Source organism: Arachis ipaensis, chromosome B1, assembly GCF_059453495.1.
Source record: "Arachis ipaensis isolate K30076 ecotype BB chromosome B1, ASM5945349v1, whole genome shotgun sequence".
Taxonomy (NCBI): Eukaryota; Viridiplantae; Streptophyta; class Magnoliopsida; order Fabales; family Fabaceae; genus Arachis; species Arachis ipaensis.
Genome location: NC_142436.1, coordinates 35,409,454 through 35,553,632, shown reverse-complemented (window position 1 = coordinate 35,553,632; position 144,179 = coordinate 35,409,454). Strand labels below are relative to the sequence as shown.

Genomic DNA, 144,179 nt, shown 5'->3' with positions numbered 1-144,179 from the left:
CATGATTGAGGCCTTTGTTTCACTGAGCTTACATACCCATATGGCCTTACCTTTCATTATCCTTTGCAAACCAATTTGAGCCTATTATACCCCTTTGTTCCTTACTTTAGCACATCATTAACTCTAAGTGGAAAACAATAATGTCCTTAATTTGAATCCTTAGTTAGCTTAGACTAGTGAGAGTGCTCATAAATTAAGTGTGGGGAAGCGAATTTGGAAACAATTGGTTTGAGAATTAAGTATGTTAGAATTTTCTGAAAATGTGAAAAAAAAATGTTTTAGGACATGATTCATGCATCCAATAATTTAATCATATGCATTGAGAAAAAAATAAAAGAAAAAGAAAAATTATGTATAAAAAAAAGGAAAAGAGAAAAAAGAGCAAATAAGAAAAAGGGGACAAAATGCCCCAAAGTAAATGTTGAAAACAATGCATATGAATTGTACTTGAAATTAGAATGCATGAATATGTGGAAAACATGGTTGATGGATAGTTGGATGTTGTATTATGATTACATGGATTGTTTAAGTTAGGTGGAAAGTTTAAGTTAATTAAGGATTCAGATTTTAGTCCACTTGGCCAAATACAATCCTACCTTGACCCTAACCCCATTACAACCCTTAAAAGACCTCTTGATATGTGTATCTGTGCATTAAATTTATGTTGATTGTTAGATGAAGAGCAAGCCTTAGAAAGCAAGGTTAGTAGAGAATTGAGAGAATCGAACCTAAAACACTTGAGTGATTAGAGTGTATACACAACCAGTGAGGGTCGATGCTCAATTCCTTGTTCCCTGCTTTCATGAACTATTTTCTTCTTGCAAGTCTATTTGTACTTCATTTTTATGATTTGAATTAGTGAAATCCAATTCATATTTATTCTTGGAGAACTTATTTACTCTTAACCAAGTAAGTAAAAGCATTTAGCATGTAGTTGCATTCATATAAATATGTTGCATTTCATACATTCTACTATTCCTCTTCATCTTTATAGCTTCTCTTGAGCTTAGCATGAGGACATGCTAGTGTTTAAGTATGGGGAGGTTGATAAACCACTATTTTATGGTTTATCTTGTACTCAATTGAGTGGTTTTTATCTATTCTTTACCCACTTATTCATACTATTTGCATGGTTTTACATTTACCTTCCTAATTATATGCTTTGATTGAAAACATGCTTCTTTGGACTTATAATTGCTAATATTAATCCTCTCTTATTACCATAAGATGCCTTGATATGTGTGTTAAGTGTTTTCAGATATTATAAGGCAAGGATGGCTTGGAGGATGGGAAGAAAGCATGCAAAAGTGGAAGGAATGCAAGAAGTTGGAGAAATTGCTAAGCTGTCCAGCCTGACCTCTCTGCACTCAAACGGCTATAACTTTAGCTACAGAGGTCCAAACGACGCGGTTCCAGTTGCATTGGAAAGCTAACGTCCGGGCCTTCGATTTGATATATAATATGCCATAGTTGCTTTGATTCTAGGTGACACGACTGGGTGCTCCATGCGGCCGCGTCGCAAGTGACGAAAATCAGCGAATCTGAATTCGCAACCAGCGAATTCTGGGCTGTTTCTGACCTAGTTTGCGGCCCATAAAACACAGATTAGAGGCTATAAAGTGGGGGAATGCATCCATTCATGGAGAGGCTTTCACATTCACAATTTTAGGAGTAGATGTAGTTTTTAGAGAGAGAGGTTCTCTCCTCTCTCTTAGGATTAGGATTTAGGATTTCTCTTAGTTTTAGGAGTGACTCTCAATCCCAGGTTCTTTATTTTTATTTATTTTCCCAATTTAATTTATGAACTTTTCCATGTTATGATTTAAATATTTTTTTTAATATAATTTGAGGTATTTCAGACTTATGATTGCTCTCTTTAATTTGTTAATGCTCTGTGTTTATCCAAGTTATTTTCATTCAAGTAGATTCTCTTCCCTTTTGGCTTTGGTTGAGTCATTGGAGACACTTGAGTTATCAAACTCATTGTTGATTGAAAATTAGATTTCTTCATCTCATTAATTCAAGTTCCAATAACTCTAGCCTTTCTCAAGGAAAGACTAGGACCTGAGGAATCGGAATTAATTCATCCACTTAACTTACCTTCATAGTTAGAGGTTAACAAGTGGGAGAAAAATCCAATTCTCATTACAATTGATAAGGATAACCAGGATAGGACTTCCAGTTATAATACCTTGCCAAGAGTTTAGTTTACAGTTATTTATTTATTTTACTTGTCATTTAAATATACCTGTGCGCATTGCCCAAACTTCCAAAACCCCCAATTTACAATCTTCATAACCAATAATAAGAACATACTTCCCTGCAATTCCTTGAGAAGACGACCCGAGGTTTGAATAATCGGTTATCAATTTCAAAGGGGTTTGTTACTTGTGACAACCAAAACGTTTGTACGAAGGGATTTTTGTCGGTTTAGAGACTATATCTACAACGCGACTGTTTTTATGACATTCTTTACTGGCAAAAATCCTAACGTCATGCGTCCCTGACGTGAACGCGTCACTTGCAAAACACTTATCCCACGCGAAAGCGTGAGTGACGCGTCCGCGTCGCATGGATATTATTGCCCCCTAAATGCAGACAGAGAGTTGCGCTGAAACGGCGCTGGAAGTGTGTGTCTAGCACAAATTTCAGCGATGCGGTCGCGTGCCTCACGCGTCCGCGTCATCCTTCTTTTACCCATTCCACGCGATCGTGTCAATCACGTGACTACGTCAATCCCATTTCACCCTAGTCATGCGATCGTGTGCTTCATGCGTTCACGTGGATTCAAAATCACTAACCCCCTTTTCCACGCGAAACCCTACCTGTCGCGCCCCATAACCCCCCTTCTTCCTCTCTTCTCTGCAACTCCTTCCCTTCTCCTACCACCAACCACCACCACTCCCAGCCACCATTCCAACTACCGTGCCAGACCTGACCGCCGCACCACCTCAACCGCCGACGCCCTTCCTCCTCCCTCTTTCTTCCTTCCCCCTCCTTCTTCTCTCTCTTCTTTCTTCAACCACCGTTGTCCCCCCACTGCGGCCAGCCACGACCACCCCGCCACCAGCGCCGCCTCCCACCACCACAACCCTCACCTACCTCCCTTCTAACCCACCACCTCTACCATTAACCCCAACCCGAAACCCCCTGCCACCGCCCCTGCTCCGCCACTGCGCCGCCGTGCCCCTCTCCTAGCGCCGCCGCATCACCACCACCATCTGTCTGCCCTCACCTCTATTCTTACACATACCAGGTTCCACCGAATGCCAATTTCTCTATCACTTGTAGTTATTTATTTTCCAGATTATATTTGAATTAGGCTAGTTAGAGATGCATGTTTGTAGTGGATTCTAGGTGGTTAGGTAGCTAGGATGTGGTTAGTGGATTTAGGCCTGATAAATTGCACCGTTCTTGCTACTTATTTTATCTATTTCGCAATTTTGATTTTGCTGTGATGATCATATTGTTCATATATTGTTCTTCCATGTTTCTTGCTGCTGTTACACTGCTCTTTCATGTTCATATTATTTGTGTCTATTTGCAGCTTTATTTAAATTTATATGAACTGCTTTTTCATACTGTTTATTTCCGGGAACATCCAATTTTAGCCGGAATGCTGCCCAATTTTCTGCAAATTGTTTCATTTTCATTCATGTATTGGTTTTGGCAATTTTGACTTTTGCATTACTTAGCTATCACCAAACCAATTCTTGAGTGCACGGAATAGCATTCTTATTCCTTTTTGATTCCCTAGTTCATGAATTGCATTATTGGCAACTTCATTTTAATTTTAATTTTTGCTTGAATATGAGTTGATTAATCTTTATATTTGTGAATTTCTTGTTACCTTGGAAACATTTATCATGCTACTTACTTTAACCTTCTTTCCCCTTTCTCACTACTAACCACTTTTAACTTTCTAACTTCTCCCTTTGCTTTTTAACTAACTCCTTTAACTTTCTAACTCAGGGCATGATCATTGTTCTTCCTATTTAACTTGAATTCCACCTTTCCTATGTTTTGGATTGTGATTTTTCATCTCAGATTTTTAACTCAAATATAGTCCAAAATGTATATATATTTAACTCATTTCATAATTCTACTGCTATTTTGCCACCCTGTGCCTATATTGCTATTATCCTATTTGCCTACTTGTTTTCCTATTTTTATTCTGCAATTATATCCTGAAATTTCTGCTTTTCAGGATGTCTGACCCTCAGCGCAAAGGAAAGGGCAAAGCAACCACTGAAAAAAGGAAAAGAGGCGAATCCTCTATGTCCATCCTGGACATCTTGCATGATGAATCCTGGCGGGAAAAGCACTTTATCCCGCAGGAGAAGGCTGACCAGCTCCTCACTGCCACAGATCCGGTAAAATTTGCAAACAGATATTGTGAGCTGAAGTATCTGGTGTTTGCCACCTCTAGGAACCTATACCTGGAGAGAACTCTGAAAATTCCAGAAGAACTACAGTAGTACACCTCCGATCAGATCAAACACAGAGGCTGGTTCTTCTTGGAGAGAAACTTGACAGAGGTCAATGCTTCCTGGGTCAGAGAGTTTTACTGCAACTATTTCAAGACTTCCCTGGATGCAGTGCACCTCAGAGGAAAACAGATTTTGGTCACTGAGAAAGCTATTGAGGACATCCTCCACCTTCAGCCTAAGTCAGATCAGCCTGGCGGTTACCAAAAGGCTGAAGAGGATATGCGCTTTATAAGATTTAACTGGGATGCTGTCAAGCAGAGGATAGCCCTTGATCCTACTGTCCCATGGGTCATGGGAAAGAACACAGCGATGCCTAAGGGAATCAAGCTGATTTATCTAAATGATGAGGCTCGGCTCTGGCACCAGATTCTGAGCAACTTTGTTATGCCGAGCACTCATGAGGCAGAGCTGCCCGCTGCTATGATCACCCTCATCTGGTGTGTGCTGGAGGGTAAGGACCTGTATCTTCCACGATTCATCCGGTAATATATGGCCAGGGCCCATGTCAGAAGCACTCTCCCTTTCCCTTATCTGGTCACCTAGCTAGGCCGTCGAGCTGACGTGCCTTGGGAGCTGGCTGATGTAAAGCCGACTGCTGCAGACTGCAAGAAGATCATTCCTCACAGCAGGAAGTTTCAGGCTTTAGGCTACAGACCTCCATTTTTCACCGCTTCTGGTGAGGCAGCCACATCTTCAGCTGCCCCATCTGCCTCCACTGCTGCACCAGCCTCATCTTTGCACATCCACCTGCTCCTGAGCCCATTTATCATTTGGTGCATCGACTCTTTACCCACTTGGATTGTATGGAGCGTCGCAACAAGTGGCGCTATGAGCACCTTAAGTTGATGATCCGATCCAGCGGCGACATCCCCTCCGAGCCTGACATCCCTTCTGATATATCTGAGGCGGAGGCGAGCGATCATGAGGAGGAGACACATGCCCAAGCTGAGCAGACAGAACCAGAGCAGGATGCACCACAGAATGTGGAACCTTACCGGATTCAGGCAGCAGATCCAGAGATTCCTCTACAGTCAGCGCCTCCACTGCAGCAGACAGATCCTCCTACCCTTATCCAGTCTGCAGATCTTCAGACCACCACAGAGACTCCGCCAGCCCATCCTTCCGGTGATGGCACTTCTTCACACCCAGCTTGAGTGAGCATCGAGGACGATGCTATATTTTAAGTGTGGGGAGGTCGCCATCCCTGGCTTATCTTTTTGGTGAACCACTACAGACTCTTTTTTTTTATCTTATTTTGTTTATTTTTCTGTATTTTTCTCTTTATTTTTATTTTTATTTTAACAGTACTTGCACATTATTCTTTTGCTATATTTTTACTTTATTTCTGTATTTTGCACTTTAGTTTATACCTTAGACATTTAGTTTAGTTTGCAATTCTAAACTTATTAGTTATAGCATATATGGATTAATTAGTATAGTTTACCCTTTTAGTATATAATAGTTTGGTTTAAATTGAAAATAAAAAGGAAGTAAACTAGAGACTTTAGTAAATTAAAACAATCCACACACCTTGTATATATAGCATTACATGTTAGTTAGTTAACAACATTTCATCAAGGAGGAACACTAAGATTTTAAAAGCCACCCTAATATTTACATTGAGAATAATGGGAACTCTTAAATTCTACTTGCATGACATATATAACTGATATATGATTTTTGAGCTGGAGAACACACAGCCTGTGAGTTTTGAGCTTAATTGTATGGTTACATTCAAACCATAAATTTCATTCCTGTGTGTTTTGCCCTTCTTTTTCATTCTGATGTTCTTTACTTTGTTTTAATCTATATGTCCAATATAGAATATAGATACATACCAAGAGATGATTGAGGCCATCATTTGAATTTTTCCTCACTTATCCCAAATTAGCCTACCTTGTGCATCACCCTTGTTAGCCTCCTTGAGCTTTTTAATCCCCTCTTGTTCTATAAACCACATTACTAGCCTTAAGCAGAAAAACAAAATAAAAATCCCAAGTTGAATCTTTGGTTAGCTTAAGATAGATATTGTGTACAATTTAAGAGTTGGGAATTTTATGAAAACATGGGATGATAGAAACAAAGTAGAAATTTAAAAAGAATAAGTTGTTTCAAAAACAAAATTTGGGAAGCATGCTCATGTGAAATAAAAACAATTGAATTACCATGTGCATTGATAATAAAAAAAAATTTCAGTATTTAAATACAGGGGATACAAAAATTCCCCAATTGCAAAATAAAAAGAGTCAATACACATGGGACAAAATTAAATTTAATGCCTGAGTTTGCAATACAAAGTGGAAAAATTTGGGCAAATAGGTTAAGGAACTTTAAAATTATATAAAGTATGTATGTTAGGTGAGATCTTAGACTAATCAAGGATTCACTTACTAGCTCACTTAGCCTTATACATATACCCTTACCTTTACCCTGGCCCCATTACAACCTTGAAAAAGACCTCATGATTTTTGTATGTCTGTATTCTATAATTGTTGATTGGTTAGATGAAGAACAAAGTTATAGAAAGTAAGGATAGAAAAAGAATAGAGTGATTAACCCAATTAACACTGAGTAACTAGAGAGTAAACACAAAATCCAGTGAGGGTTCAATAGCTCATCACCATATATCTCTGCTTAAATTGTTAATTGTCTTGCAAGTTTGTGAAATACTTTTACCCATCTCAATTGTAAAAAGTGCTTTAACATTATCCAGGGTTTGGCTATGCATATATGATTCCTTGAGGATATGAATTAATTTAACTACATGTAAGTTTTATATACAAGTGAATAAAAAATTAGAATTGCATGATTCATTTAGGAAGTTGCATTTAGAATAGATTGCATTGCATGAAATTCCACCACCTTACCTTACTTTTTACCTTGGATTTAGCATGAGGACATGCTATTGTTTATGTGTGGGGAGGTTGATAAACCCATATTTTATGATATATTTTGTGCTCAATTTAAGTGATTTATTCAATCCTTCACCCACTTATTCATGTAAATTGCATGGTTTTACTTTTCCTTCCTTATTATGTGATATATGTGAAAAATATATTTCCTATGCTTAAAAATTATCAATTTTAATTACCCTTTATTACCATTCGATGCCGTGATCTGTGTGTTGAGTATTTTCAGATCTCCTAAGGAAGGAATGATTTAAAGGATGGAAAGAAAACATACAAAAATAGAAGGAAAGCACAAAATGGAGTTTTTGAAGAAAAAGGCAACGACGCGAACGCGTGACTGACGCGGACGCGTGCCTTGAGCAGAACGCAAATGACGCGTACGCGTGAGCGAAGCGAACGCGTGATAAGGAAAACTCCCAGATGACGCGATCGCGTGACCCACGCGGATGCGTGACAGACTCCACGTACCAGAAACTGCAGAAAACGCCCCCAGCGACTTCTGAAGCCCTTTTAGCCCAGATCCAAGACCAGAAAACACAGATTAGAGGTTATAAAGTGGCGGAATGCATCCATTCATGCAAGGTCGATCATTATTCACTTTTCATAATTTAGATGTAGTTCTTAGAGAGAGAGGTTCTCTCCTCTCTCTTAGGTTTTAGGATTAGGATTCCTCTTAAAGGAATTAGGATATCTTATTATTTCAACTTCCTCTCAGGTTCAATATTCCTTTTACTTTATATTTCTCTTTCACTTTCAGATACTTTAATGCTTTTATTTAATTACTTATGTTGCCAAATTGGCTTATGAACCATTCATGTTAGGATTTTCTTTATTTGATATAAATTGAGGTATTTCAGATTTATGATTCTTATTTAGTTTTTTTTTTTATATTCTTGGCTTTAATTGATTAACTGGAGGCTCTTGAGTTATCAAACTTATCGTGATTGTTAATTAATTTCTTTAATTGAATTGAATTCCACTAACTCTACTCTTTCCTTAGGAGTTGGCTAGCACTTGGGGATATAACTAATTAGTTCACTTGACTTTCCCTTGCTTTCGTAAAGGTTAACTAAGTGGGATTAAACTCAATTCTCATAAGAGTAACTAGGATAGGACTTCTGAATTTTTATACCTTGTCATGAGTTTATTTTATAGTTATTTATTTATTTTACTTGTCATTTAAATTACTTGTTCCTTACTTTCAAAACCCCCAATCTACAAGACTCATAACCATTAATAAGAACACCTCCCTGCAGTTCCTTGAGAAGACGACCCGAGGTTTAAATACTTCGGTTATCAATTTTTAAGGGGTTTGTTACTTGTGACAACAAAACGTTTGTAAGAAAGGTTGATTGCTTGGTCTAGAAACTATACTTGCAACGAGAATTTATTATAACTTCTAAACCATCAATCTTCAGTTCTTCAATGACGTTGCTATTCAAAACCACCTCCAGCACTTGGCACGTGGAGGGCTTCATACAGTTGCAGTATGTGCTATTCTAGCTAGGGAGTTGAGGAACTCTCCCATTCAAGTGATGGTCAGTGCTTTGGTGTCGGCCTGTGTTGATGTGGAAAGGCTGAATGAGTTGAAGAAGGACTTGGAGCAGGAGTGAAAGGCCTTGAGGTCTGACCTTGAGAGAGCTCGGGAAAGAGCCACCAAGTTGGAGGCTACTGCTGCTTTGGCCGAGGAGAAGGCCAAGAAATTTCAGGAGAGCTATACTCGTGTATTTGGGGAGAGATTGGAACTGGAGGAGGAGTTAGGGAAACTAAAAGAGCAGTTTGCTGAGTCCCAGGAGTTGGCCGTTTTGGGGATGGACGAGATGTTCGATAACTTGGAAACTCAGGTTAAGGTCTTGGCTCCCGACCTTGACCTTTCCCTCTTCAGTGTTGACAACATAGTAGTAGATGGTAAGATAGTTACGGCACCCGAGGACAATGATGAGGAGGAGCCTCCAGTGGGCCCAAAGACCTCGGGGCCTCAGGTCGGGCAGACCTCCACCTCGGGAACCAAACCTGAAGCTACTATTGTGGAGACCTCTCCGACAGTCTCTGTTGTCGTGTCAGCCAAGCCAGTCTCCGTGCTTCCTCCTTTTCCGAGAAAAGATGATGTTACTGGTGAGAACCTTACTCCCCTTTAGGCCTTTTATATTCAGTTTCATCTAACTCGTATGGCTAGACTTGTGGGCTTATAACACTTTTAATTTTTTGTAATAGTTTATAGTTTTTTGAACACTTTTTACCTTTCTCTTAAGTTGTTTGTTGACAACTTTTATGAAGTAATGTTCAAAACTTTATTAAAGTTGTAAAGTACCCTTTTGTTGAACTCTTGTAGTAAAGTACAGTTTGTTTTTACTCTTGAGTCTTAACAAATTCGAAAGTTTATTAATTTCCTTACATAGTTCCGACTTCGAGTAATTGGCCTTTACTAAGTTATTTTTACAAATCTGTTTTTTATCCAACCTGTTTGAGGTCGCTTTGTACAAGTTTTTTGTATAACTTCTTACATTAACTTGTACCTCGTGGCTTCATCTTGCCGACAACTTCAGGTTGGGCAATGATTTTCACGATTTATCAAGCTTAAATTAATGCGTTTGAGATAGGAAACTTCTGAAGAAAGAAATAGACCAGGAATTTTTATTAATGTTTAAGAAATTTCTTTACAAAGATATTTACTAAAGGCTTGAGTGCCCCTAACCCTTGTGCTGGTGCCTCATTAAAAACCCCTTATTATTGGGAAAAAGAGTGCACCTAGGTACAAGGCTTTTAGCTATAGTATTTTTTTAGGTTACAAGCGTGCCAAGACCTCAGGAGCTCCCGCCCTTGGATGTTGGACACCTTATAGGAACCTTTGCCTAGGACCTCTACTATCTTGTAAGATCCTTTCCAATTTGCATTTAGCTTTCCTTCTCCTAACTTCTGTATTCTGATGTCGTTTTGAATTAGGACGAGGTCGTTGGTGGTGAAGTTTCTCTTGATCACCTTTTGATTGTATCTTAGAGTCATCCTTTGCTTCAGAGCTTCCTCCTTGATCCGAGCTCTTTCTCAAACTTCATAGAGGAGGTCGAGCTCTTCCTTTTGAGCTTGGGAGTTAGCTCTTTCATTGTAAAATCGGTCTCTAGATGATTCTTCAGCTACTTCTATGGGGATCATTGCTTTCATTCTGTACGCAAGTCGGAAGGGTGATTCTCCCATTGTGGAATGTGGAGTGGTCCGATATGCCCACAAGACTTGAGGAAGCTTGTCTGCCCAAGCCCCTTTGGCATCTTGCAATCGGCATTTTAACCCGACCAATATGACTTTGTTGGCAGCTTCAGCCTGTCCGTTGGCTTGGGGGTGCTCCACGGATGTGAACTGGTCTTTTACTTTGTGACAATGTTCTTATACAGAAATTTCTGACTTTTTTTAGCAGTAGTAATAGTTGCTAAGGGCTCTGTCTCAATCCATTTAGTGAAATAGTCAATCCCTACTATGAGGTATTTGACTTGGCTTGGTGCTTGTGGAAAGGGTCCGAGTAGGTCAAGGCCCCATTTCGCGAATGGTCATAGTCAGGTAACACTGTTAAGCTCTTCAGAAGGCGCTACAAGGAAGTTAGCATGTTTCTGGCAAGGCAGACATACCTTAACAAACTTGGCCGCCTCCTTCTGTAAGGTCGGCCATCAGAAGCCAGCTCGGATCACTTTTTTGGCCAGTGACCGAGCTCCCAAGTGGTTTCCACATATGGCACTATGTGCGTCCTCCAAGACTTCTTTTGTGTTGGAGGTCGGGATGCATTTTAAGAGGGGTGTTGAAATCCCTCTTTTGTATAAAATATTGTGGATTAATGTATAATTTTGTACCTCCTTTGCGAGCTTTCTAGCTTCCTTTTCATCCTTCGGAAGTACGTCGAATTTGAGGTAGTTGACTATGGGAATCATCCACCCTAAATGTTGGTTGGATATGGTCAGTACTTCCTCTTCTTTTGATATAGATGGTGATTGCAGAGTGTCTTGAATGAGACTTCTATTGTTGCCCCCTGGCTTGGTGCTGACTAATTTTGATAGGGCATTAGCTCAGGCATTGGATTTCCGAGCTATATGTCGGACCTCACTTTTTGAAAAGTGTGTTAGTTGTTCTCGGGTCTCATCCAAGTACTTCTTCATAGTGGAATTTTTAGCTTGATAGGTGCCATTAATTTGCGAAGTTATTACTTGCAAATCACTGAACACCGCCACTTTTTCTGCCTCTATTTCTTTAGCCAGCTTCAAGCCAGCAAGTAAGGCTTCATATTCTGCTTGATTATTAGAAGCAGGGAACTCGAACCTTAAAGATAGCTCTATCCGAGTTCCCTGGTCGCTTTCTAGGATAACACCAACTCTACTTCCACCCTTATTTGATGATCCGTCTACATACAAACTCCATATAATTGGGTTTCCTAGGCTTTCAGTGTATTCGGCAATGAAGTTAGCAAGGTACTGAGACTTAATGGCTATCTGAGCTTCGTACCTTAAGTCGAACTCGGACAATTCTACCGCCCATTGTAGTATCCGACCTGCCAAGTCCGTCTTTTGTAAGATGTGTTTCATTGGTTAATTAGTGCAGAATTTAATGGTACGAGCCTGGAAGTAAGGCCAGAGCCTTCGAGATGTGAGGATAAGGGCATAAGCAAACTTTTCTATCTTTTGATAGTTCAACTTTGTCCCTTGTAGGGATTTGCTGATGAAATAGATAGGTTGCTGCCCCTTTTTGTCTTCTCGGACCAAGGCCGAAGCTATAGCCCGGCTTCCAACTGACAGATAGAGCACAAGCTCTTCCCCTTTTTTAGGCCGGGTAAGTATGGGTGGTTTTCCCAAGAATGCTTTAAAGTCTTGAAAGGCTTGTTTGCATTCTGGAGTCCATTCAAATTGCTTCCCTTTCTTTAGGATTGAGTAAAGGGAAAGTGATTTCAGAGCCGACTCGGTAAAAAATCTGGATAGAGTAGCCAACCTTCTGTTTAGTTGTTGGACCTCTTTGACACAAGTCGGGATCTTCATGTTGAGTATGGCCTGACATTTATCTGGATTTACTTCTATTCCTCTTTGGGTTAACATGAACCTTAGGAACTACCCAACTTCTACTGCAAAGGTGCATTTTGAGGGATTTAACCTCATTTCATGCTTCCCTATAGTGAAAAATACCTCAGAGAGGTCGGACAGTAGTGTCTCATCCTCTTAGGTCTTGACGAGCATGTCATCCACATATACCTCCATGAGTTTTTCTATGTGAGTAGAAAACACCTTATTCATCAATCGCTGGTATGTAGCCCCAACGTTCTTTAATCCAAAAGGCATCACTACGTAGCAATAGTTAACCTTTGAAATTATGAACGAGGTCTTTTCTTTATCCAGCTTATACATTGGGATTTAATTATACCCCGAATAGGCATCCATAAAGGACAAGTATCTGTAGCCTGATGCTGAGTCGACTAGAGCATCAATACTGGGGAGTGGATAAGTGTCCTTAGGGTAGGCTTTATTGAGGTCAATATAATCAACACACATTCTCCACTTTCCATTTTGTTTTTTCACTAACACTATGTTAGCTAACTATAGTGGATATTTTACCTCCTTAATAAACCCTGCCTCCATCAAGGCTTGTACTTGCTCTTCTACGACCTGCGTCTGTTTTGGCCCGAGCTTCCTATATTTCTGTTGAACAGGTCGGGAGCCCGGATATACTGCAAGCTTATGGGACATCAAGTCGGGATTTATGCCAGGCATATCAGAAGCTTTTCAAGCAAAGAGATCGGAGTTTTCCCTTAACAGATGTACGAGTTATTTCTTTAGGTTTCCTTCTTTGTTTTCCCCTATGCTCATTGTCTTGTTAGGATGGTTTTTGATTTACACTTCTTCTATTTTACCCTCAGGTTGGGGGTGCAATTCTTCACGAGTTCGGACCCCTCCTAACTCAATAATGTTGACCTCTTTTCTCCTGGATTGCCTTTCAAACTGAGGAGTAGAGACGACGGCTGCAAGTCAATTTAAGGTAGTCTGACCTATTAGGGCATTGTAGGCCGAGGTTACATCGACTACTATGTAGTCGATGCTTAGTGTCTTTGATCGGATACCTTTTCTAAAAGTGGTGTACAATGAGATATAACCAAGGGGTCGGATCGGGGTATCTCCTAGTCCAAAATGGCTGCCGGGATATGCCTTTAGATCCTTTTCTTCTAATCTGAGTTTGTCAAAAGCGGGTTTAAACAGAATATCAGCCGAGCTACCTTGATCTATGAAGGTTCTATGAAGGTTATCATTCACTAGGATCATGGTTATTGGTATGCGAATTAGGATTTTGCACAACTTAACCTGCAAGTGCACTGGGTCATCCAAGTAATACCTCAGGTGAGTGAGGGTCGATCCACGAGGATTGTCGGACTGAGCAAGCAATGGTTGTCAAGTTGGACTTAGTCAGGTGAATCAAAAAGGGGTTTGGTGAGTTGTAATTCACATAAAGTAGTAAGTAGGAAAATAAAGAAAATAATAAACAGTTTAGTGTGAAAACAGGATGAGAAAACAGTTAAGGTTTTGGTGATGTTTATCTTTCCGGATTGAAATTTCTTATCAACTATTTTAACAATGAATGATTCATTCTATGGCAAACCATAAGTGTCTAAACCCTAATCTCTTAGTTATTTAGCCTCCTCTAACCTTCATTAACCGCCACTCTCGTGGTCACTTAATTCTGATTAGAGGGTGAAGTCAGAAAACTAGTTTAGCGCCACGGAAACCCTAATTACCTAAGACTAACAGGATTATATGTCACATATCCAAATTAGTTCATTCAATTAGAGATTTAAGAGTATTTTGTTTTCAAGCTGTAGTTCAAGTGAGATAACTCTGTCGAGAATCACAAGAACTCATGTAGAAAAGGGTCATACTCTCGTTCTACCCAGTTCACAAGATTAAGAATGAAACAATCCTTAGAATAGAATCAAACATAAATTAAAATAGAAGAATAATAGTTCTAATCCATAGAAATAAACAGAGCTCCTAACCTTAACCAGGAGGTTTAGTTGCTCATGACTTACAGAGAAAACTAGGGTTCTGAAAAACGTGCGGAAGAGAAGAGGATAATGTTTGACCCTGATACAAGTGATTTTTTCCTTTAAATACTTACCTAATTTGATACGAAAATAAAATAAAATAATAAATCCTAAAACTAAATGATATTATTTGTAAATAAAAATTAAAAAAAGAAAATAAAACAAAACTAATAAGTGCTAGATCCACTTGAGAGGCCCAAAGAAGGGATGATCCGGATTGCTTCTGGTATTTAACGCCAGTTTGGACGTTAAACATCCCAAGGGACCATCAATGTTTTGGTTCTGGCTCCCTTGCTGGCGCTAAACGCCAGGTTGGGCGTTTAGCGCCCTGGGGGAGGGGGGAGTTCTGGAGCTGGTTCTGTCCTTTTTGGGCGCTAAACACTAGGCTCGATATTTAGTGCCAGATTTGGCAGTGATTTTAGATGAAAAGTATATATTATTATATATCGTTGGAAAGCTCTGAAAGTTGGCTTTCCAACGCCATTAGAACCGCATCAATTGGACCTCTGTAGCACAGGTTATACTCGTTGGAATACAAGGGGGTCAGGGTTGACAACATCTACTTTCTTCCTTTGCTTTTGCACAAAACTCTGCCAATTTTGACCAAATTTCACCTGAAATCATAAAAACACCAAAACAACTCAAAGTAGCATCTAAAGAAGATTTTTGCACTAAAATATAATAAAACTTAATAATTTCTAACTAAAAATGACTTGAAAATGAAGGGAAAAAGGGTGCCAGATGCTCACGCATTAGTTATTACCACAAGATCATCGTGCCCAGGCAATATGCCTTATGCATCTTCTTTAGTGAAAGAGATAGTTGGCAGATCGGTCAGTTGACAGTCTTCCCCGTCTTGATATACCTCCTTGAGGTGTCTTTTTTTGTGAAGATTTTGATATTCTTCCTCCTACAAACCCACCGTTGATCATGTGTATAGGTCGCTATGGGGTGTGAGAAGGGCTTTCAGGTCGTCCTCCTTCTTCATCCCATCTTCTTTTCCTTGGGTCGTCCGACCTGTTGGCCAGGTATCTGTCAAGTCGGCCTTCTCTATCCAACTTTTTGATAACATTCTTTAAGTCATAACATTCATTGGTGGAGTGTCCGTATAGCTTATGGTACTCGTAATATTTAGTCCAACTGATGAGCAGATATTTTATATGCTTTTTGGCATTATTTTCATATTATTTTAGTTATGTTCTGTTTAAGTTTTATTATATTTTCATAGGTTTTAGTACTAAATTCATATTTTTGGATTCTACTTTTAGTTGTGTTTTCTAATGATTTCAGGTAATTTCTGGTTGAAATTGAAGAGTTTTGGCAAAGTCTGATTTAGAGGCAAGGAAAGTGTAGCAGATGTTGTTAGATTCTGACCTCCATGCACTCAAATGATCATTTCTGGAGCTACAGAGGTCAAAATGATACGCGCTTAATGGCGTTGGAAATCTAACTTCTAGAGCTTTCCAGAAATATATAATAGTCTATACTTTTCTTCGAATGAGCCTGCCCATATTGGGTGTTGACCACCAAGGAGTTACCCCCTTTCTGGCGTTAAACGCCCCAAAGGAATGTAACCCAGCGTTGAACACCACATTTCACCCCATTCCTGGCGTTCAACGCCTCCAAAAGGCACAAGGCAGCGCCAATCACCCCCAATGGGTGTTCAACGCCCATCACTCTAGTTGGACGCCAAGCTTAGCCCAAGTACTCAACCAAAGTGGGCCCAAGAGTGGACTTCCGCACCTTTAGTCTAGTCCATCATATTTTTGTACTTCATAGTTATTAGGTTTTTATATATAGAAGAAGATCACCATTTTTTAGGATCTTCTTCCACCACTTTCGAATTCATATTACTTTCTGTAAGCTATGAGCTACTAAAACCTCTTAAGTTAGGGTTAGGAGCTCTACTGATTCTCATGGATTAATAATATTACTGTTTCTATCTCAATACACGTTTGATTCCATTATCTTGTGCATTTTCGTTCTTCATCTCATGAATTGAGGATGACCCGTGACAATCATCCTTGTTCTACATGGGTTCCGTGTGAGTCCTGACCCGGATAGCATTGAACTATAGCTAGAGAATGCATTGCAGATTCTAAGAGAGTGCTTGGGTGACTTTGGATAAGTGACATAAAATTCTGTTGACCGTGGGTTGCTGAGGTCTCTGTGGCGTTAAGGCTAGAGTCTGAAAAGCAACATTCCTTGATCCGGAAGATCCGACCTTGTCTGTGGCATTTTGAGTAGGATCGCGAAGAGGAGTGGATTGCTTAGGTCTTCACCTTCAGCTATAATGGGAAGCCTTGAGTTAACTTGATGAGAGGACATGAGTTGCTCGGATATGGTGGACTTCTATGGTTTAGAAGAGGCTAACTTGATGAGGATGCTACATGATTTAATCAATTACGGCTGCCATTGAATGAATCATTCGTTATTGAAGTAGACAGTAAGAAAAGTTAATCCAGAAAGAATACGCATCTCTGAAGTATTAACTGTATCTTTATCACTATTTTCACAATCAATCTAGTATTTCATATTTACTGTTTCATTTATGCTTTCAAACAAACAACCATCTTTTCTAATTGCCTGACTAAGATTTAAAAGATAGCCATTGCTTGCTCAATCCGACAATCTCCGTGGGATTCGACCCTCACTCACCTAAGGTATTACTTGGACGACTCGGTGCACTTGCCAGTTTAGTTGTGTGGAGTTCAATTTTGCACACCACCAACTTCCAACTTTCTTATGCTTAATCGGACTAGGAGGTGGAAGTTTCTCCGTGTGGCAAATCTCGCAGTAAACATCCACCAAGGAAACCCTTAGAGGGGTGTAGTTATGGTACTTTCAGGGATTCTCTACACTTTGCTCCTCTTTTTTCTTGGTTCCTTTTCTTTGTCCCGAGGTTAATAGTATGTCAGGTTTGGTTGTAGGGGAGGCTCTCTAAGTCGGAAATTTTTTTCCATGTTGACGTATTTCTCTGCCCTTTCTTGAACTTCATTCAAAGAAGTCGGGTGTCATTTAGATATTGACTGGGAGAATGGTCCTTCTTTGAGGCCATTGACCAAACCCATAATTACAGCTTTGGTTGGCATATTATGGATCTCCAAACAGGCTTTATTGAACCTTTTCATGTAGTCATGGAGGATTTTTCCCGATTTCTTGCTTCACTCCCAGCAAGCTCGGGGCGCACTTCATTTTATCCTTTTGGATGGAGAATCTGGTCAGGAATTTTTTGGCTAAGTCATCGAAGCAGGTTATCGACCTGGGTGGAAGGTTATTAAACCACTTCATGGCTGCCTTCGTCAAATTAGTCGGGAAGGCTTTGCAACGGGTGGCGTCAGTGGCGTCAGAGGCGTCAGCCAGTTACATTCTGCTTTTAAAATTACTGAGATGGCGGCTCGGGTCGGATGTTCCATCATAGAGATCCATATCAGGTGATTTGAAATTCCCGGGAACTTTAGCCTTCATGATCTCTTTTGTGAATGGATCTTCTCCTCCCAAGAGACTTTCATCACGCTCCACCCGATTATTCCTCCTTTGTAAATCAGCTTCCAGTTTCCAGAGCTTGTCTTCTAACCCCTTCCGTCGTCATACTTCTCTTCGCAACTCCCGTTCTACTTTCCGTTGTCATTCATCCTTGTGTTTGAGCTGTTGTAGTCGATCCCCTTGGTCATGAACCAGGTCCAGGATCTCGGTTGTATGAGGACGGTCCTCATCCTCAGGATGGTGGACCTCGGAATGGATCCTCCTTGGTTGAGGATTTCTTGAGGTTCCTTCCTTGTAGGGGCCTTGGTGTGGTGGTGAGGGAGGAAGCACGAGGGTCTGGCCTTCTAGTTGAGCTTCTTGCTCAGATTCAGATGCCGTGTGGTCGTCTTCATGTTCATGATCTGCCATTGGTCAGAGGGAGAATTCCAGGTCCCCAGCAACGGCGCCAATATTCCGAGGGTTACCTGAAACGTTGATTTGGGCTTGAGCGTGAGGTCCAAGCCCCTTAATGTAGTAGCATCCGACCTCTTTCGTACCGAGGTGCCGCCTGTCCGAGTTCCTCGTGAGGAGGTGGGGATGGTACCTGTAAGAGACTCTGATGCTTAAGTTAGCAAGGGTTTTAAGCAGGTTTTTAGTAGATTAGAACGTGAGTTATGTCTGGGAGTTCCAGTGTATTTATAGTAGAGCTGTTAACCACCTTCGTTGGAGTAGTTTTATCTTTTCTGATAGATAACTATTCCTTTTATCTTGGGAATCTGTTAAGATCTCCCTTCTAGACGCAATGGAGAAATATTCGGAGGCAGTTGCTCATCAAATCGAGTAGAGCTGGACCTTTTCATTGATGTCCGACCTCTTAAAGAGGTCGGGCTTATCGTGTAGGGCCACTTCATTAGTGGATCTTTTCGTCTTATTGGGCCAGACTTTTATTTGTTGGGGCAGGGTATGAATAGTATTTATGTGATTATTATTACTTGAAGATATTTGATATATGATTTTAATAAATAAAAAAAAAATTTGGAGTTTTTTTAAAAACTGGACGCGATATCGATATAAAGGCTCAATATTAAATAGATAATAAAAGAAAACAGGTCGGTATACCTTACTTTTAGTATGATCATGACGTGCTGCAAATTGGATCATTACACCTCAAATCTTTCAACAACTGCAAAAAATGGCTTAGCAAAACTCCATTTTGAGCTTCTAGAAGTGTTGCATGCTCTAAAAGTGTTGTTTGAGTAATTTTTTTATTTGTGCTTTTATTGCTTCTTTTTCTATCATTTCTTACAAAAATTCATAAACTTAAAACAATGAAAGTAGCATTTAAATTAAGCACTAAAACACTTCATAGTTGAGTATAATACATTAGCTTCTTATATAAAATGACATAGAAAAACTGTTCATAATGCACATGCATCAATTTGTACTCATATTTTTTAAAATTTATACATATAAATTAATAAAAATTATTTATTTACAAATAATTTAGTATTATACTAATTAAATAATAATTAAAATACTAATTAAAATGGTTGATTCCAAGAGTTTCTCTAATGGATAATTAAACATCATCTATCTAGCCTTGATTTGCACCTGATGCTGACTTTGTATTCTGCGTGGCAAGTCATACACACTTTCAAGTTCGAATAAAAAGTATTATCTTTCACCAATGATAAATAATCAGCAGCCGAGAGTAATATTCACAATAGCCAAAAGTAAAGTGACAAATTATTACGAAAGATATTTTTTATTGGATTATTTCCACCACGATGAGTTTAGTTTTTTTTTTTTTTTTTTTTTTTTTACTCACGGCGATGAGTTCAAAGAAAAGACAATGAACCCATACGATTATTGTTAAAATGTCACTTGATTAGATCTAATAATAGTAACGTTATTAAGATTATCAAATGACTAATAGATTTTCTTTTCGATCGTTTGCTACATGCTAAACCCGGTAGAGGAGGAAGATTTGTGTGTTATGGTCAACTAGTTGATATTTTTCGACATTGCTATCAACGATAAACTAATTTTTCAACATCCAAAAATAAAAAATATATGTCCCAACATCCACCACCGTACACAATAATCCAGCCACAACATCATCACCAAAAGGCTATACCCAAATAGAAAAAAAAACATCTTTTTTTTTTCGCTTATCAAGCTATCTCTAATTAGCTAGTCTTTCTTTTTTGTCGTTATTTCCCATTTTTCCCAGATTCATGCATGCATTTGTTGCATATCAAGGCCTTGAAGATTTGATATCTTTAATATTTGACTAATATAGGATTTAAAAAGAAAGATAAGGATAAGCATTTGCGAAACGAGGGCCAAATCGAATGCATGTCATGCACATTCATGTTGTAAAAAGTAAAAACACTGAAAAAACATATCCCAAATGTGAGTTCAACTTTTTCTTTTTCTGTCCTTATATAATAAACTTTTATTTAATTAGTTGATAATTTTATAAGTAGTTAAGTACACATATATCTATAAGTGTTTATTGCAAATATGTTAATTTTTGTGCAACGGGGTGTGTGAAACTCATTTTATCTAAATTTTAATTGTTAAAAGAAAATATTTAAGGCCAACGTTTTTTTAACTTATTTTAAATGACATGTGAGCTACAAACAATATAAAAAATAGTGTAATTATCGATACCAAAAATCGATGGTTCGAATTTTTTCATCTGTTGATATTTTTTTATGGTTTGTCGTCGATAAAATGAAAAAAAAATTATTAGAAATAAAATATTAAAATTGACAACCATGTCGTCTATTATTTTGGCAACCTTCTAACATTTTAATATTATTGTTACATTATCGACGAAATGTTGGGTTAAAATATTTTTTTTAAATCGACGGACCAGTTGTCTATTTTAATCTATCTATCTACTTAATATATTAAAACTGAGTTTTTTCCTTAACTAATTAAAATGAGGTGTCAATTTCTCGTGAAGTTTCTTTCTCTCCGAAATGAATATTACTCTTTTTTGATATAATCATGACATTTATCATTATTTATTATTATCAATTCCTTTTATTTTTATTTCTCCATTTATTAAAAAGATTTTTATTTTAAAAAAATATTTTTATTATAATTATATTATAATTAACATTTAATAAATAATGCATGACTATACTAATTTAGGAAAATATCTTCATTATAATTATAGAAAAAGTCTAGACGGTTCACACATTATATTTTAAAAAAGTAAAACATATTTTAAAAAGGATTAGGATATCAATATCAACAATTAATTCTTATAATTATTTTTGTACTACTAAAGTGTAACACTCTACCATACAGAACTTTACACTTAAGCCGTAAACCAGATGTGGTGTAGTATTACGACCTCTAAAATAAAATATATACATAGTAATAGTTGAAAGGAATTTATAACGAGGAGCCTTGAAGGAAAGCTTAAACAAAATTCACAAAACGAAAAGCACAATGGTCACATAAACGGAAATTTGAGTACAAAAAAAAGTAAGGACATATATATATATAATAAGAGCAGAATGTCAAAAGATGCAAAATATCAAGCTCTGGTCTTGACCTGCGAAGCCAAAGCCGGACAGAGAATATGTACATATAAACATGTATATAAGTATATCCCATAAAGCTCCAACCTTCATAAGGAAAGTACCTAGTTCTCCAAAAGCCACTGAGAGGATTAAACATAAGTTATATATATACATAGGAAAGTCTATAAAGCATAAATACACAACTGACAGCCCAAAATATAACTTCCCAACTTCGCTTGCCATAGGAACTTCCAAACGCTCACTGAGGTGCATCTCGACCTATATCTGAAAAGCAACAATATATGTATGGAATGAGACCGGAGGTTCTCAGCATGGTAATAGTGTCCACATAAATAATATATTAGGTACTGGAAAAGGCAGAGGCAATTCGAGAACTCCGATATTCAGATTTAAAACTTAGAGTTATAAATTTAACCGAAAATCAGGTAGACTATCTAAGGTACTTAGGTTCTAGTCCAAATATATCTTAACACTCCACTCTCATTCTCCTCCAACCCTCTGAATCACCAATGGAACTACCCTCATCCCAGAACAATATATGATTTTAGGGCCATACCGTACTATGATGGGCACTTGATGTTACGCAACTACAGTCTATTTGATAAGATTTTCTGGGCCTTTCCTGCCTGTATGGAGGCTTTCAATCATTGCAAGCCCTTCATCTCTATCGATGACACGCATCTATATGGCAAATATGGTGGTGTATTGTTTATTGGAGTGGCACAAGACGGTAACAGTAATATCCTTCCAGTGGCGTTTGCAATTGTTGAGTCTGAGACTATGGAGTCTTGGTCATTCTTCCTTACCAACTTGAGACAACATATGATCCCACAAGAAGGTCTGTTGATTATATCTGACAGATCTCAAGTGATTAAGGCTGTACTGAGAGCCGACAATAGTGCTTGGCACCCTCCCAGAGGGTTCTATGCTTATTGTGCCAAGCACATGGCCGTGAACTTTATGTCTCATTTCAAGTTTGCCGAGGGCAAGAAATATCTCATTAATGTTGCTTATAGTCCAAGTAAGGTTGGGTACGAGTGGTACATGGATGCATTGAGAGGGTTGTCGCGTGAGATGTCGGGCTAGGCCGGTAGATTCAACAAGGAAATATGGTTATAACATTGTGACAGCGGTCGCCGGGTTGGGCACATGACAACAAACCTTTTCGAGTGCATGAATCTAGTACTTAAGGGTACATGTTATTTACTGATTTCAGCCATTATGTGATGCACTTACGAGAGGCTGCGTTATGCACAGATACAGCTGGCAGTGGGTAATCAATTTTTCCAATAGATGGTAGCTGCTATTGAGAAGAATAGGGAGAAAATCTCGAAGATGCGTGTTACTTATTGTGATAGAAGGTCTTCAGTGTTTGTGGTTGAAGAGTTAGAGCCTTTCGAGGGTTAGTCTCAAGGTTCATTCCGTGTTTGGTTGACAAGGGCACGTGTGAGTATGGCCTTTTCCTGTCTCTACATTTCCCATGTCATCATGCACTTGCCGCTTGTGCTGCCGCAGGCGTCAAATGAAGTCCATATGTTCATCCGGTGTACAGGCAAAAGGTTGTGTTCAAGGTATATGAGGTAGAATTCCCGCCAATACCAGACGAAAAGCTGTGATCGGAGTGGTACAGGACACGGTTGCGTCCTAATTTACCCATGTGCAGGAAAGCAACTGGCAGACCAATTTCTACGAGGTTTCATAATAAGATGGATGAGGGAGAGTGCCAAGAGAAATAGTGTGGTCTATGCAGGCAGACTGGGCATACCTGGAGAGGTTTGTGCCAATCAACCATGGACGAAACTTAGCAGTGTCGTATCTTTGTTGGGTGTTATTTGCGACTGTTCTTAATTTGTTTTTAGGTGTAATTGTCGATTGTTCTTTGTTTAGTTCGTTGTACTTGAATGCAACATCCACTACAAGAAAGTCATCGGATACCATCGGATTTACCAGCGGATTTACCTGAAGAATCTGCCAATAACCTGTTTACCGTTGGATTTGGCAGCAAAATAAATCCGACGGTATAAACCTTACCGGTAACTATTTACCAGCAGATTTTTTCCTTTGCTGCTAATTACCGGCAAATTTAGCAGCGGATATAAACTTTTAATTGAAAAATTTTGGAGCTTATTACCGTCGGATTTTTCTTTCGATAAATCCTACAGTAATAGATTATTTATTACTAATAATTAAATTAATAGTTACTGACGGATTTAACTGATGGTAAATCCAACGGTAAACTTAAATTTTAAATTTTTAAAAAATTTGTTCAGTGGGGCTCATCATTTCGCCGTGGCAACCTTAAGCCACTCGACTTCTTTCTTTAGTGCCTTATTAAAAGCTAAAGCAAAGCAAAAACCATTTAAACATAATTAGTTAACACTAATAGTATACTTTAAGAAATGTGATGCGATTCAAATGATAATAATGGTTACCATCACAAAGTTGTGCTTGTTGCTCCATGGCTTGCAGGTATAGCTTAAGCTCAGTGTTTTCAACACTCAGACCATTTGTGTCCCTCTACAAAAGATAAAAAACTGATTGAGTCGTATATTCATATTCATACACAAGTTTCGTACTAATGGAAGGTGAGGTCAACTGCTTGTTCTTCAGAACTTTGATATAAAATTAAAAATTATTGAGTGTTACCAGCGGATAAATTCGCTGGTAATTCCAACGGTAATGCTCGCACCAATTTTTTTCCCTCCAAATATTACCAGCAGATTTACCGTCGAAAAATCTAATCCGATGAAACTTTTTCGCCTGACGAAATTATTGTCATATCCGCTGATAAATCTGTCGGTAAACCCGCTACTAACATCCAATGTTAATTCAAACGGTAAATCTGACGGTATTCGGCATTATTCTTGTAGTGATCATCCTTACTATTCGAGTTACTTTGTCAAAGTAAACTTGAAATAACTTCATGAACCACACAGAGAAGAATAGATAAAATTTAAATTCCAGTATTGTTACACAAAGTCTGGACATATGATAAACTCATATTTTATGATATATTTTGTGCCTAATATTAAGTGATTTATTCTATCCTTCACTCACTTATTCATGTTAATTGCATGGTTTTATTTTCCCTTCCTTATTATGTGATATATGTGAAAAACATGTTTCCTATGCTTTAAGAATAATTATTTTAATTACCCTTTATTACCATTCGATGCCGTGATTTGTGTGTTAAGTAGTTTCAGATATTCTAAAGGCAGGAATGACTTAAAGGATGGAAAGGAAACATACAAAAATGGAAGGAAAGCACAAAATGGAGTTTTTGAAGAAACCGACAGCGACGCAAACGCGTGAATGACGCGAACGCGCGCCACGAGCAAAACGCAAATGACGCAGACGCATGACCGAAGTGAATGCGTGATAAGAAAACTCCAGATGACGCGACTGCGTGACCCACGTGGACGCGTGATAGAGGCTACGCACTAGAAATTACAGAAAATGCTCCCAGCGATTTCTGAAGCCTTTTTTGGCCCAAATCCAAGTCCAGAAGGCACAGATCAGAGGTTATAAAGTGGGGGAATGCATCCATTCAAAGGAGAGTCTCCAATTATTCACTTTTCATGATTTAGATGTAGTTTTTAGAGAGAGGTTCTCTCCTCTCTCTCTTAGGATTAGGATTTAGGATTTTTCTTGCTTTCATGATTGTCCCTTTTTATCAGGTTCAACATTCCTTTTAATTAATTATTTTCTCAATTTAATTTGTGAACTTTTCTATGTTACAGATTATTCTTTTAATTAATGTTATTTGAGGTATTTCAGTTTATGATTGCTCTCTTTTATTTATGTTACTGTTGCTTCCAATCTGAAGACATTCTTATTCCAGTAGATTTACTTTTTTCCTTTTGGCCTTGGTTAAGAAATCAGTAACTCAGGAGTTATCAAACTTAGCATGATTGATAATTGTTATCTTTGCTAATTGAATTGAACTTCAATAATTCTAGTCCTTTCTTAGGAATTGACTAGGACCTGAAGATCAGACTAATTAATCCACTTGATCTTCCTTTGCTTTAGTAAAGGCTAACTAAGTGGTATTAAGATTCAATTCTCATCTCCATTGATAAGGATAACTAGGATAAGACTTCCAATTTCTCATACCTTGCCAAGAGTTTATTTTACAGTTATTTATTTATTTTACCTGTCATTTAAATTACTTGCTCCCTACTTTCAAAACCCCAATTTACAATCTTCATAACCAATAATAAGAACATACCTCCTTGCAGTTCCTTGAGAAGACGACCCGAGGTTAAATACTTTGGTTATCAATTTTAAAGGGGTCTGTTACTTGTGACAACCAAAACTTTTGTAAGAAAGGTTGATTGCTTGGTTTAGTAACTATACTTGCAACGAGAGTTTACTATAACTTCTAAACCATCAATCTTCAGTTCTTCAAAATGGCGTCGTTGCCGAGGAGCTGCAAACGTGTGCCTTATTATTGGTTATTGTAAATATTTTATTTTGCCTGTTTATTTATTTTATTTTTGCTTTTTAATTTTTATTAGCTACTATGAATTCTCACCCCTCTCGCTTTGAGTTTGGTTTTAATATTATTGAAAGGAGTGAAAGCTATAACAGGAATATGCATCAAGGTCAGAGAGATCAAAGATGGATGGAGCTAAGAGGATTTGATCAACCCTTTAGGCAACAACACCCTCCATGATATCATGGACAAAGGCCATTCTACAATGCATACCAAGCTGATAGATATGGTGGACAACCTTGTAACTACCAACAAGCCCCACCCTATGCCTATAGACCACCCTCTCAACGTAGCTTTGAACCGCCACACTCACAAGTGCCTTTTCACCATTCACCACCACATAATCCTTATTTACCCCAATCCCAATCCGATTACTCCCAAACACCACCACTTCCCTATGTACCATGTCCAAATCCATCACCTCCAGAATCACAGGTTTGCCTCAAGAAAACAGTAGATCAACTTCAAACAACCCTTCATCAACTGGAGCAAGCAATAAATCAATTATCTTCTAGACGTTCGAACATTCAAAAACCTTCCACAACCCCATGTGGATAATCTAATGAAGAGCGTAGCATGAAGGAGATACTAGAAACTCCAGTGGACAGAACAGAGCATGACTTCGTGCTGGAACAAGTAGAAGAAGCTGTCATTATAGAAGAAGAAGAGTTGGTTGAAGACTTAGGAGACGCTGAACTTCCATGGGAATCCAGAATTGTGGAGAATTCTGTCAAGGACGTTACAATTGATGCTAAGGAGGATAGTGCACAACCCCCAAGGCAAATCTTTTATGAATAACTAGACGGAATAATCCAAGAAGTAAGTTTCCTTGATGATGATAGTCACAAGTCAAGTTCTCCTAGTAATGAACTTGCATCCGCAAGTGAATTCTCTGAGATTGAAGAACCTTATCCAAGTGAATACGAAGAAGATGCAGAGGTAGATTTCTCTCAACCTCCAGCTTATAACTTGAGTGATGCGGAAGACATAGAAGACTTTGATCAGGACGATGTTGCATTTGAAGAATTCTTCCAGGAAGTGGAGAAATTCACAGAAGAGCACAAGGGAGTAGAGCTTACAGAACCACTGGAAACACCTATCCCAAGGCCATTACCACCTAATACAAGCTTCAAGTGGGTACAATCCTTAACCTTTATCTTTACTTTTTCACTTGAATATGGTTTGCTTGAAACAGATGGCCAGCTTAGAGCTCTCTGTGGCTTTAAGAGTAAGAGGAAAATGGCTCGCACTCAGAGCTGGTGCACAAGGTTCAATACTGTTCCACGCTTCAACTCGAAGTGCACGGATTGGCATCATGTTCAATCGAATGGGTCACGGAAGATGTTTGGTCATCTTGGTGAGAATACAATTTCTAAGCCGCCCGGATGGAAGAATATAGATCAAAACGAAGGCGGATTTAAAAGCAAAGTTTGGGATCCTGGAATCTATTCTGATATTCGTCACCCCGGGAGCCTGAGAATCTGTTTGAAGCTGCTCAGAAGCTTTACATGCCTAGTTTGGGACCCCGGAGGCTGTTGGCATTCCAAGCATTGGTGGAGATTCTTGGATGAATTTAAGCATAAGCCACCATAACAAGAAGCTCATCCAATGTCCAACTTAAGGACTTTAAATAAAAGTGCTAGGTGGGAGACAACCCACCATGGTATGGTCGTTTCTTTTTCAGTTTTATTTCGTGTTATTTATTTTTATTCTTTTTCAATTGAACCTAAATATTATTCATTAGCATTGCATACTGCATAATTGCATATAAAAAAAAGAAGGGCGTGTGATGCGACGGCATCGCTCATGCGATCGCGTCAGTTGCGAAAAACACCTCCCACGCGTCCGTGTCATTCACGCGGCCGCGTGATCTGGAAATCGGCGTAAAGATCCAACGCCCAGAAAGTTGGGCTGGAATCGTGCGGCTATTATGCGTTTAGCACAAAACGGCCCATGTGGTCGCGTCCCTGACGCGATCACGTCATTTGCACAACACCCATCCACGCGATAGCGTGAGCAACGCGATCGCGTTGCGTGGATATCATAGAACCCCCAGTGGAGACAGAGAGTTGCGCTGAAACGACGCTGGAACTGTGCGTTTCGCACAATTTCCAGCGACGCGGTCGCGTGCCTCACGCGACCGCGTCATTCATCCTTTTACCTACCCCATGCGATCGCGCCACCCACGCGATCGTGTCAACCCCCATTCCACCCCATCCACGCGATCGCGTGGATTCAAATTCATTAACCCGTAAGTGACGCGAAACCCTACCCTGTCGCGCCCCCTAACCCCTTCTTCTCCCTCTCTTCTCTGCCACCCACCCCCAAACACCACCACCCCCAGCCAACCACCTTCAACCGCCGCACCACCCTCGCTACCCAGCTGTTCACTGCGACGCCACCACCCCCCTTCTTCCTTCCCTCTCTTTCTTCTCTTTCTCTTCTCTTCTTCCCTCCACCACCGCTGCCACCGCCGTGCCCTGCCACAGCTACCAAGCCACCATCACCACTGTTCCACCCACCACCACCCACACCCCCTCCCATCCTTTCCCCTTAACCCCTACCCCTCCCATTACCCCTATCCGAACCCCCTACCACCGGACAACCACCACCGCCGTGTCAGTCACCACCACCACCACCCCCTACCATCTCTCTGCCCTACTTTCATTCATACACCTACCAGGTTCCGTCAAATGCCACTCTTTCAATTCGTAGTTAATTGCATATTTATTTTTTCCGTTTACGTTCAACATTAGGCTAGTTAGATATGCATGTTTGTAGTGGATTCTAGGTTGTTAGGTAGTCTAGGATGTGGTTAGTAGATTTAGGCTTGTTTAATTGCGCTGTTCTTGCTACTTGTTTATAGTTTTCACAATTCTGCTGTTGCTGTGATCTAAGTATTGTTCATATGATGTTCTTCTTGTTCATGCTGCTATTGCGACTGCTCTTTCATGTTCATACTATTTATATCTATTTGCAGTTTATTTTAATTCACATGAACTATTCTGCTTGATGTTTATTTTCCGAGAACATCCAATTTTAGCCGGCGTGTTGCCCAAATTTCTGTAAACTGTTCTGATTTTCCTTCATGTTTTGGTTTTGGCAATTTGCATTTTGCTTTACTCAGCTTTTACCAAACCAATTCATGAATCCAAGGGCAAGCTTTCTTATTATTTTCAATTTCCTGGTTAATTAATTGCATTTTTGATGATTCAATTCCACTTTTGCTATTTCCTTATCTATATGAATCATCATCAACTTGATTTCCTTGTTTGAATATGAGTTGACTGTTGCTTATAATTGTGAATTCTTGTTACTTAGAAATTGTTCATCATGCCACTTACTCTAACCTCTTTTTCAATCCTAACCAACCTAATTTCCTAAATATCTCTTCTTGGTTTTTCACTATTCTCTTTAACCTTCTAACCAAGGCATGATTTTAGTTTTTCCTAATTAACGTGAATTCTATTACTTTTTAGATTGAAATTTCTCATCTTAGTTTTTTATTCCCGAACCAATCCAAAATGCACAATTCTTCAACTCATTTAATTATTCTACTGCTTCTTTGCCACTATGTGCTTATTTTGTTATTTGCCTACTTGTTTTCCTGTTTTTATTATATCATTGATTTCTATTTTTCAGGATGTCTGACACCCAAAGAAAAGGAAAAGGAAAGGCAACAACTGGCAAACGAAAAAGAGGAGAAGCCTCTATGTCTATCCTGGACATCATGCATGATGACTCCTGGCGGAAGAAACACTTTACCCCGCAGGAGAAGGCTGACCAGCTACTCCCTGCCACTGATCCCACTAAGTTTGCAAACAAATACTGCAAGTTGAAGTATCCGGTGTTTGCAACCTCCAGGAACCTGTACCTGGAGCGGACTCTGAAAATTCCGAAAGAACTCCAGCAATACACCTCCGATCAAATCAAACAAAGAGGCTGGTTCTTCTTGGAGAGAAACTTGACAGAGGTCAATGCTTCTTGGGTAAGAGAGTTTTACTGCAATTACTTCAAAACTTCCCTAGATGCAGTGAACCTAAGAGGGAAGCAGATACTGGTCACTGAAGAGGCCATTGAGGATATTCTGCAGCTTCAGCCTAAATTCGATCAGCTTGATGGTTACCAAAAGGCTGAGGAGGACATGCGCTTCATGAAGTTTGATTGGGATGCGGTCAAGGCAAGGATAGCCCTTGACCCGACTGTCCCATGGGTCATGGGTCAGAACACCACCATGCATAAGGGAATCAAGTGGATATACTTAAATGATGAGGCTCGGCTCTAGCATCAGATCCTGAGCAACTTTATTATGCCGAGTACTCACGAGACGGAGCTACCTGACGCTATGATCACCCTCCTCTGGTGTGTGATGGAGGGTAAGGACCTGTACCTGCCACGTTTCATCCGGTACTACATGGCCAGGGTCCACGTCAGAGGCACCCTCCCCTTTCCATATCTGATTACCCAGCTCGGCCGTCGAGCTGACGTGCCTTGGGAGGATGCTGATGAGAAGCCACCTGCTACAGAATGCAAGAAGATTATTCCTCACAGCAGGAACTTTCTGGCTTTGGGCTACAGACCTCCATTCCTCACTGCCCCTGATGAGACAGCCACACCTTCAGCTGGCCCCTCTTCATCTACTGCTACCCCAGCTACCACCACTGCACCTCCATCTGCCTCAGAGCCAGTTTATCACCTCGTACACCGCCTATTTCAGCAGCTAGACCAGATGGAGTGTCGCAACCGGCGCCGATATGAGAGATCTGAGCGTCGCAGCAAGCAACACTATAAGCACCTAAAGCTGATGATACGATCTGGCGGCGACATTCCCTCCGAGCCTGACACACCATCAGAGCCATCTGAGGAGGAGGCGGATGATCATGAGGCAGAAATCCATCCACAGAGAGAGGCTGAGCAGGCAGGCCTAGAGCAGGCTGCGCCACAGCAGGAAGCCCCACATCAGATTCAGGCTGCAGACCCAGAGGTTCCTATTCAGTCAGCACCCCCTCTGCAGCAGACAGATCCTCCGACCACCACCACAGAGACTCCAGCCACACATCATTCTAGTGATGACACCCCTTCACACCCTGCTTGAGTGAGCATCGAGGACGATGCTTTATCTTAAGTGTGGGGAGGTTGCCATCTCTGGCATATTTTTCTTGGTGAACCACTACAGACTCTTTTTATTTTATTACTTTTCTGTATTTTGATTTTGATTTTTATTCCTCAGTACTTATACATTGCTCTTTTCGTGTATTTTTACTCTATTTTCTGCATTGCAATTCTAACTTATTAGTTATAGAATATGTGGATTAATTAGTATAGTTTACCCTTTTAGTATATGATAGTTTAGTTTAAATTGAAAATAAAAGGAAGTAAACTAGAGACTTTAACATAATAAAAACAATCCACACCTTGTATATATAGCATTACATGTTAGTTAGTTAACAATATTTCATCAAGAAGAAACACTAAAACTTTAAAGCCACCCTAAGGTTTACATTGAGAATAATGGGAACTCTTAATTTTTCACTTGCATGACATCTATAACTAAGATATGATTTTTGAGCTAGAGAACACACAGCCTGTGAGTTTTGAGCTTAATTATATGGTTACATTCAAACCATAAATTTTATTCCTGTGTGTTTCGCCCTTCTTTTTTATTCTGATGTTCTTTACTTTGTTTTAATCTATATGTCCAATTATAGAATATAGATACATACCAAGAAAGTGATTGAGGCCATTGTTTGATTCTAGCTCACTTATCCCAAAATTAGCCTACCTTTTACATTACCCTTGTTAGCTCCCTTGAGCTTTTAATACCCTCTTGTTCTATAAATCACAATACTAGCCTTAAGCAGAAAAACAAAATAAAAATCCCAAGTTGAATCTTTGGTTAGCTTAAGATAGAAATTGTGTATTGTTTAAGTGTGGGGAACCTTATGGGAACATGGATTATAGAAACAAAGGTAGAAAGTTAAAAAAAATAAAGACATTTCAAAATAAAAGTTTTGGGAAGCATGCTCATGTGAAATCAAAACAATTAAATTACCATGTGCATTAAAAAAAATTATTTTTATTTAAATAAAGGGGATACAAAAATTCCCCAATTACAAAATAAAAGGAATCAATGCACATAGGACAAAAGTTAAAGTTAATATGTGAGCTTGCAATACAAAGTGAGAAAATTTGGGTAAATAGGTAAAGAAACCTTTGAATTACAAAATATGTATGTTAGGTGAGATCTTAGACTAATCAAGGATTCACTCATTAGCTCAGTTAGCCTTATATATATACCCTTACCTTTACCTTGGCCCCAGTACAACCTTAAATAAAGACCTCATGATTTTTGTATGTCTGTATTCTGTAATTGTTGATTGGTTAGATGAAGAACAAAGTTATAGAAAGTAAGAATAAAAAAAAGAATAGAGTGATTAACCCAATAAACACTGAGTGGCTAGAGAGTAAACACAAAATTTAGTGAGGGTTTAATAGCTCATCAACATATATCTCTGCTTAAATTGTTAATTATCTTGCAAGTTTGTACAATATTTTTCTTTCCCATCTCAATTGTAAAAGTGCTTTAACATTATCTAAGGCTTGGCTATGCATATATGATTCCTTGAGAATGTGAATTAACTCAACTACATGTAAGTTTTATATACAAGTGAATGACAATTAGAATTGCATGATTCATTTAGGTAGTTGCATTCAGAATAGATTACATTGCATGAGATTCCACCACTTTAACTTTAACCTTACTCTTTATCTTGGATTTAGCATGAGGACATGCTATTGTTTAAGTGTGGGGAGGTTGATAAACTCATATTTTATGATATATTTTGTGCCTAATATTAAGTGATTTATTCAATCCTTCACTCACTTATTCATGTTAATTGCATGGTTTTATTTTCCCTTCCTTATTATGTGATATATGTGAAAAACATGTTTCTTATGCTTTAAGAATAATTATTTTAATTACCCTTTATTACCATTCGATGCCGTGATTTGTGTGTTAAGTAGTTTCAGATATTCTAAAGGCAGGAATGACTTAAAGGATGGAAAGGAAACATACAAAAATGGAAGGAAAGCACAAAATGGAATTTTTGAAGAAACCGACAGCGACGCAAACGCGTGAATGACGCGAACGCGCGCCACAAGCAAAACGCAGATGACGCGGACGCATGAAGGAAGTGAATGCGTGATAAGAAAACTCCAGATGACGCGACTGCGTGACCCACGCGGACGCGTGATAGAGGCCACGCACTAGAAATTACAGAAAATGCTCCCATCGATTTCTGAAGCCTTTTTTGGCCCAAATCCAAGTCCAGAAGGCACAGATCAGAGGTTATAAAGTGGGGAAATGCATCCATTCAAAGGAGAGTCTCCAATTATTCACTTTTCATGATTTAGATGTAGTTTTTAGAGAGAGGTTCTCTCCTCTCTCTCTTAGGATTAGGATTTAGGATTTTTCTTGCTTTCATGATTGTCCCTTTTTATCAGGTTCAACATTCCTTTTAATTAATTATTTTCTCAATTTAATTTGTGAACTTTTCTATGTTACAGATTATTCTTTTAATTAATGTTATTTGAGGTATTTCAATTTATGATTGCTCTTTTTTATTTATGTTACTGTTGCTTCTAATCTGAAGACATTGTTATTCCAGTAGATTTACTTTTTCCCTTCTAGCCTTGGTTAAGAAATCAGTAATTCAGGAGTTATCAAACTCAGCGTGATTGATAATTGTTATCTTTGCTAATTGAATTGAACTTCAATAATTCCAGTCCTTTCTTAGGAATTGACTAGGACCTGAAGATCAGACTAATTAATCCACTTGATCTTCCTTTGCTTTAGTAAAGGCTAACTAAGTGGGATTAAGATTCAATTCTCATCTCCATTGATAAGGATAACTAGGATCGGACTTCCAATTTCTCATACCTTGCCAAGAGTTTATTTTACAGTTATTTATTTATTTTACCTGTCATTTAAATTACTTGCTCCCTACTTTCAAAACCCCAATTTACAATCTTCATAACCAATAATAAGAACATACCTCCCTGCAGTTCCTTGAGAAGACGACCCGAGGTTAAATACTTCGATTATCAATTTTAAAGGGGTTTGTTACTTGTGACAACCAAAACTTTTGTAAGAAAGGTTGATTGCTTGGTTTAGTAACTATACTTGCAACGAGAGTTTACTATAACTTCTAAACCATTAATCTTCAGTTCTTCAACATACAAACTAAATAACATAGATAACATGATATACACAAGAGATGCATATAAACATAAGTACAGTACAAAATACAGTCTGAATAATACAAGAAATAAGATAATAACATCATCGGTTTTGATCATACGGGTAATGCAACCGATGTCCGGTGCCACAGGATAGAGGCTTTGCTTGCTGGTGCGTATTTTTGGAATGTCCACAACTGAACCGGTAAGTACACTGGGTCGTCCAAGTAATACCTCAAGTGAGTGAGGGTCAATCCCATGAGGATTGATAGACTGAGCAACAATGGTCGACAGATTGGTTTAGTTAGGCAGGCAAAAAAGTTGGTTTTGTGGTTTTCAAAAGCACTAAACAGTAAATCAAAGAGTAAAGAAAGCAAATAAGAGAGCTGGTGAGAAATCAATAAGAGAAAATAGTTAAGGTATCAGACATGTTTACTTTTTCGGATTAAGTTTTCTTACCAACTATTTTAATCATGCAAGATTCATTTCATGGCAAACTGTAATTGACTAAACCCTAATGTCTTAGTGATTTAGTCTCCTATAACCTTCATCAACCGCCAATGTCTTAGTCACCTGATTCCGATTAGAGGGTTAAGTTCAAATTTAGTTTATGGCCACAAAAACTCTAATTACCCAAAGCTAAGAGGATTATATGTCACATATCCCGATTAGTTCAAGTAATTAGAAATTTAGGAGAAATTTACTTTCAAGCTGTGTTCAGGTGAGAAACCTCTTCCAAGGGTCACAAGAACGCATCTAGAATAAGGGTCATACTTTTGTTCCACCCATATTCATAAAATGAAGAACGAAAGTAATCCTTGAAACTGAATCGATACATTAATTAAAATAAAAAAATAATAGTATTAATCCATAGAAATAAACAGCGCTCCTAACCATAATCAAGGAGATTTAGTGGCTCATGACTTACAGAGAAAACAAGGGTTCTGAAAAGTGTGAAAATGTGGAAGTGCGAAGCTCCCCTTGAAGGGTGAATCTTTTCCCTTTTATATCTAACCTAATTTGATTTAAAACTAAAATAAAATAATAAATCCTAAAACTAAAAGAGATTGTTTGTAAATAAAAATTACAAAAATAAAATAAAAGATAGCTAATAAAAGCTAAATCCACTTGAAGAAGTTTCATTGATATGGCTCGGTTCGGATTACCTGGGGCTAAACGCCAGTTGGGCATTTAGCACCCAAGGAGGGAGAGCTCCAAATCTTCTCCTTTTTGCACAACTCTCTGCAAAATTGCTTCGAATTTCCCTGAAATAAATAAAAACACTAAAACAACTCAAAGTAGCATCCAAAGAAAATTTTGACACTAAAATATAATAAAACTTAATAAATTTTAACAAATTTTAACTAAAAATAACTAGAAAACAAGGGAAAAACAGGTACAAGATGCTCACGCATCACAACACCAAACTTGAACTATTGCCTATCCTCAAGCAACTAAAGCAATACAGGACTGAGAAAAGAAGAGAAAAATGCCGAAGACTTGAGTGTTCCTTTAAGCTCATGTCTAAGCACTGAGTCGGGCTAATGACACTCTGACTCTGAATAGGTTCGGCATCTCACTATATTTTGAAGTTCAAAAATATTGATGTCTCTCAGCACTAGAACCCGAATGATATTATGGACTCTCTTTCTCTTGAAGCTCTGAATGATCTTTGAACACAGCTTTTTCTTATCTTTTTCTTGGTGCTTTGCACCTTGAGCCTAGCCGTAACTCTAAGTGTTTTGTCTTCAAGTTTAACTTGATACAACAACACCACAAGCACTTAACTGGGGAACTCTTTTGAGTTCCAATTTTTTTTCTTTTCATTTTTCCTAGACAGTGGTGCTCAGAGCCTTTGGCATACTCTATAAATGCATTTGGTGACGACTCTTGGTGCTCCGTCTCAAGGGTTACTTGACACATTCACACCACAAGCATATGGTCAGGGAAAACCACTCTTTTGAGCTTTAGATCAATTTTGACCCTCCTGACCATTGATGCACAGAGCCTTGGACCTTTCTTTTTATTTTCTTTCTTATTATTTTCTTTTTGCTATTTGTTTTGCTTCAAAGATCAATGTCTTACTTGGTTAGAGAATCCATAATACTTCTCTAAGCTCCTGTACCTCAAGAACCAATACTCTTAACTTCAATATCAAATATGCACTATTTATTCATACATTCAGAATTAAAGATAATGCCACCATATCAAAGTAACTACAAAAACTCATAATATATAACTCAACCCTCGTGCATTATTTCTTTTATTTTTCTTTTGATTTTTCAAGCTTAGTGAGTAATGCATGAGACATCTTTCAAAATAAGCATAAAACAAAATAAATAACTAAACTAGAAAGCAATAAAAGACTCTAATGATCATGCAAAAACTCAAACAAGTAACAGGAAATAATATAAAATACTAGAGAACAGAAAATAAGGAAAGCAGAAGATAAATAAACAAAACCACCTCAGTCATGGCGGCTGCTACTCCCTCTTGGAAATCTTCTCTGGCACTTTAGCTCATCTATGTTGTGCCTCTGCTTCAGCTGCTCCTCCACTAGCTGATGGAGGAAAGCTGAGTAGTCCTGATGCTCAATACTCAGTTAATCAACAGATGATGTTAGCTCCCAATGGATGTGGTCAACTGGTCCCAGTAGTCACGGGGAGGAAAATAGAATTTTTGAGGCATCTCCGGAAGGTCCTGCTGAGAAGGTGGAACTGGCTCCTGTGGTGGTGCATGCCCATGCTTCTTAGCATCCTCCATACCCCTCCTAGTGATAGGTCGGTCAATGTCAATAGGGGTATTGCCATCAATGTGGACTTGGGCTTCAGCACACAGGTGGAAGATGAGGTGAGGGAAGGCCAATCTCACATAGGTAAAGGCCTTCTCGACTATCCCGTATAGCTCTTGAAGTATCACATGGTGTACCTCTACCTCATTACCGAGCATGATGCAATGAATCATCATTGCTCGGTCCACTGTAACCTCTGACCAGTTGCTTATGGGGATGATAGAGCGGTGAATGAACTCCAACCATCCTCTAGCAACCGACTTCAGGTCATGCCTACCCAGCTGGTATGGTTGACCTCTGGCGTCCCTCCTCCACTATGCTCAGGGGAGGCATATGTCTGTGAGGATCTGGTCTAGTCTCTGGTCAGTGTTGACCCTCTGAGTGCAAGAGTGAGGGTCGTCTCAAGATGGTGGCAGGTGAAGTATCTCCCTCATTCTCTCTGGATTAAACTCCATAATTGCCCCCTCGGACCATGGTGCACCAGTTCTTCGGATCCGGGTTAACGCTAGTGGTATGCTTGTAGGTCACCAAGCATTGGCGTAGAACTCCCTGACCATAAGTACGCCCACGTCAGCCACGGGGTTGGTCAAAACTTCCCAACCCTTCCTCAAAATTTGTTCTCAGATCTCTGGGTACTCCTCGGGCTGAAGATCAAAGCCGACCTCGGGGATCACTTTTTCTTTGCTCACTATCTCATGAAAGTGATCCTCGTAGGTCTTGAAGAAAATCGAATGAAATCATAAGGACCAGAGGCGGGTGCCTTCTCTTTCCTCTTCCTTGAAGAGGATTCACCAGGTTTGGGTGCCATAAGGATAGAAAAAATGAGGAAAAAATGGAGCGCCTAACACCAAAGTTAAAAGTTTTGCTCGTCCTCGAGAAAAGTAAAAGATAAAATAGAAAATAGATAGAATAAGGGAATGTGATAATGGGGAAGCAAAAGAGAAAGAATAGTGGAAGGAGGGGGCTACGGTTTAGTGGGGAAAAAGAAAAGGGAAAAAAGATAGTATATAAAAAGAAGGAGATAGTATGATAGAAGATGGTAGTTAGAGGTGTGGGGATAAGAGGTGAGGAAGTGGGTATTTATAGAGGTGAGGGGGAGGGGGGAAGGTTCGGTTATAGGGGGTAAGGGTGGGAGAAAATGAAATTTGAATGTGGTTAATGGGGAAGAGAGATTGATGGGATTGATCAGTGGTGATTGGGTTGAGTGGGGGTGAGTTAAAAGCTTGATGGGATTTGATAGGTTCATGGGAGGTGATTTTGGAAATTAGGATGGATGAATGTAGATGGAATAGTGGGTAAGGGGGAAAGAGAAAGGATATGGTTGAATGGTCAAAGTGGGTGGGGGTTGGGGATTTAACCATTAGTTAAACTCCCTCCTTCACATTCGAAATTGACGTGCCTGGTGCTAAACGGCAGCCTCAGCGTTTAGCGCCAATAATGGCACCTTCTTTTTTTGGGACGAGTCATGTGTGGTGCTAAATGCCGAGTTGGCATTTAGCGCCCTTGGTGGGGTGAAAAATGTGCTCTTCATGGGCGTTAAACGCCCATCTGGAGTTTAACGCCAGTCTCTACTTTCCTTCATGGGCGTTAAACATCCTCCTGGCCTTTAATGCCAGCCTTCTTTGCATGGCGTTTAGTGCCTAAGCACTTCGAGTCAACCTTGCTCCAGGGTATTCTGTTCTTCCTTCTGAGTCCTCCTGTCCTTGTTCTAAGCACTATGCATGATCACAAACAAAATTAAACTAAGGAAAACTATAAAAACAATGAAAGATAAATGAAACTCAAACTTAAATAAAAACTAAAGGATACTCTTGGTTGGGTTGCCTCCCAACAAGCGCTTTTTTACCATCACTAGCTTGACGGTTAGCTCCTCTAAGGAGGAGGGTGGTTATAGGGTCTTAGGTCTTCACCCCTCACTATGAATCTTTTTCCTGGCTCTCATGGATTAACTCAATATCCTCCAGAGACAGGATCCTGTTTACTGTATGAGGTCGGACTGGACTTCTAGTGAATACCACTTTCATCCCAGGTGAGAAGTCCTCACTGGGAATCGTTTTGTTCTTCCAGCCCTTGAGTACTTTCTTCTTAGGACCTTCTCCCACTTTGGTAGGTGATGAATGCCCAAAACCAAACTTAGGTTTGATGTCAGGAAAAATTGTATTGGCTCCCACCAAAGGAGGAGGCTTAAGCAATGAACTTTGCATGCAAGTACCTTGTTCTCCAAAGAGTGATGAAGGTTTAAAAACCTTGAATACTAAGTAGTCCTCACGCAGCCTCAAAACTAATTCACCTCTCTCAACATCAATCAGAGCTCTCCTAGTTGCCAGGAATGGTCTTTCTAGTATGATGGAGTCATTTACATCCTCTCCCATATCAAGTACTACAAATTCTGCAGGGACAAAAAGTTCTCCAACCTTGACCAAGACATTTTCCACTAGCCCATGTGCCTGCCTCAGAGACTTGTTTGCCATCTATAGTGCTATCTATGTAGGTTGTGCCTCTTGAATTTTTAGCTTCTTCATCACAAATAATGGCATCAGATTGATACTTGAGCCAAGATTACAAAGGGCTTTGTCAAAGGTGACATTCCCAATAATACAAGGAATCTGAAAGCTCCTTAGATCTGGCATCTTCTTTGGCAGCTTGCTCTGAATGAGTGCACTATTTTCCTTAGTCAAGACCACTGTTTCATCTCCTTTTAATGCCTTCTTCTCAAAGAGCAAGCCTTTCACGAATGCCACATAGGGAGACATTTTCTCAAGACTTTCAGCAAAAGGAATATTGACTTATAACTTTTTAAAGACTTCCAAGAACTGAGAGAACTACTCATCCTTGGTCTCCTCTTAGAGCTCCAGAGGGTGTGATACTTCAGGCTCTTGTATAGGTACCTTAAGTGGGGCGTATGATAGTGTAACTTCATCTTTTTCTAGAGCTTCTTTCTTCTTTGAGCCCTTAGAAACTTGCACCTCCTTCTTCAGCATGGATTCATTAGCCATTGTGAGGGCCTTACACTCTTCTCTTGAGTTAGTCATTGTGTCACTGGGGAGAGTGTTAGGAAGCAGGTATCCGCTTACACAACTATCTTACTTGCATCTCCAAGTTTTTGAGTGAAGCTCCAGTCTCCTACATAAAATTATGAGTACTCTTGGAGAGCTCAACAACTACTGAAGCCAAGTCGGAGTTGCTCTGAGATTGAGTAGATGTCTGTTGTGGCTGAGAAGCTTGAAATTAACGGTTGTTGAAATTGTTGAACTTATTCTGATTGAAACCGCCCTGAGAGTTGTTATTGAAATTTGGTTGGGGGCTTCTGGGGTTGCTCTCTCCACCCAAAGTTAGGGTGATTCTTTCATCCCTGATTGAATGTATTCGAATAAGGATCATTATTGGGATTTTTGGAGGAGTTGCCCATATAATTAACTTGCTCAGGAGTGGTTTGAGCATAATCATAATTCTCCCCTTAGTTGAAGCCACTACTCATGTCATAAGATGCATCTTGAGTATTAACCACTGAGACTTGCATCCCACTCAAGTGCTGAGTAATCATACTGATCTATTGTGACATGATCTTGTTCTGAGCTAGAATGGCATCTAGGGTGTCTACCTCTATAACTCCTTTCTTCACAGGATTCCTCTCAAAAGAGTATAAATATTGGTTGTTAGCAACCATCTCAATAAGCTCATTAGCCTCTTTAGGCATCTTCCTCATGTGTAAGAAACCTCCTACGGAATTGTCCAGAGACATTTTCGCCATCTCAGAGAGGCCATCATAGAAAATCTACAGCTTGGTCCAGTCTGAAAATATATTTGGGAGACACTTCCTGATCATCTGCATGTATCTTTTCCAGGCTTCATAGAGGGACTCACCATCTCTCTACCTAAAAGTCTGAACATCCACCCTCAGCTTAGTCAGCTTCTGAGGTAGGAAGAACTTGGTCAGAAATCTATTGACCACCTTGTCCTAAGAGTCCAAGCTCTCCTTAGGTTGAGTATCCAGCCATTGCTTTGCTCTGTCCCTCACAGCAAATGGGAAGAACAGGAGCTTATAGACGTCAGGATTCACTTCATTAGTCATTACAGTGTCACAGATCTGCAGGAAGTTAGAGATGAATATGTTTAGGTCTTCCTGCGGAGCCCATAAAACTGGCATTTTTGCTACACTAGAGTGATCAATTGTGGCTTCAGCTCAAAATTGTTTGCACCAATAGGAGGTACTGCAATGCTGTGCCCATAAAAATCAGGAGTGGGAGCAGCGTAGGAACTCAGCATCCTCCTAGCTTGCTCATTACCTCCGCAATTCCCGCCATTAACATTAACAACATTATTGGGATTGTTGGGATCCATGGCTTCTTTCTAAAAAGTATCCCTGAGATTCTCATCGGCTTTGTAAGCTCTAGCTTGTTGAAAATGTCGCCTCAAGGTCCTCTCAGGTTCAAGATCAAAATCAAGAAGGGGTTCTTTGTCCCTGTTCTTGCTCATAAACAAACAGAAAACAAAAAAAAAGTGGAAATTTCTACGTCAGAGTGCAGAGAATTTCCTGTGAGACATCCTATGTAAAAAGGAATAAAATAAAATAAGGCAAGCAATTAAACTAAAAATTTTGAAAACCAATAAGAAAGAAATAAACCAAAGAATTCAAAAAATTAAAAAAGAAAAAATACTAATATTTTCGTAAATTTTCAGAAAAGAAAAAAAAACACTTAAAATACGAAATTAAGGGAAAATAAACAAAACCTAATTTGAAAATTTAAAGAAAAATAAACAAACAAATAAAACTAAAAAAATTACCTAATCTAAGTAATCAGACAACTGGTAGTTGTCAATCACCGTCAGTCCCTTGCAACGGCGCCAAAAATTTGGTGCGTATTTTTGGACTGTCCACAACTGAACCGACAAGTATACCGGGTTGTCCAGGTAATACCTCAGGTGACTGAGGGTCAATTCCACGAGGACTGATGGACTGAACAATAATGGTCAACTGATTGGTTTAGTTAGGCAGGCAGAAAAGTTGGTTTTGTGGTTTTCAAAAGCATTAAACAGTAAATCAGAGAGTAAAGAAAGCAAATAAGAGAATTAGTGAGAAATCAATAAGAGAAAACAGTCAAGGTATCGGAGATGTTTACTTTTTCAGATTAAGTTTTCTTACCAAATATTTTAATCATGCAATATTCATTTCATGGAAAACTATAATTGACTAACCCTAATGTCTTAATGATTTAGTCTCCTCTAACCTTTATCAACTGCCAATGTCTTGGTCACTTGATTTCGATTAGAGGGTTGAGTTCAAATATAGTTTATGGCCACAAAAACCCTAATTACCCAAAGCTAAGAGGATTATATGTCACATATCTCGATTAGTTCAAGTAATTAGCAATTTAGGAGGAATTTACTTTCAAGCTATGTTCAGGTGAGAGACCTCTTCCAAGGACCACAAGAACGCATCAAGAATAAGAGTCATACTTTCGTTCCACCCAGATTAATAAAATGAAGAATGAAAGTGATCATTGAAACTGAATCCATACATTAATTAAAATAGAAAAACAATAGTCTTAATCCATAGAAATAAATAGAGCTCCTAACCATAACCAAGGAGGTTTAGTGGCTCATGACTTACAGAGAAAATAAGGGCTCTGAAAAGTGTAAAAGTGCGGAAGTGCGAAGCTCCCCCTGAAGGGTGAATCTTTTCTCTTTTATATCTAACCTAATTTGATTTGAAACTAAAATAAAATAATAAATCCTAAAAATAAAAGATATTTTTTGTAAATAAAAATTACAAAATAAAATAAAAGATAAATAATAAAAGCTAAATCCACTTGAAGATGCTTCATTAATGTGGCTCGGTTCGGATTGCCTGGTGCTAAAAGCCAGTTGGGCATTTAACGCCCAAAGAGGCAGACACGTCCCTGGGCTTGCTGTGTTGCTGGCGCTAAACACCCAGGCGTTTAGCGCCCAAGGGTGGACAGCTCCAAATTGCTCCGAATTTTCCTGAAATAAATAAAAATACTAAAACAACTCAAAGTAGCATCCAAAGAGGATTTTGACACTAAAATATAATAAAACTTAATAAATTCTAACTAAAAATGACTTGAAAATAAGGAGAAAATAGGTACAAGATGCTCACACATGACCTGCTAAGAGGGTCTATTAGGCTGTGGATCTGAAGGAGGCTATGCGTGCCAAGAGAGATCCTGTGACTGTGATGGAGGCGGTGGTTGAGGTGCATGATGTGGATCAAGGTAATTGTCAAAGTACTGAACATGAGCATATGGCTGGGCCTAATACTAAGGCTGACCAGATGGATAACATGGTGGTGCAAGCATCAGTTAGGATGCCATCATCAAGCGCCCATAGTCCACCGATGGGGTGTCTCACACTGAGCACCGGGACGGACATTTGTGCCATGTGAGGTGCTAGGCCTCGGTGACATGTACGGTACCCAAATTGAGGTATACATGGGAGCAGACGAATGATGATGAACCTGTCCGAGACTCTGCTCTCTGCCTGTGTGAAACTGATTTACGATACGCTGCATGTTCTGTTGGTCAATGGTATGAATCCGGAATGCCTTGTCGAACTGGATCTCGTCGGACATAGAGGCCTCCTGATGACTTCTCGATGCCCCGAGATCTACCCAGCTAGGTGGAAAAGTATCCCAATCATCCCGAACTACTTGTGACTGTGACCTTGGTGGTGGTAGAGGTGGGAGTGGAGGTGGTGAGTAGTCGTAGTTTGCTGGTATATCACTGTGCTCCTCTTGTGAGTGATACTCAACCTCCTTCTTAGACTCCACATCCAACCGCTCCCTACGAGACCTGGCCCTCTCCCTCCGGGGCCATACAGCTCCTCCACACTCCTTAGCACCCCTCTCTGTCTCTCCTGGTAGGCCTCCGGGTGTCCGTCAAACCTCCTTGGCACACCAATGATGATCAAGGACATCCCGAGGAAGGTGAAGAATGTCCCTAGGCTGGCTGGCTGTAGGCTGGACGTCACCTGGTAAATCCAATAGTCTAGGATCATCAAGCACCTCCTAGCATGACAGATGTCTAACGCGGCAAGCCTGCTCGAACCAGGCCCAGTACTCCTGCATAGGTCGGTAGTCTGTGAACGACTGAATAGAGATCTGATGGCCATCCTTAAATCGAACCCTCCAGCCATCATACCACTGCTCATGATGAGTAGGCTGTCAAATGTCCTCGCCTCGTCCTATGGTGGTCAGGAATTTGTCAACATTGACCGGGGTCCCAGGCACTGGCTGCTTGCCACCAAACTGACATTTCACCCGATCAACGTGGTGAAAATCAACAATGATAAAATAGACAAGAGAAACAACAAACATCCATGTCCCCCACTCTGTTTCCTCCTTCAGCAATCTGGGCACAGGGCCTGCAGTGCAAGGTCATCGTATAGCGTCCACAGGAACTACAACATAACATGTAATATAATCATCAACAATAGTTACTTACACTGGATATGTAATTTATTTAGTTGTAATTAAATAAAAGAATTTTGCTTGCCTCATGTAATCGTAACCAATCCAATCCCAGCCGCCATCGGAGGACTCTCTAGTCGTTCTGGTCCCTAATCTGCTGAACGATACCTATCAACCTATGGACATATGCAAGAATAAAAGTGTACCAATTTATACAAGGGGATATTCGATTACATAAATGAAGAAGAAGAAAATCATAAGTACTAGTTGTTACCTCGCAGCCATGGGATATGTCAGAACCTGGCTCTCAGGTGGACATCACTGAGGAAATCTATAGTATATCGACGAGAATACAAGCATAGTGCATCCTGTAATGTCAGGGGTGTCTCAATGTGCTACAGAGCATAGAGAGTGATAAGTCTATGCAAGCATAGCGGATCCCTAAGACAGACTACAGCACCTCTAGAAGTCATCCTATAGTGGCAACCATCGGAGATAGACCTGATTATTAGACTTGTCAGTCATCAGGTAACCCCCAATTAGCAATAGTATGTGATAAAAAACTATTTTATGGATTATCTTGTGCTCAATTGAGTGATTTTTATCAACTCTTTACCCACTTATTCATACTATTTGCATGGTTTTACGTTTTCCTTCCTAATTTTGTGCTATGATTGAAAACATGTTTCCTGGGCCTTTAAATTGCTAATATTAATCCTTTCTTATTACCATTAGATGCCTTGATATGTGTGTTAAGTGATTTCAGAGTTTATAGGGCAGGAATGGCTTAGAGGATGGAAAGGAAGCATACAAAAATGGAAGGAATACAAGAAGTTGAAGAAATTGCTAAGCTGTCCAGCCTGACCTCTTCGCACTCAAACGGTCATAACTTGAGCTACAGAGGTCCAAATGAGATGGTTCTAGTTGTGTTGGAAAGCTAACATCCGGGGCTTCGCAACGATATATAATTTACCATAGACGCCCCGAAGCCAGGTGATGCGAACGTGTGGATCACGCGGACGCGTGACCTGGCAGAAACGCAATCCACGCAAACGCATGGACGACGCCTCTGCGTCACTTTGCCGCGACCTGAACGTAACAGAAATTGCTGCGGGCAATTTCTGGGCTATTTCTGACCCAGTTTTTAACCCAGAAAACACATATTAGAGGCTATAAAGTGGGGGAATGCATCCATTCATTGATAGGCCTTCAATTATTCACTTTTCATAGTTTAGATGTAGCTTTTAGAGAGAGAGAGGTTCTCTCCTCTCTCTTAGGTTTTAGGATTAGGATTCCTCTTAAGGATTTAGAATTTCAACTCTTCATCAGGTTCAATATTTCTTTTACTTTATATTTCTCTTTTACTTTCAGATACTTTAATGCTATCCTTTAATTACTTATGTTGCCAGATTGACTTATGAATTCTTTATGTTTAGGTTGATTTTCTCTTATTTAATGCAATTGAGGTATTTTAGATATAAGATTCTTATTTAGCTTTTTACATTATTGGCTTCAATTGATTAACTGGAAGCTCTTGAGTTATCAACTATCCGTGATTGGTTGTTATGTCGGCTAATTGACTGGTATTCCACTAACTCTAGTCTTTCCTTAGGAGTTGGCTAGGACTTGGGAATCTAACTAATTAGTTCACTTGACTTTTCCTTGCTTTCATAAGGTTTAACTAAGTGGGATTAACTTCAATTCTCATAGGAGTAACTAGGATAGGACTTCCGAATTTTCATATCTTGCCAAAAGTTTATTTTACAGTTATTTATTTATTTTATTTGTCATTTAAATTATTTGTCCCTTACTTTCAAAACCCCCCAATTTACAAAACTCATAACCATTAATAAGAACATACCTCCCTGCAGTTCCTTGAAAAGACGACCCAAGATTTAAATACTTCGGTTATCAATTTTAAAGGGGTTTGTTACTTGTGACAACCAAAACGTTTGTACGAAAGGATTTTCTGTTGATTTAGAAGCTATACTTACAACGCGATCATTTTTTTATATTTCTTTACCGATAGAAAATCCCATCGTCAAAATGGCGCCGTTGCCGAGGAATTGCAAACGTGTGCCTTATTATTGGTTATTGTATATATTTGATTTTAAATTGATTTATTTTTGAAAAAAAAAAATTTTCAGATTTTCATTTTAAAATTTTTATCTTATCTTATCTTAGTTTTAAATTTCAAAATTCAAATCTTTTTCAAAAATCATATCTTTTTCAAAATCTTATCTTATCTTATTTCAAAAATAAAATTTCAAAATTCAATATTTAAATTTCAAATTTCAAATTTCAAATTTCAAAATTTAATTTTCAGATTTCAAAATTTAATTTTCAAATTCAAAATTTAAATTTCAATAACCTTTTAATTTAAATTTATTTTTATTTTTATTTTTAATTTTTTTTTGCTATTATGAGTTCTCACCCCCATCGCTTTGAGTTTGGTCCCAATGTTGTTGCAAGGAATGGAAATTATAACAGGAACATGCATCAAGGTCAAAACAATCAGAGATGGAAGGAGCCACGAGGATCTGATCAACCCTTTCGGCAATATCACCTTCCAAGATACCATGGACAACGACCATCCTACGATGCATGCCAAGACAATAGATATGGTGGACCCCCTTGTAGTTACCAGCAAGCTCCATCATATGCCAATGAACCACCTCCTCAAAATAGCTTTGGACCACCATACTCACAAGCTCCTTTCCACCATTCACCTCCATATGACCCTAACCCGCATCCACCATACCAATCACCTTATGAGCCAAATGAACCATACACAGAACCACCCCCATTCCAACACAACTACTCTCATGAACCACCACCTCAATATACACCATCTCCTTATCATTATCAAGATGAACCACCTTCCTATTATGAATCCTCTCTCCCAACCAATGAACCTTCATATCCACCCCAACCTCCAATGGGTGACAGACTTCGTGTTCTTCTTCAAGGGCAAGTGAAGATGCAAAGGAGTGTACTGGAACTCACGACTGCCTTAACCGAGGTAGTAAATATAATAGCCTCCCGACATCTGAGAACTCAAAGTACTCCCATGGCTATATGTGGAGAATCTAAAGAAGAGCGTAGCATGAAGGAGACACTAGAAACTTCGGTAGACAATGAGGAACATGGCTTTGTACTGGAACAAGTGGAGGAAGACATAATAGTTACAGAGGAAGAAATAGTTGCAGACTTAGGAGATGCTGAACCTCCATGGGAAAGTCAGGTTATAGAACCTCATTCCAAGGCGGTTGAAATTGACGTTAACGAGGGTGTACAACCTCCAAGGCATATCATAGTTGAAGACTTGGAAGAGGTTGTCAAGAGATGGAGATTATAGAAGAAGAAGCACAGCCTCCCATGCCCTTGGTGAGCAATGAAGAAGAGATTGAATTGGAAGAAAGCTACCAAGAGGAAGAGGTTGATATTGAAGAAACTTGCAAAGAGGTGGAAGTTGTCAGAGAAGAGCCCAAGGGAGTGGAGCTTGCAAATTCGTTAGAAATACCTCCCCCTAAGTTGCCATCATCCTTCATAACATTTAAGTGGGTAAAATTCATATCCCTTAGCTTTCTAATTCCACTTGAATATGGGCTACTGGAGACGGATGGTCAACTTAGAGCTCTTTGTGGTATTAAGAGTAAGAGGAAGATGGTTAATGGTTGGATTTGTCAAGCAAGGTTCAACATGGTTGTGTGCTCAAGGTTTAAATGCAAGGGTTGGTGTAAAGCTCAACTGAATGGGTTTAGGAAGTTGTTTGGCCTTTAGTGAGAATTCAGATTGCTTGCTACCCAGATGGAATCATAATGATCAACAAGAAGACGGATGCAAAGGCAAGATTTGGGACCCCGGAATTCATTCTGGCAATCAACACTCTTGGGGCCTTGTCACTTGCTTTAACTTACTTGAAGGCTTTCTGTGCCTAGTTTGGGATCCCGGAGGCCATTGGAATTACAAACATTGGTGGAGATTCTTGGATGAGTTCAAGCACAAGCTTCCATAACAAAAGACTCCCCAAATGTCCAACTTAAGAACTTTAATTAAAAGTGCTAGGTAGGAGACAACCTACCACGGTATGATCGTTCCTTTTTCAATTTTAATTTTATTTCATTTTTTTTGTTTTTGAGTTTTATTTTATTTTATCAAACCTGGAATTATTCATAACATCTGTATCAGCATCTGCATACTGCATTCTGCATTTTGCATTAAAAAAAAACACACGCACGCGACGCGGCAGCGTCGCTGACGCGTCGGCATCACCAGTGCGTTTTGAAGAAAAGAGAATTGGACAGAGAGTCACGCGAGAGCGTGGCTGGAGGCATGCCTTTGGCACATATTGATCCACGCGACCGCGTCGCTGACGCGTCCGCGTCATGTGGGAAAAATGCCTCCCACGCGTCCGCGTCACCCACGCGAACGCGTGGTCCTGTGAAATCGACGTAAAGAAGTGTATGGCAGAAAGTTATGCTGAAGTGGGGCTGGAACCATGCTAGAAGCACAAGCCCTACCACGCGAACGTGTGCCCCACGCATTCGCGTCATTTTTAAAAGAAAGGCCATTCACGCGATCGCGTCAACCACGCGATCGCGTCACCCAGATTTTTGGCAATATGCATTTAAACAGAGAGTTGCGCGAACGCGAGGCTGCACTCGCGCCAATCGCACAAATCAGGCCACGCGATCGCATGACCCACGCATCTGCGTCACCTGATAATTATTGCACACCACGCGACCGCGTCACTCACGCGTCCGCGTCACATGCGGCGCACAGAATATCCAGCTCAGCCAAAAATATCTTATCTTTTCTTCCCCAAATCTTAATTTCTTTCTTCTTCTTTCTTCTTTCTTTCTCTACTTCTTCCCCTCTACTCTTCTATCCCTTTAATTTAATGCATTTATTTGTTCTTTCCTTTTGGTTTCTTTTTCAATTCTTTTTCATGTATTTTTATGTTGGTGTTGGAGTTTTATTTGGATAGTACCTTATTTTATTTGAGCATGTGGCTACTCTGAGGAGAGATTTGACAATTGACATTCACTTATGGCTCTCATATACATTTGGATTACATTATTTTCATCCCTATTTTAACTTGCACAACCAATGTATTTAGGATTATCATTCACAAATTGTCATCATTACACATGCTCTTTAATTTGGCACATTTATTACTTGATACTTGAGCTATGCTTCTCATGCCTATTATTTGCATGTTTTTACCCTCTTGCATCTAATTATTTTGAATTATCCTTTTTGATCTTTATTTTTGTCTTCCCTACATGTTGTAGCTACCATGTAGTTAGGCTATCATCCTTCCTTTGGCATTTCTTATCACTTGAAATTTCCTCCCTTCCGGTCTGAGTTTTCTATATTTCACACTCTTCCTTTTTCCTCTTCCTTAGGCATCGGTACCAAGAAAGGAAAAGAGAAGGCCACTGACAAGACATTGGCACGGAGAGGAACCAAGAGACCTCTAGCTAAGGCGCCTCTATCTACAAGCGTCAGTTGTAGCAACCCGTCCACTTGTACATCTCAGCATGCACCGAGGACGGTGCAATCTTTAAGTGTGGGGAGGTCGATATCAATCTCCATGGGTTAGTTACTCTTCTATCTCAACACCAATGGTTTATTTTCCTTATTAGTTATTGCATTTGCATGTTTGATTGCATATTAGATTGATTTTGTGCATATTTTACCACTTGGTTGAAGTAATATTTTCTTTTTCAAGAAACTTTTTAGAGCATTTCACTAATTTGAATAAAATTTAATGTTAAACTTGTTTGAAGAAATATTATATTTGGAACATGGTTTAGAGCTCGAACACACAAAACCTGTGAGATTTTTGAGCCTATTTGAATCGGTTGCATTTTACCAACCAATATTATATTTTTGGTGTGTGTTTTTCTCTCTAAAATTGTGATCTTTGTCTTGCTTAATTCTATATTTCCATGGTTTGATGTATGCATGCACTTATATAATTGAGGCATTTTTTTCATTGAGCTTACATACCCACATGGCCTTACCTTTCATTATCGCTTGCAAATCAATTTTGAGCCTATTATACCCCTTTGTTCTTTACTTTAGCACATCATTAACTCTAAGTGAAAAATAATAATGTCCTTAATTTGAATCCTTGGTTAGCTTAGACTAGTGAGAGTGCTTATGATTTAAGTGTGGGAAAAGTGGGTTTGGAAACGTTTGGTTTGAGAATTGAGTATGTTAGAATTTTCTGAAAATGTGAAAGAAATGTTTAGGACATGATTCATGCATCCAATAATTTAATCATATACATTGAGAAAAAAAAAGATATATATATATACATATATATATATATGTATATATATATATGTATATATATATATGTATATATATATATATATATATATATATATATATATATATATATATATATATATATATATACATATATATATATATATATATATATTATATAAAAGGAGAAAAAGAAAAAAAAAGAGAGCAAATAAGTAAAAGGGGACAAAATGCCCCAAAGTAAGTGGTGAAAGCAATGCATATGTACTGTACTTGAAATTAGAATGCATGAATATGTGGAAAACATAGTTAATGGGCAGTTAGATTTTTCATTGTAATCACATGGATTGTCTTAAGTTAGGTGGAAAAAGTTTAAGTTAATTAAGGATTCATATTTTAGTCCACTTGGCCAAATACAATCCTACCTTGACCCTAACCCCATTACAACCCTTAAAAGACCTCTTGATATGTGTATCTGTGCATTAAATTTTTGTTGATTGTTAGATGAAGAGCAAGCCTTAGGAATCAAGGTTAGTAGAGAATTGAGAGAATCAAAACCTTAAACACATGAGTGATTAAAGTGTATACACTTCCGGTGAGGGTTCGATGCTCGATTCTTCGTTCCCGGCTTTCATGAGCTATTTTCTTCTGCAAGTCGTGCTTCATTTTTATGATTTGAATTAGTGAAATCCAGTTCATGTTTTCATGTTTGTTCTTGAAAGGTTTATTTACTTTTCACCAAGTTGGTAGAAACATCTTGCATTTAGTTGCATTCATATAGATAGGATTGCATTTCATACATTTTACCATTCCTCTTCACTCCTTTATAGCTTCTCTTGAGCTTAGCATGAGGACATGCTATTGTTTAAGTGTGGGGAGGTTGATAAACCACTATTTTATGGTTTATCTTGTGCTCAATTGAGTGATTTTTATCAACTCTTTACCCACTTATTCATACTATTTGCATGGTTTTATGTTTTCCTTCCTAATTTTGTGCTATGATTGAAAACATGTTTCCTGGGCCTTTAAATTGCTAATATTAATCCTCTCTTATTACCATTAGATGCCTTGATATGTGTGTTAAGTGATTTCAGAGTTTATAGGGCAGGAATGGCTTAGAGGATGGAAAGGAAGCATGCAAAAATGGAAGGAATACAAGAAGTTGAAGAAATTGCTAAGCTGTTGATGAGCGGATATTTTATACGCTTTTTGGGGTTAATTTCATATAGTTTTGAGTATGTTTTAGTTAGTTTTTAGTCTATTTCTATTAGTTTTTAGGAAAAATTCATATTTCTGGACTTTACTATGAGTTGTGTGTTTTTCTGTAATTTCAGGTATTTTTCTGGCTGAAATTGAAGGAGCTGAGCAAAAATCTGATTCAGGCTGAAAAAGGACTGCTGATGCTGTTGGATTCTGACCTCCCTGCACTCAAAGTGGATTTTCTGGAGCTACAGAACTCGAAATGGCATGCTTCTAATTGCGTTGGAAAGTAGACATCCAGGGCTTTCCAGCAATATATAATAGTTCATATTTGCACAAGAATAGACGACGTAAACTGGCGTTCAACGCCAGTCCTCTGCCCAATTCTGGCGTCCAGCGCCAGAAAAGGATCAAAAGCTGGAGTTGAACGCCCAAACTGGCATAAAAACTGGCGTTCAACTCCACAAATGGCCTCTGCACGTGAATTGCTTAAGTCTCAGCCCCAGCACACACCAAGTGGGCCCCAGCACACACCAAGTGGGCCCCAGAAGTGGATCTCTGCATCATCCATCATAGTTTATCCAATTTTTGTAAACCTAGGCTACTAGTTTAGTATTTAAACAACTTTTAGAGACTTATTTTGTATCTCATGACATTTCAGATCTAAACTTTGTATTCTCTGACGGCATGAGTCTCTAAACCCCATTGTTGGGGGTGAGGAGCTCTGCTGTGTCTCGATGAATTAATGCAAGTATTTCTGTTTTCCATTCAAACACGCTTGTTCCTATCTAAGATGTTCATTCGCGCTTAACTGTGATGAAGGTGATGATCCGTGACATTCATCACCTTCCTCAAACCATGAACGTGTGCCTGACAACCACCTCCGTTCTATATCCGATTGAATGAGTATCTCTTAGATTCCTTAATCAGAATCTCCGTGGTATAAGCTAGAACTGATGGCGGCATTCATGAGAATCCGGAAAGTCTAAACCTTGTCTGTGGTAGTCCGAGTAGGATTCAAGGATTGAATGACTGTGACGAGCTTCAAACTCCTGAAGGCTGGGCGTTAGTGACAGACGCAAAAGGATAGTAAATCCTATTCCAACCGGATCGAGAACCAACCGGTGATTAGCCGTGCTGTGACAGAGCGCGTGAGCGTAGTTTTCACTGGAAAGATGGAAGGTAGCCATTGACAACGGTGATCCACCAACACACAGCTTGCCATAGGAGGACGTGCGTGCGTGAACAAGAAGACAGAGGAAAGCAGAGATTCAGAAGACAAAGCATCTCCAAAACTCCAACATATTCTCCATTACTGCATAACAAGTACCCTTTAATTCATGCTCTATTGTTTATTTGCAATTCAACTGATAAACATAATTGCCTTCCTGACTAAGATTTATAAGATAACCATAGATTGCTTCAAACCAACAATCTCCGTGGGATTCGACCCTTACTCACGTAAGGTATTACTTGGACGACCCAGTGCACTTGCTGGTTAGTGGTACGCGTTGTGAAAAGTGTGATTCACAATTCGTGCACCAAGTTTTTGGCGCCGTTGCCAGGGATTGTTCGTGTTTGGACAACTAACGGTTTATTTTGTTGCTTAGATTAGGAAAAATTTCTCTTTTTTTTTGGTTTAGAGTCTTTTATTATTTATCCCTTGTTAAAATACTTTAAATTTATAGCTCAGTTAGTTAGAACATGGTGTTTATGTTCATGGTAATTGGCTATCATATTTTTTAAAAACCTTTTTCAAAAATAATTTTTCTATTAAATCCTGTGCCAAACTTTAAGTTTGGTGTTTTCTTGTTGATTTTTCTTAAAATTTTCGAAAATTCCATAACTCATTTGGCTAGAGCGTTAATCTGTGTTCTTGGTAATTGGGTTAGAATCTTTTTATACTCTTTTCAAAACCTTCTTTTTCATAAATAATATTTTCTCTATTAAATTGTGTGCCAAACTTTAAGTTTGGTGTTTTCTTGTTGAATTCCCTTTGGTTTTCGAAAAATTTTGGTGGTTTTCTAAAAATTTTAAGTTTGGTGTTCTTTCTTCATGTTCTTGTGAGTCTTCAAAGTGTTCTTGAGTTTTCCTTGTGTCTTGATCTTAAAATTTTTAAGTTTGGTGTTCCTTAGTGTTTTCCCTCCAAAATTTTCAAAAACAAGTAGCATTAGATCTAAAAATTTTAAATCTTGTACTATCTTATTGTTTTTCTCTCTCCTCACTAAATTCAAAAATATCTTTTCAAAATATCTCTTCTAACTTCCTAACTTCTTATCTTTTCAAAATTTGTTTTAACTAACTAACTAACTTTTTGTTTGTTTCTTAACTTTTTCAAAACTACCTAACTAACTCTCTCTCTCTCTAATTTTTGAAAATATCTCCCCTCTTTTTCAAAAATTTCTTTTCTATTAACTAATTAATTTTTATTTTTTTAAAAAAAAAATTTTAATTTCAAAATTCAAATTCTTTTTAGTTATTTTATTTTATTTAAGTATTTACTTCTTATAAAATAAAATAAATAAAAAGATAAATCAGTCCAAGTTATATCCATATATCCATCATGGACATAAGTGGAAATGAACAGTCCAGGAGGACTCTGGGGTCATATTCTAACCCCTCTACTGCTTCATATGGGAGTAGCATATGCATACCCTCCATTGGAGTTAGTAGCTTTGAGTTGAATCCTCAGCTCATTATCATGGTGCAGCAAAGTTGCCAGTATTCCGGTCTTCCACAGGAAGAACCTACAGAGTTTCTGGCACAATTTTTACAAATTGCTGACACAGTACATGATAAGGAAATAGATCAGGATGTCTACAGACTATTACTGTTTCCATTTGCTGTAAAAGATCAAGCTAAGAGGTGGTTAAATAACCAACCTAAGGCCAGCATAAGAACATGGAAACAGCTGACAGAAAAATTCCTGAATCAGTATTTTCCTCCAAAAAGGATGACACAGCTAAGGCTGGACATCCAAGGCTTTAAACAAGGAGATAATGAATCTCTTTATGATGCCTGGGAGAGATACAGAGAGATGCTACGAAAATGCCCCTCTGAAATGTTTTCAGAGTGGGTTCAGTTAGACATCTTCTACTATGGGCTTGCAGAAGGAGCTCAGATGTCTCTAGATTACTCAGCTGGTGGATCTATCCATATGAGAAAGACAATTGAAGAGGCTCAAGAGCTCATTGATACAGTTGCCAGGAATCAGCATCTGTATCTAAGCAGCAACCCTTCCATGAATGAAGAGGTTAAAACAGTAACTGCTGAATTCAGTACTGTAAAACAAGCTGCTGAATTCAATCAGCAATTGGATTTTCTAACAAAGCAGCTAGCTGAATTCAAGGACAGGCTACAGGAGACAAGGATAGCTAATATACATATGGACGAACATTTTAAGCAAACAAAGCAGCAGTTATCAAGGCAAATAGCAGAAGAATGCCAAGCAGTTCAATTAAGAAGTGGGAAAACATTAAATACCCCACCTCAAGGCATCAAAAATTCAAGAAATGAGTGACCCACCAAAGATTCACCTGAGGACAGTAAGAGCCCAGGGAAAAATAATTCTGGCACTAAAACGCCAGAAAATGGGTGGAAGGCTGGCGCTGAACGCCCAGACCATGCCCAAAACTGGCGTTCAGCGCCAGAAACAAGGCAGGATTGGCGTTCAACGCCAGAAATGGGCAAGAACCTGGCGTTGAACGCCCAAATGGGGCAGAATCCAGCGTTGAACGCCCAAAATGGGTACATTTCTGGCATTCAGGCACCAGGAACAAACAGTGAGCTGGCGTCTAACGTCACTCCAGCTTCTGACTTTGGCACTCAATTGCCAGTGAGGGATCAGACACACACAAGTGCTGATAACAACCCCTCTAAAAAGGCTTCTTTAACCACTAAGGTTGAGGAATATAAAGCCAAGATACCTTATCCTCAAAAACTCCGGAAAGAGGAGCAGGATAAGCAATTTGCTCGCTTTGCAGATTATCTAAGGACTCTGGAAATAAAGATTCCATTTGCAGAAGCACTTGAGCAAATACCTTCTTATGCCAAGTTCATGAAAGAGATCTTGAGTCATAAAAAGGAGTGGAGAGAAACAGAAAGAGTTCTCCTCACTGAAGAATGCAGTGCAGTCATTCTGAAAAGCTTTCCTGAAAAGCTTAAAGACCCTGGGAGTTTTCTGATACCATGCATATTAGAAGGTGATTGCACCAAGACAGCTTTATGCGATCTTGGGGCAAGCATCAACCTGATACCTGCATCCACTATCAGGAAGCTTGGCTTAACTAAAGAAGTTAAACCAACCCGGATATGTCTCCAACTTGCTGATGGTTCCACTAAATACCCATCAGGCGTGATTGAGGACATGATTGTCAGAGTTGGGCCATTCGCCTTTCCCACTGACTTTGTTGTGCTGGAAATGGAGGAGCACAAGAGTGCTACTCTCATTCTAGGAAGACCCTTCCTAGCAACTGGACGATCCCTCATTGATGTCCAACAGGGGGAAATAACCCTGAGAGTCAATGATGATGAGTTTAAGTTGAACGCTGTCAAAGCCATGCAGCATCCAGACACATCAACAGACTGCATGAAAGTTGATCTCATTGACTCTTTGGTAGAAGAGATCAACATGGCTGAGAGTCTCAAATCAGAGTTGGAAGACATCTTTAAAGATGTTCAGCCTGATTTGGAGGATTCAGAGGACATGAAAGAGCCTCTGAACTTTCTTCTGAAAGAGGAAAAACCTCCTAAACCTGAGCTCAAGCCACTACCACCATCCTTGAAATATGCATTTCTGGGAGAAGGTGACACTTTTCCAGTGATCATAAGCTCTACTTTAAATTCACAGGAAGAGGAAGCACTTATTCAAGTGCTAAGGACACACAAGACAGCTCTTGGGTGGTCCATAGGTGACCTTAAGGGCATAAGCCCAGCTAGATGCATGCACAAAATCCTATTGGAGGATAATGCCAAACCAGTGGTTTAACCACAGAGGCGGCTAAATCCAGCCATGAAGGAAGTGGTGCAGAAAGAGGTCACCAAATTACTAGAGGCTGGGATTATTTATCCCATTTCTGATAGCCCCTGGGTGAGCCCTGTTCAAGTCGTCCCAAAAAAGGGAGGCATGACAGTGATTCATAATGAAAAAAATGAACTGGTTCCTACAAGAACAGTTACAGGGTGGCGCATGTGTATTGACTACAGAAGGCTCAATACAGCCACCAGAAAGGATCATTTTCCTTTACCATTCATAGACCAGATGCTAGAGAGACTAGCAGGTCATGATTATTACTGCTTTTTGGATGGCTATTCAGGCTATAACCAGATTGCAGTGGATCCCCAGGATCAAGAGAAAACAGCATTCACATGTCCATCCGGAGTGTTTGCTTATAGAAGGATGCCATTTGGGCTATGTAATGCGCCTGCAACCTTCCAGAGATGCATGCTCTCTATTTTCTCTAACATGGTGGAAAAATTTCTGGAAGTCTTCATGGATGACTTCTCAGTATATGGAGACTCATTCAGCTCCTGTCTTGATCACCTGAAACTTGTTCTGGAAAGATGCCAAGAAACCAACCTAGTTTTAAACTGGGAAAAGTGTCACTTCATGGTGACTGAAGGAATTGTTCTTGGGCATAAAATCTCAAATAAGGGAATAGAGGTGGATCAAGCAAAAATAGAGGTAATTGAAAAATTACCACCACCTGCCAATGTTAAGGCAATCAGAAGCTTTCTGGGGCATGCAGGATTCTATAGGAGGTTTATAAAGGATTTTTCAAAAATCGCAAAACCTCTAAGCAATCTGCTAGCTGCTGACACACCATTTGTGTTTGACACAAAATGCCTGCAGGCGTTTGAAACGCTGAAAGCTAAGCTGGTCATAGCACCAGTCATTTCTGCACCAGACTGGACATTACCATTTGAGCTAATGTGTGATGCCAGTGATCATGCCATTGGTGCAGTATTGGGACAGAGGCATGACAAGCTTCTGCATGTCATTTATTATGCTAGTCGCGTTTTAAATGATGCCCAGAAAAATTACACAACCACAGAAAAAGAATTACTTGCAGTGGTTTACGCCATTGACAAGTTCAGATCATACTTAGTAGGATCAAAGGTGATTGTGTACACTGACCATGCTGCTCTTAAATATCTACTCACAAAGCAGGATTTAAAACCTAGGCTCATCAGATGGGTATTGCTTCTGCAAGAGTTTGATATAGAAATAAGAGACAGAAAAGGGACAGAGAACCAAGTGGCTGATCATCTGTCCCGGATAGAGCCAGTGGAAGGGACGTCCCTCCCCTTTCTTGAGATCTCTGAGACGTTCCCTGATGAGCATCTATTTGCCATTCAGGAAGCACCATGGTTTGCCGATATTGCAAACTATAAAGCTGCAAGGTTCATACCCAAGGAGTACAATAGAATACAAAAAAAGAAACTAATTACTGATGCAAAGTACTACTTGTGGGATGAGCCCTATCTCTTTAAGAGATGTGCAGACGGAATTATCCGTAGGTGTGTCCCCAGAGAGGAAGCACAGAGAATCCTATGGCATTGCCATGGATCTCAATATGGAGGCCATTTCGGAGGTGAGCGAACAGCCACCAAGGTCCTCCAATGTGGCTTCTATTGGCCCACACTCTATAAAGATTCCCGAGAGTTTGTACGTAATTGTGACAGTTGCCAAAGAGCTGGTAATCTGCCTCATGGTTACGCCATGCCTCAACAAGGAATCTTGGAAATAGAGTTGTTTGATGTATAGGGAATTGACTTCATGGGACCTTTTCCACCATCATACTCAAACACTTATATTCTGGTGGCAGTTGACTATGTATCAAAATGGGTTGAGGCTATTGCCACACCCACTAATGATACTAAAACAGTACTGAAGTTCCTCCAGAAACATATCTTTAGCAGGTTTGGTGTCCCTAGAGTACTAATCAGTGATGGGGGCACTCACTTCTGCAATAAACAGCTTGACTCTGCCATGGTTCGGTATGGAATTCGCCACAAGGTGGCCACTCCATATCATCCACAAACCAATGGGCAAGCTGAAGTCTCTAATAGAGAATTAAAGAGAATCCTGGAACGGACAGTAAATACCCGTAGACAGGATTGGGCACGGAGCTTGGATGATGCTCTGTGGGCTTACAGAACAGCATTCAAGACCCCTATAGGGACCTCTCCATACCAACTGGTGTATGGTAAGGCATGTCACCTGCCCGTGGAACTGGAACATAAGGCCTACTGGGCAACCAGATTCCTATTTGATGCCAAATTAGCAGGAGAAAAAAGATTGCTCCAGCTAAATGAGCTAGAGGAGTTCAGATTCACAGCTTTCGAAAATGCCAAGCTATATAAGGAAAAATAAAAAAAGTGGCATGACAGAAAGCTGTCATCTAGAATCTTTGAACCAGGACAGAAGGTTCTGTTGTTTAACTCTAGACTCAGGCTATTCCCCGGAAAACTGAAATCCCGGTGGAGGGGACCATACGTGATTACAAGTGTATCACCATGTGGTTACGTGGAGCTTCAAGATATTGATTCTGATAAGAAGTTCATTGTCAATGGACAGAGAATCAAGCATTATCTTGAAGGAAACATTGAGCAAGAATGCTCAAGGCTGAAGCTAGATTAAAAGCTCAGCAAGGTCCAGCTAAGGACATTAAAGAAGCGCTTGTTGGGAGGCAACCCAATTTTTATTTATTTTCATGGTTTTTCATGTTTTATTAGGTTCATGATCAAGTGGAGTCACAAAATAAATATCAAAAATTGAAAATGGAATCAACAACAGCAGAAGAAAAATCACACCCTGGAGGAAGCAGTTGTCTGGCGTTCAACGCCAGAACAGAGCATGGTTCTGGCGCTGAACGCCCAAAATGGGCAACATCCTGGCGCTGAACGCCCAGAACAAGCATGGTTCTGGCGTCCAACGCCAGAAATGGCTAGTAAATGGACGTTGAACGCCCAAAATGGGCACCAACCTGGCGCTGAACGCCCAGAGTTGTGTGCAAGGGCATTTTGCATGCCTAAATTGGTGCAGGGATGTAAATGCCTTGACACCTCAAGATCTGTGGACCTCACAGGATCATTTCAAGATCTGTGGACCCCACAGGATCCCCACCTTCCCTCCTCACAATCCTAGTTTTTTCTTTCCACATCTTCTTCTTCATCTATTCCCTCTTCTTTTGCTCGAGGGCGAGCAACATTCTAAGTTTGGTGTGGTAAAACAATTATGTGAAGGATCTATAGCTCAGTGGTAGAACATGTGGCTGCAAATCAAGAGATACCTCAGGGGATGCACTTCCCCCCACATAATTATTGAAAGCAACTGAGGATAGAAATACCAAAAATCACTAGGAATCAAGCCACAAAGGCAAGGAATAGACATAAAAGAGCTCAAGAACATCATTGGTGCCTCAAGAAGGAAATGCCATCATCACTAAGGTGGACTCGTTCCTTGTTCTTACTTTCTCTGTTTTTCGTTTTCTCTATGTTAAGTGCTTATCTATGTTTGTGTCTTCATTACATGATCATTAGTAGTAATTAGTGTCTAGTTTGATTTTATCCCCAATTAAGTTATAGTTTACTTTTCTCATCATCAGCAAACATGAATAAAGTAGTAGATCTTTTGAATAAGAGGCAATAAAATTTCGAGTTTCAATAAGAGAAAGTCTAATTAGTTAAATGTGGTGGCAATATTTTCTGTCTTCTGAATGAATGCTTGAACAGTGCATATGTCTTTTGAATTTGTTGCTTAAGACTGTTAAATATGTTGGCTCTTGAAAGAATGATGAACATGAGACATGTTATTGATAATCTGAAAAATCATAAAAATGATTCTTGAAGCAAGAAAAAGCAGCAAAGAACAAAGCTTGCAAAAAAAAAAAAAAAGAAAAAAAAGAGAAAAAAAAAAGAGAAAAAGAAAAAGAAAAAGCAAGCAGAAAAAGCCAATAACCCTTAAAACCAAAAGGCAAGGGCAAACAAAAGGGATCCCAAGGCTTTGAGCATCAGTGGATAGGAGGGCCTAAAGGAATAAAATCCTGGTCTAAGCGGCTAAACCAAGCTGTCCCTAACCATGTGCTTGTGGCGTGAAGGTGTCAAGTGAAAACTTGAGACTGAGCGGTTAAAGTCAAGGTCCAAGCGAAAAGAAGAGTGTGCTTAAGAACTCTGGACACCTCTAATTGGGGACTTTAGCAAAGCTGAGTCACAATCTGAAAAGGTTCACCCAGTTATGTGTCTGTGGCATTTATGTATCTGGTGGTAATACTGGAAAACAAAGTGCTTAGGGCCACGGCCAAGACTCATAAAGAAGCTGTGTTCAAGAATCATCACACTGAACTAAGAGAATCAATAACACTATCTGAATTCTGAGTTCCTATAGATGCCAATCACTCTGAGCTTCAATGGATAAAGTGAGATGCCAAAACTGTTCAGAAGCAAAAAGCTACTAGCCCCGCTCATCTAATTAGAATCTGAGCTTCATTCAAAAACTTTGAGATATTATTGCTTCTCAACCTATTAGTCTTCTATTTTATTTGTCTAGTTGCTTGAGGACAAGCAACAGTTTAAGTTTGGTGTTGTGATGAGCGGATATTTTATACGCTTTTTGGGGTTAATTTCATATAGTTTTGAGTATGTTTTAGTTAGTTTTAAGTCTATTTCTATTAGTTTTTAGGAAAAATTCATATTTCTGGACTTTACTATGAGTTGTGTGTTTTTCTGTAATTTCAGGTATTTTTCTGGCTGAAATTGAAGGAGCTGAGCAAAAATCTGATTCAGGCTGAAAAAGGACTGCTGATGCTGTTGGATTCTGACCTCCCTGCACTCAAAGTGGATTTTCTGGAGCTACAGAACTCGAAATGGCATGCTTCCAATTGCGTTGGAAAGTAGACATCCAGGGCTTTCCAGCAATATATAATAGTCCATATTTGCACAAGAATAGACGACGTAAACTGGCGTTCAACGCCAGTCCTCTGCCCAATTCTGGCGTCCAGCGCCAGAAAAGGATCAAAAGCTGGAGTTGAACGCCCAAACTGGCATAAAAACTGGCGTTCAACTCCACAAATGGCCTCTGCACGTGAATTGCTTAAGTCTCAGCCCCAGCACACACCAAGTGGGCCCCAGCACACACCAAGTGGGCCCCAGAAGTGGATCTCTGCATCATCCATCATAGTTTATCCAATTTTTGTAAACCTAGGCTACTAGTTTAGTATTTAAACAACTTTTAGAGACTTATTTTGTATCTCATGACATTTCAGATCTAAACTTTGTATTCTCTGACGGCATGAGTCTCTAAACCCCATTGTTGGGGGTGAGGAGCTCTGCTGTGTCTCGATGAATTAATGCAAGTATTTCTGTTTTCCATTCAAACACGCTTGTTCCTATCTAAGATGTTCATTCGCGCTTAACTGTGATGAAGGTGATGATCCGTGACATTCATCACCTTCCTCAAACCATGAACGTGTGCCTGACAACCACCTCCGTTCTATATCCGATTGAATGAGTATCTCTTAGATTCCTTAATCAGAATCTCCGTGGTATAAGCTAGAACTGATGGCGGCATTCATGAGAATCCGGAAAGTCTAAACCTTGTCTGTGGTAGTCCGAGTAGGATTCAAGGATTGAATGACTGTGACGAGCTTCAAACTCCTGAAGGCTGGGCGTTAGTGACAGACGCAAAAGGATAGTAAATCCTATTCCAACCGGATCGAGAACCAACCGGTGATTAGCCGTGCTGTGACAGAGCGCGTGAGCGTAGTTTTCACTGGAAGGATGGAAGGTAGCCATTGACAACGGTGATCCACCAACACACAGCTTGCCATAGGAGGACGTGCGTGCGTGAACAAGAAGACAGAGGAAAGCAGAGATTCAGAAGACAAAGCATCTCCAAAACTCCAACATATTCTCCATTACTGCATAACAAGTACCCTTTAATTCATGCTCTATTGTTTATTTGCAATTCAACTGATAAACATAATTGCCTTCCTGACTAAGATTTACAAGATAACCATAGATTGCTTCAAACCAACAATCTCCGTGGGATTCGACCCTTACTCACGTAAGGTATTAATTGGACGACCCAGTGCACTTGCTGGTTAGTGGTACGCGTTGTGAAAAGTGTGAGTCACAATTCGTGCACCAGCTGTCCAGCCTGACCTCTTCGCACTCAAACGATCATAACTTGAGCTACAGAGGTCCAAATGAGATGGTTCTAGTTGTGTTGGAAAGCTAACATCCGGGACTTTGCAATGATATATAATTTACCATAGATGCCCCGAAGCCAGGTGATGCAAACGCATGGATCACGCGGACGCGTGACCTGGCAGAAACGCAATCCATGCAAACGCGTGGACGACGCCTCCGCGTCACTTTGCCGCGACCTGAACATAACAGAAATCACTGGGCGCAATTTCTGGGCTATTTCTGACCCAGTTTTCAGCCCAGAAAACACAGATTAGAGGCTATAAAGTGGGGAAATGCATCCATTCATTGATAGGCCTTCAATTATTCACTTTTCATAGTTTAGATGTAGCTTTTAGAGAGAGAGGTTCTCTCCTCTCTCTTAGGTTTTAGGATTATGATTCCTCTTAAGGATTTAGAATTTCAACTCTTCATCAGGTTCAATATTTCTTTTACTTTATATTTCTCTTTTACTTTCAGATACTTTAATGCTATCCTTTAATTACTTATGTTGCTAGATTGGCTTATGAATTCTTTATGTTTAGATTGATTTTCTCTTATTTAATGCAATTGAGGTATTTCAGATCTAAGATTCTTATTTAGCTTTTTACATTATTGGCTTTAATTGATTAACTGGAAGCTCTTGAGTTATGAACTATCCGTGATTGGTTGTTATGTCGGCTAATTGATTGATATTCCACTAACTCTAGTCTTTCCTTAGGAGTTGGCTAGGACTTGGGAATCTAACTAATTAGTTCACTTGACTTTCTCTGGCTTTCATAAGGGTTAACGAAGTGGGATTAACTTCCATTCTCATAGGAGTAACTATGATAGGACTTTCGAATTTTCATACCTTACCAAGAGTTTATTTTACAGTTATTTATTTATTTTATTTGTCATTTAAATTACTTGTCCCTTACTTTCAAAACCCCCAATTTACAAAACTCATAACCATTAATAAGAACATACCTCCCTGCAGTTCCTTGAGAAGACGACCCGATGTTTAAATACTTCGGTTATCAATTTTAAAGGGGTTTGTTACTTGTGACAACCAAAACGTTTGTACGAAAAGATTTTCTGTTGGTTTAGAAGCTATACTTATAACGCGATCATTTTTTATATTTCTTTACCGATAGAAAATCCCATCGTCAGTATGTAACACCTCGTGTACTATCGAAGGGTGGCTGGATCAGCAGTATCGGGCATTTGCGAGACCCGGTCCCAAAGCCATGTAAGCTTGATGGAGAAAGACTCCTTCCTCCGCGCACCATGCTGCTGACTATCAAGAGGCCTGGCACCAAGTAGTTGCTCCACCCAATCCCAGGTCGAGTGCCCGTACCATGTTTGAAAATCACAGAACCACCCACCCATTGGCTCCCCATGCATCCGTAGCCTGAGGTAGTATGCAATATCTTGAAGGGTTATGGTGCACTCACCCCATGGCAGGTGGAAAGTGTGGGTCTTCGAACGTCAATACTCCACGAATGTCGTTATTAGGGAGTTGTCAAACACGAAGTCCTTGAGCGGCAACTTGTCGCCAAATCCATCCTCCCTCAAGTAAGGGACAATGGCGTCCGGTGGTGCAAGCGTGTGACTCACTCGCCTAGGGAGAAGTAGGCGAGGCCTCTGATAAAAAATAAAAAACTAGAATAAGAAATATGTTTCAAAAGTAAACATTTAAATTCAAAATAAAAAGAAAAAATATACTAAACAAGTATTCTACATTTCATAACTCAGTTGGAAACAGAATAATTAATTTTAAAACTCAATCGTTCGAAAAAATATATCGAACAATTGTAAGTTCCATTAAAACATTGAATAACAGTTAAAAAAGGTTATGTACAAAGCTATCAAAATTAAAGTTAAAAATATAGAAATCAAATTAAAAAAATGAAATAAATATTTACTTAATAAATTAATTTAACTAATAACTTAATTCATACATATCCACTAACACTGACTAAAAAAAGATATCTATCAAGTTATCAAAATTAAAATAAAAAATATAGAAATCACATTAAATAAATAATAAAATGAAATAAATATTACATAATTTACCTAATAAGTTAAACCAAACCCTATCAATTAACATTTACTAACAATATATTCTTCCACCTAACCATGACTATAAATATATGCTTATTTAACTTAAACATGACAATAACAATACTAACCTGGCATATTCTCCAAATTCAGGCAGTTGATATCCTCATCTCGTGCATCTGTGCGTGCCATATTCTCCGAGTACCTCGATAGTATGATTAGAAAAGGATAGAAGTGGGAGAAAAACAGAAAAAATGGATGAAAAGTGACATCAAAAGGAGCTGTAAATGAGTTCAATATATAGACACACTTCTTACTTATCTCGTTTACAGTGTAAACAAAATAACATTGTATATATCTTGTTTACACTGTAAATGGGATAAGCACGTTACACACTACATGTGCAAACGTTATACAATGGCATCGTATCGTGTCTTATCTTATTTACAGTGTAAACAAGATATACACAGTGTCAGAGACGGATTTACTAAGGAAATTATGGGGGCAAGTGCCCCTACTACAATTTGAAAATTTTATAAGTAGTACATAAAGATAATATTTATTTGCCCCCACAAAATAATTAAATATGACCACACTAAATTAAATTATTATGAAATATGTTGAGACTCGAAAGAATATTATTTATTCGTTTATATTTCTTCTTTAGAAATTAGCTTTAGTTTTGTTCATAGTAACTGTATTAGTTAAAAAAAAATTTCAGTTATAAATATCATAAAGAGTCGGTTCTGTAATCATATAGAAGATAAATTTCTAAATGATTATTTAGAAATATATATTTAGAAAAAAAATAAAATTTGATTGTACTGACAATAAAAATATTAATCAATCTTTTTAAAATATAAAATCTAGCTAGTGAATAGAATTCTAAATTTTATGTTATTTTTTAAATTATTATTTTAATATTTTTAATTTGTTAGTTAAATAATTTAAAGACTAATCAAATTTTACAATAATAAAATATAATTATAAAAGTTATTATCATATTATGTTTATAGTTTGTCAACTTTGTTAAGTGTACACACAAAATTATTACCAAATCATTCGCGTATCTAAATATAAAATAAACATTCAATATAACATAAATATATTGTTACTAATTTCGTAACTAATTTTTAGTGTACACATAATATTCTTAAATTTTGTTTCCACTGTCAAAATTTTTTGGATCCGTCATTGCACAATGTTATTTTGTTTACATTGTAAACGAAATAAGTAATAAAGTACAAATCAATAAAAATATTATAAATTATATATTTTTAAAAATAAAAGATCTTTTTATTGTTTAAAAAAATTCCGAATTTTGAATGTAACATTTGAATTTTGAACTATATATAGTTGTTTATATATTTGTTTTTCCTCTCTTGAGTAAAATAGAAAAACTTGTTCTTTTAGGTTTTGGATTTTGCTTCTCCCTCTAACGAGTGTGAACGCAAAATTAAAGGATCAATGAACTATCTAGAACTTCTAGACTAATAAAAAAAAATAATGAACATCAGAATCAAAATAATGATATGAGCAATACTATATGCTCTGTTAAGTATGAATATGACAACTGCAAAGCTAAAAAGATCTAACAAACCAATGTATAATACATAATACATAGTACACAATTAAAACCATGAACAACAACAACAACAACAGCCACACGGTTAGCTTATTTTGTAAAGAATAGGAACACTATTTAACACACAATAAATTAAAAACATACGTATGGAAAACTAATACGAGTGTATTTACTTTATAATCATAATTCATAAGTATGGCTAGAGTATTGGAGTTAACATTTAACCAGTGAAGTGAAGTGACCAAATTATGAGAGAAAAAATATTTATATCATATGCTAATAATTTGCATCACATGTATCGTTTTATCTTTATTTTCTCTTCTTAATCCTTTATTCTGTGTTTAATATAGTACCAGAAATATAATTATTTTTCTATTATTTTTTCTTTTTTTCTTTTTCTTCTATTTTGTCCATACTTTACCCTCTCTTCCATCTTTTCTTCAAGATCTTAATAAATGGAGATTTCAAATCCTATGGATATCCTAACTCCTCAACTGCAAGTGTCTCTTATTCAAAATTCGTCGATGCATTTATTTTCCAATTCATATGTATGGTAATTGGGTGATCATTTTGAATTCCTTACCGTCTCTCAGCCTCTCCAAGAAAACAACTATGCTTTATGGAGTCGCTCAAGGTGTCTTGCGCTTAGTGCAAAGCGTAAGACTTACTTGATAGATGGAACACTAGTCAAACCATATCCAATAAAAAAATCTATTGCTTGCAAAGTCTTGGTAATGCACAAATGACATCATCACTGTGTTGCTCTTGATGTGATATCAAAGGATATTGCAGTTGATGCGATATATGCTAGTTCAGCTGTTTTGTTATGAAAAGATCTGGAGGATCGTTTTTTACAGAGTAATGTGCTAAGAATCTTCAAACCTAAGAAATCTATAGTCAACCACTGGTGCACGAAATTGTGATCATCAACAATGGCGCCAAAGGACTTGGAGCTCTTAAATGTGAATCACACTTTGTCATAATTCCGCACAACTAACCAGCAAGTGCACTGGGTCGTCCAAGTAATACCTTACGTGAGTAAGGGTCGATCCCACGGAGACTGTCGGTTTGAAGCAAGCTATGGCCACCTTGTAAATCTCAGTCAGGCGAATTCAGATGGTGATGGAGAATTGATAATTAAAAGATAAATAAAACATAAAGTAAAGATAGAGATACTTATGTAATTCTTTGGTTGGAATTTCATATAAGCGTATGAAGATGCTTTGTCCCCCCTGAACCTCTGCTTTCCTATTGCCTTCTTCCAATCATTCATACTCCTTTCCATGGCAAGCTTTATGTTGGGCATCACCGTTGTCAATGGCTACTTCCCATCCTCTCAGTGAAAATATTCCAAATGCACTGTCACCGCACGGCTAATCATCTGTCGGTTCTCGATCATGTCAGAATAGGATCCATTGATCCTTTTGCGTCTGTCACACGCCCCACAATCGCGAGTTTGAAGCTCGTCACAGTCATCCCTTCCCAAATCTTACTCAGAATACCACAGACAAGGTTTAGACGTTCCGAATCTCAGAAATGGCCGCCAATAATTCTAGCCTATACCACGAAGGTTCCAATCTGAGATTAGAAACCCAAGAGATACGCATTCAAGCCATTGCTAGTAGAACAGAGGTGTTTGTCAGGCACATGTTCATAGGTGAGAATGATGATGAGTGTCACGGATCATCACATTCATCAAGTTGAAGAACGAATGAATATCTTGGAGAAGAAATAAACTTGAGTTGAATAGAAAAATAATAGTACTTTGTATTAATTCATGAAGAACAGCAGAGCTCCACACCTTAATCTATGGTGTGTAGAAACTCCACCGTTGAAAATACATAAGTGATAATAGTGTAAGCATGGCCGAATGGCCAGCCTCCAAGGTCTAGGGACTAAACGTCCAAAAGATCTCCCTAAATACAATAGCAAAATGTCCTATTTATAGAGGACTAGTAGCCTAGGGTTATAGAAATATGTAATTAATGCAGAAATCTTTTTTCGGGTCCACTTGGTGTGTGCTTGGGCTGAGCATTGAAGCTTCCATGTATAGAGACTTTTCTTGGAGTTAAACGCCAGCTTTTGTGCCAGTTTGGGCGTTTAACTCCAGCTTTTGTGCCAGTTCTGGAGTTAAACGCCAGAATTCTTGAGCTGACGTCGAACGCCTATTTGGGCCATCAAATCTCGGGTAAAGTATAGACTATTATATATTGCGGGAAAGCCCCGGATGTCTACTTTCCAACGCAATTAAAATCGCGCCAATTGGGCTTCTGTAGCTCCAGAAAATCCACTTTGAGTGCAGGGAGGTCAGAATCCAACAGCATCTACAGTCCTTTTTCAGCCTCTGGATCAGATTTTTGCTCAGGTCCCTCAATTTCAGCCAGAAAATACCTGAAATCACAGAAAAATATACAAACTCATAGTAAAGTCCAGAAGAGTAATTTTTATTTAAAAACTAATAAAAATATAATAAAAACTAATTAAAATATACTAAAAACATACTAAAAACAATGCCAAAAAGCGTATAAATTATCCGCTCATCACAATACCAAACTTAAATTGTTGCTTGTTTCCAAGTAACTGAAATCAAATAGGATAAAAAGAAGAGAATATACAATGAATTCCAAAAAAATCTATGAAAATCAGTATTAATTAGATGAGCGGGGATTTTAGCTTTTTGCCTCTGAACAGTTTTGGCATCTCACTTTATCTTTTAAAGTTCAGAATGTTTGGCATCTATAGGAACTCAGAATCCAGATAGTGTTATTGATTCTCCTAGTTAAGTATGTTGATTCTTGAACACAGCTACTTTATGAGTCTTGGCCGTGGCCCTAAGCACTTTGTTTTCCAGTATTACCACCAGATACATAAATGCCACAGACACATAACTGGGTGAACCTTTTTAGATTGTGACTAAGCTTTGCTAGAGTCTCCAATTAGAGGTGTCCAGGGTTCTTAAGCACACTCTTCTTTTTGCTTTGGACCTCGACTTTAACCGCTCAGTCTTAAGTTTTCACGTGACACCTTCACGCCACAAGCACATGGTTAGGGACAGCTTGGTTTAGCCGCTTAGGCCAGGATTTTATTCCTGTGGGCCCTCCTATCCACTGATGCTCAAAGCCTTGGATCCTTTTTATCACCCTTGCCTTTTGGTTTAAAGGGGTATTGACTTTTTCTGCTTGCTTTTCTCTCTTTTTTTTTTCGCATATATCCTTTTTTTCTGCAAGATTTTCACTGCTTTTTCTTGCTTCAAGAATCAATTTTATGATTTTTCAAATCATCAGATAACATTTCTCCTTTTCCCATCATTCTTTCAAGAGCCAACAATTTTAACATTCATAAACAATCAAATTAAAAAATATGCACTGTTCAAGCATTCATTCAGAAAACAATAGTATTGCCACCACATCAAAATAATTAAACTGTTTTAAAATTCAAAATTCATGTACTTCTTCTTCTTTTTCAATTAAAAACATTTTTCATTTAAGAAAGGTGATGGATTCATTTTCATAGCTTTAAGGCATAGACACTAAGACACTAATGATCATGTAATAAAGACACAAACATAGACAAACATAAAGCACAATTTTCGAAAAACAGAAAATAAAGAACAAGGAAATTAAAGAACGGGTCCACCTTAGTAATGACAGCTTGTTCTTCCTCTTGAAAATCTTATGGAGTGCTTGAGCTCCTCAATGTCTCTTCCTTGCCTTTGTTGCTCCTCTCTCATGATTCTTTGGTCTTCTCTAATTTCATGGAGGAGGATGGAATGCTTTTGGTGCTCCACCCTTAGTTGTCCCATGTTGGAACTTAATTCTCCTAGGGAGGTGTTGATTTGATCCCAATAGTTTTGTGGAGGAAAATGCATCCCTTGAGGCATCTCAGGGATTTCATGATGAGGAAATTCCTCATGCTCTTGTCCATGAGTGGGATCTCTTGTTTGCTCCATCCTTTTCTTAGTGATGGGCTTATCCTCATCAATGAGGATGTCTTCCTCTATGTCAATTCCAGCTGAATTGCAGAGGTAACAAATGAGATGAGGGAAGGCTAACCTCATGAACTTCTACTTCCTCTCTAATCATGATGCTATGAATCATGATAGCCCGGTCTATAGTAACTTCAGACCGGTTGCTAGTAGGAATGATTGAGCGTTGGATGAACTCCAACCATCCCCTAGCCACGGGCTTGAGGTCATGCCTTCTTAGTTGAACCGGCTTTCCTCTTGAATCTCTCTTCCATTGAGCGCCCTCTTCACAGATGTCCATGAGGACTTGGTCTAACCTTTGATCAAAGTTGACCCTTCTAGTGTAGGGGCGTGCATCTCCTTGTATCATGGGCAAGTTGAATGCCAACCTTACATTTTCCGGACTGAAATCTAAATATTTCCCTCGGACCATTGTAAGCCAATTCTTAGGATCCGGGTTCACACTTTGATCATGGTTCTTGGTGATCCATGCATTGGCATAGAACTCTTGAACCATTAAGATTCCGACTTGTTGAATGGGGTTGGTGAGAACTTCCCAACCTCTTCTTCGGATCTCATGTCGGATCTCTGGATATTCGCCCTTTTTGAGCTTAAAAGGGACCTCGGAGATCACCTTCTTCTTGGCCACAACTTCATAGAAGTGGTCTTGATGCACCCTTGAGAGGAATCTCTCCATCTCCCATGACTCAGAGGTGGAAGCTTTTGCCTTTCCTTTTCTCTTTCTAGAGGTTTCTCCGGCCTTTGGTGCCATAAATGGTTATGGAAAAATAAAAAGCTTTAGCTTTTACCACACCAAACTTAGAAGGTTGCTCGTCCTCGAGCAAAAGAAGAAAGAAGAGAGTAGAAGAAGAAAAAATAGAGGAGATGGAGGGGGCTTTGTGTTTCGGCCAAGGGGGAGAAATAGTGTTTAGGTTGTGTGAAAATGAAGGAGTGAAGATAGGTTTATATAGGAGTGGATAGGGGGCATGGTTCGGCCATTATGGGTGGGTTTGGGTGGGAAAGTGGTTTGAATTTGAATGGTGAGGTAGGTAGGGTTTTATGAAGGATGGATGTGAGTGGTGAAGAGAATGGTGGGATTTGATAGGTGAGGGGTTTTTGGGGAAGATGTATTGAGGTGATTGGTGAATGGGTGAAGAAGAGAGAGAGAGGTGGGGTAGGTGGGGATCCTGTGGGGTCCACAGATCCTGAGGTGTCAAGGATTTCTCATCTCTGCACCATGTGGCGTGCAAAACGCTCCTTGCTGCCAATCCTGGCATTAAACGCCAGGCTACTGCCCATTTCTGGCGTTTAACGCCAGCTTTTTGCCCATTCCTGGCGTTAAACGCCAGTCTGGTGCCCATTTCTGGCGTTAAACGCCTAGAATGGTGCCAGACTGGGCGTTTAACGCCCATTCTGTTACTCTTACTGGCGTTTAAACGCCAGTAAGTTTCTCCTCCAGGGTGTTCTATTTTTCATTCTATTTATCCTTCTGTTTTTACTTTTTCAATTATTTTTGTGACTTCACATGATCATCAACCTACAGAAAATATAAAATAATAAAAGAAAATAGAAATTTAACATAGATAAGTAAAAATTGGGTTGCCTCCCAACAAGCGCTTCTTTAATGTCAATAGCTTGACAGTGGGCTCTCATGGAGCCTCACAGATGTTCAGAGCAATGTTGGAACCTCCCAACACCAAACTTAGAGTTTGAATGTGGGGGTTTAACACCAAACTTAAAGTTTGGTTGTGGCCTCCCAACACCAAACTTAGAGTTTGACTGTGGGGGCTCTGTTTGACTCTGTGTTGAGAGAAGCTCTTCATGCTTCCTCTCCATGGTGACAGAGGGATATCCTTGAGCTTTAAACACAAGGGAGTCTCCATTCACTTGAATGATCAATTCTCCCCTGTCAACATCAATCACAGCTTTTGCTGTGGTTAGGAAGGGTTTGCCAAGGATGATGGATTCATCCATACACTTTCCAGTCTCTAGGATTATGAAATCAGCAGGGACGTAATGGCCTTCAACTTTTACCAAGACATCCTCTACAAGTCTATAAGCCTGTTTCTTTGAATTGTCTGCCATCTCCAGTGAGATTCTTGCAGCTTGTACCTCTATGATCCCTAGCTTCTCCATTACAGAGAGAGGCATGAGGTTTATGCTTGATCCCAGGTCACACAGAGCCTTCTCAAAGGTCATAGTGCCTATGGTACAAGGTATTGAGAACTTTCAAGGATCTTGTCTCTTCAGAGGTAATCTCTGCCTAGTCAAGTCATCCAGTTCTTTGATGAGCAATGGAGGTTCATCCTCCCAAGTCTCATTACCAAACAACCTGGCATTTAGCCTCACGATTGCTCCAAGGTACTTAGCAACTTGCTCTTTAGTAACATCTTCATCCTCTTCAGAGGAGGAATACTCATCAGAGCTCATGAATGGTAGAAGTAAATTCACTGGAATCTCTATGGTCTCAGTGTGAGCCTCAGATTCCCATGGTTCCTCATTAGGGAACTCCATGGAGGTCAGTGGACGTCCATTGAGGTCTTCCTTAGTGGAGATCACTGCCTCTTCCTCCTCTCCAGGTTTGGCCATGTGGGTTGTGGTTATGGCCTTGCACTCTCTCTTTGGATTCTCTTCTGTATTGCTTGGGAGAGTACTAGGAGGGAGTTCAGTAATTTTCTTACTCAGCTGACCCACTTGTGCCTCCAAATTTCTAATGGAGGACCTTGTTTCAGTCATGAAACTTTGAGTGGTTTTGATTAGATCAGAGACAATGGTTGCTAGGTCAGAGTGGCTTTGCTTAGAATTCTCTGTCTGTTGCTGAGAAGGTGATGGAAAAGGCTTGCTATTGCTAAACCTATTTCTTCCAGCATTATTGTTGTTGAAACCTTGTTGAGGTCTCTGTTGATCCTTCCATGAGAGATTTGGATGATTTCTCCATGAAGGATTATAGGTGTTTCCATAGGGTTCTCCCATGTAATTCACCTCTTCCATTGCTGGGTTCTCAGGATCATAAGCTTCTTCTTCAGAAGAAACTTCCTTAGTACTGCCTGTTGCTGCATGCATTCCAGACAGACTCTGAGAAATCATATTGACTTGTTGGGTCAATATTTTATTCTGAGCCAATATGGATGACGTTAGGATTTTTGCCAGTAAAGAATTTCATAAAAACAGTCGCGTTGTAGATATAGTCTCTAAACCGACAGAAATCTCTTCGTACAAACGTTTTGGTTGTCACAAGTAACAAATCCCTTTAAAATTGATAACCGAGTATTTAAACCTCGGGTCGTCTTCTCAAGGAATTGCAGGGAAGTATGTTCTTATTATTGGTTATGCAAATGTATGTTTTGGGGTTTTTGGATCAAGGTAAAAAGTTAGAAAAGCAATGGCAAAGGGAATAAAATAATAACAATAAACATAAACTCTTGGCAAGGTATTAGAAATTGGAAGTCCAGACCAAGTTATCCTTATCAATGATAACAAAAATTGAATCTTAATTCCACTTAGTCAACCTTTACTAAAGTAAAGGAAAGTCAAGGGATTAATTAGTTTGATCTTCGAATCCTATTTATTTCCTAAGAAAAGATTGGGATTATTGAAGTTCAACTCAATTGGCAAGATAACAATTAACAATTATGCTGTTGAATTAGATAACTCCTGAGTTACTGATTTCTTAACCAAAACCAAAAGGAAAAAAGTAAATCTACTGGAATAAAAATGTCTTCAGATGGGAAGCAATAATCATGTAAATAAAAGAAAGCAATCATGAATTGAAATACTTCAATTAACATTAATTAAGAAAATTATATGTAACATGGAAGAGTTCATAAATTAAATAAAAATAAAGAACCTAGGATTGAGAGTCACTCCTAAAACTAAGAGAAGTCCTAAATCCTAAGAGAGAGAGAAGAGAACCTCTCTCAAAACTAATCTAAATCATGAGTAGTGAATTATTAGAGCCTCCCATGAATGGATATATTCCCCCACTTTATAGCCTCTAATCTGTGTTTTCTGGGCCGCAAACTGGGTCAGAAATAGCCCAGAATTCGCTGGTTGCGAATTCAAATGCGCTGATTTCCGTCACTGCGACGTGGCCGCATGGATCACGCGGTCGCGTCATCTAGCGTCAGTAGAACTATAGCATATTATATATCAAATCAAAGCCCCGGATGTTAAATTTCCAACGCAACTAGAACCGCGTCGTTTGGATCTCTGTAGCTAAAGTTATAGCCGTTTGAGTGCGAAGAGGTCAGGCTGGACAGCTTAGCAGTTTCTCCAACTTCTTGTCTTCCTTCCATTTTTGCGTGCTTCTTTTCCATCCTCTGAGCCATTTCTGCCCTGTAATCTCTGAAATTACTTAACACACATATCAAGGCATCTAATGGTAATAAGAGAAGACTAATAATAAGCAAATATAAGATCAAAGAAGCATGTTTTCAATCATAGCACAAAATCAAGAAGGAAATATAAAACCATGCAAATATTATGAATAAGTGGGTGAAGAGTTGATAAAATCCACTCAATTGAGCACAAGATAAACCATAAAATAGTGGTTTATCAACCTCCCCACACTTAAACATTAGCATGTCCTCATGCTAAGCTCAAGAGAAACTATAAAGATGAAGAGGAATGGTGGAATGTATGAAATACAACCTATGAATGCAACTAAATGCAAAATATTTCTACCTACTTGGTTAAAAGTAAATAAATCTCCAAGAATAAATATGAATTAGATTTCACTAATTCAAATCATAAAAATGAAGTACAAATAGACTTGCAAGAAGAAAATAGCTCATGAAAGCAGGGAACAAGGAATTGAGCATCGAACCCTCACTGGTAGTGTATACACTCTAATCACTCAATTGTTTTTAGGTTCGATTCTCTCAATTCTCTACTAACCTTGCTTTCTAAGGCTTGCTCTTCATCTAACAATCAACATAAATTTAATGCACAAATTCACAAATCAAGAGGTCTTTTAAGGGTTGTAATGGGGTTAGGGTCAAGGTAGGATTGTATTTGGCCAAGTGGACTAAAATCTGAATCCTTAATTAACTTAAACTTGCCACCTAACTTTAGACAATCCATGTAATCATAATATAATATCTAACTATCCATTAACCATGTTTTCCACATATTCATGCATTCTAATTTTCAAGTACAGTACATATGCATTGCTTTCACTTACTTTGGGGCATTTTGTCCCCTTTTTGCTTAATTGCTCTTTTTCTTTTCTTTTTCTCTTTTTCTTTATATATATATATATATTTTTTTTTTTCTTTTATTTTTCTCAATGTATATGATTAAATTATTGAATGCATGAACATGTCCTAAACATTTCTTTCACATTTTCATAAAGATATATAACACCCAATTCTTAAACCAAATATTTTCAAACCCACTTTTCCCCACACTTAATTCATGAGCACTCTCACTAGTCTAAGCTAACCAAGGATTCAAATTAAGAACAATATTGTTTTCCGCTTAGAGTTAATGATGTGCTAAAGTAAAGAACAAAGGGGTAAAATAGGCTCAAATTGGTTTGTAAAGGATAATGAAAGGTAAGGCCATATGGGTATGTAAGCTCAGTGAAACAAAGGCCTCAATCATATAAGTGCATGTATACATCAAACAATGGAAATATAGAATTAAGCAAGACAAAGATCACAATTTTAGAGAGAAAAATACACACTAAAACAGAATTTTGGTTGATAAAATGTAACCAATTCAAATAGGCTCAAAAATCTCACAGGTTTTGTGTGTTCGAGTTCTAAACCATGTTCCAGTATAATATCTCTTCAAATAAGTGTAACATTAAATTTTATTCAAATTAGTGAAATTCTCTAAAAATTTTCTTCAAAAAAGAAAATATTACTTCAACCAAGTGGTAAAATATGCAAAAAATTAAACAAATATGCAATCAAACATGCAAATGCAACAATGAATAAGGAAAATAAATCATTGGTGTTGAGATAGAGGAGTAACTAACCTATGGAGATCAGTATCGACCTCCCCACACTTAAAGTTTGCACCGTCCTCGGTGCATGCTGAGATATGCAGGTGGACGGGTTGCTCCAACTGATGCTTTTCTCCAAGGATTGTGCAGATGGATTTGTCTGTTTCCCCATGCAAACGCCTTCCGGTTCCCTTCCGGGTGGCCATCCTGAAAGAAAAAGGGAAGAAAAAGTAACCCAGTAATAGAGATAAGAAAATAAATGAAGTATGGTTGGGTTAATGCCAAATGAAAAGGGTCTCATTTACATGGAAGCTTCAACATGTATGTGAGAAAATAATAGAAGCCATGGCATACCAGTGGTGCAGAATATGCAACCAAGGGAAGAAGTGTGGGTAAAATATCAATATAAGTTTATGTCAATGCAAGAAGGAATTCAAATATCATAAAAGAATAGCATTGATTTAAATAATATTACCCAACAGTGTAAACAAGTCACTAAGCACCAAGATAATACCAGAAAAGATATAACAGTTGAATAAGAACATTTGAACACCAATAATTTTAGAAAAGAAAATAAAAATATGCACAAAATTAAAATGCAATGAATGAAAGTATGCAAATAAATAAAATAAAATAAAAGATAAGAGGAATGAGAAGAGTAAGAAAGAAAGAAGAAAGAAGAAAAGATAGAAGAAATTAGGATTGGGAAAGAAAAAATAAGATATTTGGCAAATTAGGATAAGCTGTGCGGCGCAATCGACGTGATCGTGTGGGGCACGCGGTCGCGCGACTTGCGCTTAAACTGATTGACGCGGTCGCGTCGGTCATGCGGTCGCGTGACCCGTTTTAAGCTGCTGGCGCGAGGGTAGCCTCGCGCTCGCACAACTTTCTGTTTAAATTGCATGTTGCCAAAAATCTGGGTGACGTGATCGCATGGGGCATGCGATCACGCGAGTGGCCACTTAGTAGGATGTGACGCGACCGCGTGGGGCACGTGGTCGCATGAGATGGACTGCGCGTCCAGCGCCAGTCCAGCACCACTCTAGCACAACTTTCGGCTGTGCACCATTATTACGTCGAAATCCTGATCACGCAGCCGCGTGGGGCACGCGGTCGCGTGGGACGATTTGTGCCATTGGCACACCTCCAGCCACGCTCCAGCGTGACTCTCTGTTTGTTTTTATTTTCTCCCCTCTCCTTGCGACGCGGACGCGTCGCTGATGCGGTCGCGTCGCATGGTTTTTTTTTTTTTGATAATCTGAAAAAAAAATGTAGAATGCAGTGTTAATATGAATGTGATGCAAAACTCCAGGTTCAATTTAAAATAAAATAAAACTCAAAAACAAACAAAACTAAATAAAAATGAAAAAGGAACGATCATACCATGGTGGGTTGTCTCCCACCTAGCACTTTTAGTTAAAGTCCTTAAGTTGGACATTTGGTGAGTTCCCTGTTATGGTGGCTTGTGCTTGAACTCATCCAGGAATCTCCACCAATGTTTGTGATTCCAATAACCTCCGGAGTCCCAAACTAGGCGCAGAAAGCCTTCAAGTAAGTTAAAGCAAGTTACAAGGCCCCAAGAGTGTTGATTGCCAGAATGAATTTCGGGGTCCCAAATCTTGCTTTTGCACCCGTCTTCAAGTTGATTATCATGATTCCATCTGGGTGATTCAGCTTTAGAATTCTCACTTAAGCATCCAAACAACTTCCTAGACCCATTCAATTGAGCTCTACACCAACCTTTGCGTTTAAACTTAAAGCTTCCAACCATAATGAACTTTGCAGGACAGTGCTTACCACTGACCATCTTCCTCTTACTCTTAATGCCACAAAGAGTTCTAAGTTGGCCATCCATCTCCAGTAGCCCATATTCAAGTGGAATTAGAAATCTAAGGGATATGAATTTTACCCACTTGAATGTTGTGAAGGATGATGACAACTTAGGGGGAGGTGTTTTTAATGAAATTGCAAGCTCCACTCCCTTGTGCTCTTCTCTAATAATTACCACCTCTTTGCAAGCTTCTTCAATTTCAACCTCTTCCTCTTGGTAGCTTTCTTCCAATTCAATCTTCTCTTCATTGCTTTCCAAGGGCATGGGAGGTTGTGCTTCTTCTTCTTGAATCTCCATCTCTTGATCAACCTCTTCCAAGTTTTCAACTGTGATATGCCTTGGAGGTTGTACACCCTCCTCAGCATCAATTTCAAACGTCTTGGAAGGGGATTCTATGACTGGACTTTCCCATGGAGGTTCTGCATCTCCTAAGTCTTCAACCACTTCTTCTTCTTCAATAATTCCGGCTTCCTCCACTTGTTCCAGTACAAAGTCATGCTCCGTACTGTTCACTGGAGTTTCTAGTATCTCCTTCATGCTACGTTCTTTATTAGATTGTCAACATGAAGCCATGGGGGTTCCTTGAGTGTCCGAACGTCGGGAAGCTAATTGAATTATCGCTTGCTCGAATTGACGAATGGTTGCATGAAATCGATCCACTGTTTCCTTGAAACGATCCTTTGTCTCTTGATGCACTCGGCTTTCATAAATAGGATCATAGTGCTCTTGGATTGATGGATATGGAGATGGTGAATATTGAAGTAGTGGTTCTTGTGAGTAATTGGGTTGGAATTGGGGTGGTTCTATATATGGTTCATATGGCTCATAAGGTGGTTGGAAAGGTGGTTGAGGGTTAGGGTCATATGGAGGTGAATGGTGGAAAGGGGCTTGTGAGTTTGGTGGTCCAAAGTTATGTTGAGGAGAGGGTTCATAGGCGTATGGTGGTGGTTGTTGATAATCAAAAGAGCGCTCACCATAGCCATTGCCTTGATATGCATCACAGAATGGTTGTTGACAGTCCATTGGAGGTGGTTCTTGCCATGAGGGTTGATCAAATCCTTGTGGCAACTCCCATCTATGATTGTTCCAACCTTGATGCCTGTTCTCATTATAGTTTCCATTCCTAACAACAACATTGGAATCAAACTTGAAGCGAGAGGGGTGAGAACTCATAGTTAGTTAATAAAAATTTAAAAACAAAAATAAAAGCAAATTTAAATTAAAAGGTTATTTAAATTTTGAATCTAAAAATTAAATTTTGAAATTTGAATTTTTGAAATTTTGAAATTTGAAATTTGAAAATTTTTAATTTAATTTTGAAAATTTTTAAATTTGAATTTTGAAATTTGATTTTTGAAATAAGATAAGATAAAATAAAAATTTTAAAATAAAAACCAATAACCTCTTAACTTGAGAAAAAGCAAAAATAAAAACAAAAATAAAAATAAATAAACAAGCAAAAATAAAATATTTATAATAACCAATAATAAGGCACACGTTTGCAATTCCCCGGCAACGGCGCCATTTTGACGTTAGGATTTTTGCCAGTAAAGAATTTCATAAAAACAGTCGCGTTGTAGATATAGTCTCTAAATTGACAGAAATTCCTTCATACAAACGTTTTGGTTGTCACAAGTAACAAACCCCTTTAAAATTGATAACCGAGTATTTAAACCTCGGGTCGTCTTCTCAAGGAATTGCAGGGAAGTATGTTCTTATTATTGGTTATGCAAATGTATGTTTTGGGGTTTTTGGATCAAGGTAAAAAGTTAGAAAAGCAATGGCAGAGGGAATAAAATAATAACAATAAACATAAACTCTTGGCAAGGTATTAGAAATTGGAAGTCCAGACTAAGTTATCCTTATCAATGATAATGAAAATTGAATCTTAATTCCACTTAGTCAACCTTTACTAAAGTAAAGGAAAGTCAAGGGATTAATTAGTTTGATCTTCGAATCCTATTTATTTCCTAAGAAAAGATTGGGATTATTGAAGTTCAACTCAATTGGCAAGATAACAATTAACAATTATGCTGTTGAATTGGATAACTCCTGAGTTACTGATTTCTTAACCAAAACCAAAAGGAAAAGAGTAAATCTACTGGAATAAAAATGTCTTCAGATGGGAAGCAATAATCATGTAAATAAAAAAAAGCAATCATGAATTGAAATACCTCAATTAACATTAATTAAGAAAATTATATGTAACATGGAAGAGTTCATAAATTAAATAAAAATAAAGAACCTGGGATTGAGAGTCACTCCTAAAACTAAGAGAAGTCCTAAATCCTAAGAGAGAGAGGAGAGAACCTCTCTCAAAACTAATCTAAATCATGAGAAGTGAATTATTAGAGCCTCCCATGAATGGATGCATTCCCCCACTTTATAGCCTCTAATCTGTGTTTTTTGGGCCGCAAACTGGGTCAGAAATAGCCCAGAATTTGCTGGTTGCGAATTCAAATGCGCTGATTTCTTTCACTGCGACGCGGCCGCATGGATCACGCGGTCGTGTCGTCTAGCGTCAGAGGAATTGTAGCATATTATATATCAAATCGAAGCCCCGGACGTTAGCTTTTCAACGCAACTAGAACCGCATCATTTTGACCTCTGTAGCTAAAGTTATAGCCGTTTGAGTGCGAAGAGGTCAGGATAGATAGCTTAGCAGTTTCTCCAACTTCTTGTATTCCTTCCATTTTTGCGTGCTTTCTTTCCATCCTCTGAGCCATTCCTGCCATGTAATCTCTGAAATCACTTAACACACATATCAAGGTATCTAATGGTAATAAGAGATGACTAATAATAAGCAAATATAAGATCAAAGAAGCATGTTTTCAATCATAGCACAAAATCAAGAAGGAAATATAAAATCATGCAAATATTATGAATAAGTGGGTGAAGAGTTGATAAAATCCACTCAATTGAGCACAAGATAAACCATAAAATAGTGGTTTATCAATGGCATTCAGAGTATCAATCTCAAGAACCCCTTTCTTCTGAGCTATCCCATTATTCACAGGATTCCTTTCAGAAGTGTACATGAATTGGTTATTTGCAACCATTTCAATGAGTTCCTGAACTTCTGCAGGCGTCTTCTTCAGATGAAGAGATCCTCCAGCAGAGCTATCCAATGACATCTTGGATAGTTCAGACAGACCATCATAGAAAATACCTATGATGCTCCATTCAGAAAGCATGTCAGAAGGGCACCTTCTGATCAATTGCTTGTATCTTTTCCAAGCTTCATAGAGGGATTCACCTTCCTTCTGTCTGAAGGTTTGGACTTCCACTCTAAGCTTGCTCAATTTTTGAGGTGGAAAAAACTTTGCCAAGAAGGCATTAACTAGCTTTTCCCAAGAGTTCAGGCTTTCTTTAGATTGTGAATCCAACCATGTCCTAGCTCTGTCTCTTACAGCAAAAGGAAAAAGCATAAGTCTGTAGACTTCAGGGTCAACCCCATTGGTCTTGACAGTGTCACAGATTTGCAAGAATTCAGCTAAGAACTGATGAGGATCTTCCAATGGAAGTCCATGAAACTTGCAATTCTGTTGCATTAGAGAAACTAATTGAGGCTTAAGCTCAAAGTTGTTTGCTCCAATGGCAGGGATTGAGATGCTTCTCCCGTAGAAGTCGGGAGTAGGTGCAGTAAAGTCACCAAGTACCTTCCTTGCATTGTTGGCATTGTTGTTTTCGGCTGCCATGGTTTCTTCTTCCTTGAAGAGCTCTGTTAGGCCCTCTAAAGAGAATTGTTCTTTAGCTTCTCTTAGCTTTCTCTTCAGGGTCCTTTCAGGTTCAGGATCAGCTTGAACAAGTATGCCTTTATCTTTGTTCCTGCTCATATGAAAGAGAAGAGAACAAAAAATTAGGGAATCCTCTATGTCACAGTATAGAGATTCCTTGAGGTGTCAGAGGAAAAGAAGAATAGAAGGAGGGAGGTAGATAGAAGAGAATTCGAACTTATCAAGAGGGATAGAGTTCGAATTGCACCTTGAGGAGGAGTGTTAGTCCCTTAAATAGAAGGATGTGAGAAGAGGGGAAGAATTTTCGAAAATAAATTTAAAAGATTTTGAAATAATGAAAAGAAATTTGAAAATTTGATTGAGATTTTCGAAAATTAAGATTGGGAAAGAAATTAAGTGATTTTTGAAAAAGATTTTGAAATTAGAAATCAAAAAGATATGATTGAGAGTTAATTTTGAAAAATATGTGATTGAAAAGATATGATTGAGAAGATATGACTAAAAATCAATTTAGAAAAAGAAAGTTTTTAAAATTAAAGTTGATTACTTGACTAACAAGAAATTAAAAGATATGATTCTTAAATTTAAAATTTGATCCTTTCTTAATAGGCAAGTAACAACTTGAAAATTTTGAAGTAAATCATTAATTTTAGCAAGGATTTTCGAAAATAGTAAAGAATAAAAAAAATAGAAAGAAATTGATTTTGAAGAGATATGATTGAAAAGATATGATTTGAAAAAGATTTGATTTTGAAAAATTATGAAGATTTGAAAAAAAATTTGAATTAAGAACAAAATCTTCCCTCTTGTGTCATCCTGGTGTTAAATGCCCAGAATGGCATCCATTCTGGCGTTTAACGCCCAAAATCCTACCCTTTTGGGCGTTAAACGCCCAGCCAGGTACCCTGGCTGGCGTTTAAACGCCAGTTTTCCTTCTTCACTGGGCGTTTTGAACGCCCAGCTTTTTCTGTTTGATTCCTCTGCTGAATGTTCTGAATCTTCATTTCTCTGTATTATTGACTTGAAAAGACACAATTTTGAAAATATTTTTGAAATTTTTAATGATGAAGAATAATAAAAAATGCAACTAAATAAACAATGCATGCAGGACACCAAACTTAAAAATTTTCATATAGGAGACTGGTATGCAAAATTGTTACTCAGGTTGTGAATTGTTGTTCGAAATTGATTCCCTGGCAATGGCACCAAAAACGGATGCACAGAACCATGGTCTAAACATATCTTCACAACTTCGCATAACTAACCAGCAAGTGCACTGGGTCGTCCAAGTAATACCTTACATGAGTAAGGGTCGAATCCCACGGAGATTGTTGGTATGAAGCAAGCTATGGTCACCTTGTAAATCTCAGTCAGGCGGATATAAAATAGTTATGTAGTTTTCGAAAATGATATAATAAAATAAGGATAGAAACACTTATGTAATTCATTGGTGAGAATTTCAAATAAGCGTGCAGAGATGCTTTCGTTCCTCTGAATCTCTGATTTCCTGCTGTCTTCATCCAATCAGTCTTACTCCTTTCCATGGCTGGCTTTATGCAAGGGCATCACCGTTGTCAGTGGCTACATCCCCTCCTCTTGTGAAAATGGTCCAAGATGCCCTGTCACGGCATGGCTAATCATCTAAGGTTCCCGATCATGCTGGAATAGGATTCACCCTCCTTTTGCGTCTGTCACTACACCCAGCACTCGCGAGTTTGAAGCTCGTCACAGTCATTCAATCATTGAATCCTACTCGGAATACCACAGACAAGGTTTAGACTTTTCGGATTCTCTTGAATGCCGCCATCATTCTAGCTTACACCACGAAGACTCTGATTAAGAGATCTAAGAGATACTCATTCAATCTAAGGTAGAACGGAGGTGGTTGTCAGGCACACGTTCATGGGGAATGATGATGATTGTCACGTTCATCACATTCATGTTGAAGTGCGAATGAATATCTTAGAAGCGAAATAAGTTGAGTTGAATAGAAAAATAGTAGTACTTTGCATTAATCTTTGAGGAACAGCAGAGCTCCACACCTTAATCTATGGAGTGTAGAAACTCTAACGTTTGAAAATACATAAGTGAAAGCTCCAGGCATGGCCGAATGGCCAGCCCCTCTGATCTAAGAACCAGGCGTCCAACGATAAAACTCAGGATGTCTAATACAATAGTAAAAGGTCCTATTTATAATAAACTAGCTACTAGGGTTTACAGAAGTAAGTAATTGATGCATAAATCCACTTCCGGGGCCCACTTGGTGTGTGCTTGGGCTGAGCTTGAAGTCTACACGTGGAGAGGTCATTCTTGGAGTTGAACGCCAGCTTTTGTGCCAGTTTGGGCGTTGAACTCCACTTTGCAACTTGTTTCTGGCGTTGGACGCCAGAATTGGGCAGAGAGCTGGCGTTGAACGCCCGTTTGCATCATCTAAACTCGGGCAAAGTATGAACTATTATATATTTCTGGAAAGCCCTGGATGTCTACTTTCCAATGCAATTGGAAGCGCGCCATTTTGAGTTCTGTAGCTCCAGAAAATCCATTTTGAGTGTAGGGAGGTCAGAATCCAACAGCATCAATAGCCCTTCTTCAACCTCTGAATCTGATTTTTGCTCAAGTCCCTCAATTTCAGCCAGAAAATACCTGAAATCATAGAAAAACACACAAACTCATAGTAAAGTCCAGAAATGTGAATTTAACATAAAAACTAATGAAAACATCCCTAAAAGTAACTAGATTCTACTAAAAACATACTAAAAACAATGCCAAAAAGCGTATAAATTATCCGCTCATCACAACACCAAACTTAAATTGTTGCTTGTCCCCAAGCAACTGAAAATCAAGTAGGATAAAAAGAAAAGAATATACTATAAATTTCAAACTATCAATGAAACATAGCTTCAATCAAATGAGCGGGACTTATAGCTTTTTGCCTCTTGAATAGTTTTGGCATCTCACTCTATCCATTGAGGTTCAGAATGATTGGCATCTATAGGAACTCAGAGTTCAGATAGTGTTATTAACTCTCCTAGTTTAGTATGATGATTCTTGAACACAGCTATTTTATGAGTCTTGGCCGTGGCCCTAAGCACTTTGTTTTCCAGTATTACCACCGGATACATAAATGCCACAGACACATAATTGGGTGAACCTTTTCAAATTGTGACTCAGCTTTGCTAAAGTCCCCAATTAGAGGTGTCCAGGGTTCTTAAGCACATTCTTTTTTTGCTTTGGACCTTGACTTTAACCGCTCAGTCTCAAGTTTTCACTTGACACCTACACGCCACAAGCACATGGTTAGGGACAGCTTGGTTTAGCCGCTTAGACCAGGATTTTTTTTCCTTTAGGCCCTCCTATCCACTGATGCTCAAAGCCTTGGGATCCTTTTTATTTACCCTTGCCTTTTGGTTTTAAGGGTTATTGGCTTTTTGCTCTTGCCTCTTGGTTTTAAGAGCTTTGGCTTTTTCTGCTTGCTTTTTCTTTTTCTTTCTATTTTTTTCGCTTATTTTTTTTTCTTTTTTTTTCTGCAAGCTTTGTTCTTTGCTGCTTTTTCTTGCTTCAAGAATTATTTTTATGATTTTTCAGATTATCAAATAACATGTCTCCTTGTCATCATTCTTTCAAGAGCCAACATATTTAACATTCTTAAACAACAACTTCAAAAGACATATGCACTGTTCAAGCATACATTCAGAAAATAAGAAGCATTGTCACCACATCAATATAATTAAACTAAGTTCAAGGATAAATTCAAAACTCATGTACTTCTTGTTCTTTTGAATTAAAACATTTTTCATTTAAGAGAGGTGATGGATTCATAGGACATTCATAACTTTAAGACATAGTTACTAACTACTAATGATCATGTAATGAAGACACAAATATAGATAAGCACATAACATAGAAAACAAAAAACAGAAGAAATAAGAACAAGGAATGAATCCACCTTAGTGATGGTGGCGTTTCCTTCTTGAGGAACCAATGATGTCCTTGAGCTCTTCTATGTCTCTTCCTTGTCTTTGTTGCTCCTCCCTCATTGCTTTTTGATCTTCTCTTATTTCATGAAGGATGATAGAGTGCTCTTGATGTTCCACCCTTAGTTGTCCCATGTTGGAACTTAATTCTCCTAGGGAGGTGTTGATTTGCTCCCAATAGTTTTGTGGAGGAAAATGCATTTGAGGCATCTCCGGAATCTCATGGTGATGAGCTTCCTGCGCCTCTTGAGCTCCATAAATGGGCTCTCTTGCTTGCTCCATCTTTTTCTTAGTGATGGGCTTCTCTTCCGCAATGTGAATGTCTCCTTCTATGAAAGCTCCAGCTGAGTAATATAGATGGCAAATGAGATGAGGAAAAGCTAGCCTTGCCCCAGGAGAGGCCTTTTCGGCTATTTTGTAGAGTTCAAGGGAGATGACTTCATGAACTTCTACTTCCTCTCCAATCATGATGCTATGGATCATGATGGCCCGATCCACAGTAACTTCAGATCGGTTGCTAGTGGGGATGATGGAGCGTTGGATGAACTCCAACCATCCTCTAGCCACAGGCTTGAGGTCCAATCTTCTTAGTTGAACCGGCTTGCCTTTGGAGTCAATCTTCCATTGAGCTCCTTCCACACATATGTCCATAAGGACTTGGTCCAACCTTTGATTAAAGTTGACCCTTCTAGTGTAGGGGCATTCATCTCCTTGCATCATGGGCAAGTTAAACGCCAACCTTACATTTTCCGGACTAAAATCTAAGTATTTTCCCCGAACCATTGTAATATAATTCTTTGGATTCGGGTTCTTACTTTGATCATGGTTCGTATTAGTGATCCATGCATTGGCATAGAACTCTTGAACCATTAAGATGCCGACTTGTTGGATGGGGTTTGTTAGAACTTCCCAACCTCTTCTTTGGATTTCATGTCGGATCTCTGGATACTCATTTCTCTTGAGCTTGAAAGGGACCTCGGGGATCACCTTCTTCTTGGCCACAACATCATAGAAGTGGTCTTGATGGGCTTTGGAGATGAACCTTTCCATCTCCCATGACTCGGAGGTGGAAGCTTTTGTCTTCCCTTTCCCTTTTCTAGAGGATTCTCCGGTCTTAGGTGCCATCAATGGTAATGGAAAAACAAAAAGCTTATGCTTTTACCACACCAAACTTAGAATATTGCTCGTCCTCGAGCAAGAAAAGAAAGAATTAGATGAAGAAGAAGAAAATATGGAGAAGAGGGGGGAGGTGTGTTTCGGCCAAGAGGGGAGAGAGGGTTGTGTTGTGTGAAAATGAGGAAGAATGGAGGGCTATATATAGGGAAGGGAGGGGGGTTAAGTTTCGGCCATATAGGGTGGGGTTGGGTGGGAAATTGATTTTGAATTTTGAAGGTAGGTGGAGTTTATGAGGTAGGTTTATGGGGAAGAGTGGATTGAGGTGATTGGTGAGGGGTTTTGGGGAAGAGTGTTTATGGGATTGTGTGAAAGAGGGGTGAGAAGAAGTGAGTGGAGGTAGGTGGGGATCCTGTGGGGTCCACAGATCCTGAGGTGATCCTGTGGGGTCCACAGATCCTGAGGTGTTCAAGGATTTACAACCTTGCACCAAATTGGGCATGCAAAATGCCTTTACACACAACTCTGGGCATTCAGCGCCAGATTGGTGCTTGTTCTGGGTGTTGAACGCCCATTTGTTGCCCATTTCTGGCGTTGAACGCCAGAACCATGCTTGTTCTAGGCGTTCAGCCCCAGCTCTTCTCCAGGGTGCATTTCTGGCGTTCAAACGCCCAGATGCTGCCCATTTCTGGCGTTCAGCGCCAGAACCATGCTCTGTTTTGGCGTTGAACGCCCAAAACATGCTTCTTACTGGCGTTTAAACGCCAGTAAGGTCTTCCTCCAGGGTGTGATTTTTCTTCTGCTGTTTTTGATTCCGTTTTCAATTTTTATATTTAATTTGTGACTCCACATGATCATGAACCTAATAAAACATGAAAAACACTGAAAATCAGATAAATAAACATTGGGTTGCCTCCCAACAAGCGCTTCTTTAATGTCAATAGCTTGACAGTGGGCTCTCATGGAGCCTCATAGATGTGCAGAGCTTTGTTGAGACCTCCCAACACCAAACTTAGAGTTTGGATATGGGGGTTTGACACCAAACTTAGAGTTTGGTTGTGGCATCCCAACACCAAACTTAGAGTTTGACTATGGGGGCTTTGTTTGACTCTGCTTTGAGAGAAGCTTTTTCTGCTTCCTCTCCATGGATGCAGAGAGAGATCCTTGAGTTGTAAACACAAGGTTGTCCTCATTTATCTGAAGGATCAATTCTCCTCTGTCCACATCAATCACAGCTCTTGCTGTTGCTAGGAAAGGTCTTCCTAGGATGATGGATTCATCCTCTTCCTTTCCAGTATCTAGGACTATGAAATCAGCAGGGATGTAAAGGCCTTCAACCTTTACTAACACGTCCTCTACTTGTCCATAAGCCTGTTTTCTTGAATTGTCTGTCATCTCTAATGAGATTTTAGCAGCTTGCACCCCATAGATACCCAATTTCTCTATTACAGAAAGGGGCATGAGGTTTATCCCTGAACCAAGGTCACACAGAGCCTTAAAGATCATGGTGCCTATGGTACAAGGTATTATGAACTTTCCAGGATCCTGTCTCTTCTGAGGCAATGTCAGTTGATCCAGATCACTTAGTTCATTGGTGAACAAGGGAGGTTCATCTTCCCAAGTCTTAGTACCAAATAATTTGGCATTCAGCTTCATGATTGCACCAAGGAACTTGGCAGCTTGCTCTTCAGTAACATCCTCATTCTCTTCAGAAGAGGAGTACTCATTAGAGCTCATGAATGGCATAAGGAGGTTCAATGGAATCTCTATGGTCTCTAGATGAGCCTCAGAGTCCTTTGGTTCCTCAGAGGGAAGCTCCTTATTGATCACTGGACGTCCCAAGAGGTCTTCCTCCTTGGGAATCACGTCCTCTCCTTCCCTTACAGGTTCGGCCATGGTGCTTATGTCAATGGCCTTGCACTCTCCTTTTGGATTCTCTTCTGTATTGCTTGAGAGTACTAGGAAGGATTTCAGTGATCCTTTTACTCAGCTGGCCCACTTGTGCTTCCAAATTTCTAATGGAAGACCTTGTTTCATTCATGAAACTTACAGTGGCCTTGGATAGATCAGAGACTAAGTTTGCTAAATTAGAGGTATTTTGTTCAGAGTTCTCTGTCTGTTGCTGAGTGGATGATGGGAAAGGTTTACTATTGTTAAACCTGTTTCTTCCACCATTATTAAAGCCTTGTTGAGGCCTTTGATCCTTCCATGAGAGATTTGGATGATTTCTCCATGATGGATTATAGGTGTTCCCATAAGGTTCACCTAAGTAATTCACCTCTGCTATTGCAGGGTTTTCAGGATCATAAGCTTCTTCTTCATAAGAAGCCTCTTGAGTACTGTTGGATGCAGCTTGCATTCCATTCAGACTCTGAGAAATCATATTGACTTGCTGAGTTAATATTTTGTTCTGAGTCAATATGGCATTCAGAGTATCAACTTCAAGAACTCCCTTCTTCATAGGCGTCCCATTACTCACAAGATTCCTCTCAGAAGTGTACATGAACTAGTTATTAGCAACCATGTCAATGAGTTCTTGAGCTTCTGCAGGCGTCTTCTTTAGGTGAATGGATCCACCTGCAGAAGTGTCCAATGACATCTTTGATAGCTCAGATAAACCATCATAGAATATATCCAGGAAGGTCCATTCTGAAAGCATGTCAGAAGGACACTTTTTGGTCAGCTGCTTGTATCTTTCCCAAGATTCATAGAGGGATTCACCATCTTTTTGTTTGAAGGTTTGAACATCCACTCTAAGCTTGTTCAGCTTTTGAGGAGGAAAGAACTTGGCTAAGAAAGCCGTGACCAGCTTATTCCAAGAGTTCAGGCTATCTTTAGGTTGAGAGTCCAACCATATTCTAGCTCTGTCTCTTACAGCAAATGGGAAAAGCATGAGCCTGTAGACTTCAGGATCTACTCCATTAGTCTTAACAGTATCACAGATCTGCAAGAATTCAGTTAAGAACTGAAAAGGATCTTCAGATGGAAGTCTATAAAACTTGCAGTTTTGTTGCATCAGAGAAACTAATTGAGGTTTAAGCTCAAAATTGTTTGCTCCAATGGTAGGGATGGAGATGCTTCTTCCATGTAAATTGGAATTAAGTGCAGTGAAGTCACCAAGCATTCTCCTTGCATTATTATTATTTTCGGCTGCCATCTCCTCTTCTTGTTCGAAAATTTCTGAAAGGTTGTCTCTGGACTGTTGTATTTTAGCTTCTCTTAGTTTCTTTCTCAGAGTCCTTTCAGGTTCTGGATCTGCTTCAACACGAATGCCTTTTTCTTTGTCCCTGCTCATAAGAAAGAAAAGAGAAAAAGAAGAGGAATCTTCTATGTTACAGTAAAGAGGTTCCTTATTGTTAGTAGAAGAAGAAAAGGAATAGGGGTGAAGATGAGGAGATGTTAGTAGATAAATAAATAGAAGGAGATGAGAGAGAGGGAGAATTTTCGAAAATAATTTTTGAAAAAGAGTTAGTGATTTTCGAAAATAGTTTTTGAAAAAGGTTAGTAGTTTTTTCGAAAATTAAAATCAAAAATTAAAATAATTAGTTAAATAAAAAAGAAATTTTGAAAAAGGGGGAAGATATTTTCGAAAATTAGAGAGAGAGAGTTAGTTAGGTGGTTTTGAAAAAGATAAGAAACAAACAAAAAGTTAGTTAGTTAGTTGAAACAAATTTGAAAATCAATTTTGAAAAGATAAGAAGTTAGGAAGTTAGAAAAGATATTTTGAAATCAAATTTTTGAAAAAGGTAAGATAAGAAGATATTTTTGAAAAGATATGATTGAAATTAGTTTTTGAAAAAGATTTTATTTTTAAAATCACAATTAATGACTTGATTCACAAGAAATCACAAGATATGATTCTAGAACTTAAAGTTGGAATCTTTCTTAACAAGTAAGTAACAAACTTGAAATTTTTGAATCAAAGCATTAATTGGTGATGTTATTTTCGAAAATTATGAGATAAAATTAAGAAAAAGATTTTTGAAAAATATTTTTGAAATTTTCGAAAATAACTAAAAAAATTGAAAAAAGATTTGATTTTTGAAAAAGATAAGATTTTTTTTTTAATTGAAAATTTGATTTGACTCATAAAAACAACTAAATTTTAAAAATTTTTGAAAAAGTCAAATCTAATTTTCGAAATTTTAAGAGAGAAAAAGGGAAAGATATTTTTTTGATTTTTTGAATTTTTATGATGAGAGAGAGAAACATGAAAATGATGCAATGCATGAGAATTTTAGATCAAAACATGTGATGCATGCAAGAATGCTATGAATGTCAAGATGAACACCAAGAACACTATGAAGATCATGATGAACATCAAGAACACATTTTTGAAAAATTTTTTTTTTTGCAAAGAAAACATGCAAGACACCAAACTTAGAATTCTTTAATGCTTAGGCACTAAGAATTCAAGAATGCATGTGAAAAACACCATACAACACAAAACAAGAAAACATCAAGATCAAACAAGAAGACTTACCAAGAACAACTTGAAGATCATGAAGAACACTATGAATGCATGAATTTTTGAAAAATGCAAGATGAATATGCAATTGACACCAAACTTATAACATGACTCAAGACTCAAACAAGAACACAAAAATATTTTTGATTTTTATGATTTTATAATTTTTTTGTATTTTTTTCGAAAATTATTATGAAAAATAAAAATAAGGATTCCAAAATTTTTAATATGAATTCCAGGAATCTTATGCTTTTTAGTTTAAAGCTCCAATCAAAAGGTTAGGCATGGCTTAATAGCCAAGCTTTAGTATGTAACTCAGACATGACACGCCTGACATTCCCTACAGGCATGGCTTTACAGCCAACCAGGCTTCAACATGCTTCATGAAACACTAGAATTCATTCTTAAAAATTCTGAAGAAAAATATATTTTTGAAAACATTTTTTTTTTTTTGAAAACAAAGGAGAAAAATTTTTTTTTGAAAGATTTTTGAAAAATTTTTGAAAATAAAACAAAAAGAAGATTACCTAATCTGAACAACAAGATGAACCGTCAGTTGTCCAAACTCGAACAATCCCCGGCAACGGCGCCAAAAACTTGGTATGCGAAATTGTTACTCAGGTTGTGAATTGTTGTTCGAAATTGATTCCCTGGCAATAGCACCAAAAACGGATGCACAGAACCATGGTCTAAACATATCTTCACAACTTCGCATAACTAACCAGCAAGTGCACTGGGTCGTCCAAGTAATACCTTACGTGAGTAAGGGTCGAATCCCACGGAGATTGTTGGTATGAAGCAAGCTATGGTCACCTTGTAAATCTCAGTCAGGCGGATATAAAATAGTTATGTAGTTTTCGAAAATGATATAATAAAATAAGGATAGAAACACTTATGTAATTCATTGGTGAGAATTTCAGATAAGCGTGCAGAGATGCTTTCGTTCTTCTGAATCTCTGCTTTCCTGCTGTCTTCATCCAATCAGTCTTACTCCTTTCCATGGCTAGCTTTATGCAAGGGCATCATCGTTGTCAGTGGCTACATCCCCTCCTCTTGTGAAAATGGTCCAAGATGCCCTGTCACGGCACGGCTAATCATCTGAGGTTCCCGATCATGCTGAAATAGGATTCACCCTCCTTTTGCGTCTGTCACTACGCCCAGCACTCGCGAGTTTGAAGCTCGTCACAGTCATTCAATCATTGAATCCTACTCGGAAAACCACAGACAAGGTTTAGACTTTCCGGATTCTCTTGAATGCTGCCATCATTCTAGCTTACACCACGAAGACTCTGATTAAGAGATATAAGAGATACTCATTCAATCTAAGGTAGAACGGAGGTGGTTGTCAGGCACGTGTTCATGGGGAATGATGATGATTGTCACGTTCATCACATTCATGTTGAAGTGCGAATGAATATCTTAGATGCGAAATAAGTTGAGTTGAATAGAAAAACAGTAGTACTTTGCATTAATCTTTGAGGAACAGCAGAGCTCCACACCTTAATCTATGGAGTGTAGAAACTCTACCGTTTGAAAATACATAAGTGAAAGGTCCAGGGATGGCCGAATGGCCAGCTCCTCTGATCTAAGAACCAGGCGTCCAACGATAAAACTCAGGATGTCTAATACAATAGTAAAAGGTCCTATTTATAATAAACTAGCTACTAGGGTTTACAGAAGTAAGTAATTGATGCATAAATCCACTTCCGGGGCCCACTTGGTGTGTGCTTGGGCTGAGCTTGAAGTCTACACGTGGAGAGATCATTGTTGGAGTTGAACGCCAGCTTTTGTGCCAGTTTGGGCGTTGAACTCCACTTTGCAACTTGTTTCTGGCGCTGGACGCCAGAATTGGGCAGAGAGCTGGCGTTGAACGCCAGTTTTCGTCATCTAAACTCAGACAAAGTATGAACTATTATATATTGCTGGAAAGCCCTGGATGTCTACTTTCCAATGCAATTGGAAGCGCGCCATTTTGAGTTCTGCAGCTCCAGAAAATTCATTTTGAGTGCAGGGAGGTCAGAATCCAACAGCATCAGCAGCCCTTCTTCAACCTCTGAATCTGATTTTTGCTCAAGTCCCTCAATTTCAGCCAGAAAATATCTGAAATCATAGAAAAACACACAAACTCATAGTAAAGTCCAGAAATGTGAATTTAACATAAAAACTAATGAAAACATCCCTAAAAGTAACTAGATTCTACTAAAAACATACTAAAAACAATGCCAAAAAGCGTATAAATTATCCGCTCATCATAGACACTAACAAATTGAGAATGCATATGAGAAACAACAAAACACACAAAACAAGAGAATTTAAAGATCAGAGTAATGAAATCATCAAGAACAACTTGAAGATTAATGAAGAACATATTGCATGTAATTTTCGAAAATTATGGGTATGCAATTGACACCAAATTTAAAATTAGACACTAGACTCAAATAAGAAACATAAAATATTTTTGATTTTTATGATTTTATAAATTTTTTTTGTAATTTTTCGAAAATTATATGGAAAAGAAAATAAAGAGAATCAAAACTTTTAATAAGAATTCCAGGAATCATGCAATGTTAGTCTAAAGCTTCAGTCTAAAAAGATTAGACATGTTTGGCCAAGCTTCAGCAGGACATTACATTCAGCAGCTAAATTGATGAGAATCAATCAGCTTTTGTGATGATAAGAACATCACCTTGAAACTCTAGAATTCATTCTTAAAAATTCTGAAAAATACCTAATCTAAGCAACAAGATGAACCGTCAGTTGTCCAAACTCGAACAATCCCCGGCAACGGCGCCAAAAACTTGGTGCACAAAATTGTGATCATCAACAATGGCGTCAAAGGACTTGGAGCTCTTAAACGTGAATCACACTTTGTCACAATTCTGCACAACTAACCAGCAAGTGCACTGGGTCGTCCAAGTAATACCTTACGTGAGTAAGGGTCGATCCCACGGAGACTGTCGGCTTAAAGCAAGCTATGGTCACCTTGTAAATCTCAGTCAGGCGAATTCAGATGGTGATGGAGAATTGATAATTAAAAGATAAATAAAACATAAAGTAAAGATAGAGATACTTATGTAATTCTTTGGTTGGAATTTCAGATAAGCGTATGAAGATGCTCTGTCCCTCCTGAACCTCTGCTTTCCTATTGCCTTCTTCCAATCATTCATATTCCTTTCCATGGCAAGCTTTATATTGGGCATCACCATTGTCAATGGCTACTTCCCGTCCTCTCAGTGAAAACGTTCCAAATGCGCTGTTACCGCACGGCTAATCATCTGTCGGTTCTCGATCATGTCAGAATAGGATCCATTGATCCTTTTGCGTCTGTCACATGCCCCACAATCGCGAGTTTGAAGCTCGTCACAGTCAACCCTTCCCAGATCCTACTCAGAATACCATAGACAAGGTTTAGACGTTCCGGATCTCAGGAATGGCCGCCAATAATTCTAGCCTATACCACGAAGGTTCCAATCTGAGATTAGAAACCCAAGAGATACGCATTCAAGCCATTGCTAGTAGAACAGAGGTGTTTGTCAGGCACATGTTCATAGGTGAGAATGATGATGAGTGTCACGGATCATCACATTCATCAAGTTGAAGAACGAATGAATATCTTGGAGAAGAAATAGACTTGAGTTGAATAGAAAAACAATAGTACTTTGTATTAATTCATGAAGAACAGCAGAGCTCCACACCTTAATATATGATGTGTAGAAACTCCACCGTTGAAAATACATAAGTGATAATAGTGTAAGCATGGCCGAATGGCCAGCCTCCAAGGTCTAGGGACTAAACGTCCAAAAGATCTCCCTAAATACAATAGCAAAAGGTCCTATTTATAGAGGACTAGTAGCCTAGGGTTACAGAAATATGTAATTAATGCAAAAATCTTCTTCCGGGCTCACTTGGTGTGTGCTTGGGCTGATCATTGAAGCTTCCATGTATAGAGACTTTTCTTGGAGTTAAACGCCAGCTTTTGTGCCAGTTTGGGCGTTTAACTCCAGCTTTTGTGCCAGTTCTAGAGTTAAACGCCAGAATTCTTGAGCTGACTTGGAACGCCTGTTTGGGCCATCAAATCTCGAGCAAAGTATTGACTATTATATATTGCTGGAAAGCCCCGGATGTCTACTTTCCAACGCAATTAAGATCGCGTCAATTGGGCTTCTGTAGCTCTAGAAAATCCATTTTGAGTGCAGGGAGGTCAGAATCCAACAGCATCTGCAGTCTTTTTTCAGCCTCTGAATCAGGTCCCTCAATTTCAGCCAGAAAATACCTGAAATCACAGAAAAATACACAAACTCATAGTAAAGTCCAGAAGAGTGATTTTTATTTAAAAACTAATAAAAATATAATAAAAACTAATTAAAATATACTAAAAACATACTAAAAATAATGCCAAAAAGCGTATAAATTATCCGCTCATCACCCACACCCAAGGTTCTTGCTCTATTTCTCAATATTTCACCAACCTAAAGAACATTGAGCAAAGCTCAACACCTTTCGGCCTTTCTTGACATGCACTTGTGGCCGTCCAAAATCTCTTGAGGGACACCTGGATCAAGAATTGTTATATTGTTCTTTATGGGGTTGAATGAGAATCTTATGCTTAAGGTGTTTTATCTGACCCACTTTTGCCAATTGTTAAGGTGTTCTCTTTGATACTACAAGAAGAGTTCCAAAAGAGCTATTGGCATGCACTACCAAAAAGGAGCTGACTACCATCGAATTTATCATCTGATTTAGTGAGGGATGTTACTGTTAGATTTAGAAGTGGATTCTTTTATGGAAAAAGCTAAAAATTCGTTTCCAAAAAATGTTACTCTCAGATTTAAATTTCTGTTGAAAAATTTAACGAGAACAAATGATACAATGAATAATCAAATAGGTGTGAAGTTTACTGGTGGAATTATCATCGAAAAATCTGATGGTAACACAAATAAACGAAACACACTAACGACCAATTCATTACTGTCGAATTCTTTTCTAGCAAATCTGACGATAATTTTGACCTAAATTCGAATTTAGAACCATCCCCTCTCATTCTGCGCCACCAATATTCTCCCTTTCGTCTCTTATTCTCCCTCGCCCTCAACCTCCACAGGGAAGCTTCGCCACCACCATCCACCCTAGGATGCCACATTGTTGTTGACTTTGTCGTCCCTACACTTCGGTCAACGTGACCATTGTAAGAACTGAAATAACCGCTTTAATAAAATAATAATTTTATTGCCTGGAATAGGTTCAAAAATATAAAAGTGTTCTTTTTAAAATATAAAGGTGAAATTTGAATTCAATGGATTTTTCTGAGTAGAAAAATGTATCTTTTGCGGCAAATTTTTGTAAAAATGCGTGCTGGTGCTTAAGCTAGCAGTACCAGCTCTAGTCTGTCCAGTACCGCGTATTTTGAAAAATAAGATTTTAAAAATTAAATTTATTTTTTTGAAAGGACAAAAATAATTTAGAATTGAAAACCGGGCGCTAATCTTAAAGGTTTTGGCCCAAAATTGGGCCAAACGAACCTAAAATGCTAACGGGTTGGACCGGACCCAAGTTGCGCCCTTGCCCAACATATATAAGTACTAATTAATGACCATTTAGCTCATTTTACCCTAGAAACAAAGAAAGGGGGTGCTGGTGAGAGAAGAGAGTTGCTACTATTTATCTCCCCCTTCTTTTGGCCATATCTTGAGCTACGGAGCTCCGATTGACGAGTCGTTTGTGGCCACGCAAAACTCTTACGGAGCCCATCATTTCTAACTAAGGTTTGTAAGTAGGAACTCAAAACTCACACTCCAGTTTCCTGCCCTAACATTTTTGCATTTTTACATTTAGTTTTTGAGTAGATTTTGTGATTTTGTTTATTTAGGGGTAATCTAATGGTGCGCAGAAATTGTGATTACACTTTGATTATGTAAAATTCATCGTTCTTTCTTTCCCTAGTAATGGCGCCAAAAATATGATGCCAATACCATGGTTCACAACTTTGCACAACTAACCAGCAAGTGCACTGGGTCGTCCAAGTAATACCTTACGTGAGTAAGGGTCGAATCCCACGGAGATTGTTGATATGAAGCAAGCTATGGTCACCTTGTAAATCTCAGTCAGGCGGATATAAAATAGTAATGGGGTTTTCGAAAATAATTAATAAAATAGTGATAGAAATACTTATGTAAATCATTGGTGAGAATTTCAGACAAGCGAATAGAGATGCTTTCGTTCCTCTGAACCTCTGCTTTCCTGCTATCTTCATCCAATCAGTCTTACTCCTTTCTATGGCTGGCTTTATGTAATGCATCACCATTGTCAATGGCTACTTTTGGTCTTCTCTCAGAAAAATGATCCAAATGCCCTGTCACGGCACGGCTAATCGTCTGGAGGCATCACCCTTGTCAATGGTTACATCCTATCCTCTCAGTGAATATGGTCAACGCACCCTGTCACGGCATGGCTATTCATCTGTCGGTTCTCGATCATGCTGGAATAGGATTTACTATCCTTTTGCGTCTGTCACTACGCCCAGCAATCGCGAGTTTGAAGCTTGTCACAGTCATTCAATCATTGAATCCTACTCGGAATACCACAGACAAGGTTTAGACTTTCCGAATTCTCTTGAATGCCGCCATCATTCTAGCTTACACCACGAAGATTCTGATTAAGAAATCTAAGAGATACTCATTCAATCTAATGTAGAACGGAAGTGGTTGTCAGGCACGCGTTCATAGGGAATGATGATGATTGTCACGTTCATCACATTCAGGTTGAAGTGCGAATGAATATCTTAGAAGCGAAATAAGATGAGTTGAATAGAAAACAGTAGTACTTTGCATTAATTTTTGAGGAACAGCAGAGCTCCACACCTTAATCTATGGAGTGTAGAAATTCTACCGTTAAAAATACATAAGTGAAAGGTCCAGGCATGGCCGAATGGCCAGCCCATCTGATCTAAGAACCAGGCGTCCCAAGATGTCTAATACAATAGTAAAAAGGTCCTATTTATAATAAACTAGCTACTAGGGTTTACAGAAGTAAGTAATTGATGCATAAATCCACTTCCGGGGCCCACTTGGTGTGTGCTTGGGCTGAACTTGAGTGTTGCACGTGTAGAGGTCCTTCTTGGAGTTGAACGCCAGCTTTTGTGCCAGTTTGGGCGTTGAACTCCACTTTGCAGCTTGTTTCTGGCGCTGGACGCCAGAATTGGGCAGAGAGCTGGCGTTGAACGCCAGTTTGTGTTGTCTAAACTTGGACAAAGTATGGACTATTATATATTGATGGAAAGCCCTGGATGTCTACTTTCCAACGTGATTGGAAGCGCGCCATGCTGAGTTCTGTAGCTCCAGAAAATCCACTTTGAGTGCAGGGAGGTCAGAATCCAACAGCATCAGCAGTCCTTCTTCAACCTCTGAATCTGATTTTTGCTCAAGTCCCTCAATTTCAGCCAGAAAATACCTGAAATCACAGAAAAATACACAAACTCATAGTAAAGTCCAGAAATGTGAATTTAACATAAAAACTAATGAAAACATCCCTAAAAGTAACTAGATTCTACTAAAAACATACTAAAAACAATGCCAAAAAGCGTATAAATTATCCGCTCATCACAACACCAAACTTAAATTGTTGCTTGTCCCCAAGCAACTGAAAATCAAATAGGATAAAAAGAAGAGAATATACTATAAATTCCAAACTATCAATGAAACATAGCTTCAATTAGATGAGCGGGACTTGTAGCTTTTTGCCTCTTGAATAGTTTTGGCATCTCACTTTATCCATTGAGGTTCAGAATGATTGGCATCTATAGGAACTCAGAGTTCAGATAGTGTTATTGATTCTCCTAGTTCAGTATGATGATTCTTGAACACAGCTTCTTTATGAGTCTTGGCCGTGGCCCTAAGCACTTTGTTTTCCAGTATTACCACCGGATACATAAATGCCACAGACACATAATTGGGTGAACCTTTTCAGATTGTGACTCAGCTTTGCTAAAGTCCCCAATTAGAGGTGTCCAGGGTTCTTAAGTACACTCTTTATTTTTGCTTTAGACCTTGACTTTAACCGCTCAGTCTCAAGTTTTCACTTGACACCTACACGCCACAAGCACATGGTTAGGGACAGCTTGGTTTAGCCGCTTAGGCCAGGATTTTATTCCTTTAGGCCCTCCTATCCACTGATGCTCAAAGCCTTGGGATCCTTTTTGTTTACCCTTGCCTTTTGGTTTTAAGGTTTATTGGCTTTTTGCTCTTGCCTCTTGGTTTTAAGAGCTTTTGGCTTTTTCTGCTTGCTTTTTCTTTTTTTCTTTCTATTTTTTCGCTATTTTTTTTTCTTTTTTTTTCTGCAAGCTTTGTTCTTTGCTGCTTTTTCTTGCTTCAAGAATCATTTTTATGATTTTTCAGATTATCAAATAACATGTCTCCTAGTCATCATTCTTTCAAGAGCCAACATATTTAACATTCTTAAACAATAACTTCAAAAGACATATGCACTGTTCAAGCATACATTCAGAAAACAAGACGCATTATCACCACATCAATATAATTAAGCTAAGTTCAAGGATAAATTCAAAACTCATGTACTTTTTGTTCTTTTGAATTAAAATATTTTTCATTTAAGAGAGGTGATGGATTCATAGGACATTCATAACTTTAAGACAAAGTTACTAACTACTAATGATCATGTAATGAAGACACAAACATAGATAAGCACATAACATAGAAAACGAAAAACAGAAGAAATAAGAACAAGGAATGAATCCACCTTAGTGATGGTGGCGTTTCCTTCTTGAGGAACCAATGATGTCTTTGAGCTCTTCTATGTCTCTTTCTTGTCTTTGTTGCTCCTCCCTCATTGCTCTTTGATCTTCTCTTATTTCATGAAGGATGATGGAGTGCTCTTGATGTTCCACCCTTAGTTGTCCCATGTGGGAACTTAATTCTCCTAGGGAGGTGTTGATTTGCTCCCAATAGTTTTGTGGAGGAAAATGCATTTGAGGCATCTCCGGGATCTCATGGTGATAAGCTTCATACGCCTCTTGAGTTCCATGAATGGGCTCTCTTGCTTGCTCCATCTTTTTCTTACTGATGGGCTTATCCTCTTTAATGAGGATATCTCCCTCTATGTCAATCCCAGCCGAATTGCATAGGTGGCAAATGAGGTGAGGAAAGGCTAACCTTGCCATAGTGGAGGACTTGTCAGTCACCTTGTAGAGTTCTTGAGGTATAATCTCATGAACTTCCACCTCTTCTCCAATCATGATGCTATGGATCATGATGGCCCGGTCTATAGTAACTTCAGACCGGTTGCTAGTGGGAATGATTGAGCATTGAATGAACTCCAACCATCCTCTAGCTACAGGCTTGAGGTCCAATCTTCTTAGTTGAACCGGCTTGCCTTTGGAGTCAATCTTCCATTGAGCTCCTTCTACACATATGTCCATAAGAACTTGGTCCAACCTTTGATCAAAGTTGACTCCCCTTGTGTAGGGGCATGCGTTCTCTTCCATGTTTGGCAAGTTGAACGCCAACCTCACATTTTCCAAACTAAAATCTAAGTATTTCCCCCGAACCATTGTAACATAGTTCTTTGGATCCGGGTTCTTACTTTGATCATGGTTCCTAGTGATCCATGCATTATCATAGAACTCTTGAACCATTAGGATGCCGACTTGTTGGATGGGGTTTGTTAGAACTTCCCAACCTCTTCTTTGAATTTCATGTCGGATCTCCGGATACTCATTTCTTTTGAGTTTGAAAGGGACCTCAGGGATCACCTTCTTCTTGGCCACAACATCATAGAAGTGGTCTTGATGGGCTTTGGAGATGAACCTTTCCATCTCCCATGACTCGGAGGTGAAAGCTTTTGTCTTCCCTTTTCCTTTTCTAGAGGATTCTCTGGTCTTAGGTGCCATCAATGGTAATGGAAAAACAAAAAGCTTATGCTTTTACCACACCAAACTTAGAAGTTTTCTCGCCCTCGAGCAAGAGAAGAAAGAATAGATGAAGAAGAAATGGAGGAGAGGGAGAAGGGGTTGTGTTTCGGCCAAGAAGAGAAGAGAGGGTTGTGTTGTGTGAAAATGAGGAAGAATGGAAGGCTTTATATAGGGGAGGGAGGGGGGTTAGGTTTCGGCCATATAGGGTGGGTTTGGGTGGGAAATTGATTTTGAATTTTGAAGGTAGGTGGAGTTTATGAGGTAGGTTTATGGGAAATAGTGGATGGATGTGAGTGGTGAAGAGGTGATGGGGAAGAGAGATTGAGGTGATTGGTGAAGGGTTTTGGGGAAGAGTGTTTATGGGATTGTGAGAGGGGTGAGAAGAAGTGAGTGGAGGTAGGTGGGGATCCTGTGGGGTCCACAGATCCTGAGGTGATCCTATGGGGTCCTGTGGGGTCCACAGATCCTGAGATGTTCAAGGATTTACAACCTTGCACCAAATTAGGCATGTAAAATGCCATTGCACACAACTCTGGGCGTTCAGCGCCAGGTTGGTGCCCATTTTGGGCGTTCAACGCCCATTTGTTGCCCATTTCTGGCGTTGAACGCCAGAACCATGCTTGTTCTGGGCGTTCAGCGCCAGCTCCTCTAGGGTGTGATTTTTCTTCTGCTGTTTTTGATTCCGTTTTCAATTTTTATATTTATTTTGTGACTCCACATGATCATGAACCTATAAAGACATATAACTAAGAAAAATATAGTTAGATAAAAATTGGGTTGCCTCCCAACAAGCGCTTCTTTAATGTCAATAGCTTGACAGTGGGCTCTCATGGAGCCTCACAGATGTTCAGAGCATTGTTGAGACTCTCCAACACCAAACTTAGAGTTTGGATATGGGGGTTCAACACCAAACTTAGAGTTTGGTTGTGGCCTCCCAACACCAAACTTAGAGTTTGACTGTGGGGGCTTTGTTTGACTCTGCTTTGAGAGAAGCTTTTTCTGCTTCCTCTCCATGGATGCAGAGAGGGATCCTTGAGTTGTAAACACAAGGTTGTCCTTATTTAATTGAAGGATCAATTCTCCTCTGTCCACATCAATCACAGCTCTTGCTGTGGCCAGGAAATGTCTTCCTAGGATGATGGATTCATCCTCTTCCTTTCTAGTATCCAGGACTATGAAATCAGCAGGGATGTAAAGGCCTTCAACCTTTACTAACACGTCCTCTACTTGTCCATAAGCCTGTTTTCTTGAATTGTCTGCCATCTCTAATGAGATTTTAGCAGCCTGCACCCCATAGATTCCCAGTTTCTCTATTACAGAGAGGGGCATGAGGTTTATTCCTGAACCAAGGTCACACAGAGCCTTAAAGATCATGGTGCCTATGGTACAAGGTATTATGAACTTTCCAGGATCCTGTCTCTTCTGAGGCAGTGTCAATTGATCCAGATCACTTAGTTCATTGGTGAACAAGGGAGGTTCATCTTTCCAAGTGTCAATACCAAATAATTTGGCATTTAGCTTCATGATTGCACCAAGGAACTTGGCAGCTTGCTCTTCAGTAACATCCTCATTCTCTTCAGAAGAGGAATACTCATCAGAGCTCATGAATGGCATAAGGAGGTTTAATGGAATCTCTATGGTCTCTAGATGAGCCTTAGATTCCTTTGGTTCCTTAGAGGGAAACTCCTTATTGATCACTGGACGTCCCAGGAGGTCTTTCTCCTTGGGATTCACGTCCTCTCCTTCCCTTACAGGTTCGGCCATGATGCTTATGTCAATGGCCTTGCACTCTCCTTTTAGATTCTCTTCTGTATTGCTTGGGAGAGTACTAGGAGGGATTTCAGTGATCCTTTTACTCAGCTGGCCCACTTGTGCTTCCAAATTTCTAATGGAAGACCTTGTTTCATTCATGAAACTCACAGTAGCCTTAGATAGATCAGAGACTAAGTTTGCTAAGCTAGATGGATTCTGCTCAGAATTCTCTGTCTGTTGCTGAGTGGATGATGGAAAAGGCTTGCTATTGCTAAACCTATTTCTTCCACCATTATTAAAGCCTTATTGAGGCTTTTGATCCTTCCATGAGAAATTTGGATGATTTCTCCATGATGAGTTATAGGTGTTTCCATAAGGTTCACCTAAGTAATTCACCTCTGCTATTGCAGGGTTCTCAGGATCATAAGCTTCTTCTTCAGAAGATGCCTCTTGAGTACTGTTGGATGCAGCTTGCATTCCATTCAGACTCTGGGAAATCATATTGACTTGCTGGGTCAATATTTTATTCTGAGCCAATATGGCATTCAAAGTATCAACTTCAAGAACTCCCTTCTTCATAGGCGTCCCATTACTCACAGGATTCCTTTCAGAAGTGTACATGAACTGGTTATTTGCAACCATGTCAATGAGTTCTTGAGCTTCTGCAGGCGTTTTCTTTAGGTGAATGGATCCACCTGCAGAAGTATCCAATGACATCTTTAATAACTCAGACAGACCATCATAGAATATATCCAGGATGGTCCATTCTGAAAGCATGTCAGAAGGACACTTTTTGGTCAACTGTTTGTATCTTTCCCAAGCTTCATAGAGGGACTCACCTTCTTTTTGTCTGAAGGTTTGAACATCTACTCTAAGTTTGCTCAACTTTTGTGGAGGAAAGAACTTGGCTAAGAAAGCCGTGACCAGCTTATCCCAAGAGTTCAGGCTGTCTTTGGGTTGAAAGTCCAACCATATTCTAGCTCTGTCTCTTACAGCAAAAGGGAAAAGCATGAGCCTGTAGACTTCAGGATCTACTCCATTAGTCTTAACAGTATCACAGATCTACAAGAATTCAATTAAGAACTGAAAAGGATCTTCAGATGGAAGTCCATGAAACTTGCAGTTCTGCTGCATCAGAGAAACTAGCTGAGGTTTCAGCTCAAAGTTGTTTGCTCCGATGGTATGGATGGAGATGCTTCTTCCATGTAAATTGGAATTTGGTGCAGTGAAGTCACCAAGCATCCTCCTTGCATTATTATTATTTTCGGCTGCCATCTCCTCTTCCTGTTCGAAAATTTCTGAGAGGTTATCTCTGGATTGTTGTAATTTAGCTTCTCTTAATTTTCTCTTCAGAGTCCTTTCAGGTTCTGGATCTGCTTCAACAAGAATGTTCTTGTCCTTGCTCCTGCTCATATGACAAAGAAGAGGGCACAGAAATAATAATAATAATAATAATAATAATAATAATAATAATAGGGATCCTTTATACCACAGTATAGAGGTCCCTGTGTGAGTGGAAGAAAGGAAGGGGACAAAGAATGTAATGTAAGGAAAGAAGCACAAGGGTGAGGAGATGTTAGTAGATGAATAAATAAATAGAATAAGATGAGAGAGGGAGAATTTCGAAAATAATTTTTGAAAAAGAGTTGGTGATTTTCGAAAATGGTTTTTGAAAAAGGTTAGTAATTTTCGAAAATTATTTTTAAAAATTAAAATAATTAGTTAATTAAAAAGAAGTTTTGAAAAAGAGAGGGAGATATTTTCGAAAATTAGAGAGAGAGAGAGTTAGTTAGGTGGTTTTGAAAAAGATAAGAAACAAACAAAAAGTTAGTTAGTTAGTTGAAACAAATTTTGAAAATCAATTTTGAAAAGATAAGAAGTTAGGAAGTTAGAAAAGATATTTTGAAATCATATTTTTGAAAAAGATAAGATAGGAAGATATTTTTTTGAAAAGATATGATAGAAATTAGTTTTGAAAAAGATTTGATTTTTAAAATCACAATTAATGACTTGATTCACAAGAAATCACAAGATATGATTCTAGAACTTAAAGTTTGAATCTTTCTTAACAAGTAAGTAACAAACTTGAAATTTTTGAATCAAAACATTAATTGTTATTGTTATTTTCGAAAATTTGATACAAAAATAAGAAAAAGATTTTTGAAAAAATATTTTTGGAATTTTCGAAAATAACTAAGAAATTTGAAAAAGATTTGATTTTCAAATTGAAAATTTGATTTGACTCATAAGAAACAACTTGATTTTAAAATTTTTTGAAAAAGTCAAATCTAATTTTCGAATTTATGAGAGAGAAAAAGGGAAAGATATTTTTTTAATTTTTTTTTTGAATTTTTATGATGAGAGAGAAAAACAAGAAAAATGATGCAATGCATGAAATTTTTAGATCAAAACAATGAATGCATGCAAGAATGCTATGAATGTCAAGATGAACACCAAGAACACTTTGAATGTCAAGATGAATACCAAGAACATGTTTTTGAAAAATTTTTTTAATGCAAAGAAAGCATGCAAGACACCAAACTTAGAATTCTTTAATGCTTAGACACTAAGAATCCAAGAATGCATATGAAAAACAAGAAAAGACACAAAACATGCAAATGCAAAGATCAAACAAGAAGACTTACCAAGAACAACTTGAAGATCATGAAGAACACTATGAATGCATGAATTTTTCGAAAAAATGCAAGATGAAGATGCAATTGACACCAAACTTTCAACTTGACTCAAGACTCAAACAAGAAACATGAAATATTTTTTATTTTTATGATTTTATGAAATTTTTTTGTATTTTCTTTTAATTTTTTCAAAAATCATTTTGAAAAAGAAAAATAAGGATTCCAAAATTTTTAATATGAATTCCAGGAATCTTATACTCTAAAGCTCCAATCAAAAGATCAGGCATGGCTTAATAGCCAGCCAAGCTTTAGTATGTAACTCAGACATGACACGTCTAACATGCCCTACAGTCGTAGCTTTACAGCCAGCCAGGCTTCAACATGCTTTATGAAACACTAGAATTCATTCTTAAAAATCCTGAAGAAAAAATATATATTTTTTTGAAAACATTTATTATTTTTTTTTTTCGAAAACAAATGAGAAAAATTTTTGAAAAATTTTTGAAAACAAAACAAAAAGAAAATTACCTAATCTGAGCAACAAGATGAACCGTCAGTTGTCCAAACTCGAACAATCCCCGGCAACGGCGCCAAAAACTTGGTGCGCAGAAATTATGATTACACTTTGATTATGTAAAATTCATCGTTCTTTCTTTCCCTGGTAATGGCGCCAAAAACATGATGCCAATACCATGGTTCATAACTTCGCACAACTAACCAGCAAGTACACTGGGTCGTCCAAGTAATACCTTACGTGAGTAAGGGTCGAATCCCACGGAGATTGTTGGTATGAAGCAAGCTATGGTCACCTTGTAAATCTCAGTCAGGCGGATATAAAATAGTAATGGGGTTTTCGAAAATAATTAATAAAATAGTGATAGAAATACTTATGTAAATCATTGGTGAGAATTTCAGACAAGCGAATAGAGATGCTTTCATTCCTCTGAACCTCTGCTTTCCTGCTATCTTCATCCAATCAGTCTTACTCCTTTCCATGGCTGGCTTTATGTAATGCATCACCATTGTCAATGGCTACTTTCGGTCTTCTCTCGGGAAAATGATCCAAATGCCCTGTCACGGCACGGCTAATCGTCTGGAGGCATCACCCTTGTCAATGGTTACATCCTATCCTCTCAGTGAATATGGTCAACGCACCCTGTCACGGCACGGCTATTCATCTGTCGGTTCTCGATCATGCTGGAATAGGATTTACTATCCTTTTGCGTCTGTCACTACGCCCAGCAATCGCGAGTTTGAAGCTTGTCACAGTCATTCAATCATTGAATCCTACTCGGAATACCACAGACAAGGTTTAGACTTTCCGGATTCTTTTGAATGCTGCCATCATTCTAGCTTACACCACGAAGATTCTGATTAAGAGATCTAAGAGATACTCATTCAATCTAATGTAGAACGGAAGTGGTTGTCAGGCACGCGTTCATAGGGAATGATGATGATTGTCACATTCATCACATTCAGGTTGAAGTGCGAATGAATATCTTAGAAGCGAAATAAGATGAGTTGAATAGAAAACAGTAGTACTTTGCATTAATCTTTGAGGAACAGCAGAGCTCCACACCTTAATCTATGGAGTGTAGAAACTCTACCGTTAAAAATACATAAGTGAAAGGTCCAGGCATGGCCAAATGGCCAGCCCATCTGATCTAAGAACCAGGCGTCCCAAGATGTCTAATACAATAGTAAAAAGGTCCTATTTATAATAAACTAGCTAATAGGGTTTACAGACACTACAAGAAAAATACCCATTCAGGTACACTTGAAAAGTGTAGCCAAAAGTGAAAAAAAATCATGCCTTAGGCTACGGCTACGCTTTTTGGGCTACGGCTACGCTTTTTGGGGTGATTCCTATTCGGCCGTTGCCTATTCTCAAAGGCTACGCTTTTCTGCACCAAAGGCTACGCTTTTGGCGTTTGGAAATAGGCTACGCTTTTCAAGTGATGCTGTCCAGGATCAAAGGCTACGCTTTTCAACGCTACTGCATCACTTGTAAAGCGTAGCCACATTGTATACCAAAGCTACTTTTTATAAGTGTAGCTTTAGGTCCCTCTTTTTTTTTTTGTATACTATAACTACTGTATATAAGTGTAGCCTTAGGTCCCTCATTGTTTTTTTTTATTTTCTATATATATATATATTCTAATAATTTTTTTTAAAACCTAATATTTAGTAATATGATTATATATATAATTCTATTTTTTAATTAAATTGGTCAAAAATTATAAAATAAAAATAAATACATAATAATACCATACAATATTCTTTAAATAATAAAAATTATCCTTTAACAAAATATATTTATAATGAACTAAAAATATTGAGATGATCATAAATGAGTATTCATACATCTCACACTAAATTAAATATACCCATATCAAAATATACATTAGACCACTTAGAATTTACTACTAATAAACTATAAAAAACCAAAATATTGTATTCTACATAAGTATCTTCTAATAAAAGTTATTAATCTTCTGATAGAAGAGAAAAAAACAAATTGATGCCAAATAGAGCACCTAACATCTGCGACTGAATTGAACATATATTGAAGCAAATTCTTGGCTTCTCCCATTGAGCGCAACTGATTCCGGCGTCCTCTATTCGTAAAGGCCCGCTCTCGTTTTTTTGCCTCGGAAAGCTGAGAAGTCATTGCCACAAGTTAATTAGATGATATGCTTAACATTCCTTCAAAGAAAAGAGTGCAGGTGTCTCCATATGTCAGCGATCATTAGTGACATAGTAGTAAAGTTAACTTACCAACTTGACACATAGTGATATCTTTCAAGAACTAAATTGAAAGTATTGAATCTTTAATCAGTTTAATGAACCATATCGACTTATGTGATTTTTGATAATCCAATTTTAATATTATCTCGTGAATCAAGTCACGTGAGACCAAATAGGTTAATTGACACTACTTACCAATACCTTCAATGATAGTTTTTTATCACTTAGAATAGGCAATTTGCTTCCGAAAACTAGCTTTGATACATCAGGTGCCTTTGATGACCTGCATTATTATCCAACAACTCATATATTTTGTCACTTTCTCCTAATAAAGGAAGAAACAAATATGAATGATGATGATTCATTAGTTAATAATACCTAGTTTCATCAACACAGAAGGAAGTAGAAGTAGAAGTAGTAATAGTTGTAGTAGTTGAGGTTCCATTTCCATAATTTGAAAGACAAATAAATTGGTGTTAGTTCAGAAAGTTGGTCATTTGCAATAGCCAAAATGCCAAATGGTCCAAAAAATATGTCCAACTGAACAACAAAAAATAAATAAATAAATAAAAATCAGGAAAATGTAAAGTAAAACCATGATTACTGTGAGATACAAGTTGTAACAATGCAACCAATAACTATGGAAAAATCCTGTGTTGCAGGGCCAATGTGTAATGGCATTACTGTGCCAGGTTTAACCAATAATTCCTTAAATTCATCACTGCTAAGTCTCAAGCTCTCTATTTCTTCCACTGGCCATTGAAGCAAATTAGTTCCAGTCTTCTTGTCATACAATACTGTTCACGAAATAGTCTGATTCCAGCAGCCAAAACACAAACATTTGTGGATTAGAGATTCTTACTAATTAAAGTAATTTACCCATCAATATATAATATCAAATTACAATGTGTCAAACTTTTAAAGTTGACTCTTTGTGCTACTAAAGTACTTGTTTTCTATTTTCTTTCTTTTCCTTTTGAATTCAGGCATTATCATATTGAAATTGGTACAGTAGGTCAGTAACACATGTTTGAAAGTGCCATTTGAAACTTGAAGTAGATTCACAAAAACCAGGACTGAGAATTATTAGATAAACATTACCAATCAAGAACACATAACACAACATAAGGAACCAAAAAAAGATAAACATTACCAGACACTTAACATCGATAACACGACATAAGATCTTTGACGGAAGATCGTATTTGAGAGAGAGAGAGAGAGAGAGAGAGAGAGAGAGAGACTACCTGGCACCAGGGAAAAGAGGACGAAGAGAGAACAGTTCAGCCATTATAGCACCCATTGCCCACATGTCTAAATGAGTGACAGAAAATTCAGTAAATAAAATGGTACTTATCATCACTCCAAACAGTATTAATTTGATCATTATCGCTGTTTAAAGCATATACTTACCAACTTTGGAGCTATACAGATAAGATTGAAGTAGCACTTCAGGAGCATGATACCTAACAGAAGCCAGCGTACAACTTATAAACTGCACAATACACAACTGAACAAATTACATACAAAAGTTGAAAGCACTTACCACCGTGTGGAGACATACTCAGTGTAGGGTGGTTGTGAACTGATCTCACGTGCTAGGCCAAAATCAGAATAGACCATAGTATAAATCTCCATTTGCTACACAATAACAACTTCATTAAAATGTCAACCTAAATGATTCATAATTGATAGACAAAGCTAGGTAATTCTTGAGAAGCTTGAAAAAAAAAAGCTAACATACTCAAAAAGCATGTTCTCTATTTTATCATATAGCACATTTAACAAAGGATTCGGATGCAATGATAAACGTACCAGGCTTCAGATAACGGTGGAAGTATCCCCACTGGTGCATATAAGCAAGACCTTGGAAAACTTGAAAACACCAATTCCTAACTTCACCCTCAGAAAACATCTTCTCCCTGTCTTTCATAAGTTGGTACAGGTTGCATTCCTAAATCACCCAAAAAATTGAAACATCAATTACTGGACTTTACACAAGATGATGCAGACCACATCTAATGAAGAACTGGCCACCCACCATGTACTCAAAAACAAAGTACAGAATGTCACTTTCTCGAATAACTTCCTTTAGCTTCACAATATTTGGGTGGTTCATTTTTCTTAGTGACTGCAAACCAAGAGAAATTGAAGTAAGTTATAAACAGAAAATAAAAAGCCATATAGCGATAATGTTAGTCCTCACAGCAGTGGCCATGGTTGCAGCAAAACAGAATATTCAAATTGGATAGGAATTAAAAGCAATTACAACCCTGGGGATTCAAGATAAAGTAAGGACTAGAATTAAAATCAGAATATGGAAACCATAGTGGTGATAAAACAGAGCATACAAATTCAATCTAATCGATGGCAGCAGCGGTGGCGGAGCAGGACGGCATGAGAGCAGACCTCGCCCTTCTCCCCCTTGTCGCATTTCTGCTCCTCTGTCTTCCGTGCATCTCTCATGCTTTCCACTCTCCTCTGCCCTAATCAGCGTTGACTGTGTCTGTGGTGACGAAGGCTTCGGCGGTTACCATGAAGTACGGCGGCGCGTCGGTGGCCATGGAAGCACCGCGACAACAAGGCGTCACCTCCCTCCTGCGCGACGCTCCTCCTGATTCTCCCTCTCTCAGGCACGACTCTTCCTCTCCAAACGACGCGATGGCAGTGACAGCACCAAGTCCCGCGGCGAGGTGGCGACGCGGCGAGACACGAGCGGCGGGCTCCAAGCCGGCGGTGGCGGCTCGCGAGGACGACGACAACGAAGCGGCGATGGCCAGGGGGCGCTGGCGCAACCTTCCTCTTCTCTTCTTCCCCCTCGGTTCTCTCTTTCTCTCTGCTATCCCTTTTCCCTCTTTTCCTTTTACTGCTGCTGTGTCTTAGGTTGAATTAGGAAGAAAGGAAAACTGCTGCTGTGTATTGGTCAGAGAAGGGAAACATTGGCGGTGGCTAGGTTAGACGGGGTTAGGGCTTTTTGGGGATTAATTTAGGAATTAGGGTATAATTTGGGACAAAAGTGAAATTAAAAATTTGGGGTAAATTGGAGTTTGGTCAATTTTAATAAAATTAAAGTATATTATAAAAAATTAAAATCTAATTTGCTCTTTTAAAATTATTTTAAAAATACTACTTAATTATCAATTTATTAATCAGTTTTTAATCAAATATTCTAATTTTAAAATTAGAAATATAATTTATTTTCTGTTTATAAAAATTAAAGTATTAAATTCCAAAATCTCAATTATTTAACTAAATCGTATAAAATTCTTATTCTTTTACAACTGTTAAGTTGTATAATTTAAATATATAAAATTATTCAAAAATTATAAGATTAAGTAAAATTTTCAATTTAATTATCAAAACTTGATTTAATTACTTTTAATAAAATAATTTCTAAAAATAAAATTTTTAATGAATATATAAGTTGAAATTAACTCATAGTAATATTTTTCAAAAATTTTGGATCTTACATCTTTTTTGATGGTGAGAGGGTTTCTGAAGGCTACTAAGTATGAGTTTTGAAGGGACAAAAATTTGACTAAGTGTGTGAGTTTGCTTTTGAGAAAGTGAGGAAAAAAATTTATCAAGTGTAAGCTTTTGGCTTTAGATACATTAGGCATCACTTTTAAAGTGCACCCAAAACTTAATAAATAGGCTACCCTTTAAAAGCACTCTCTTTAATACAAAAAGTGAACTCATAGATATCAATATACGGCTACGCTTTATAAGTGATTTCTATAATACCTAAGGCTACACTTTTTAAATGATGCCATAATTGTGTTTCCTTTTCTCTTATAAAAAGGCAACACTGAGAAAAGCGTAGCCTATTCTATGAATAGGCTACACTTTTCAAATGTAGCTTAAAAAAAGTGTGGCTGAATGGGTATTTTTCTTGTAGTGAGAAGTAAGTAATTGATGCATAAATCCACTTCCGGGGCCCACTTGGTGTGTGCTTGGGCTGAACTTGAGTGTTGCACGTGTAGAGGTTCTTCTTGGAGTTGAACGCCAGCTTTTGTGCCAGTTTGGGCGTTGAACTCCACTTTGCAGCTTGTTTCTGGCGCTGGACGCCAGAATTGGGCAGAGAGTTGGCGTTGAACGCCAGTTTGTGTCGTCTAAACTTGAGCAAAGTATGGACTATTATATATTGATGGAAAGCCCTGGATGTCTACTTTCCAACGCAATTGGAAGCGCGCCATTCTGAGTTCTGTAGCTCCAGAAAATCCACTTTGAGTGCAGGGAGGTCAGAATCCAACAGCATCAGCAGTCCTTCTTCAACCTCTGAATCTGATTTTTGCTCAAGTCCCTCAATTTCAGCCAGAAAATACCTGAAATCATAGAAAAACACACAAACTCATAGTAAAGGCCAGAAATGTGAATTTAACATAAAAACTAATGAAAACATCCCTAAAAGTAACTAGATTCTACTAAAAATATACTAAAAACAATGCCAAAAAGCGTATAAATTATCCGCTCATCATCTAACATTGGAATATTGTTAGATTTTTTCCCTATTCTCGTTGTGTAAGGTAAGGTCTCACTAAACCATTGAGTTTAGTTATTTTTGTGAACCCTAGGTTTGATGTTGGTATGTTGTATGATGTTAGATTGAGTTTTGATGTTTGTTGGAGTTGGTTTGAGGCTTTTGGATCGAGCTTGGTGGCTTCATTTTGGTGCTTGATGCATTTTGGGAATTGACCAAGGTATGGTTTCTGTTTCCTTTATGTAATATATAATATTTCTAGACACTTAGGCTATTTGACCCTAAGATAGGATTGAATGATGTTGGTGTATGATTAATTATATGTGAATTTATGTTTGATGATGAAGCAGATGATATGGAGTGTTGGAATATGTGATATATGAATTATGATGAATATTGATGTTGAATATGATTTTGATGAGTGGTAATAAATATTGATGATGACATTGGGTTTTGATTATTGTAGTTAATGTTGATATTGAATGGTGGTGAATAATATATATGAAGAGTTATATTGTGTGAAAATTGTTGAGGTTGAGTTATTGATTGTCAATTGTGGATTTTGTTGAATTGTGATGGAAAGAAGTGGAAGAGAATGAGTGAAATAGGTGTTCAATTGAGGAAAATACTATGAAATAGTAAATTGATGTAGGAGGTAGTGTTTTATGATGTTTGGGTATGTTTTGAGTTATTATGGTTTTGAAAGTTTTGGAAAACTAGAGAATTATCACTTTTGATAAAAACCTATTTTTGGTGAACTTTGGCAGATTATAATTTGAGTGTCAGTTTATGAAATTAGTTAAAATTTATTTTAAATTAAATATTATTTAAAGAGCTTTAAAATGATATAAAGTTTGAGGAAAATAGAGTTTTGTAGAAGAAGTTATGAACGTTTAAAGTTTGGTGTTTAAAACTGAAATTTATGCAACTTGACATTTTTCTACAATCCGAGAAACATGCGTACGTGGACATCTTCGTAGGCAGACGTGCGTCTTTGCCAGGCTTTCCTGCGTACGCGGCACATGCATGCGTATGCGGAATGGGCCAAAACTTGGTGTGTGCGTACACACAGCCCATGTTTTGCAGGAAAATAGTTTTTTTTTTTTTTTACTTTTCAAGGGTTCTCTTGATTTCCAAACTTCTTTATCTACTGTTTAAGATTTTTAACTAGTAATTAGGCCTTAAGAATAAGAAAGATGGGTTAGTGAATTAAATTGGTAATTTCTGCATGAGTTTAGAAGACGGAGACTTAGGTTTCTGAAGTTGTGTGTGAGCGGGAGGAGTATTATATTGGTGATGACTCAGAGAACTTAAGAGGTGACGATAGTGGATAATAAATTTGAGAAATTGGGAGCTGATGATGGTTATGATGAGTTGAGAACTCAGAAGAGAATTATGAACTTGTTGAGTAACGATGGTGTGACAGGCACTATATCCCTGGAATGTTGAGAATGGATTGAGAGGAGAAAATGGTGGTGACTGACGATGATTTGAGGTTGATAGACTTGTTGGATGTTGAAAGTGTACCAGTCACTATATCCTTAAAATGATAGTGTGCCGGGCACTATATCCCTGAAATGATTTATGATAAAATAGATGTTGTTGTTGTTTTCCTTCTCTGCCGCAAGAGTGTGCCAGACACTATATCCTCGGAACAAAAGCGTGCCAGGTGCTATATCCTCGGACATGGTAGAAAGGTGACATTCGAAAGGATGTGTCAGGTTGGCATTTATGGACCGACAAGTGATATCACGAGCCAATAGAATAGACATTCATCATATGCATCTCTTATATGCTTGTTTGCTTTGATTACTTGCAGTTTGCCTACATGTATAATATGCCAACTTGCTTCTTGAATTACTTGTTATACATGAATATTACCTGTGTGTTACTTGTTTGTACTTGTGATTTTTTGGCACTGAGGAGGTCAGGTAGGCGGCGGTGATGGAATCGCATGAAGGGTAGGTTGGCGAAGGCTGTGGGATACAGTGGTGACTAAATTTAGTTAGAAATTCCCTAAGTTTAAATAACCCTGTTTATGGTTTATGTTTTAGTTATTTACTTTGTTAAGCTTGAAAATCTGTATTAATGTGAAGTTCTAGGATTGCTTCTGGCGTCCCGGAACCTTATATCTTATATATCGAGCACTGTTACCACATATTGAGAACCTTCGGTTCTCATACCATATGTTGTTGTTGTTTTCAGATGCAGGTCGTAACCCACCTTGGCGAGTTGCGAGATGGTAATGGAGCGGAGGATCTTATGCTCTCTTGTGTACTTTGATTATTTTGTGGTAGTACTTTCTCTCGCCTTTCTATTTTAAACTTTATAGTCTTAGAGGCTTGATTTAAGAGATAAGTTGTATAAGCTGTTTTAAACTTCTAAAACTTTTTTGTATTTTAGTTTGACTAGCTGGCCTAAACTCTGCAGGCTGTGACTAGTCCTCTTTTTGGTATATCATACTTAATTACTTATATATATCTTGTTAATTTAATTATTACCTTGTGTATGCTGGAGCTATCTACAAGGTTATATATATATATTATATCTTGTTCTACCCGTGCCTACGTATTTAGCTATCGTGTGTGAACGCTTCGCATTTTGTAATTTCGCTTTATGCAACTTTGAGCTTTACTCCTTCATCGGGCTTCTAGTTATATAAACTTTTGGATATATATTATATATTATCAATTTTAGAACTATCGTAGCACTTCATTATCCTCTGCTTTACGACTAGAGGTAAGGCTTAGGTTAACGGGGTGTTACAACCGTCGAAGATCGTCTATCAAGAGTCATATCACGCCGCTATGCTATTGCTCCCTCTCTCTTTGTGAGTAGCTACCGCCGCTGCTACTTGCATCCATCAGCGGCGCCGCCTCCCTTCCTGCTTCATCCAGGTATGTCTTGTTCCCTTCTTTCTTCCTTTTCTTTTTCCTATTGTTGCTCAAATCCTAACAATCATCTTCTCTACCACCAGTTGCTGTTACCACCACTGCCACCATCGCACTGATCTTGTCTACTACCATTGTGTTGCCACTGCCCCCTTCAGGTAGGTAACTATTTTTACTTTTTTTACTTCTTTTTTTTCAAATTTATAGTTCTTTTTTATTTATGTAATTAAGTTAGTAAATTTTTAGTATGTAATTTTTATTTTTAATCAAGACATTTAGTTCATGTTTATAGTAATTTAATCTTTATTTTTGTATCTTTTGTGGTAATATTGTGATATAGGTTAATTAATTTATTAGTTTAGAGTAATTAGTTTTGTATTCTTGTATAAGTTGTTAAATTTTAGTATGTTATTTTTATTTGTAACTAAGACATATAATTCAAGGTAATAGTATTTTAGTATTCATTTATAACTTTTGACTGTGAAATTGTGATATAGGGTTAATTGAGTTTGTTTAGAGTAATTAAAATTTAATTAATTTAGATTTGGCTAAGTTGGTTAATTAGGTTAGGTTGTTAATTGAGTTAATTTTAAGATAATTTGGTTAGCTAAGTTAATTATAGACATTTAGTTTCATTTTGTGAAATTAATAACTTGTCTTTTTAGTAGGTTTTTATTCTAATATGTGGATTGTTTGTGCGGTTTAACTTTTCATGGGTTGTTCGTGTAATGTTGAGATTGGTTCTCTATCTCTAAATATATTAAATTATTTAAGTTTTATGTCAAATTTAATTTTTCTAGGATTGATTTGTAGGCTAGAATTTAGAGAACATTATCTAACAGTGCCTTATTGAAACTCTTATTTGTTAAAAAATTGAATAATAATAAAGTTGTCAGCATTTTTTTATAGTAATGGATAAATTAACATCTTTGCCTACACAAGAGACGTTTTAGGCTCGCTCAACTAAAGCCCAAATCTCCTAATGCAAAAATATTATTGTCAGAAAATAATCACAAAACTCACAAAAAAGGGAGCAATTGAAATCAAAGAAAAACTTAATGAATAAGAAAAACTAAAAAGATTAAATGGAAGGGCTACTCAGTAGAAGCACAATGGTAGTCTGGAAACGACAAATAGAACTCCCAATAGAGAAAAAGTGGTGTTAGAAGTTGCAACATAAAGAGAGAAGCAGAAGGTAGAGAGGGAGGGAAGAACTCTAAATGGGAAGATGGAGAAGAAGTGTTTGATTTATTATATTCACTCTCACTAACATCGTAAAATGCATCATTTTATTAATAATTTTTTATTGATGATTGGGCCATCCGTGAAAGTGTACAAGGCTCGAATTTTAAATTTTTTAGTGAGAAAAAGTAAAATTTGAAAAAGTAAAACAAGAAATAAAAAATTTACCGATGCTAAAGCCGTTGGAAAGTTATAAAAAAATAAAAAATAAAAAGTTTTCAAAAATTATTTACCACTAGCAATAATGTCATTACATCGTTAAAAAATTTAATTTTATCGATGCCGAGGTCGCTGGTAATGTATTTTCAAAATAAAAATAATTTAACAAATAACAAAATGTCAAACATTGTTACTGATCACAACACACGTTTGTGAATTTTGTGACGACATCATCAAACACATCCATAGGAACAACATTAGCACCACTTGACACCATCACTTTTTTATGCTTACCAACGACTTGACCGTTGGTAAAAGTATTTCTCAAAAACAAAATAAGTTACTTAATTCACTATTTAATGATGGTCTTTGTCTAATACCAATGGTTTAACTATCAAAAACCTTAGGCTCACAACTAGGTGTCGAAAAGTACTAAGTAGTATTGTTGTAGCATATAATCAAATATCAGCTCCAAAACATGAAACAAATTTATCTATTCAATGCAATATGACAAAAATATTAAAATTTCTAAAGAATTATAAACAAAAAGCAAACTAGGGTTAACATCAATAGAAAAAAATTAAAAATAATTATCAATCGCATTATTGAAAAATTTTAAAGTTTCTTAATAAAAAATAAAAAACTTATCAATTCCAACAGGCAGCGGAGGTAGTAGCAGTCTGATTCTAATAGGTAGTAGTAGTGATAGTGGTGGAATTTGGTGGACGAGCGACAGTTGAAGCATGAGAAAAAGGTGAAAAAAGTTGGAAAAAAAAAGGTAAGAAAGGGAGTTATCTGGCATGAAAGGGACGTGAGCAGAGGTGTTTAGTGGTGGCGACACAATGGTTGCCCCACAACAAGCACTGGTTGAAACACGACGAGGAGAGGCTTAGAAAGGGTGAGCAAAGGAAGGCTGGAGAACTTGGGTGATGTACAAAAAACTGACATTTGACATTTAATTCTCAAATTTAGTTTGTGTTCATTGTAGCACTTTCGAACGCCAAACTACTCGCAACCAAATTTAGAACAGGTAAAGGCTCTTTAAACCATAAAAAATGTATAACCAAGAGTTTTAAGACCCAATTCGTCTCTTGTGAAGAGTATAATTAGATTGATCAATGAAAAAAGTGGAGATATTAAGAGTAATTATGCAAGATTAAAAGAAAATAGGCAATAGCAATGAAAATTTAAAGGTATAAATTAAAACAAATAACTAACAAATTAGAGGCAACTAAACTACGATTATCTTAGAGATACTTCTTAGAGAGAGCTGTCAAAATGGGTCAACCCCATCAGGTCAGCCCATTTACCCATTTAAATGGGCGGACTTTGCCTCTAAAATTAAGTCTGTTTAAATTTTGGGTTAAACGGGTTAAGCCCGATTAATCCAAAAAAATGATGGGTTAAACAGGCTAGCTTACGGGATAAACAGGTGGCCCGTTTATTTTTTTATATTTTTTCAAAAAAAGTAGCACTTTCAGCCAACATTTCTCCTTATCCAACTCGAAATTTGACCTATCAACTAAAAAAATACCATTTGTTTAAGGTCTTTTACCTAAAAGTGATATTTTTTATCAAAATATTTTTCAAAAAATAAAATAAAAGAGTAAAAAATCCAGTCTGTTTAACCCATCGGGTTGACCATAAACGGTTCGGGGTGAAAAATTATGGCCCGCGAATGAAACAGGCTTAAACGGGTCAGCCTATTTAACCCACAGGCTTAAATGGAGTGGGCCTAGATAGGCCAGGTTGGCCCATTTGACAGCCCTATTCCTAGAGTCAGCTATCAATGCTACTTTATCGATGTTAATGAATTAACATGAATTATCCCAACAAGTAAATCACTAAATGGTAATAGAAATTATCGGAACTTATTGATTAATTAACAAAGTCCCAATCGACTAACTAACAATGATATTGTAGATCAACTGGAGTCAAGTAAATCTAACCAAACCAATTCACCCAATCCAAGTAAACATACAAATAACTAAAGTGAAGATATTCAAGTAAGGTAATCTATATTAACTAAAACAGTTTACTAGGTTTCTCAACCTAGTTCACAAAATCCTAACCGTTTTCATCCATGAATAAAGTAAAAAGTAGGTTAGAATTAAATCACTTAAGTCAATTCAACCACTTTAATTATAATTAATTAAGTACAATTATGTAATTCAAGACTAACCTAGACCATATTCTCAAACCAAGTAAAAAAACTTCTCTAGACCTATCTTAGGAATTTTATGAAACATTTAGTGTGTATATTCAATTATAAAGTTGCAATTAATGAAATTGTGAACCTACATCACCAAACTTGCAATAACGATAAAATTAACATCACAAAAAGCAAAAATCAACAATACTCATAAGAAAAAATATTCAATAAACTTAAAGGTTCAAGCATAAGCATTCAAAACATGAAATGAAATAAAACAAAAAAAAAATGAAGTGCAAACCATAAAGAGATTGAATAAAATGAACAATTAGAACTTGATTTTTGAAATTAAACTAAAGAAAATGAAGTAGAACTATACTAATTTTGCATAAAATCTAAATCTAACCCTAATGATATATATATATATATATATATATATAGAGAGAGAGAGAGAGAGCGCACTTCTTTCTCTAGAAACCTAAAAATATAACACTAAAACTGCACCTTAAACTCTTCGTTAGTTGCTTCCTTGAGTTTCTTCCTTAAATCCTTGGACTTCTGATACATTGGACCCTTTGGATATGTACATACAAAGTAGTGTATACACACTGTGCACTTCTGGATAAATTTTTTTGTTCTTCATGTAATTTCCTCTAAACTCATGCTTTCTCCCAACTTTAAGATCACTAATGCTCATAAAACCTGAAATACATCAAAGAATGACACATCACAATATTGAGTGAAATAAAATCAACAAATTAAAGTATTACAAACATGCTTTTAAACGTTAAACATCAAAGAGGAGATTATATAAATTCTATACTTTTTAGCACAAATTAAAATAGTAAAATGTAATATTAGTGAAAAATCTTGTTTGATAATGATACACTTCAGAGTGGTGTTTGGAGGGCAACGATGGCTGAAAGGGCAACTGGTGGAGGAGAAAAGGGGTTAGGATTTGGATGAAAGAAAAAGTAAGGGGGAAGGGTGATGCTACTCAAATTAATTTCAAATTACCGCCAGGCTTTCGGATGTAAAATTTCATGCTAATACTTGTAACATTTAGTGAAATGCACTATTTCATCTATATAAGTTACTATCAAATTTATTTGGCACAAATTTTGATGGTAATATTTGCTCCATTTAAGTATTTTTTCTTTTCATTGAAATTTTGCATTGAATTTTTTATGGAATCTCTAATTCGATGATAAAGAACCTCGAAATTTAATATTTTCTAATTACTGTCGGATATTTTTATGCTAATTTCGATGATAATTAATATTGGAGAAATCTGACAAAAAATTAGACGGCAACAAGTGTTTTCCTTATATTGTAAAGTTGAATATAGAGCTTTAGCAACATAGCAGGGGAGCTCACTTGTTTAAAGACCTCATTGCTAGATTTAAAAATTGTTATCACCTTTGTCAGGTTAGTTTGCAATTTAATATATACTATATACATTGTCACAAATTCTACTTTCCGTGAGAAAATTTAACATAATTTAAGAAACTTAACACCAGCTAGCAGATTATTTGTCAAGGCTCATCATTCATCAGCCACACAATTTCACAATTTCATGTCCAAGTATGACATCATGAATATATGTCTCCTAAATTAAAAGGCCATATAAAGATAAATATTCCTGTTTGTTGCAATTTTTATTATAATTAATCATAATTGTTTCTAGTTAATTAGTTGGTAGCAAACATGTATATATGTTGTATCCTAAATTTAAAAATATTTCATTATCATTTTTTTATTATCTTATCTTCTCAATCCTATTTTTAAGCTTAATTATATTAAATCACAAAGAAAGATCGAGATGCAAATCTAAACCATTGGACTTTATTAATGGCCAAGGTTAAAAGTTAGAATCACTACAAGAGAAAACCGTATTTATAACAAAACAAAATTGTTACAAAAAATGTCAAATATGTTAAGATAGGATTTTGTAACAAAAACTAAATTGTTACAGAGTTATTACCATATGTCTTGTTATAAAAAGTTTTAGTAAAAAAAAATTGTTACAATACAAAATAATATTTTGTAACAATATTTTTTAATACAAAACTGAAATTTATTACAAAGTAGCAAATTTGACAAGTAAACTCTTTTTTGTAACAATTTAAATTTTGTGTCATAATATTATGTTACAAAATAGTACTTACTTTTGTAACATTTTTTCTTCTTTTAGTTACAAAAATAGAAGATTTATTTTGTAATATTTAATTAAATAATTGATATATCAATTAATTTTCTAAACATGCTAACTCAATATTTATATAATATCTAATCATATAGATAATTAAAATATCTTACATGTAATTAAGATTCTTTTACAATAAAATAAGTTCTACAATTTTAACTAAACAAATTTTTCCTAACATAAAATTTGTATCAAGTAGGGTTTATAATCCTTGACTCTTCTAGCATGTTTCAGTCAATATAAAGTCTAGAATGTTGCCATTAATTTTGCACTCCTGCAAATATGAACAATAAAAACCAAAATTAAAAAACAACACATAATATTATCTCAATCAAAGTAAAAATTAAGTTTGAACCTATAAGTTAAAATTAATTAAGTCTTTGAGAATCTATTCTCAAAATTCAAAACCATCCAATCAGGGATACAAATTATCAAGAATTACTAATTCAATATATAAGAACCTGATTTTTGGTAAACTGATTTTTCGGCCTATTTTGTAACAGTCCGCAAAATCCGGAACCACAACTTAACAAGTATTAGTAAGACAGGCCTAATAGTAAAAAAATAAAAATAAATTAGAAAAAAAAGGCAATTAATGAGTTAAACTTAACTTTATGAGGTAATTAATTCCTCTAAGTCAAATTTGACTAGCAAAAAGTAAAGACTTGATTGCCATTGGTTTATTTTTCTCACTAAAGAATTTTTGAGCCAGAAATTCACTTTTAGTAGGGGTGTCCATGGATCGGATCGTATCCGCAGACCCGTAGTATTTATCCGCATCCGATCCGATAATTACGGATACAATCTGATCCGCAGACTGATCGAATCGGATAGGATCCAATCCGCACCTGTTAAGGATTGGATCGCGGATTTCTGTGCTGTATCCGCGTATCCGATCCGCACAAAATAATTAAAAAAATAAATATATATATGTTAGTTACTTAGTTTCGCAGCCACATAACCTAACCCTAATCTCACTTTGCACTTCACCCTTCCCTTCCTTGTTCCTTCACGGCACTGAAACAAAGTGAAACCCCAAATCCCCAGACCCCAATCTCACCCATTCACCCCCAATCTCTCAGACCGTTCACCCCCAATCTCTCAGACTCTCACCTATTCTTCCGTTCACCCCCAATCTCTCAAACTCTCACCCATTCTTCCATTCACCCAATGTCGTTAGTTTTGCGCATAATTCTGAGGAAAATCGCAAGTATCTTGCGAGAATAAAAGCGTTCCGGCCTGCGCTGGTCGGTTTCCTCCTCAACGTTAACGACGATGTTCAGATCCTTGAGCAGGCTGTTATGGCGTTGAATCTTGAATCTAGTTCTGGATAAAATCGAAGTTCGCAAGGCCTTGAAAACCTTGATGCTCAAGAACCAGAGCCGCACTAGCAGCAGCTGCTTGGATTCTCTGGTTGAAAACCCCCAATCTCTCACCGCTAATCTCTTCGCCGCATTCAGGACTTCAGGTAATTTTCATGAGTAACCTACTGAATTGAAATGCTCTATTTCTCTATTCTGTATTTAGACTCGATTTTTTGACTTTTTTTCTATACACAATAGTAACCTGTTGTAATTACCCTTACTGTTATTGTGTTTTTTTAAAGAATTCTGCTCATGTTATTGTTTATATGAATTATGTGAGATGCTGGTGTTCTATTTTATGTTTATATGATTTATGTAATTATGTGAGATGTTGCTTGTAGGATTGTGTTGCTTGAAATGGCTGATAAGCAAGCAATTACATACAATACAAATAATGTATGATTTATGTTTTTAATAGGAATACATAATGATGGTTGCTGCTGATGGCTGCTAATTTAAGAAGGGATGGATCAAGTTATTTTATTATTATTTTATTTTAAGCATTTGCAGATCGTTTAGATTTTAGTGTGTTATAATGTTGCTGTTTTATTTTAAATGAGGCTTTTAGTATTTTAGTGCTTGTTGTCTTCACTTATTATTGGAAGTGTTTGTTGGAATGTTTGTTATTATATTTACTTATTTGTTAGTTTGTATGTTTTAGTTAGTAGTTGTTAAACTTGTTATTTATATATTGTATTATTTTATTTTTGTTATTTAGGAAAAAATTGATTAAAATTATTTTAGGAACAAATAGGTTTAAAAGTGTGAAAGAAACATTTTTATTGAATTTTTAACATAAAAATATAATTAAAAAGTGAGCTTAATCATGTGGATATATCCGCAATCCGATCCAACACTCAAAAATGCGGATATTGTATCCGATCCGATGAGAATTGTGCGGATCGGATCAAATTTTCGACCATATCCAATCCGATCCGATCCGCGAACACCCCTAACTTTTAGTGATGGTTTTGTGCACGTCGGAAAAAATTTAGTAATTGAAAACCTCGAAACTAGTGATGAAATATTTTCTACCTTGATAATTGTGTCCCAAGATTAATCTTAGCCATCCATTCATGATGTATGTCTTTAAGAATAAATCTCAGCCACTAATTATTTTACGACATGGTAAAAGTTACTCTGAAGTAAATTCCGGACTAGTATTTTGCAAATGACTCCTAGAGACTCCGAATCCTCTGACTTGTCACCCAAGTAACTTCCCCTTCCCTCTCAGCCTCTGGGTTGAGATTATCTTAGTCTCTCACCTCTCTCTGCTGTGTTTTTAACCCCGAGTAACTAACTGCGATTAATTGTGAATAAGCTTGACACACAAGCGCTGACCAAGCTTTCTCATTTTCACGCCCCTTCTTCATTAATCCTCAGCCCTTGACCAAAAAATTCTTAGCCCCTTTTACCATCATAAATTTGATGCATTCTCATATTTAGTTCTTTTTCATACTTTTAATTCTTATTTTCATAGGTTTTATTACAATTTTATCTTCTAAATCTTGTCATTTTAAGTATCTCATGCTACTAAAGTATTTGCTAAGTGTTTTCAATGAATTTTGATTGAAAGAAAGGAAAATCGAGCATTAGAATGAAGGATGATCAAAGGAGCAATACAATAGAACTGTGAGAAGAGCAGAAGGTGTGCATATGGACACTAAGGTGCGTGATGAGCGGATAATTTATACCCTTTTTGGCAGTGTTTTTATATAGTTTTTAGTATATTTTAAGTACTTTTTATTATATTTTTATTAGTTTTTATTCAAAAATCATATTTCTGGACTTTACTATGAGTTTGTGTGTTTTTCTGTAATTTCAGGTATTTTTTGGCTGAAATTGAGGGACCTGAGCAAAAATCTGATTCAGAGGCTGAGAAGAGACTTCAGATGCTGTTGGATTCTGACCTCCCTGCACTCGAAATAGATTTTCTAGAGCTACAGAAGTCCAATTGAGGCGCTCTCAATTGTTTTAGAAAGTAGACATCTTGGGCTTTTCGGAAATATATAATAATTTATACTTGGCCCGAGATTTGGTAGCGCAAACTGGCGTTTAAACGCCAGCTCCTTACCCTTTTCTGGCGTTAAACGCCAGAACTGGCATAAAAGTTGGAGTTAAACGCCCAAACTGGCACAAAAGCTGGAGTTCAACGCCAGGAATAGCCTATGCACGTGAAAGCTTCAGTGCTCAGCCTAAACACACACCAAGTGGGTCCCGGAAGTAGATTTCTGCACTATCTATCTTAGCTTACTCATTTTCTGTAAACCTAGGTTACTAGTTGAGTATAAAAACTACTTTTAGAGATTTATTTTGTACCTCATGACATTTTTACATCTGAATTTTGTATCTTCTACGGCATGAGTATCTAAACTCCATGGTTGGGGGTGAGGAGCTCTGCTGTGTCTCAATGGATTAATGCAATCACTACTGTTTTCCATTCAATCACGCTTGTTTCTATTCTAAGATATTCACTTGTACTTTAACATGATGAATGTGATGATCTGTGACACTCATCACCATTCTCAACCTATGAATACGTGCCTGACAACCACTTTTATTCTACCTTAGATTGAGTATGTATCTCTTTGGTTCCTGGTTCACGAGTTTGATTGCCTCTCCTGACAACAGAGCATTCAAATCTGTGAGATCTGAATCTTCGTGGTATAAGCTAAAATCAATTGGCAGCATTCTTGAGATCCAAAAAGTCTAAACCTTGTCTGTGGTATTCCGAGTAGGATCCGAGAAGGGATGACTGTGACGAGCTTCAAACTCACAAATGTTGGGCGCAGTCACAGTGTGCAAAAGGATCAATGGATCTTATTCCAACACTAGTGAGAACCACAGATGATTAGCCCTACGAAACCCGTAGCTGGACCATTTTCACTGAGAGGACGGATGGTAGCCATTGACAACGGTGATTCACCGACATACAGCTTGCCATAGAAGGAGCCTTGCGTGCGCGAAGAAGAAGACAGTAGGAAAGCAAAGATTCAGAAGACAGAGCATCTCCAAAACCTCAACCTGTTCTCCATTACTGCATAACAAGTATTATTTAATCCATGTTCTTTTACTCATTCTAATTAAAACTGAGAATTATTATTGATATCCTGACTAAGAGTTACAAGATAACCATAGCTTGCTTCAAGCCGACAATCTCCGTGGGATCGACCGTTACTCACGTAAGGTATTACTTGGACAACCAAGTGCACTTGCTGGTTAGTTGTACGGGATTACAAAAGTATGATTGTGATTTCATGCACCAGTGCGTACGCACAAGATCAGAATCCTTCACACAGCGTGTAAGGGTGGAAGTGGGGTGGGTAGGGGCGGGTTTTTGCCCTACCCAACCCCGCCTTGCCCTCCTTGCACTCCACTACTACCCGCCCCACCCCTACTCGTGGGTAGTAGGCTGCTCTACCCTAACCCCCCCCCCCACGGGTACCCGCCCCTATAAAATTAAATAACATTTTAATTTTTACACATTCATATATAAATTAAGATAAAAACTTAAAATTCATAACTAAATTAAAATACAAACATAAGATTCATATAATCTCAAATAATTTGAAATAAAAAAAAGTTAATGTTTGATCACTACAAATTTAACATCATAATAAAAAATTACATCATTAAAATATAAAAGAGTCTTCAATCCTTATTCTTGATCACTTTTCACATTTTTATCATTATTAATGGTTTGAAGGTCAAGATCAAATTTGGGCTACATCAAGGCCACGTATAACATGGGCTCCTTCACGTGGTACGTAGGCATCACAGAAAGCAATTCAATTCAAGGTTGGACTTCAGGTGGCACGCAAGAACCCTCATGTGGGATGTGGAAGTCTTGGACACCTTCCAGGAACTTAATGAATTCATCAAAGACCTTCAATTCTCCACCAATTCAAGGCTCAACTTAAAAATCCCACTAACCACAGCATTAATTGAGGATTTACGAGAAGAAAAGATTGAAAGCTTTGCTGGAGGCAATCATTAATTAGTTAGATTTGATTCTATTTTAAATTTGATTATGTTTTACGTTTGAATTTGAATTTCATTAGGGTTAATATTTAAGAGAGAAGTGAAACACTTTAGAGCTATCTCCCTCTTGATGGTTTTTATTTTTCACGGATTCTCTGAAGAATATGAGCAACTAATTCTCCTTGGTTAAGGTTAGAAGCTCTATTGATTCCATGGATTAATGATTTAGCTTTTCTACCTTTGATTTATGCATTGATTTCTTTTTAAGAAAAGGTTTTCGTTCTTCGTCCTAAAGGGTTTGAATATGCTGGAAAACAAGTTTTCTCTTACTTGAATTCTTTTACCTTCTTGGAAAAGTTGATTAACTGAATTAAGCTTGAAAACCAATTCTCACAACTCTTAAGTTTTGAAACTAAATTTGATATGTGACATAAAATTAACTAGGGAGATTCTTATGAATTGTGTGGCTTTGTAAATCAATGAACATTCCTCAATTCTTTTCTTAATTAATTGACTAAAGGATTAGCGATTAATTAGGTTAAAGAGAAATTGAATCACCAAGGGATTGGGATTTAATTAATAATAATTTTCCAAGGATGTATCATTGCATGATCAAGGTGGAAAGTGAAAAGTATTAATCCGGAAGTTTCAACATCTCTAAAACATTAACTCTTTTAATCACATTATCTTTCAACAGTCATTGCTTGCTTTTGTTTACTTTGCTGTTTATATTACAAGATGTTCAAAACCCTAATTTGATTGTCCGACTAGATTAATCGGTTGACTATTGTTTGCTTAATTCTTTAATCCTCGTGGGATCGACACTCACTCACCGTGAGTTATTACCTGGTACGACCTGGTGCATTTGTCGGTGTTTTGTGGTTTATAAAAGCCGCATCAAATTTTTGGCACCGTTGCTGCAGATTAATTGTGGTTAAGAAACTACCAATCAATTGATTACCTAGATTAGACCTTTTAGATTTTGTTTATTTACTGTTTTGGTTTTATCCCCTCTGGGAATTCCCTTCATTACTGCGAAAGGAGTTCTAATTTGATTTTTTTGTTATTTTTATATATGCAGAACAACAGGGATAAAGAACCTCTTCAATACGATCCTGAGATTAAAAGAACTCTTTGGCGAGAAAGGAAACAAGCTAGAAATCAAAGAATTGAAGAAGAAATTAAAGAGGCAGTGGAAGAAGAGCTTGAATTTAACATGGCAGAGAATGTAAATCACAATGCTAATGCTCCTCAACCTAGGAAGACCCTTGGATCTTTCACTACTCCTAATCCAGGGAGATGTGGAAGTAGCATGGTGACACCTACTGTCAATGCCAATAACTTTGAATTGAAACCCCAGCTTGTCACTCTAGTACAACAAAACTATCAATGCAGTGGGAGCCCGCAAGAAGATCCAAATTTGTTTATCTCTAATTTTTTGTAAATTTGTGACACTATCAAGATAAATGGTGTCCCAGATGAGATTTATCGGGCTAAGTAGTGGCTAGATAATTAGCGCAAGGAGAGCATAGCCACATGGAAAGACTTAGTCACTAAGTTCCTAAACAAATTCTTCCTGCCTCAGAGGTTGACTAAGCTCAGAACAAATGTTCAAAACTTCAGACAGCACGAAGGAAAGTCCCTCTATGAGGCTTGGGAGAGGTACAAAGAAATGCTCAGGAAGTTTCCTCTGGATATGTTTACAGACTAGGTCCAACTCTAGATATTCTATGATAGGATCACCATTGCCTCTTGGGTTTCTTCGGATAATTTGGCTGGAGGATCTCTGCATATAAAGAAGACCACTGATGATGCATTAGAGTTAATTAAAAAGGTAGCCAACAATCAATACCTCTATTCCTCTAAAAGATCAATGAGGAAAGAAGTCATGGAGTTAGATGCTTTGGATACCATTTTGGCTCAGAATAAAGTCATGTCCCAACAAGTTAATGTAATTACTCAACATCTAAGGAGAATGCAAGTCTCGGCAGTAAGCTCTCCAGAGAATTCCTATGGTGTGAGTAATGGACTAACTTAAGGTGAAGGCATGGAGTATGGTTATTCTTCTCTAGAGCAAATGAATTACATAGATAATCCTCCAAGACCACCTCACAATGAACCCTTCTCTAAGACGTATAACCTGGATGGAGAAATCACCTAAATTTTAGGTGCGAAAATCAAAATCAGAAGCTAAATAATTTCAACAACAACCATCCACCAAACCACTTCAACTCCTAGTATAATACTTTAAACTCACATCACCAAAATAACCACCTTCACCAACAACAACCACCACCACCCACACAACCATCTCAAGACTCTTAAAGGCTTACTAATCTTGAACTTTCAGTGGAAAAACTCTCCTAAGCCAGACTCTTATTTATGGAGGAAACAAGAATCAACCTCAAAAATCAAGATGCTTCAATTAGAAATTTGGAGGTGCAAGTAGGCCAAATTTCTCAACAATTGGCAAAATCTACAAATGGTCTTCCTAGTGACACAATTTCAAACCCAAGGGAGGAGTGCAAAGCTATTTATTTGAGAAGTAAAAAGGTAGTGGAACAAAAAGACAAGGAGGAGGCTAGTGACAAACAAGGGAAAGAGCACATGACTCCCACCTCTCAGGAACATATAATTCAAGCTTCAGAAGACACACCTAGAGAAAAAGTCCAAGTGCCTGAATATAAGCCAAGAATCTCATACCCTCAAAAATTGTAAAAAGAGGCCAAAGATCAACAATTTTCTAAGTTCCTGGAAGTCTTCAAGACATTGCACATCAATATTCCCTTCACAGAAACACTTGAACAAATGCCCTTGTATGCTAAATTCATGAAGAAAATTTTTTCCAAGAAAAGATCTTTGAAGGGAGGCCAAATAATGGAGATGATCAGGAGTGTAGTGCAATTATTCAAAGGAACTTGCCAACAAAGAAGAAAGATCCAAGAAGTTTTCAAATTTCCTGCACCATTGGCAACACTACCTTTGAGAAAGTATTATGTGATTTGGGGGTGAGTATTAACTTGATGCTCTTATCTGTGATGAAGAGGTTACAAATTCAAGAATTAAAGCCCACAAAATAGCTTTACAAATAGCAGAAAAATCCATGAAGCATCCACATGGAATGATTGAAAATGTCTTGATTAAAGTGGGCAAATTCTTTCTCCCAATGAAATTTATTATTCTTGATATGGAGGAAGATGAGAATGCCTCCATCATTCTAGGGAGATCTTTCTTAGCCACTGGGAGAGCCTTAATTGAAGTTGAAAAGGGTGAACTAATATTGAGGGTGTATGAGAAACATTTAGTTTTTCATGTTTTTAAGACCATGCGTCATTCAAGTGATCAAGAGGATTGTAAGAAGGTTGAAGCCAAGGATCCAAATTTGAAGGAAGCACCTAATGAATCAAGTCCAGAGACTCATCTTTCATGCTTGAGAATAAAGAGGAGAAAGAAAAGGTGCAGGAAGTTGGAAATTCAATTGAAGCTAATAAGAGCTTGTAACCAAAGCCTCCCTTTGCAATCAACAAACTCCCTGACATCAAACCTAAGTTTGGTGTTGGGTGTGTATCAAACAAGAAAGATGCTCTCAAGAAGAAAGTGCATAGAGGGTGGAGGAACAAGAAAATTCTCACTGAAGACTTCTCACTGGGGGAGAAAGTGGTGTTATCTCACCACCCATTGTTACCATATACGGTGAGCAAAATTCTTTATCTTGAGCATCTTGAGCTACTACATGAAGACACAGGGAGGAAATTCAAAGTGAGATGAGAGGAGGTGAAGCACTATGATCAACCTCCACCTTAGCAAGAAACAACTGTCAAGTTAGTGACATTAAAGAAGCGCTTGTTGGGAGGCAACCCAACATTGGGTATTTTCTTTTCATTCTTTTCTTTATTTCATTTAAGGTTGTGCCTGTGTTTCATGGCTTAAATTTGATGTGTTACACCAACAAGGCATTTGCACTTTACTGGGTACTTGGCTTAGTTTCACATTGGTTGTAGAACACTAAGTTTGGTGTACTCACACCAAGTTTGGTCTTGCCACAACTCCCCCCATGCAAACACAGTAGCAACCAATTTATTTTGCATCATTTTATCTTTCATTTATTTGGGTTTAATTTGGTTTGTGTTATTTGAATAAGCCTCCGTATTGCTTGATTACTTTAACTTGCTAGTCCTATTTACTCCTATTTCTATTACCATTATTTCCTTTTCTTTATTGCTTGAGGATAAGTAACCATTCTAAATTTGGTGTTGGAGGCCATGCTCTACATAGCTTTAAAAAGGATGAAGGCAAAAATGATGATTAAGGTGGTCTCGTTTCCTTTAAGCTCCTAGTGTTTTTTATAATTCTTTCATGTACTTTATATTCTGGCTTCGCTATGTTCATGTTTTCCTACACCATGTCATTCTTACTAAAATTATTGCTTGTGAAGTCCTCTTAAGCATTCTACATATGAAAAAGAGTTGCTTAGATGGAGGGAAGTTGAATTTGATAAATAAACATCCTTTGATGATAAGTGGTGGTGAATTAAGTGTGATTATCATGGATTAAGCTAAAAGGATTGATGATTTTGTATGAAGAGGAAGGAGGATTCCTTCTGAGCATGAGACTTAGAGAAGTATTATAAGATTTCTGACCAAAAGAAAAGAATCTTTGAACTTGAATTGAAAAAGAAAAAGAAAGAAAGAGAGAAAAGAAATAGCAAAGGAACATCAAGATAAAGATCAAAGGTTGTAAAACTCTGAGCATCAATGGTTAAAGATCCCAGTTATGTGTCTATGGTGTGATTGTCCAAGGATAAGACTCAGGCGATTAGATTCGAGGGGTGTTTCATCACCTAGTAACTTGAACCAATTGGTTCGGAATTATCGATCGAAAGCCCACCATCAAGAGTTCTCTTGAGACAAAGCATTTAGACATCCAAAGAGGCTCTGTATATCGATGGTTGGGACTTTAAAGTCTTCAACTATATGCTTGTGGTGTGAACGTATCAAGGAGTGGCTCAGGTAATTAGATCTAAGGGGTGCCTTATCACCCGGTAACTTGGGTCAACTGGTTCGGGATTACTGATCGAAAGTCCATTACCAAGAGTTGCCTTGAAAACGGAGCATTTAGAGTTGTCAACCCAAAAAAGCTCTCTATTATAAGGGATTCAAGGATCAATCAAAAACTTGAAAGAAGAATCTCACAATATCATCCGAGCCTTAACTCTTAGGGATACTTCATTCCTAAGAATCCAAGATTCACCAAGAAGAAGAGAATCAGTGGCACTCACATGGTTTGCTAAACCCCGCCCCTAAGAGGGACAAAAGCTTTAAGAATGATTCAACCCCCTTTCATCTAAAACAATTCTTTTCTGTTCTTCTCTTTTGCTTGAGGACAATCAAAGTATTAAGTTTGGTGTTGTAATGTGTGCGCATCTTTAGTGTTTTTCTCTTAGAATTTCATTCAATAAACTAAGAATTATTGCAACTTAAATAATGTTTTCATGGTTAATTGAGCAATACTTTGAGTTAGTGTGCATTCATTGATTTTAGGGAATTTGGAAGAGAATTTGGCAAAGATTAAAGAAGAAAAGAAGGAAAGAAATCATTTTGAGAAAGAATGGAGGAGTAAACAGAAAACTCTCTTGAAGCAAGTAGAAGCTCCCTAAATTGAACAGAATGCCTCACGTAGAATGTGACCTTGCTCACGTTGTACACCAAACCATAGTGCAATCCCAGGGGGCACTGAGGCCCTCAACGTACAACCTGGGAGAATTGGCGTACAACGCCAAAACAGAAGACGTCCATACGCATGACATAGGCGTACGCACAAGTGGTAAAATATGCTCAATCATGCGTATACATGACCCGTGCGTACGCATGACTTCCCATTCCAACGTAGTACGTAGAAGACTAGACGTGGAACGTGAAGGCTTTCACATGAAATGTGGATAGTGTGCATACACATGGACCCATTGATGATTGGATTTTTGATGGTATAGAATTTCACAAATGAAATCTCGTTGCAAGTATAGTTTCTAAACCAATCACTAATCCTTTCATACAAAAAGTTGTTTGTCACTAAAACAAACCCCTAAAATTTATAAACCGAAGTATTCAAACCTCGGGTCGTTCTCCCTAGGAATTGTAATGAAGTGTCTTGTTATCGGTTGTGAGTTATATTTGGGGTTTTGATATGAAGCATGAAAGATAAATGGTAAGAAAGTAAACTAACGGCTAAAAAGGTCTTGGCAAGGGTTGGTGGTCAAAGATCTCTATCCTAATCACTAACCACAATATGAGAATTGGCAAGGATTAATCTCATTAAATCATCCTCTAACTAGTAGTAAAGGAAAGTCAAATGAGCTATATCAATCCTAGTCCATAAGTCCTAACTCTCCACTAATTCAATTAGTGAGAACTAGAGTCAATGAATCCCAATCATCAATTACTTGGACATTAGTAACTCAAGAGTTCCTAAGTTACCTTTCCAAGCCAAGAACATAAAACTCTACTCTAAAATCCAACCAAGCATTTCATCAAACACTTGGAAGGCACAAAAGAAAAACATAGTAAATCAACAACAAGAATTGATTTTAACTACAATCAAATGTAAAGAATTAACAACAACAATTAAAGGAAACAAGATCTACATGAATTACCTCTTATTGAATTGAAAGAAAATGGAATGAACAAAAGTAGATCTACAACAAAATGCAAGAACAACATAAAGGAAATTACAACAAAAGAATGGAAGAAGATTGAATGTAACAACAAGAAATTGAGAAGATAGAAGGAGATGAAAGCATGAATTAAAATCTAGATCTAAGAACTAAACCTAATCCTAATCCTAATCCTAGAGAGAAGTGAGAGCTTCTCTCTCTAGAAACTAACTCTCAAAACTAAACTAAGCTAAAACTAAACTAATGATGACAAGTATATTGATTCATCTTCAATCCTTGGCTTAAATAGCATCAGAAATGAGTTGGATTGGGCCCACAAGGCTTCTAAAATCGCTGGCCACGTGTTGCATTAAGTGAGTCATGTGCCACCAACGGCGCATCCGCGTACCATGCGCGTGCGCGCCCCTATGCGCGATGCAACTATGGCAAATCTTATATCGTTTCGAAGCCCCGGATGTTAGCTTTCCAACGCAACTGGAACCGCATCATTTGGACCTCTGTAGCTCAAGTTATGGTCGTTTAAGTGCAAAGAGGTCGGCTTGACAGCTTTCCGGTTCTTTCATTTCTTCATGAGTTCCCCAACTTTTCATGCTTTCTTTCTTCATTCCCTTGATCCAATCTTTGCCTCTTAAACCTTAAATCACTTAACAGACATATCAAGGCATCTAACAGAATCAAGGTGAATTAAATTTAGCTATTTTAAGACCTAAAAAGCATGTTTTCACTCTTAAGCACAATTAAAGGAGAAGTTATAAAACCATGCTATTTCGTTGAATAAATGTGGATAAAAGGTGATAAAATCCCCTAAAATCAATACAAGATAAACCCTACAAATGGGGTTTGTCAACCTCCCCACACTTAAACCAAGCATATCCTCATGCTTAAACCAAGAGAGAAACAAAGGGTATCAACATTTATTCAATGTAAATAAACTATATGCAACCTAAACTATATGCAATTATCTACATGAATGCAAGTGCTTGGTCAAAATAAATCAATTCCCAAGATGCATATATGCACAAGGGCTAAAGGTATTAACAACCATGCCAATCCACAATTTAATTGAGCTATTAAATATTTTTACAAACTTGCATGAAGAATGATGATCATAGGTGAAAACATGTAATTGAGCATCAAACCCTCACCGGGTGTGTTTGCACTCTATTCGCTCAAGTGTTTAGGGTTGATTCACTCAATTCTCCTCTATTTCATGCTTTCCAAGATTTGTTTTTCTTCTAACAATCAACATTTATTTCACGCATGCATACAAGTATCATGAGGTCTTTTTATTGGTTGTAATGGGGCTAGGGTCAAGGTAGGATGCATATTTGGTCAAGTGAGCTTGAAATTTGAATCTTTGATAAGCTTAAACTTCCCACCTAACCTATGACATCCTATACAATTAAGTTCTAATCTAACTACCCATTTTTCACCTTTTCACATACTCATGCATTTTCTTTTTCATTTCACAACACTTATGCATTGATTTTATTGGACCTTGCCTTGGGGTCCCCTTTTTATTATTTTTTTCTTCTTTTTTTTTCTATTTTTTTTCTTTTCCATATTATTTTTTTCTTTTCTTTTTCTTTTGTTTTTCTCATTTTTTCTTTCTATATACAAGAACATCAATGCATAAGGTCTATACATTTAATCAATACATGAGCATGTACCCAATTCCCAATATTTACAACAAAAATTACAAAACTACCCTTTTATTCTCCCAATGTCCCAAGATTTCCCACACTTAAATGACACACACACACTAGCCTAAGCTAATCAAAGATCCAAATTAAGGACATTTATTGTTTTTCGCTTTAAGGCTTGTAATGTGCTAAATTAAGAACAAGTGGGTTAATCGTAGGCTCAAATTTGACTAACAATGGAAGATAAAAGGTAGGCTATTTGGGTAAGTGAGCTAAATGAAATGATGGCCTCAATCACATAAATGCATGAATACACAAAATAATGGACATAAAGAATCAAACAAATCAAAGATTACATTCATAGAAAGAGAATAATGCACACAAGAAGGAAAAATAAGTGGTTATGAGATGTAACCACACCATTAGGCTCAAATCTCACTAGCTTGTGTTCTTAGCTCAAAACATGTTCCACAATATATATATAATTCAAGCAAGTTCTATGACAAGTTTTCACTCAAATCAATTGACATGCCCTATAGATAGAAATCTTGAAAAATTCTCATTATCTTGACTAAGCTTATTGTGTATACATATGCAAAAATAAGAAAATGCACGTAAAAATCCTAAAATCCTAAAATGAAATGCAAAAGTGTTGGGATTAGAAATTTGTCACCCAAAATTGCCGACCGGTCGGACGACCTCCCCACACTTAAAAGTTTGCACCGTCCTCGGTGCACTCAAAGATGAGCAAGGGGGTACGGCGACTCTCCGGATTGCTATGTGTTCTTTCTTCTGCTCCCATGGTTGCTTGTGGTGTATTCGTTATGAAAAACAAAAATATAACACCATAAGATGAGAAGATATAAAAGCAAGGAAGCATACATTGTTGGAATGAGGTAAATCACTAGAATGAGGTGAGTGAATTAGTGTGACATTAAGAAATATTAGGTGTGTGAATTCTAAATTGCGCGGTTTAGAATACACATTAGCATAAAAGCTATGTCACAAAAGAAGCATGCACTTCACTTATCCTAGTGTGCTTGAGATGCTTTAAGTAAGCTTGTAAGGTAAGACAAGCATTAGAGAAGCATGAAAGCATTCAAGTCAAACATATGGATGGATATAATCATGAACACAATGCATTAAGGTAAATGCACAACATCATCCATCAAGAGGTTGCCTAATCGAGGGAAAAGGATCCAAATCATATGGTGGCTAGCTACAACATGCAATTCAAAAGAGTTATAAGCTCGAAGACAATTCTCATCACTTGGTATTTTTTCAAAAGGTAAGCATGAAAAACTCAAAACCAAGTAACAAAATATAACCTCAATCATAGAATCCAACAAAGGTTATCTAAAAACATTCATGCTAAAATAGCATTTAGGCAATAAGGGATATAGCAATGTATAGTAAATAAAGTCAATACTCCAACACTTATGATGAAAAGAGAGAAAATAAAATGAAAACTAAACTAAAACTAACTAATCAACTAACTAACTAACTAATTAACTAACTAAAATAAATGGTTATCCATGGTGTTTGGAAGTGTTGGATGAGGGGTAGGAGAAGGGAAGAAGAAAGGAGAAGGAAAGAATTGGAAGGAGGAGAAGAAAAGAAAAGTGGATGGGAGAAAGAAATCCGCGCGCACGCACGCATGGCGCGCGCGCGTCGTTGGCTTATTTCGAGAGTGGCGCGTACGCGTCAAGTGCGCGTGTGCGCAAGTGGGGGTTGTGCCAGAGGCACAACGTTGGCGCGGCGCAGGCACAACTCTCTGGAAAATGTATGGAGGTTGGAACTTCTCAATCCACGCGTAAGCACGCATGGCGCGCGCGCGTGGATGGTCGAAAATGCTGGAAGTGCGCGTACGCGCCATGTACGCGTACGCGTGGATGGTGCTCTGTTTTTCAAAAAAAAAATTTTCTATGTTTTTGCACCAATCCAAGCATTCCAAACCTCCAAACAGCTACCAAAACACCATAAAACCTTATTTAACATACTTAAACTACCAAACATACTTAACTAACTAAACAAAATATGAAGTTAAACTAATTCTACCAATATATACAAAAGAGAAAATGAAAGGATTTTACCATGGTGGGTTGTCTCCCACCTAGCACTTTTGTTTATTGTCCTTAAGTTGGACTTATGGGGAGCTCCTCTCAAGGTGGCTTGTGCTTGTATTCATCTTGGAACTCCTACCAATGCTTGGTTCTCCATTGTGCCCCAAGTAGATTCTTCATGGATTGAGCCAAGTCTTGATGGAGTTCTTCACAAGCTTGGGGCTCCCAAAGTTGATCCTCTTCTTGTAATCCGGGATCCCACACTTTGTTTTCATACCCGTCTTGAGGTTGATCATCATTATTAGTCCAACCGGGTGGTGAGTAAGGTGAATTCTCTATATAGTGGCCAACAATCCTCCTAGACCCATCTATTTGAGCACTACTCCAACCTTTATATCTCATGTTTGATGCATCAACCATAATGAGCCTTGATTTGCAACGCCAACCACAAAACCTTTTTCATTTACGCTTCATCCCACAAAGCTCCCTAAGTTGGCCATCCGTTTCAAGCAAACCATATTCAAGTGGAATAATAAAGCTAATAGAAATAAATTTCACCCACTCAAATGAAGGAGTAGATGGCAACCTAGGCAAAGACAACTCCAAGAGTTTTGATAAAGCGTATTCAATTCCCATCCTCCTTTTTCTAAGGATTTCCACCTCTTCACAAGACTTCTCAATTATAATCCTTTGTTCAACAATTTTATATAAACCTTTTCTCCTACTCAAGTCATAAATGGGAGGATAAGAAAAATTTACCTCCACATTGCTTTCCATCTTGGAGGGGTTTTCTTCAATTCTAGATTCCCATGGAGGCTCCGCATCTCCTAAGTCTTCAACCAATTCTTCCCTTTCTTCAATAATCATAGCTTCCTCCAATTGTTCCAATACAAAGCAACTTCCCTCATTCTCCACCAATCTCTCTTTTATGTTATGCTCTTCATTTGATTCCCCACATGTAGCCATGGGAGTTCCTTGAGAGTTCAAGCATTGGGATGTTAACCGGTTTACCACCTCATCCAAGGCGGCCGTGAATTGTTGCACATCCCTTTTCATTTCCTCTTGTCCTTGAACAAGAACATCAAGGATGTCATCCATTGGAGGTTGGGGTGGGTGGAAGGGTTCATCAATTTGGGGGAAGGGTTCATAGTAGGAAGGTGGTTCTTCTTGGTAGAGTTGTGGTGGTTCTATGTTTTCCACTCTTTCCACTTGTTGCACAACACACTCCATGGTTGCTTGAAATTGATCCAATGCTTCCTTGAGACGATCCCTTGACTCTTGTTCCGCTTGGATATCATGATAGGGATCATGTGGCTCTTGGATTGAAGGACATGAATATTCTTCCATGGGAGGTTGTGGTGGAAAGTGGTATTCATCTTGTGGTTGAAAATTTTCATACAATTGAGGTGGTTCATCTTGGTAATAACATGGAAGGGTTGGCTCTATATGTGGTTCATATGGCTCATACGGTTGTTGTAATGGTAGATATGGATGAGGGTCATATGAAGGTGGTTGGTGAAAAGTGGCTTTTGAGTATGGTTGAGGGTTATGTTGAGGGTATGGCTCATAGGCATATGGTGGTGGTTCTTGAAAATCACAAGGTGAGTCACCATAGCCATTGGATTGGTATGCATCATAGAATGGCTCTTCTTCATAGTGCATTGGTGGAGGTTGTTGCCATGAAGATTGATCATATGCATATGGCTCTTCCCACCTTTGGTTATCCCATTCTTGATACACATCTTCATTGTAGCCCCCATTACCTACAACATAGTTGTAATCACACTCATAGCCAAAGTGAGAATTCATGATAGCAAGAGAAAAATGAAAACAAAATCAAATAAGAAGCAAGAAAATTAAATCCTAAAACTAGCAAGAGCTAACAAAAACACACATATTCACACTATTCACATATATACAATAACCAATAACATAACACCATTGCAATCCCCGGCAACGGCGCCATTTTGATGATTGGATTTTTGATGGTATAGAATTTCACAAATGAAATCTCGTTGCAAGTATAGTTTCTAAACCAATCACTAATCCTTTCATACAAAAAGTTGTTTGTCACTAAAACAAACCCCTAAAATTTATAAACCGAAGTATTCAAACCTCGGGTCGTTCTCCCTAGGAATTGTAATGAAGTGTCTTGTTATCGGTTGTGAGTTATATTTGGGGTTTTGATATGAAGCATGAAAGATAAATGGTAAGAAAGTAAACTAACGGCTAAAAAGGTCTTGGCAAGGGTTGGTGGTCAAAGATCTCTATCCTAATCACTAACCACAATATGAGAATTGGCAAGGATTAATCTCATTAAATCATCCTCTAACTAGTAGTAAAGGAAAGTCAAATGAGCTATATCAATCCTAGTCCATAAGTCCTAACTCTCCACTAATTCAATTAGTGAGAACTAGAGTCAATGAATCCCAATCATCAATTACTTGGACATTAGTAACTCAAGAGTTCCTAAGTTACCTTTCCAAGCCAAGAACATAAAACTCTACTCTAAAATCCAACCAAGCATTTCATCAAACACTTGGAAGGCACAAAAGAAAAACATAGTAAATCAACAACAAGAATTGATTTTAACTACAATCAAATGTAAAGAATTAACAACAACAATTAAAGGAAACAAGATCTACATGAATTACCTCTTATTGAATTGAAAGAAAATGGAATGAACAAAATTAGATCTACAACAAAATGCAAGAACAACATAAAGGAAATTACAACAAAAGAATGGAAGAAGATTGAACGTAACAACAAGAAATTGAGAAGATAGAAGGAGATGAAAGCATGAATTAAAATCTAGATCTAAGAACTAAACATAATCCTAATCCTAATCCTAGAGAGAAGTGAGAGCTTCTCTCTCTAGAAACTAACTCTCAAAACTAAACTAAGCTAAAACTAAACTAATGATGACAAGTATATTGATTCCTCTTCAATCCTTGGCTTAAATAGCATCAGAAATGAGTTGGATTGGGCCCACAAGGCTTCTAAAATCGCTGGCTACGTGTTGCATTAAGTGAGTCATGTGCCACCAACGGCGCGTCCGCATACCGTGCGCGTGCGCGCCCCTATGCGCGATGCAACTATGGCAAATCTTATATCGTTTCGAAGCCCCGGATGTTAGCTTTCCAACGCAACTAGAACCGCATCATTTGGACCTCTGTAGCTCAAGTTATGGTCGTTTAAGTGCAAAGAGGTCGGCTTGACAGCTTTCCGGTTCTTTCATTTCTTCATGAGTTCCCCAACTTTTCATGCTTTCTTTCTTCATTCCCTTGATCCAATCTTTGCCTCCTAAACCTTAAATCACTTAACAGACATATCAAGGCATCTAATAGAATCAAGGTGAATTAAATTTAGCTATTTTAAGACCTAAAAAGCATGTTTTCACTCTTAAGCACAATTAAAGGAGAAGTTATAAAACCATGCTATTTCGTTGAATAAATGTGGATAAAAGGTGATAAAATTCCCTAAAATCAATACAAGATAAACCCTACAAATGGGGTTTGTCACCCATGCGTACGCATAACAAGGAAATTTTGGGGCAATCATGCATACGCATGAGGCATGCGTACACACGATTGCAATTTCGTGTAGTACGTGAGATTTTTCACGTACCACACCAGGACCAATCAGAGGTAGAAATTGAAGATTCCTGAGTCCACGTACAACGTGGAATATTTCACGTATGACGTAGAGCAACTAGGGAGCGAATTTGGGGTATATCAAGGCCACGTACAACGTGGGCTCCTTCACGTGGTACGTAGGCATCACAGAAAGCAATTCAATTCAAGGCTAGACTTCACGTGGCATGCAAGAACTCTCACATGGGATATGAAAGTCTTGGACACTTTCCATGAACTTAATGAATTCATCAAAGACCTACAATTCTCCACCAATTCAAGGCTCAACTTAAAAAGCCCACAAACCATAACATTAATTGAGGATTTGCAAGAGGAAAGGATTGAAATCTTTGCTTGAGGCTATCATTAATTAGTTAGATTTGATTCTGTTTAAATTTTGAATTTGAATTCTATTAGGGTTAGTATTTAAGAGAGAAGTGAAACACTTTAGAGCTCTCTCCCTCTCGGCAGTTTTTGTTTTTTCAAGGATTCTCTGAAGAACATGAGCAAATAATTCTCCTTGTTTAAGGTTAGGAGCTTTGTTGACTCCATGAATTAATGATTTAGTTTTTCTACCTTTGATTTATGCATTGATTTCTTCTTAAGAAAATTTTTTTGTTCTTCATCCTAAATGGTTTGAATATGTTGGGAAACAATTCTTCTCTGATTTGAATTCTTTTACCTTCTTAAAAAAGTTGATTAATTGAATTAAGCTTAAAAATCAATTCTCACAACTCTTAAGTTTTGAAACTAGAATTGATATGTGACATAAAATCAACTAGGGGAGATTCTTATGAATTGTGTGGCTTTATAAATCAGTGAACGTTCCTCAACTCTTTTCTTAATTAATTGACTAAGAGATTAGCGATTAATTAGGTTAAAGAGAAATTGAATCACCAAGGAATTAGGGTTTAATTACTATTGATTTGCCATAGATGTATTTTTGCATGATCTAGGTGGAAAGTGAAAAGTATTCATCCAGAAGTTCAACATCTCTATAACTCTTTTAATCACATTATCTTTCAACAGTCATTGCTTGCTTTTGTTTACTTTGTTGTTTATATTACAAGTTGCTCAGAATCGTAATTTGATTGTCTGACTAGATTGATTGGTTGACTATTGCTTACTTAATCCGTTAATTCTCGTGGGATCGACACTCACTCACCGTGAGTTATTACTTGGTACGACCCGGTGCACTTGCTAGTATTTTGTGGTTTGTAAAATCCGCATCAGTAGCTTACACTTATTTCATACCATATTAACAACCTTATGTTGCACTCCTCATGCAATCCATGTGTCTGAACCATACTCCTATTTGCATGCATGCATATTTCACTTCCACCTCTTTATTTGCGCCATTCACATGCATTATACAAAGTACACATGCATTTGTCTTTCATAGCCATCATAGCTTTCCATGCATTGGTCTTCATTTGATTTATTTCCTTAAGGATTGTGCTAACCACTCACCATTACTTCACACTTACAAGTTTTGTCCTTAAACCTTCCCCCACCTACATAACTTGTCACTTAGCCTTCCAACCTACATACATCACTCACCATTATCGAAACCACACCCAATACATTTCACTTACACATTCTTACACCATTTTACCTTCCCTATGAAGCTCTGATGAACGGATTTTTGCTAGTAAAGAATTCACAATAAATTTCTATTGCAAGTATAGTTTCTAAACCAACAAAGAATCCTTTTATACAAAAATTTGGTTGTCACTTAAGCAAACCCAATAAAATAAATCGAAGTATTTAAACCTCGGGTCGTCTCTCAAGGAATTACAGGGAAGTGTAGTTTATTATTGGTTGTGGAAAATTATCTTTTTGGGTTTTTGAAATAAGGAACAAGGAAATAAAATGGCAAGAAATTAAATTAATAACTAAGAAAACTCTTGGCAAGGTATGAAAATTAGAAGTCCTATCCTAGTTATCCTTATCAATTGTGACATCAATTGTCCATTGCAACCACTTAGTTAACCTCTAACTATGAAGGAAAGTCAAGTAGATGAATCAATTTGATTCCTCAAGTCCTAGTCAACTCATAAGGAAAGACTAGCTTTAGAGGTATCCAAATCAACTAGCAACTTCTCAATTATTAATTAACAAAGGAGTTTGACAACTCAAGAGTCTCCAATTACTCAACCAAAGCCAAGAATATAGAAATCTAACTTAAAATCCTCCCAAGTATTTTATCAAACACTTGGAAGGCACAACATAAAAGTATGGAAAAGCAAGAAGAGATAATAAAATCCAAACAACCAATTGAAAGCATCAATAACATAGATTGAAGAAAGCAATCATAAATATGAAATACCTCAAATTGCATTAAATAGAGAAATCAAATCTAACATGGAGTTCATAAACCAAATTAGGGGAAATAAATAAATCAACAAGAGAAATAGATAAACTAAAGTTTTAGAACTAATAAGAGTAAAAGAAAACTAAATTGAAATAGAGTAGAATGCTGAAATTAATAAGGAATAAAACTAAGAATCCTAAAACCTAGAGAGAGGAGGGAGCTTCTCTCTCTAGAAAACTACATCTAAAACCTAGAAATTATGTGAATGAATGTTATATGAATGAATCCCCGTGATTCCCCTACTTTGCAGCCTCTAATCTGTGTTTTCTGGGCCGAAAACTGGGTCCAAACTCAGCCCAAAATCGCCCCCAGCATTTTCTGCGATTTCTGCAAATGGCGCATGTCACGCGTACGCGTTGATGATTGAAATTTTGTGTGGCTTAGAATTTCACAAATGAAATCTCGTTGCAAGTATAGTTTTTAAACCAACAATAATCCTTTCATACAAAAATTTGTTTGTCACTAGTACAAACCCCTAAATTTATAAACCGAAGTA

At 37.8% G+C, this 144,179-nt stretch overlaps 1 protein-coding gene, 1 non-coding gene and 1 pseudogene across 2 annotated transcripts; 1 reads left to right on the top strand and 2 right to left on the bottom strand.

Moving 5' to 3' along the window:
• Positions 1-64,273: 64,273 nt before the first annotated feature.
• Positions 64,274-110,464, bottom strand: LOC148576206 (uncharacterized). Its single transcript, XM_088502689.1, has 7 exons — positions 110,373-110,464; positions 110,240-110,292; positions 110,074-110,140; positions 109,022-109,109; positions 108,594-108,737; positions 64,581-64,729; positions 64,274-64,496 (listed from the first exon to the last, which is right to left on the bottom strand). Exons 1-7 carry the CDS (start codon positions 110,462-110,464, stop codon positions 64,274-64,276), a joined length of 816 nt encoding a protein of 271 aa, XP_088358815.1.
• LOC148576207 (small nucleolar RNA R71) lies at positions 81,665-81,772 on the top strand. The gene has a single exon (XR_015904280.1). It is a non-coding gene; the product is annotated as a small nucleolar RNA R71 (small nucleolar RNA).
• An 848-nt stretch (positions 110,465-111,312) lies between the features above and the next one.
• Positions 111,313-111,766, bottom strand: LOC148576205 (uncharacterized; annotated as a pseudogene).
• Between the last annotated feature and the right edge of the window lie 32,413 nt (positions 111,767-144,179).

Bases quoted from the DNA above. Each gene is read 5' to 3' on its own strand.
- LOC148576206 (XM_088502689.1), bottom strand. From the start codon at position 110,464: ATGGAGATTTATACTATGGTCTATTCTGATTTTGGCCTAGCACGTGAG. The intron at 110,293-110,372 runs GTAAGTGCTTTC...GGCTTCTGTTAG, and splicing joins GAGTATGTCTCCACACGGTG to GTATCATGCTCCTGAAGTGC. The intron at 64,730-108,593 runs GTTTTTTTCTCT...ATTTTTTATCAG, and splicing joins GCTCTATTTGGCATCAATTT to AGGCCTCGCCTACTTCTCCC.